The 144,179-nt window shown below is 39.2% G+C and overlaps 3 protein-coding genes across 5 annotated transcripts; all 3 read right to left on the bottom strand.

Moving 5' to 3' along the window:
* Positions 1-24,609: 24,609 nt before the first annotated feature.
* FBXO5 (F-box protein 5) lies at positions 24,610-28,625 on the bottom strand. Its single transcript, XM_054399159.1, has 4 exons — positions 27,907-28,625; positions 27,523-27,613; positions 26,343-26,504; positions 24,610-24,861 (listed from the first exon to the last, which is right to left on the bottom strand). The coding sequence occupies exons 1-4, from the start codon at positions 28,623-28,625 to the stop codon at positions 24,610-24,612; spliced, it is 1,224 nt and encodes a 407-aa protein (XP_054255134.1).
* Positions 28,626-36,000: 7,375 nt separating this feature from the next.
* Positions 36,001-46,871, bottom strand: MTRF1L (mitochondrial translation release factor 1 like). Its single transcript, XM_054398508.1, has 7 exons — positions 46,574-46,871; positions 44,260-44,339; positions 42,882-43,065; positions 39,664-39,827; positions 38,636-38,753; positions 36,988-37,124; positions 36,001-36,243 (listed from the first exon to the last, which is right to left on the bottom strand). Exons 1-7 carry the CDS (start codon positions 46,869-46,871, stop codon positions 36,028-36,030), a joined length of 1,197 nt encoding a protein of 398 aa, XP_054254483.1. The 3' UTR covers positions 36,001-36,027.
* A 6,643-nt stretch (positions 46,872-53,514) lies between these two features.
* RGS17 (regulator of G protein signaling 17) lies at positions 53,515-129,298 on the bottom strand. Of its 3 annotated transcripts, none has more exons than XM_054396141.1 (5): positions 129,216-129,298; positions 129,018-129,176; positions 59,733-59,822; positions 57,090-57,324; positions 53,515-53,703 (listed from the first exon to the last, which is right to left on the bottom strand). In XM_054396141.1, exons 1-5 carry the CDS (start codon positions 129,296-129,298, stop codon positions 53,515-53,517), a joined length of 756 nt encoding a protein of 251 aa, XP_054252116.1. The 3 variants fall into 3 exon arrangements, with proteins under 3 accessions (XP_054252116.1, XP_054252137.1, XP_054252127.1); XM_054396162.1 differs by lacking the exons at positions 129,018-129,176; positions 129,216-129,298 and adding exons at positions 82,901-83,044; positions 85,674-85,744; XM_054396152.1 differs by lacking the exons at positions 129,018-129,176; positions 129,216-129,298 and adding an exon at positions 82,901-83,019 and having other exon boundaries at positions 59,733-59,810.
* Between the last annotated feature and the right edge of the window lie 14,881 nt (positions 129,299-144,179).

Genomic DNA, 144,179 nt, shown 5'->3' with positions numbered 1-144,179 from the left:
AACATTAAATGCTAATGTTTTTTCTTTCTCTTGCATTTTATATCAAAATTATAAATTCTATTTGTTCCCAGACGGAGCCACAAAGGCCACAAACCTTCATTTTGGTTTTTGTTTTTGTTCCTTTTCTTTTTAAATAAAGGCATTGTTATTAATTAACAGGAAGTCTTGTAACTTCCAGAATAAGAGCAGAGGTAATTCTCACTTAGCTACTGAGTAACAACAGGACAAACAAAACTGTGTCAATGGGGTTTTGGGGTGGTTTTTTTTGTAATTACCTGACCCATGCTGACAAAAAATAACATGAAACAATTAGTCTATAAAAGAACAAACCTAAAAGTCTTTATCCATATATATTTTTACTTTTGTATCATGCAGAAGAAAAATCTTCTAAATCTTAAGTTTGAAAATATTAAGTTGAAACAGAAATTGCAGCTCCTAGATTTAATTTGTCTTATCTCCTTTTTCAATTGTTTTCTATTATTTTCTGAAACTCTCCTGAAGACTTCAGGATTTCTAGATTTAACATGGAATTTTATTTCTCTACCATTCCAGAAACAAGGACATGTGGGTTAACCACAGAATCATTTAGGTTAGAATGACACTCCAGATTTCTTAGTCAAAGCAGGTCCAGTGCAAGCAAATTTAATCCAACGTGCCTGTATAAAGGGCAGCTAGTTGAAAACATTCAAGCCTTGTGGTTGTTCTAAAAAAAAATGCCTCTTCAACATAAAGTGTTTATGAATTGCAAAACAAAAACATAATTTAACTAGAAAGTAAAAAGTTATTTACCTTCTTCAAGAGATTATTTTGGTGCTGGAATGATCCAATGCATTCTGCAGAAGGAACATGAAGGCAAAAAAACACAGGAAGTAATAATTGATTAAAGATTAAAGCTTTTGCTACCTTGGGTGGGTTAGAATGCACTTGTGCTGGTTCCAGCAATATAATTATAATTACAATGTACAAAGGTGTGAGAGCTCAAGTACTGTTTTATAGTTCTTATTTGAGATGATAGGTAATAGGTAGTTAGTATCCTGGTTTAGCATCCTGTTTGAAGATTAAAGCTTGAATAATATGAAATAACTCTTGTTTTCTTCCTATCATATGCTGGTGAAACACAACAAAGCTTTCGAAATCAGAGAAATGTTCAGAAACCATAGTGATGAATGCAGTACAAAGAGATTAATACATTAGACAATTTGGTAAATTTAAGCTTCTGAATCTCAGCAAAACTGAGGCATGAGGGAGCAAAGAGGAAGAGAAGTTCACATTAGCACAACACACTTTAGCACAACATACCTGCTAGTTCGTGGATGACTTTAATGCTAAAGAAGACATGCATCCATTAGAAAACCAAATCTACAGCTGTAAAGCATTACAGACTTGCATCACAATTTGGAGTCAGTGATGACATCTATAGTAGAAGGAGAGATGCTCATGTGGCTTTGTCCTGCCTTTCAGATTGGAGAAAAGGAGGCTGAGGGGAGACCTTATCACTCTTTACAACTACCTGAAAAAAGGTTGAAGAGAGGAGGGGGCAGCCTCTTTTCCCTGGTGGCAAGCAACAGGACTAGACGAAATGGATACAGGCTGCACCAGGGAAAGTTTAGGCTGGATATTAGGAAATATGTTTTCACTGAAAGGCTTATCAAACATTGTAATAGTCTGCCCAGAGCAGCGCTGGAGTCACCATTCCTGGAGGTATTTAGATGGTGTGTGGACCTGACAATTAGGGGGACATGGTTTAGTGTTGACCTCACAGTGCTGCGTCAAAAGTTGGACTAGATGATCTTGAAGATCACTTCCAACCAAATATATTCTGTGATGCTTGCAATATCCCATTCCTTGGCAGTGATTGTGGCAATACCTAAATATGGGTTATGTATATTCCAATGTAGTAACCTGTTACCAAAGAACTGTTAGCAAGTTTTTAAATCAATCACAGAAAGAAAAAAATATCTCAACTGAGAACTGTACTTCTAAGAGTAAGCACTTTTCCCATTGAATATTTTCATTTTGTTCTGAGGAAGATAACAGAAAAAGATAAAATTGCTATTAATTGAAGGATGCATGCCCAGATCCCTGAAACTGTATTCTCTTTCTCCAAACATCACAGTAAGCTTTTGCTCTTTAGAGAGAAAATAAAAAAAAAAGAAAAAGAAAAAAAAACTAAAAAAACAGACCTCAATTAGAAAGTTCTTTGAACCAAGAAGGTTGGCCTTCCTGAGTCATGCAGGTGTGTTTTGTAAACACCATGGAATTTAGCACAGACTGAAGCCCAATTGATGCAACAGGGAAAGTGCAAGGTCCTGTATCTGTGAAAGAAGAGCTCCACGCAGTGGTGCTGGTTTGGCTTGACTGGGAAGATTTTGATGAAAAGATACTAGGAATGCTGGCAGACAGGGATGAGCATGAGCCAGCCCTGGCAGCAAAGAGGGCCACCAAAATTCTGGGCTGTGTAGGAAAAGTAGACAGAGATGGAGCAAAGCCATCATCTCCCTTTACTCAGCACTCATATGACTGCTTCTGCAGTATTGCATTCCATTTTGAGCTTCCCAGCACAGAAAAGGCATGAATAAATGGGAATGGGTTTAATGGAGGGCCACCAAGATGGTCAGGGACTGGAATGCTGACACTGTGAGGAGAAACTGATAAAACAGGCTAGGATCAGCCAGCAGCAGAGATGACTTTTGAGGCACTTATCAGCAGATGCCCAGCACCTCCAGCAAGATCAGTAAGAAGACAAAGCAAGATTGTTCACAGCAGGGCACACCAGGGGGATGAGGTATATTGGGCAGAGATAAGCCTGACCAACCCTGTTGGAGCACACAACTTAAAGACACCCACCTCTCAATGTTCTTTCCAGTTCATCTTGTGATCCTTTATGTTCCCAGAAAATAAGCCAGAAAGTAGGAAGGATCACAGATAACACGAATTAACAATGTTTTGCTATTGCAAAGCAGCAAAATCGTCCTAAGAGGAATAAAGAGAAGCAGACATGAAAGGATCTTGCAGAAAATAAGGGAATAGTCTGCCCTTTGCTTCAGTCATGAGTAGGAAGAGCCATTAATAGTAGCAAGAGATTCAACTGCCATGTATTCCTCCTTTCAAATTATATTGCTTAACCATTCTTTATTCTGGAGTACACAAAAAGCCTCAGTTATAGCTTTCTGTCCCTTTATTTTGACTTATAACTTTCTCGTATTTTCTGTCCTGTTTGTTCCTCCAGACATTTAAACTAATAACAACAATATTAGAAGTGTTTATTTAACTCCAAAATATTGGAGGCATGATAAAGGGTGGGTGAAAAGAAAAGAGAGTCTGAAACAGAGAATTCAAGCTTTGATTTTCCTTGGCACTGAGACAAAAAGCTTTAAATAATTTGAAGAATGCCTACAAAGTTAGTTACATCAAGACAGACACTTCTGTTACATTTGACATGATATAAAAAACAAACAAACCCCCAAACCAACCAAAAAAACCCAACCAAAAATGCGGAAGAAGAGAGTTAGTTTTGGACCTAAGCAAGCTTGCAAACCATGGCAACTGCACAGCTCAGAATTACGGTCACTGTATAAAGAGATGCACCTCAACAGATTCAATATCACAAATGCTGATTTTATCACTCAAGTCTGATATGGAGCCAATCTTTACTGGATTCTACAAGAGAAGAAACATTTAATAGGTGCTTTTACTATTCTAATTAAATTTCAAGATCATTCTCATATATATTTCTAGATAACAGAAGAACTAGCCAGAATGACTGTAGAGAAAAAACAATTTGCTAAATGGGCAGTCTATGGAAATGGGGAAGTTTGCATTTATTATTTAATGTTACTTGTCCTTTACTTTACATAAAAACTGAATGGGCACAACATTTAAACATATTTCTGTGTTTTTGACAAAATTCTTAAAGAGTCGATCTACTGCTTTATAAATTTTAGTAAAAACTTGAAGGTGAGTGAAGTTCAAAAGCATAATTGGCCATTGTCTTTTTTTTATTTTCAGTTATCTGATAGAAGAAAGACAAAGGGCATGATTTTCTTGAAGACATACCAGGAGGCATCTCTACAGAGACCTCTGCAAAATCAAGGAGCAATACTGTGTATAACTTTGATCAGCAACAAAAGGGAGAAGTCTGGATAATCCCATGAATTTGTGATTTTTTTAGACTTAAACTCCAGAAAGTTTCAGGTATGAATTCATCAAAAATAAGTTCTGAACCTTGGACATCTAGCACAATGTGCAGAGATAATGCAATTTGTGTTGTGTAGCATTTCAGAAATAAAACAAAATAGAACAAAAGAGTTGAATTTGAAACTAGGACCAAAAAAGACAAATGATGTGAGCATTTCCTAAGAAGGAAAGGATAGAAAAACAAAAGATTAATTTTCTACAATTACTCCTTTTAACCTATCCTTGTAACATTTTTTAAAAACCAATTTATACATGGAATCTCTATTCTGCAAATGCAGAATGTGTATTTTTATACACTTATATAGTAACAGTATATAAGTCTGATAGCATTCTTCTGAAAAAGAGTATTTTTTTGTTGTTGAAGGACATACTGTATCATGAGTGAAAAACTGATGGGCTTTTTGAAGCTACTCATGTATCAGTCTTTATAGAGGCAATGGCATCAAGAGACAACTCCCTTGGGGAGGTGGAGGGAGAAGGAAGATAATTACAAATGGAATTCTCTGCCATATGTAGAAGAATGGAAATCTTTAAGGCAAGCCTTGAGTTAAACCCTCAGCTGCTAGTCAGTTTTCATTCAGTTTTCATTTTGAAAAGGTACTACACCTGAATGTTGAGCTTACCATGTCAGGAAAAATCCCCAGATTTTTGTGCAACTCAAGTGAGCCTATCCTCTTCTGTCTGAGACTGGAAATTGGGCTTGGGTGGAACTAGATCCGTTTCTTTCAGACAGCCCCTGCTGGAGTGTTTGCTAACGAGAAATTATACAGCTGTGCCCGTTGGGGCATGTCAGTTCCTCCATACAGATTTGCCAGTTCCCACCACACGGCCTGTATCATGAATGTGACTCTCCTCAGGACCAGGGAAAACCGCTTCCAGTTTGAGAGCCACAGTTTATTACACGCATTCCCTTGGAAGCCAGACTGCCTGCTCTCCTAAAGAAAATCCCAGGGCAGAGCTGGTGGGCAGCTAAAAGCATCTCTGAGGTCTCAGCTAAGTGTACTGGTGTCAAGTGAAGGCTGCAGAAAGTAACCTCTGTGCCATGACTGAGATCCCAGAGAAAAGGACCTTTCTTCATCAGGGAGGCACAGGATGTGCTGCAGAGGAAGCTCTCTTGCCTCTGTGAGAGTCTCTTCATTCTTTGTATTTTCTGCTACACAGTGAAGCAACAGTTAATCATCATCTGACAAATGCTCACATAGACATTTAAATAATTTCTGTGAATTTCTGACTTTAGAACTTGCTTTGCAATCACTTGTGCATTTAAAATGTCATTATTTACATACATGCTGCTGTCAACGTGAAGAAATCAAAGGTTCTTAGCAGGTTTGTGTACCTATGCTGCTATAGATAAATCTGAAACTCTAAAAATGTTGGGGTTTTTCTCCTTAACAGTGAGCTTCATTGATTTTCTGTCTAATCTTCTGCCAGGCAAATCAAGGTGTGAATTAAAAGGGCAAAGGAAGAATGCCACTGTATATGCCATGAACCATTACTTGAAAAATTCCAGTTCTGATGAAAACAAAAAGAGCATACTGATGCCTTATAAGCCCTTAATTCCCATTCACTCCAAGAATGAGAGACAAAGAGAATTTCTAATTTTTTTATTCTGATTGATCTAAGTTATGGTGAATGTAGTACAAATGCATCTTATGTTTTCTTCAGTTGTAATTTGTAATTAATCCCTTTATGCTTCCTACCTTGTCATCTGTCTCAACATTAAATTCTAATTTGTTGACATCTGGTCCATTTCAAATCAAATAAAAGACATCTGACACTGTAGAGCTGTATTCAACAAGTTTTCAGACAAAACAGCTGAGGCTGAATAGAATATTTTGAACACTACAACAGAATTCACTCATCTTCATGGACACTGAATAACAATGTCAGAATCAAGTATCACAAAAGAAATAATCAGGAATTAGAAGAAATGTATGGTTCTTTCCACCTTTAGGTAACTGTAAACTGGAATAATTCCTGAAGTCAGCAGAATTGTGCTGGGAAAAAAAAATAGAGAAATGATATTACTTGGAACAAAAGTTGGTTGGTTTTAAATATTTGGGAGAGTATTCTTTATCATTTACAAATGCATAATTCTATTTCCCTTGCAATATAGACATAAATAAGCTTTTCCTAAACTTCATCTCCCTCCACAAAAAAAACCAAAACAAAACAACAACAAACAAACAAACAACTATCTACCTGAAATTTCAGCTTATGTAATAAAACTTCCTCAGGAAATCTGAAGCAGGGTCAGTAAAGTTACTTGGAAACAGGAGGTTTTGAAAGTAGGAAATTATCTCATTTCTTACAAATTGTCATAGTTTCTACTTTCTTACTAAAAGTCTAAAATAGACCGACTGAGTAATTTTTAAGCTGCAAGTCATTAAAATGACCAAAATACTTGCTAGAGTTAGTGGGCATGGAGAAGAACTCTTTGACAATCAGAAATTATTTTGTTTATTGTGCCTCGATTCATGATTTGTACGTAAATCTTAGGAGGCTTTGTGAAGTAGTGTTTCTCTTGAAAGACAAGATGAAAATATAGGGAATGGACCTGTATAATGAGCAAGATGAGGGTGGAAGTCAAGCATTCTTGCATTACAATCCTGGCCCTGAAAATAGTTTAAAGTGAGATGTCCATTAATTTTAAGTTCTTGCTTCTGATTTTTCATTTGAGAAATGTAAATAGATTATAAGTTTACCAAAAAATACAATGATTGTATAGTGCTTTTAAACTCCAAAAGTTAATATAAATTCAGGATGTATCCATCAAAGAATACAATAAGAAAGGTCATTGCTCAGGCAAGGTATAGGAAGTGCAGGATTTAGGTGGCATCAATGATTTCATTCCTTCCATTGTGGAGCTCCTGAGGGAAAATGTCTGTTACGATTTCAATAGTTGTCTTCTCCTGACTTTGAAGTCCCTTTTAGTTATCTATATCCACAACAAGCAGAGCACCATCCAGAATCACTTTTGGTCCCATGCTATATCCCTTGGGTTAGATCTTGCAAGGGAATCAAGCACTGTAAGATTTCCCTGGAAAATGACAGAGGTTTGATAGGCTTCAATGAGAGAAGGTTTCTCAGATTGTCTTTATACAATATAATTTTACATGTACTTGCAGCTCGGTTGTCATCATCTCCAAAGTAGTGACTGCAGCACTTCATTCTGAAAGATCCTTTTCAGTATATGAGTTTATGTTAATCTGCAGTATACAAAACATTATCTGTGGCATGGTTTGATTTTTGGTTGGATTTTTGCTTGTTTGTTTGTTTGTTTTTTTTACTGAAGATTTCTATCAGTAAATATAAAGATCTCCCTGAGATGAAGCAGACTGGTGCTAAATGCCATCAACAGAAAGGCTTGTTTTCTCTCAAAGGCCAACATCATCTATCAACCTGTTGTAACAAGCATGAACAAATGTTGTCCTCAGTGGGACATGACAGGAACTGAACCATCACTCCTTTCAGCAGTACATCTATTTCATCATCAAAAACAACTCAGAAGAGGATATTAATGAGTTTCCTCCAGTACCTCTACATGTGCTGAGTACTTCATAAGTGAGTGCATAGCACCTGCACCATCAGCAAACTTGGGGTCAAGGTGAGGAGGAAGGATGAGGACAGAAACGAGAGGATGGATACCTACAACAGCAAGTTAGAAACTCTAGGTATAAACACTCAGTTGGCACATAATTATTTTTACAGAAAATAAATAAAAATGAGAGAAAATGTGACCAAATCAAAATTATTGGGAAGAGTGGAGAAGAGCACTGCTCCAGAACCACTGACCAAAGCCATGCAGCAGCCCTGTGTGCCCTGAGCCTGAGTGCAGCTGCTATTCACTGGCCTCAGTTTCTAAAAACAAAATAGACTAATAAAAAAACATAACACAGACATACCTAGCAAGAAGCACTTCACATGAGGCCCCTAGTGACAGCAACCTGTGTGAGATGGATTCATGGACTCTGAGCAGCTGCAGGCATCCGCTGGCAGAAGGCCTGTGTAGGACCAGAACCTCTCCTCAGTCTATTTTTCACTATAAAAAAGTGTAGGTATGATTCAATATCACACACCTCCCCACTCCCTCTCTCTACCTGTTGAAGAAAGAAGCTCATCCTGTACTCCCCCACCTTCCTCTCCACCTCCAAGTGTTTTGAAAGAGCTGCCTGTCATATTTTACAGCAAACCCCACCTTATGGTGTTAACAGCATCTAAAAAAATCTCAGAGCACCAAATCTTACTGCTGTCCATGAACACCTGAAGCTGCTGAGACCTCTACTGTTTGCCTTTTGTGGAAGGGTGAGTGACTCAGCCAACCCACCAGCTGTTTGGGTTTGAGGTAAAGGAAGATAGACCATTTCACAGGTGCTTCAGGCAAGAGCCTGATACCAAAGGTGGCAATCTATAGAAATGTCCCACTGCCTTTGTTCCTCCAGTCACTGAATCGAGTTACTGCCATGAGGCAAAAAGTAGAATAGAAGGCAGTCCTGACAGCCTGCTTTTCATCCCCAGCCTCCAGGCTTCTATTTTGGGCAGAATGGGCAAATCTGTCACTTCCTGAGCTGCACAACTCCCTGTAGCAGCAGGAACAAGTATGGCTGAAAGCAGAGCAGCCAGCTGCAGTCTTCTAAGAAGAGCCAGCTCTGAGTCACTACATCACCACATCACATCATTATTACCACTTATCACACATGATGATCAACGCCTTCCACAAATGGCTAATAAATGGACATTACTTATATTTTAGTCTTTCTTCTTTTTCTTGTCTTCAGTTTCTCATGCCAGAATTTCACAAGCATCTTGAAAAGCAACATTCAAAGTGTCTTCCCCCAGGCTGCCAGTTATACATATTAAAGGGATTAAATTTCAGACAGTAGCCTGAAAATCATCAGCACCAGGGCCATATTCCTGTTGAAGGACATCTCTCTGGACTGGCTTGCTCCAGAAGCAAGTCTTCAAAATGGATCACATGAAGGTGCAGGAAAACACCTGCCTCCCTTCCTACCTGCCCTTCCACAATGACACAGGGACAGATTTCCCTCTTGCCTTGCTGTTTTTGGGGACTACTGAGTTGATTACTTGAATAGCCACTCCTTTGAGGAGAGGCTGAAGAGCCACCAGGAGTATTCTGGAGTCTAAAACTATTTCACATGTCACCAGCGGATCGTATTGCTCTAGACATTTTTTACTTCCTTGTGTAGGCAGAAATATTAGCTGTTGTAGTACAATAGTTGCAAAAAATATTCTGCATGGGAATGCCAGTTCTAAACATGATGTTATTAAAGAATCATTTCATAAAAATCTTCCACAGATCTCATGACAGCTACTTGCTGAGCTGGTCAAAGTGATATCATCTCTGCATATTTTTAAGAATACTGAATGTATTTACTTTCTTTTCTGCTTGAAAGAGGCTTGTTGTTTTCAATAATATTCTTAATATTTCAGCATCATCTATTAAACTGAATAATCTGTGGTTTTGTCTGGAAGAGTACTAAAAAGGTAGAAATCAACATAATTTTTTTGTGATTTAAAAACAAATTTATTGTATGATTAACACTACGAAAGGCATCTGGCAGAAGTCTTGTGATCACTGGCCCTTGTTCTTGTGGAGGAGTAGAGCTTCCCTGATGTCTGCTGGAAATAATACAACACAGCAGAGAGGGAAGAGTCCCAGAGGTTCCCAGAGTGTGTAGAGGACAGCTTCCTGACACAGTTAGTAAAACAGCCAATTAGGAAAGGCACTTTACTAAACCTGCTATTTGTGAACACAAAAGGACTTGTGGGTAATGTAGTAGCTGAGGGCTGTCTTGGGCACAATGATCACAAAATGAGAGAGTTCTCAGTTGTTGAAATAAAGATGAGGGTCAGCAGAGCTGCCACCTGGGACTTCCAGTGGGCAGACTTTGGCCTGTTTCTGAGACTGGTGGACAGAGTCCCTTGGGAGGCAGTTCTGAGGGGCCAAGAAGTCCAGGAATTCTAGACAATGTTCAAGATGGAAATTTTAAAGGCACAGGAAAGAAGCTGTTCCCATATGCCAAAACATGAGTTGGAAGGGAAGAAGGAAGCAGGAATAAGATTAGACAGTTCACCACAGACTGCCAGATGTCTTGACTCCCAGTTCTGCTGTTCTCTCCATTGTCTTTCCTGGGTTACAGAGATTTGCCTAAATTTTATCCCTTTGATTAAAGATCCCAATGTGAACTGCTTTTTATTCTCTGCTGTAAGTGAAATTAAGAGTGTACGTTAAACTCCAGCCACTTTCAATTATTGTAATTTCTGTTTTCTCTACTCCAAAACCTCAACTGATGGTGTTATACCTGCTTAGCTGGTCCTGTCTGGCTGCCTTTATGCTAGAGAATTATAAGTTACGTAAGAAGTTACCTGGGTGCTGGAACATTGTGCCTTGCAATGTTTAACCAATGTCATTCACCCGCACCAACTAGCTTTTCCCCCAAGTAATTCCTGAGTACTGTTCAACAGTTAACACTGCGTGAAGATTACCAGAGAGGTCATGTGCACCAGCCAACCTCTTTTGGGGGCTTAGAGGATTTATCAACGTAAGCATGGCTGTTTTGTATTAGTCAGCCTCAGTTTCATAACATATCTGAACACGGCTCATAGCTGTATGCTCTTAGCCAATTCATACTGCAAAGCAGAAAAATTTCCTCTAAACAGCGCTGGATGACCTTTAAGCTAAGGTGCATCATGGAAACCAGGAGTAAGATTGAGTCCTGGGACTGTTACTATGTTCAGCACATACCAAATGCTTTCCTAAACCTCCATAACATACTCTTATCTTTGATGCTTATGTTATGCACATCTTGTATTGTAACATATATTGCTGTTAATGTTAAGATATATTAGTTGTTTAGCTTAAATAAGTTTTAAATAGAATGAATATCTTGGTATTATAATGTGTGATTTAGTATGCTGTTTGTTTAAATTTACTTAGTATGAGTACTAATATTTACTGAACCTTTAGGCTGCAATCTGTAATCTTTCACCTTTTACTGAACCGGAATCTATTCAAGCAAGGCAAGGCCTCGCAGATCAGAATATAAAGCAGGTACAGCTGCAAGATAATGGCCTGTCTGTAGAGAAAGAAGGAAGCCAGTAAGGAGTCAGAGGTTTTTGGAAGATCTCAGAATCACAGTTGAAACACAGAGTGAATGAAAGGCACATGATCATCAAATGAAGGTCAAACACATAATAACAAATAAAAGAGTATATGCCCAGGGATTCCTTTGTTTGGGGTCCCTCTCCAGAGGCACTCAGCTTGAGATGACCCAGCCATTGTATCAGTCTATTAAATTATGTATTTTTATATCATTTTATGCCTGAGATTCTGCACACAGGGTCTGGGCTGCACTTCTTTAATAGTTACAGTGAATATTATATCATGACAAATTAAGTGCATACTCTACATAGAAAGCCTAAGCTGGGACAGTTAGAAGCTAAGAGTATGACTTTGTTACATAAAGCTTGAGAAGCATAACATTTTTAAGTAAAATAATGAGTATGCACATGTAAGCCTGTATCTGCAATTAATAATACAGTGATGCCATCACAGACAACTGCATCAATTGATTAAACCACCCCCAGTCTCTTTGTAATTCAATACTGTAGGAGGAGAAGGTCATGGCTATATTCAGAGGTTAAAGTTAAGAGGAAGATTCATAAACTTCGAATGCAGCTCATCATGCGTGCAACACTCTATACTGGGCAATGGCTTTACATTCTTAATAAGACAGGAAACACTAGAACACTGAAACACTGTCAAAAATAACTTTAATGAAGTAATATATAGAACTAAATAGTATCAGATAGAAAACAAAGTGGTAATTCAGTAAATAGGTGTTTTTAAAAGCACTCATGAATAAAACAATAGATAATTTCAATTATATTTTCTCATGTTGAATTCTGATATCTTTCTCAAATGGCTTTTGGAAATTAATGAGAATCAACAATGTGGAACATAGTGCTGGAATTTAGTGCAAAATAGGAATGGAAATCTTTATCCATGACAAATATCTAATGAAAGGTAAAAAACTTTGGTGCTTACTTTATTTCAAGACCTTTTCTTTGCCTTCCTCTTTAACAGAGAACCCTTGCCTTAGATGTTTGTGTGGGTATTGGTGTTGTTGGCATCACAGAAACTGTCAGTTACTGAGATTAAATCTGATTCGATATGCTCTTATAGCGGCACAAAGAAAAGAGCATAGATATAAAGATAGCCAAAAGGTGGAAGCCTCCATTAGTATAATAACAAACTTGAAATAAGGGCCAAGTTCTGCACCAAATATGTGGGATAGCACTGATGACATGATCTCCAATACTTTTTGCAGCAAACTTTGTAGCAGGAAAGAAAAAGCTCCAGTATCACTAAGATAGTGTAACAGTTTCTATAAGGCTGTATCACTAGGAGTTTCCACAAGCAACGTCTACACAGACATCAGCTGGAGTCAACAATGCTGCCCTGGGCAAGGACCAAGAACTGTACATCCATGTGCTTGTTTTAAATCCCTTCTCACATCAGTAAGATGTCTCTGTCTTCTCTGTTCTGATGTTAAAGTGCTGACTGGGCTTTTTAAAAATTAATTAATTAATTAATTTTTAAAAAGGTGAGGAAGATTGCATCTGCACAAAGTATTCTAAAATAAAAAGTCTTTGAAAAGAATATTCTCCAGCTGCTTCAGAAGACAGAGTGGGCACCACAGTCCCACTGGTATTAGAGTGGGTGGTTGCACTTCCCTTGCTGTCAGGCCAGTACTGCTGCAGGTCTGCTCCTATTGTGCTGCAGGTGACAGCAGTGGAAACCAGCACTGCGCCCTGCCAGCCTGCTTCCCTCTTCCTCAAGGTGACTAAAAGTGGGGGAGTATGATTGTACCGAAAATTTTCTTTTAAAGCTCAACTCTTGTTTGCTTTGAACATAACCCAGTCTCACATTGAAGGAAAAGAGCTACCTGACAACTAGTTTTATAAGCAAAAAGAATCTCTTGGACAGTCGTTTACCAGTTCAGGAGTGACCAAATACTGACTCAGGCATCTTTCGAGTCACTTTGTTTAATATAACAAACATGGATACTATAGAAATTGCACTGACATATGCACAGTAGCAAATACCAAACTTTTCAGTTGCAACTTTTTCATTTCATCATCATTTTTTTCACTCTCTGAGGTGCAGAAAGGTTCATTAAGACTTCTGCGTTGCTGTAAATTAGTAGTTTTGCTTTGTAGTTTTTCTCCAATTGTGACTGAGTAAGGGGACCTTGTAAAAGGTCAAGTCTGCTGACTCAGAAACACTTAGATTGAAAGACAGTGAGATATTCTTGAAAGGATTTAAGCCTGCTATCATCATTGCAAGAATAAGGTGATAGAAATCAAGAATTATTAAGCAGAAAACTATATTAAAATTGCAGAATGCTTTAAATCAACAACTTTAAAATTACATGGATCACATAGGAAAAAGCAAGGAAGTCTCATTAAAAGTGTTATTCTCCACTCCCTGAACTAAATTCTGTGATCTCTTAGATCTACCAGATGATATATTCTGTGTTCCTTTCATGTTGTTTCAATTTTAGCATGCATAAAAAAGCTACATGCTACTACTACTATGAATTCAAAATTAATTCATACTGAAGTTTAATGTAAATATAATGATGATACATTTTCATCCTCCTCATACTTAACCTTTATTACCTGTGAAACATATCCAGACTAGAAGGACATTGAAAATATAACTCGATAAGTGTATTTCTTTATAATAATTTTGCAGCAGCTGTTATGGCAATATAGCAGCATCTCTAAAGGAAATTCATATAGAGGATATATAGTGCCACAGAGTGTTCTGAGTTCACCAGCAGATGAAATCCATTTTTCAGTAACACAGATGTTGCCTTGATTTACAAATATTTATGGATCAATTTCTCTCCCACAAGCTGCATATTAGTCCTGTATTGAGCCCCTTTCATACCCTTATAGACAAGCCTAAGGAGAAGATTTTTGGATCGTGTTTCCTTCCATTTTAATTTTTAAATGACAGGCTCTCCTGCTGGCTTTGAACAAGTCTTAAAAATGGTAACAAAAACAGATGTTGACTTATTTTAATTTCTAATCCTTCAAACTTTTGCTACCAGCAAACTGTTGTATTTGTGGTGGTCTGGAATGAACACCCTATCATTTATGTAACAGTTGAAAATATTAATTTCTTAAGCAGCTACGTTTTGTCATACCGGATTGAACATTTCCCCAACTTTTATGAGCTGCATAAATAGCAATCACTGCATAAGTGGCCTATAACACTAGATGCTCGTGCTTACAAGAGGAATTTGAACCTGTTGGAGTGGGTCCAGAGGAGGGCCACAAAAATTATCAGAGGGCTGACACATCTTCCCTATGAAAAAAAAGGCTGAGACTGTTGGGGTTATTCAGTCTGAAGAAAATAAGACTCCAAAGAAATCTTTTTGTGACCTTTCAAAACATAAATGGGGTCTATAGAAAATATGGGCACAATAGTTTTATCAAAGCCTTTTTCAATGGGGCAAGGGGTAATAATTTTAAACTAACAAAGGGTATATTTAGACTAGATAGGAGGACAAATATTTTTTACCATGAGGGTGGTGAAACATTGGAACAGGTTGCCCAGAGAGATGGTAGATGTGCCATCCCTGGAAACATTCAAGGTCAGTTTGGGCAGGGCTCTGAACCACCTGATCTAGTTAAAGGTTTCCATGCTCATACAGGTGTGTTGGACTAGCTGGACATTTAAAGGTCCCTTCCAACCCAAACCATTTTATGATTCTACAATCTGAAATCCAAATAATATTATTCCTAGTTTGTATGTTCTTCACTAGAAAAAAAAAAATAGCATACATATTTTATTTTTCATTCATTCACTGTTTTCTGGTCACAAGTTTATACACCAGATGTTCTTTCAGCATTGTTCCCACAGAAATTTCTGTTAAATTTTAGTAAAAATGGAAGACAGATTGAACACAGAACTGGCATAATGTTTCTCCTTTCTGTGAAGGGGTGTAGGGTAAGGGGGAAATCAAGAAAAGAAGATAAAATTGCTTTTAAAAATAAATATTATAAAAATATGTGTCTGTAGTTAGCAACCCAAACACTTGAAAATTATATTTTAACAGGATTATAGACTAAAAATATGTTTTAGCATAAATATCAGCTTAAAACTGCATGAATATCATCTCCCTACTTTCACCTAGCTCCTATCACAATAATTTACAGATAATAAAAATTCATATTTTATATCTGGCATATTTTGTTTAAAAATTGATTAAATTTTCTATTGATAAACACTGTAGCTACAAGCACAGATAACCCTGGAACAGGAGAATTTTTTTAACTTTATTCCTGAAATAAAATTTTAGGTTGTTAATTATAATGAATTTCTGTGCATACATCAATTCTCCTAACACTTGACAGCAGTGGAGACATTCAGAAATATTTTTGAACTTTACAATTTTATTTAATGCCTTATCTGGAAAAAAATTGCTAATTTAAAATCAAAGGGAAAAAAATAGCTGAAGGTTTTTCCTTTTCAACTTATTATCCTTCTAAACCCATATTATGTTATATAATTGATTTACTCAAGACAGATAGAAAAGGAAAAGCTATAGTTACCTTCTAACAGACTCTTCATAATTAAATTTTTTTATCCTTTGGAAGTCTAATCCGCAGGTCTAGTCACAAGTATTTCTTCCAATGACTTTTTTTTTTCACTTTGAGGGAGAATCATTTCAGCCTAGTTAACGTTGTTAAAAGTTTAACCTTCTGTTTTCATCAGCTGCATAAGCAACGAATATATGATGTAGACTTAAGAGGGCTGTATGAGTATACATCACTTACCTGTAGTAGAAGGTTGATTCAAATGCTGAATTCTGTCTCAGAAAGAAAAATAAGGATATTTGTTACCTCTGATCTCCACTTGGTCTTAAAAGTGTATGAGGCATAAGCTGAGCCTGGTTTTATCCTTTCAGACAACCTCTTTTGTTCTTTTTTTTCTTTTTTCTTCCCCCCCCCCCCACCAATATAAGTAACCCAGTTTGAAATATCACCAAATTAAACCAGTAATATTTCCTAAACAGACAAGCTGTAATGTTCTAAAAAGTTTCATTACTTGTTTGAGCACCAACTATCATAAAGTACAAAGATTTTCTTGATTTACCACTTTAATTACTATAAAAAGTGATATGGATAGGAGAAGACATGGTCCCAGAATTTGGAGTCAGAACATACTGGCCATACTTGTAACAAACCACTGCATAAGCATGGATCAAGTATTTTCTTTCTCCACTGTCTTACATTTTAAATAGTATAATAAAATTAATCTTGCTTGTGATGTTCTTTGCAACTTAGAGACAAGAAATTATATGATTTAGGTATTGTTATGTCCCATTGTATGCCTGGTTTATGTTCCAATAAACCAAGATCATTCTAAAAAAATATTTATAAAAAATGTGCTGGTCATGGATTTGTTTTGCTTAGTGTGAATGCTCAGGAGGAAAATGTTTCATAAAGATTTAGCTATCATCTTAAAGCAAAGATCGTGGATTCCCTGAATAGTGTTTTTCTCACATCATCCATTGGCAAAAAACTGAGGTCGAATAGCTACATCTCCCTAGAAATTAATCTGTTCTTAGTGCAAGAGTCACCACAAGTCAGTGCTTTCTAGTAATCTTATTGTTACTTCGTATATTGTAACCATTTCTTTTTCTCTGAGCATTTCCAGAGAAAGGAGCACATATGCTCTAACTTCTTAGAACATGCACCAACCACTTTTGATTTTGATCACCAGAATCTAAGAAACTGATATGGAAAAGAATAATTGCAGGCATTTCATTTGCTTCAGTGTCTCCATGCAAATCTTAATGCATTTAAAGTATAGTCAAGACTGGCATGCAAACATAAAGCAACATACTGATTTACTGTCTACTCCAGAAACTTTGTGAAAATCCTGCTATAAACAATGAAAAATTTGCTCTTGATTGAAACTCCAAGGGAAGGAAATCTTTCTTCTGCTGTGAAACGAGAAACACAGAAAAACAGCTGTCTTCATTCCACTAATAAAGTCACCCCTCAGGGTATAAGAGTGCTGAGAATGCCAAAGAGTAAGTCCTGCTAATATAAAAACACTGAGACTATAAATAGAAATATTAAAAAGTGTACTCCTTGTCTACTTCATGGTTAATTCTTAGCAGAATTGTGGAATTGTGGTAGTGGTATAGGACAGTTTATACATTTTACATTTATAGATCATGTATAAATACTGAGAATACAACTGCTATGTAACAGAGATGAGGAGAAGAAACACGAACTGCTCTCCTTTTGCAAACCTCTAACATGTATACAATGAGTCTGGAAGTCCTGTGATGTTCTTATTGATTTACTTACCTTTAGTATTTTGGTTTACCCTGCTTCAGTGGGCTTCACCTACTACAGTTTAACATCACAACTTATTATACAACCACGATGTTCCATAAAGAATATATCAACTAAAATCCTTCTGGATTTCATACTGACACCTGGATTTTTTAATCTAGGGTTACATAGGAAAATGTGTTGCAAAGAAAACAAATATTATTGTGTTGCCTGTTGCAAATATTTTTAAGGCAACGAAAAGCTTTTTAGTTTAGAACTATGATGTGTATTTTTACAACCAGCTGGTGCTTAAAGTGTGTTTGTAAGCAAATCGCAATTGATGTCTTCTTCACTAATTTGGTATCCAGGGACAGTCTTGAAAATTAGATCTACATATGACTAACGAAAATCTGTTGTACAATGTAATTAATTGATCTGAGGTATACCCTTGTAAAATGACACTAAACAAGTCTCAGAGGTCTTGTGTCATTTTGTTTGCATTATGATTCATGCATGAGCCAGCAACTAGTGAAGCCTCTGGAAGGAACCTTCATCATTGCTGAGAAGGGGCACTGTGCTCTCTGGTGGGTGTACAGGAGAAATGGGCAGAAACCAGGAATTTCAGGTGGTGGCAACCAGCAAAATGCCACCACAGCTATACTCATTCCAAGTCAATTGTGAAGCTGTGGCTGCCATGGATTAGACTGGGAGGGCTATACCTTCAATGAAACACATAGGGCCACCTGAACTTTATATGCCCACAGCAAATACTTTTGGTTAGAGCCAGTTCTGACCTTCACAATGCTCTCAATTTTGGTCCAATGTAAGCTGAGAAAGCCACACTAACTAGGCCATTTAATGCAACACCAGCATTTACCATTACTATCCTGGTTAGACTACAAGGTCACATAGAATGTTCAGAGGCCTTTGCTCTTCAGCAAACCCCCACACATTTGACATGCTATATTAGTTAATGAAAGGCCAAAGTCCCAAACAAAGACTGTCCCCACCTGGGACCTCACAGTCAGCCCAGTTAAGTGCCCCATCCCTTCCTCTGTTCCCCACCATGCCCCAGCATAGCCCCTGCTCCAGCATCAGCCTTCCTGTTCCCCCTTATCAGACACAGCTGCATCAGCTAAGGACAGAAACACTTCTGGGGCCTCCCAAAAACTAGTCCAATGCTTAGGGCTTAGGAGGTAGAAAATAGTGCAGAGGAAGGGGCAAGGTTTTCTCTCTCCCCAGCCAGGTTCCTGCTTGGTCAGTGGACATCCTCAGGGCCACACTTTGGTTCATGGGCTTCCTTTGCACTTCAGCTGGTTGAGGCTTGTGAAGGGCTTGTTGTGTTCCCCCAGCACCACAATGAAACCTACAGAGCAGCTAGCAAACATAGGCAATTGCATATTTTTATATCTTAATTTCTCAATATACCTTCCAAGCCCTTGTCTTATTTGAGTGCTGTACTGAGGTACTAGGAGGGCAATTCTAATTGCAAAGAGCAGAACAATACTAAAGCATCATGGTTTTGGGCCCAGCTGCAGCTGAGCCCCAACATGGCCGCTCACGAAACTGCCCCCATACTCCCTCCAGCACTCAGCTGCTGAAGCATCTCAGTGGCCATCACAAGAATGTCCATGTCTTCATTTGAACCTTGAAACTATTTCTGCATGTGCCAGCAGACTCAAATAGACTCTTGCTGCTTTTATTTTGTGTTAGGAATATCTCCCTCTGTGTTTACGTTCACCTGGACTGTTTCAGAGGAGAAACCACTCTGACAAGATAATATTAAAACTGAGTGAACATAGCATGACAATTTCTTCATATTCAGCTAAAGACTCTCATTTCAGGAGTTGTCCATCTCTGTAACTCCTCATTCTCTGGTCCAAAGTTTAAATGTATTAGAAGGGGAATGTTTTCTATAATGGCAAGTGTATTACAAAATCAAGTATCTATCACAATAATTACCCTGTCCATCCTTGCATTCAGATAACGGCATTTCAGTTGAAGACAGCAGTTCTTCCTAACTACAGTGGAGGCACTATATGAGAGGTTGTCTTACATATTCATACTATGCCTTTTAGATACTTTGCAAGTTGAAGCCATTAGCTTATGCCAGAAGACACATCCAGATCACACCACAGCAGCTGTGAAGCTGAGGTGTTCACCAAACCTCAGCTGATCAGGAACATGATCTCCAATCCCAGGCTGTATACTGCTTGCTCCAGACCCATGCTGAGGGCTTGATGGAATGGCTTGCACCCACTGCTTTGGAGTGGTGCCTTTGTTCTCCACTTCTCACCACAGGGGTAAAAGGCATATGAAATATATGTTATATTTTTAGGACAGTCAATCTCTCCTTGAAGAAGGAATGTGCGTTTAGAAGCAGGTTAAAACTCTATGGAAAGCACTGTAAATTTTTCATTTTAGTAAATATGTACATATCCTACACAAACATGTTTGAATTAAAGGTTTGAGTTTTGTTCTGTTAATCACAGGTTTAATGCAATTACCTCTGACTGTAGTAACTAGATAGGTAGCTACAGTCAGAGGAGGCAGAGGAAATAGAGTCCATAAACTCAGCAAGAAGGGATAAAAATGAATCTCGCTACATGCAATGTTTCAAGAGCACCATCTTGTGGTTTTTCCATTCTAGAACACATTTATTTAATTTTTTTTTCAATCTATACCACAGCATCATTTCCTCAAAAGTGTTGTTGTCAGCGCTTGCCTTCAGGAACAGATATTTTGGGAAGTGGGGAGGGAATTCTTATCACAACCTTAATCTATATTCCTTTTTCTAAACTCAGTGAATCATGGCAGACTTTATTTTTATCACTAAATATTCTGAGCTTTATTGAGTGATCACTGCCAAAACTTTGAGTTTTAAACTCTTTTGTTGAACAAAACACTCAGTACACTAAAATGTTGCTTCTTTGTGGCGGAGCCCTTGACTAGTGACAGCATATCCAACACATCCTGCAGTTTACCATGTCTTAGAAATCAGCCTCTGAGGCAAGCAGCTAGGCCAACAACTGCAGAGTTGAAGTAAGAGAAATTTTGTTTATTTTGACTCCCCCTTCTCCCACAGTCCTCAAAGCATGAAGGCTGCTGCTGGAGGATAAATTACATTAATAATTGTATACAAATTAATCCTTGTTTTAACAATTCATTATGTAATCAGATTAATCATAATTACATGACATTTCTTTCTTGCCTCTCTGATTGCTGTAGCTGGACAGCACAAAGTACTGATTTCAGAAACTCCTAAAGACCTGCCCCTGCCTGCCTCCCAGCTAGGGCCAGGATGTGAAGTTAAGGAATTGGCTCCATAGTCACCCAGGTCAGGGAAAACAGCTGCTAGCCACAGCAATTTACAGAGCAGAGAAATATCTCACCTTTCCTCACCATGCACAGCCACACCTAGAGATAAGCAAGTAATTAGGAGAAATTTGTATTCCTGCACCAACCAGCCAGGGGACCCTGTCAGCCTGCTGGTGTTTATTACCCCTCTATAGGTCTGAAACATGTACCATAGTGTGGACAAGAAGCTTATCACATTCCTGCAATGTCCCTGGGGCTGCCAAATAATGAGTCTGAAAGTGGTTTGACAACACAACTGTAGTAGTGGGGAACAACTCATCTCCATATGTCTTTCTCTAGGTACCACTCTCACAGTGATTGCATACCAAAGGTAAGTTCCAGATAAGCTCAACACCCTGCATCTACTGTGCAGTAGATGTTCCCACCTCTGGTATGTAAATCACTCTCCTCTGCACTGGCTGGGGCACTGCTAGTACAAACATCCCTTGCTCTCTATAAGGAGGTGCTTTCTCACTCAGCAGCAGAGGCCAGCACGCCTGGGTAGATGCTGATTGTCCACTCTGGTTTTTCCCTGGCTTACATCATTCACCATGGCTGTTTTCAAGGAGATCAACAATCATGTGGCTTTCAGTAAGATGTGTAGTTTTTATACAGGTTCAGTGCTCAGCACTGTTGGGCAAGATAACCATAAAGGAAGAAATAGTTGTGTGGCCAACACAGATCTTCAAGCTTGCCTTTAAAACTTGTGTAAGAACATTGCAAGTGCTGATAACAGGCCTTTAAGGAACTGTCATTCACCTGTTGACATCTCCAATGGAATCATAGAATCATTTAAGTTGGAAAAGACTTTTAAGATCCTTAATTCCAACTCTTAATTTAGCAGTGAGGTCCACTGCTAAACTATGTCCCTAAACACTATAGATATACATCTTTTAAACATCCCTACATATCTCAACAATTTCCCTGGGCAGACTTGTTCCAGTGTTTGGCAAACTATTTGGTGAATAAATTTTTCCTAATATCCAATGTAAAGATCTCCTGCCATAACCTGATGCTGTTTCTTCTTGTCATATCACTGCTTACTTGGGAGATCAAAAACCACCTTGCTACAACTTCCTTTCTGGTAGTTTTAGAGTGATAAGGTCTCCCCACAGCCTCCTTTTCTCCAGCCTAAACAATTCCAGCAACTCAATCTCTTTCTTATAGGGCCCAAAAACTAAACACAGGCAGCCTCATCAGTATCAATTCCCTAGTCCTGCTAGCCACAGTATTTCTGATACAAGTCAGAATGTTGTTGGCCTTCTTGGCCACCTTGGCATGCTGCTGGCTCATATTCATCTGGCTGTCAACCAAAATCTTCAGTTTCTTTTCCACTGGGCAGCTTTGCAGACATTCTTAAGCTTGCAACATTGCATAGGGTTGTAATGCAAGGGCAGGAACTGACACTTGGGTCGTGAATGTCTATTCTGATCATTAACACTAAAGCTGATAGTCAAGAACCTGAAGATCAGAAAAAGACAAAAAAGAGTAGGGTAAGAGGAAAGAAACACCTGTGATAGTTTGCAGCAGACCCATTAGAGCTTGAACAGTTTTGTTGGAAGTGATCTGACCTTTCCAGCAATGTTTCAGGTAGTTGCCTCTTATTCAGAATTCTGTTAGTGAAAAAATGTATGTCATGATGCTCCTCTCCAGTTGTGACCACTGAAGAAGCCATGTAGTCCAATTCCTCCTCCTTATCTGGAGGTAACTAGGAATTTTCCTCAAAATTATGCATGAAAAGTAACTTCTACAGGAAGCAAACAAAAAAAGCTGTTTTTTTCCCAGTTGTTCTGTGTACACATTGTTAGGCCTATTAGAGAATGGATAGCTCCCCTTAGTAAGCCCCAAATCTAAAAAGGTAAAAATTCTAATTCAAGATGTATCATACTCTGCAACACCAGTGGATATCTGTGCCACACTTCTCAAAAATCAGTGTACAAAGGAGCAGTCCTGTCCAGAGTCACATTAAAGTATCTGTACTCTTCTGGACAGAGGAATTTCAAGACACAGATGAAAACCTTATAACAAGCTATTGCTTGTAGTCTTTATCTGCGCTCAGCCCACAGCCTAACACTCGACATGATTGCACACTCAAATCCCTGATCAGTGCCTTTTCCACATCTCTGAAGTAAAGCTGGAGATACTACTGTCCCATACTTACAGGTTACTTCCCATACAAACACTATTCTTCTCCCACCTGCAGGACTGGTTGATAAAGATGGCCTAAACACCAGAATAACATATAAATAAGATGGAAAGCTACTACCTTTCATTCTCAGATCTTGAGCATATCCAGAAGTACATATCCATATAGAAAAGACTTAGAGAATTAAAAGTTCTTGATTTAACTCAGCCAGCCTCTTATTTCAAGTCTCAAGTTTAAATTAGATTAGGTTTGCCACATGAAAGTGACAAGATAGAGGCCCTGCTCAACTGTTTCTAACACTGCTATCACAAATGGAAAATGAACATGTGCAGGAAAAGCTGCCATGCATTATGTAACTGCAATCATCCCAATTCAAGGAACAGAACCTACAATGCTGACTTCCCAGTCTGTTATCTAGTTAACAGGAAGAAAAAAAAACACAAACAAAAAACCACCCCCGACATTTCCAGAAAATGATCAGTCTTCCTGTTGAAAGCTTGCCTTTCTTTGCTGTGGGATTACAAAACAGGGAGTTAGTCCTGCAATAAATTCAACCAACAGAAAATTCTCCATTGAATGAATTGGTTGTAGGAAATAATGGAAATTACTGCCAAGAGCCTTTAGGTAAGCTGCAGGAACATAGCATGCAAATGGATTCAGTATGCTTTACACAAAACCACATTTCCTTTTTGTTAAATCAACATTTTTAACAAGCACATACTAGACTTGAGAACTGAGCACAAAAAGGAATCTTTTAAGATGATGATAAGGAAGACTAGATTTGCCAAACAAGTTGTGAATAGCAATTTATTTTCACATTTACAAGACAAACAGGAATAACATTTAAAGTATTTACAAGTATATACATATATTAAAAATTTATCTTATGGTTTCGAAAAAAGTGGCAAAACAATTTTTTTAGCAGTATAGCCATGATACAGTACTTTTTTTTTTTTTTGAAGTTGGAAAGAATATCCCCTCAATTCAAGGAAAACATGAAGTTTCTGAATGGAGAGATCAAGGAGAAGCAACAGTTCAAGATTCACAAGATAAACCACAGTATTATGAACTTTCACATCATAAAATTATGGCAAAGCCTTGGGGGAAAAAAGTAATGAAACCTAGACTCATCATTTTACATTAAAAGGGACTTCATTCACCTCACTTGACATTCTTACTATAAATTCATTGAAAGGATTTTTGCACAATAGTAAAGATTTAAATAAAACAATTTAAGTTTCTCCCTTCAGGCATTTACGAATTGTTAGGACTGCGCATGAAAGGTTACTTGTCAAAAGTGTTTTGGTTTGTTCATTATTGTGGGGTGTTTTGAAGACTGAAACACAGTAGAGGAACTATCAAGACAATAATTAGAATGCTATTGAAATTCACTCTGAATTTTCTTTTAAAAATCTTCCTAATTTTATTCCTCTGGGCTATTTAACCTTTAAAAAAATAGACTAGCAGAAAGCACTTGTTTGATTTTCTTTGTGCACACAGCAGTATATATTGGGATGGGTGCATCATAATCGCCGTAGATTCTTTTTGCTTTTTTTAGTCCCAGGAAGTGGCCCCAGTTTAGAGTTAGGTTTCACTGGTTTGCTGCTCATACAGTCACTGGAGTTGTGGTAGTTGCACATGCACTTTGTGCAAAAGTCAAATCCACAACTCTCACGAATGCACATCGCCCTTTGTAGATAGGAGTCATACTTTGCAGGTGAGCCACAGCGGTGGCAGATTTTAAGGCTCTCAGTATTTTTCAAGGTCTTGGCAGCCTGTTGGAAAAAAGCATACAAAGAAAATAGTGAGGAGGCTAAGTATACATATCAAACATTCCCTGATATATCTAAGTGCCACGAAACATCTTATAATTTCTCCTACTCTAGACAGAGCATAAACAGAGAAATTACAAATTTAGCCTAATTCTGGGTGTATCAAATTCAGATGTAGACTTGAGAGGAATAATCAGTCTAACTGCAGGTCCTTTGGACTGGAATAAAAGTAGTCAATTTAAAATTCTTTAAATTTAAGAAGACAGGCTAAATACAAAGCAGTAAGAAAAGTAGCTCTCTTGAATCCAAGGACTGTTGTTTAGTTTACTTTAATAATAGCTCAAATTTATTTTCTTTTTCTTTAAATCATTAGCATTTTTGAAAAGTGAATCATGTGTCCAGAAATTTCAGCTGTGAGGCATGCTGCATGAGACACCAAATTGAAGCAATTCCTACTCATCTCTAATGAATTAATTTTTGACACAAAAAAATCCACTATTACAAAAAAAATTGTATTAGGAAGTTATAGTCCTGTAGAACACGTCATACCATATCACTGTTATAAAGCATAATGTTTTCATAATTTAAACATGTATGGATATATATGCTTATCAAGGAAAAAAAATTAGGCCGTTACTTCAGTACAGTTAATTTTGAGTCTCCTAATGCTACAAAGTACTATACAGAAGTATTAGAGCATCTTGATTGTACTTCCCAGGGAAATTCTCATTGCACCAATTTGCTTTTGAACTTGATTATAAAAACTTTTCCCAAAGAGAAAAATCTGTTGCTTATTAACCATGGCTCTCAAACATTTTGAAAAGTCTTATAAGACACTTGCAATGTGGACATATACCTACATGCGGAGTTAAAAAAATCAAAAGGCTTAAGAAAAATAACAAGGTGAAGGGAAACTTAGGCTGTTGGCAGTTGATAACAACTCCAAATACATGACATTACTAATATGTAGTTAAAAAGTCATTTCAATGTCAAATAATGAACTAGAAAAAAAGCATAGGATGAATAGGAGAAATATTGTTTCATGTTTCAAAAAAAAAAGAATTAAGTCTTCAGTCATTGTTTTACATAAAAAAGAGACCATTCCTGATGCAAAATTGAAAAGTTTTGTTGGACTGCTTACCTGGAAAACATGTGATTTAAGCCCATGGAAACTGAAAGAAAATTACTAAACTGTTTCATGTCTGATCCATGCCAAAAAAGTAAGCAAAAACAACAAAAAAAACCCCACTAAACTTTCTTATAAGGGCAACTAAATACCTAGGAACAAACCAAGTAGAACATCCTAGTATGTCAATATTCTCCCTTAGTTTCTGACAGTCTTAAAAGAGGCTCCATAAACAGAATCTGGCAGCCTTACCATAAAGAGTTACAAGCACTTCAAATCAGGGATACTATTTTCAGAAATATACTTTACAAGCTGATCGTGTGCTAGACAACTGAAGATGAGTGGAAACCACAGTTACCTCAGAGAACTCCATGAGCCTGCTGTGATTCTTGGATGCTTTGGATCTGGTACCTTTTTTGTTCAAGTTGACAGGTGGGATTGCTTTCTGAATGGAGGCCAAAGCAGCTCGGTAGAGGACATACCCCCTTGTTACAGCATTCTCTGATGTCTCAGTGGCATTCTTATGAAAATAAAACCAAGAATAAAATTTGAGAAGAGACTTATTGGAAGAGACCCCTATCTCAGACCATCAAAACCAACAATCTTCTATTACATAACACAACTTACTTGGCTGATGTTAACACATCATAATTATTTAGGCAAAGCATGGCACCAAGCCATCACAATGTTGTAAAGCACAAAGCAGCTTCCCAAATTCTTTATGGTGAACAGAGATGCTTGCAGTTTTCTTTGAGAAGCAAATTCTTCCCACCAGTTTTCTAAGTTTGCAGGTCAAATTTAAAAAAAAATGGAATACTAGGGAGGAAATCAAACTTTGAGATGAACATTCAGTGGTATCCAACTGTTTCACCTCAGCAGGCTAGCAATACAAAATACTACATAAAATCCAAACTAGTGGTCAACCTTATTCTGTAGCAGATCTTGAGCCTTATTTCACTGTCTTCCATTCTCTCAAGGAAGAAAAACGGTCATAAGTGTTTTACAAGAATCTTGCCTTAGCACAATGCTGTTGGGGTTGGATCTTCTATTTTTGATTTCACAATACAAATAGGCATTAGGAATAGCTTGCAGTGCAAAAAGCTTTTCAGTTTTTTATAACCAACACATCACACTTCAGACTGTTGCGAGAAAGTACAAACAAGCGTCACAGTCATCTGAGCCATTTCTCTGTCTCTCTCCCTCCTGGATCGGTGGGGACACTGAAGAAAGCAAGCATCTGCTTGACTAGCAGGCAGTGCTGTAACTGACCCTTTCCTTCCTGCTTTCCTCTGTAACACAGGACATGGAAATTCTTAAGATATCCATCTCTCCTTGGGTAATCTTCACAGGCAACCTTCCTTGGGCTCCAAAGAGTGACATGACTAGCAATATACTAACAGGACAAATTAAGATGCTACAGTGAGAACATTTTCAATCTAAAACTTTTCTGAAATCTCTTAAGATTGGGAAGAGTCCTAAAATGGCACAAAGACACTGCTGGTTTAGACTTGCAATGTTGAACTGGAGCAGAGACTTACAGAAAGGCTTTTCACAGCTTTACTATACTTTTGGAAAATCTGTTTATCTTCTTGTAGAATCTTCTGCCATGTTGTGCTGACTTTGGCAAAACTGCAATGACAAAAATATATCAGTTACCTCCTAGGAAAGGGAAAAACTGTTTATTTCATAGTGTGAATAACTAATGCAACCTTTTTCTTTCATGTGCAATATGAGATTACGTTCACAGTCCTGATACTTAATTTGCCTTCCAAGGAAACAGTAACACTTTGTGTTTTAGTATATTATTACATGATATTAACCAGTGATTAAATGTCACAGGCCCCATACCTAGAACATTCTTAAAACATCTGATTAGTGTTACTTTTTTAACTTTCCTAATAAAATGAGATCAAAATACTTACTTTATTAAATCCATCTCACCAAGATGCCTTAAAATGTTTGCTAGAACATGCTTCAGGTTCTTTTGGAAGAGCTCAGCAAGAATGTCTATTCTATCTAGTCCCATTTTCTTTCCAATTAGATTACAAAGTTCAACCTTTCCTCTGAAAACAATTTTTTCTACTGCAGCCCAAGACTTCAGATTGTTTTTACCACTTTTTTTCAACGTTGAGCAAATCATTTCTTCGTAATGGATTACTGGCAACAAAGTCTTCTTTGAAAACTGTGTTTGGTTTTGGTTCTTCATGAGACATTGCTTTGGTGTGCCACAGATATTCCCCGCCAAAGGTATACTATCCTCATGTTCTACTGGATCAGCATATCGATTACTTAACATAGAGGAATAACCACTGTCCTCATTAAATTTACTGTTTTCCAGTGCCTCCATTTCATTGATACCTTCATCCAGTCTCTGGTTTATCTGTTTGTTTTCTTTGTTATGTACAGGTTTTCTTTCATCTTCAAGATCTAGAACTCTGGTGGCTACATTGTTTGAATCACTAAGGAGTGCTTTCTGACGCTCTTCAGCACAGCTTTTACAAAAGCTTTTCTCATAATTGCGGCAGGGTTCTTCCAGTCTTGTGTTCTCCACAGCAGATTTCAGTGGTGCACACCCAGCATGAAGAGACGTACAACCAAAATCACGTTTCATTTTGAAAGAGTTGTTTAAATTTGATTTCATTATTTTGTTTCTATCCTGCAAGAAACAAGAACAGTATTACAACACAACATAAACTGTATCACAAATTTTTTCCTGTAACGAACTGATCATGCCTTCCTTCTGAATCATGAATTTTTAGCTTTTTAAGTCACTTTCACAGAATCACCATGCTTGAAAAGGACTTCCAAGACCATCATGTTTCTAGCATCTAAAATACAGACCATTAGTGGAAGGATTTGAATGGCCACACAGTAAATCTATGTAAGTTCTTCTTGAAATTAGAGCTTTATGCTGCACATAGCTGGAGCGAGAAAACTGACTGGGTCATTTACTTTGTCACCATTCCACCAGTACAGATTATGTTTAGCACACCAATGCCTCCAATTCCTACTCTAAATGCAACTACACACTCAGGACTCTTAGAGCCTCTGAAAAGGACACCAGTGGCAGAGTTCCATGAGTAACTGCAGGGACATGCAGGGGTTTAGCTAGTCTACAGCAGCCAGAAGCTTGCATCCAAGGCCAGAGGAAATGCTGCTGATGTAGCCAGGTATCTTGCATTTCTAAAAGAGGAGGAGACCAAGTGGCACAGAAAAAGCTTGAGTGCTCACATGTCTGTGTAAACTACAACGAAAACTAGCACTGCTTAAACAAAATTAAATAAGGCTTCTTACAAGCATAATTTTTAGAAGGTGGGAGGTCAACTGTTACTGTCGGGAAATTGAGCTTTTCTTGCCCTGTTTCTTTCCCCTCCCCGCCCCTCCCGAAGTGTGGTGCTATCTATATTAACAACGGCGGGGGGATGGGCAAGGACTGAAGGGGGAGAAGGAAGCCATCACTCTCGTGTTAAATCTAACGGGAAAATAATGTTCAACAGTTCGTAAGAAAACAAGGTCCCCCATTTGAGTAGGTATTTCAAGGGATTTAAGCACACCTAGCAGTTTTGGAAAAAAATAGAAAAATGTGTTTCTTGAACGTCTCAGAGCAGCAGAAGTCCCTTCTTACATACATTTGGTGGAAGAAATGAGCAAATACACTTATGGCTTTTTACAGTGTGAGCTGAGAGAGAGCTACAATTCCTTGGCTAAGCCTCCTTCTTTCCTTCTCCCGTCGCTTCGCGCGCCGAGGAGCTTTTGGGATTAAATACTGCAGAGCTAGAAAATGTCCCCATCCCGTATTTAGGGCTCCAGGGCCAGCTCCGACCTCCTGGAGAAGTGGGCTAAGCCGGGAGACCCCACAGCGCTGTCAAGCTGCTCCTGCCCAGCGCTCAAGATGGCCCAAGTCGGAGGCAGGCAGATCAGCTCTCGCCCCTGCCGTGCCCCATGGCCCCAGGAAAAGCCTCCTGTGCCTTCGGAGGTCTCCGTTTCCCCCCACATTGAGGGATTCTCCCAAAAATGGTGGCGGCGAGCCAGCAAGGAGGCCAGGAGTGCTCTGGGGGGATGCCCGGCGTGGCTCTACGGGCGGGAGATAACGCGGCGCCTCCCCGCCAGCCACTGCCCGCCGGCGGGAGCTTGTACTACCCACCTCGGCTTCAGACCCGACCCCCACTAATGCGCAGCAGGGCGCGCCGCACACGCCGTTCGGTGGCGGGACGCGGGCGTTCCGCGGCTGCCTATGTGCCGCCGCCCACTCCCATCTTATCCCGCCGGCGGGATAACCGCGGGGCGAGGCTGGAGAGAGCGGCGGAGCCCCCATCCCCAGTTCTCCTGCAGCCTCTCAGAGCTCCACAAACACCTAAAGTCCCTACACTACATATGCCGGTCCCCACCGTCCCGACCACGGAGCCCTCTCACTTACAGCATCCCGCTGCCCTGAAACAGCTCTACCACGGAGCCCTCAACACTGTATCCCACTGCCACAAATCGCTCCTATTAGGGAGTCTTCATCGTAGCGACCACGCTGCCCCCCATCGGCTTTGCCATAGAGGTCCCCGCGATCGGTCCGCACTCACCTAACAGTGCTGCGCCGCTGCGGCCGCCGGCAGGGAATGCGCGGTAGCCCTCGCCGGGTACTTTTAAAAACTTTGAATTTGGTATCCAAACCCTGTCGACCAATCCGAAGTCGCCGATGGGGGCGGTGCAGCTAATAGTAGGTGAGCAGAAGGCGGGGACCAATCCGCGGCGCCGTGGGCGGAGCCAAGCCATCTCATATTTTTCCCTCCTCGGCCGGCAAGGAGATAGACTAGTGGTGGAGAGGTGGCGCGCGCGCGCTTCGTGTAGGGTGGGGCTTGGGGGAACAAGAGCTTGGGGCAGCGCGCGGCACGGCTGGCGGCGTCTCCCGCCCGGCGGCTTGCCCGCCCCTTCCTCCCGTCCTCTGGCAGCCGGGTGGCCTCACGGCGTTCTCCTAAACTAACCACCGGCATCTGAGCCATGGGGGTGATGTGACAAGCACATGAGTATTGCCTGGCGTCCAGTTTACATATGCTTTTATCAATGGCTGTGCCTGGGATGTCTCACACCCCGATTGTGCGAGCTCCTCTGCAGGTGAAGGATTTAAGTCTGACGGTGGATCGTACGTCTGGGCTTCTCCTTGTGGAAGAACTGTACTTTAAAGTACAATTAGTAGTAGTTGGCAGAGTGAGGAGTGCTACTGGGAGGTGAGCAGCCATGGGATCTTAGATGGAGGGATCCCACAGCTGCTGCAAATATCTGCTCACAGCTCAGGGTGGGTTGCATTTGTAATCACAGAATACACCTGGTTGGAAGAGAGCTCAAAGATCATCCAGTCGAACCTCCAACACAGCACTGAAGGGTCAACACTAAACTGTCCCTAAGCCCCAGGTCCACACACTGCTTAAAAAGCTCCACGGATGGGCTCCAGGCAGGCCATTCCAATGTTTGATAACCCTTTCTGTGAAGAAGTATTTCCTAATATCCATCCTGAACTTCCCCTGGTGCAGCTTGAACCATTTCCTCTAGTCCTTCCACTTGCCACCAAGGAGAAGAGGCTGTCCCACTCCTTCACAGGAAGTTAGGGGTTGGAAGGGACCTTGGCAGATCAAGTCCACCCCGCCTGCCAGAGCAGGACCATAGAATACAGCACAGGTTGCACAGAAACACATCCAGACAGGTCTTGAAAGTGTCCAGAAAAGGAGACTCCTCTGTCCCTGTTCCAACAGATCCATGCCTGTGCAGAGGACTCCAGAGCTAGCCCAACACTTCAGGTGGGGTCTCAGCAGAGCAGAGGGGCAGAATCCCTTCCCTTCCCCCTGCTACCCACACTGCTGGGGATCAGCCCAGAACCACCTCCCATTTTCCACCGTATCTGCCCCTTTTCTGCTCCACTCGCCTCTTTTTCCTCTCAAATCCCATGGCACCTGGGCTTTATTGGAGTCTCCTCCCACCCCAGGTGTGGCCACTTTCCCTCCCCACCCACTCCCCTTTTTAATCTGCCTCAGGAAAGGCAGAAGCCTTAAACTGAGCCCACTTGGGCTGAAGGATCCTCCTTTCATCACCGGTGAGTACCTGTGGTGCACATTGGGTGGGGTGGGGTGGGGTGGGGGACAAAGGCCGGAGGGCCTGGTGGTCCCCCGGTTTAGGTAGGTAGAGGTTGATGGTTACTCCAATATTCTCTATGGCTGCTTTCTGAGCCTCCTTACTGGGGCTTTGCTCCTCTGTGTGGTATAATGGTTGGTTGAGGGTCTTGCTCCAGGCTCTGGGGTGGGTGCAGAAATGGTGATAGTAGAGCAGGAGTTGTTTGGGCAGGGTGGAGGCTGGTGTACAGGGAGCAGGGGCTGCTTTAGGAAGATGAAGGGGGGTGGTGGTGGGGAGCAGCAGCTACTGTAGGCATTTCCTCATGAGGAATAGATAAGTAATATGTTTATGGCTTAAGTCGATACCTATGTTGTTATAGGTTATATCAAAGCAGTGCCCACTGAAGGATGAAGGTGTCCTAATTAAAAGTTTCTGAGCTTTCTTTTTTAATTTACTTGCCCTGTGGAAGTTAAAAGGTATTGTATAAAATCAAATCCTTTTTACCCAATGCTTATTAGAAGAATGGAAAACATATTGATAGATCTGGTTTGAAGAGGAGTGACAAAATAGGTGCAGGGACTTATGGTCATGAAAGTTGCCAGGGGAAGGGTAAACCTTCTATGGACTAAGTGTTTTGTGAAAAGGATCCTCTAAGCTAAATCACTTGGGTTTAACACCATCAATGCATTTTGTAGATTAGCCTGTCCACGTTCAAAAGGTAAATCTCTGGGGAGACCTAATAGTGACCTTCCAGTACCTGAAGGGGCTACAGGAAGGCTGGAGAGAGAGACACTGTTTGCAAAGGCAGCAGTGACAAGACAAGGGGCAATGGCTTCAGACTAAAGCAGATTTAGATTGGATGTTAGGAACAAGTTCTGCACCATGTGGGTGGTGGAACACTGGAACAGGTTCCCCAGGGAGGTGGTTGAGGCCCCATCTTTGGAGATATTAAAGGTGAGGCTGGACAGGGCTCTGGGCAACCTGCTCTATTTGAGGATATCCCTGCTGATAGCAGCGGATGTTGGACTGGATGACCTTTGAAGGTCCCTTCTAACCCAGACCATTCTATGATTCTAACAGGGCTGCCTCTGGACTGTGAGTACTCAGTGCCAGCTCATGTCCACCGTTTGACCCCCAGCATCCCCAGGTCCTTCTCCACAGGGCTGCTCTCAATGAGCATCCTCCAGTGGTACTTTCTTCATCTCTTGACCACCGCACCCAGTCCTTGCTCGAACCTTCCTTCAGGTAGTCATAAAGAGCAGTAATATCTCCCCTCAGCCTCCTCTAGAATGAACAACCCTAGCTCCCTTAGATGCTCCTCATAGGTCATGTGTTCCAGGCCCTTCGGGAGCATTGTTGCTCTTCTCTGTACACACTCCAGCACCTCAATGTTCTTTCTGTAGTAAGGGGCCTGGAACCGAACACAACACACACCTCACCAGTGCTATGTACTGATCATTTTCTTGTTCCTGCTGGCCCCGGTTTTTCTAATACAAGCTAGGATGCTATTGGCCTTCTTGGCCACCTGGGCACACTGCTGATTCATGTTCAGTTAACCAATACCCTCAGGACCCTCTTGAAGCTGCAGCTTTCCAACCACACATCCCCAAGTCTGTAGCTTACCATGGGGTTGTTGTGACTGAAGTGGAGGACCTGGCACTTGGCCTTGTTGAACTTCATAGAGTTAGCCTTGGCCTGTCAGTCTCACCTGTCCAGATCCTGTTGTAAAGCTTTCCAGCTTTACACAGCCATCCAGCTTGGTGGCATCTGCAAATGTACTGATAAGGTATTAAAGAAGACAAGCCCCAATACCCTGGGGAACACCACTAGTGACTGGGTGCCAGCCAGATTTAACTCCATGAGATAACAGGTCTCATATTAAAATCAATACCAAGCAAGAAATGAACCTCAAATCTTTATGCAGTGCTGCTTGCCGTGACAGACCAAGGAGGTAATCCTCAAGATGGTTAAGTACACCTTGCATGATGCAGTCAGATGCCAGTTTTGGCATATCTCTGCCAGCCTCCTGTCAGAACCCCAGGATATCTGTCTTTTCTCACAGTGACCAGAGGCTGGCCACTTGCAATACAACAACACATCCAGTGTTTGTGTGGGAGCTAGACAAGAACAGGAAGGCTGTGAGCCAGCCAGGATCTGGCCAGGCTCACCATCTGAACTGTCATAGAAAGTCTAGGGTGACAGAGATTTGAACACTTACATCAGTTTCATGTGGTAGTCCAGTGTTTGGACCTGGCTGATGGCCCTTATTTAGAGGAATATGAAACTGAAATTAGAAAGAATCATAAACTCCATCCATCACTTGGTAAGAGATAGCCTGACTTCAAGTGAAGTCAAGACGACTGTGACACGTGCCCTGTAGCACTGATCTGCTAGGAATAAAGACTTCAGTCTTAGTTTCTGTTCCAATTAATATCTAATTATTTTATACACAAAATGCACCAATTTTTTTTTCTCACTTCCTTATATGCCAGTTGGGAGTTGTAAATCTAGACTTGGGTCTCACACTTACAACAGGAAATATGTATGCTTCACCTTATGCATACAGGCACAGCTGAAGTTAATGTATGCATCTGTAATTAAAAATCTGGAACTCAATCATAGTTACCGTAGAGTATTTCCTGGAAAACAAAGCTTGATAAAGGTATAGGATGATTCTATGTGTTTTGTTTTTTGGTTTTTTTTTTTTTTTTTTTGTCATGCAGTGGTTCAAACTGCAGTCTCAAATGCAGTCAAATCAAAAAAAAAAATAAACTGATAGTTAGAAGCTGATTTTTTTTTTTAATATAGGATGTTTAAATAACACATCTCTTATAAGCTAACTGTAGAAAACTTTGTTCCAATTCTAATTAGAAGTCTGAAAGTAAACATTCCTATATTCATGGCAGCATTTTTCCTTAGCTTCCAATTTCTTATTTATATTTCAAATACATTCTGTTTGTGTATACACACATGCATAGATACAATATGTAGTGGGATAGTGTGGCATGGAAGCTGCAGGTTTTATATTCCTATATATATTTAGGACTGTAAAATAAGGGTTAAAACCAATAAATTAAAAACAAGGCTTGAAAGTCTTTTACATACAAATATGCACATCTATCAGTAGGTTAGAAAGGTTAAAGTTTTACTTTGTTTTCACAGATCAAATGTTTGAAGATGCCGTTAAACAGACAAAACCACTGAGATGCTGTTCATGTTGTGCAGCTTTTAGAAGGATCAATAAACTGGTGACTCCATTAAAAACATAAAGGAAACAATGAACTGAAGCAAAATGGAGACTGAAATATCAGCCAAACAATATTGCAATAATTATTTTAATTTTTGACTCAAGAACAGAAACAGCCTTTTCAAAAACAATTCATCTAACTCGATGCTTGGATTCCACAACTTTTTTGTTTGGTTTTTTTTTTTTTTTTCAAACAAGGGATATTCCTAAAAAAAATTTATCTGTAAGAGCCAGAAGGCCATGAAAACATGACAAAGATACACTTCGATGCCCTCTCCCATGCCACATATAAGCAATTAACAAACCTGAAGAAAAGTAGTGATTAATTTATAGCTTTCTTACAGTCACTCGAATTAGGATTTTTTGTTGTTCTCTCAAGTAAACTGACTCTATATTGATGTTTAAACAAAAACTAGAACCAGAAATAGCTCATTTGTAATGCGTACCTTTCAGGAGTGGTGTATCAGTGTCTTCTCAATGCAGAAACTTAAAAACTGCAGTTTCTTGTTCCGGTAATCATGTCTCATATGAAGGTACTAAGGTATTTAACTCAGCAAGCAAGAAAACTGTTTATCAGTCATGAGGAAACAAGTTGTGGTGTCTTTCATAATCCAAAAGGCAGCTGCATTTTCTAGGTGGTGCTCCAACAAGCTACTTTGCAGACAAATGTCTATACTTGTAACGGGACGACAAAAAGCAACGCTCAGGATACATTCTTTTTTTCATTTTCTGAAATAACTTCCATTAAAGATTCATAATCAGCATATGTGCTCAGAGTTTGTATCATTTCATCTAGCATTTCTTCCCCTAGCATGAAAGACTCAATATGATGCACTGATCTGCTTATCCTGTGGTCAGTAATCCGGTCCTGTGGAAAGTTGTATGTTCTGATCTTCTCTGATCTTCCTTTTGTGCCAATCTATCAAACAAGAAGAATCAGGATGAAATGCTGATTAAGCATCTAAAGTGAAAGCTTTCTCCTTCTGCCATGATTATCAAAAATTTGTTGTAGTTACATAGTACTTAGATCAGCTCAGTAGTTCATAGAGTGGTAGGGGTTGGAAGAGACTCTGGAGATCATCAAGTCCAATCCCCTTGCCAAGACAGGTTCACCCAGAGAAGGTCACAGGAACATGTCCAAGCAGGTTCTGAACATCTCCAGAAACAGAGACCCCATCACCCCTGCAGGCAGCCCACTCCAGAGCTCCATCATCATCATCAAATTAAAGAAGTTCTTCCTCATGTTTAGATGGAACTTCTTATGTTTAAGATTGTGCCAGTTACCCCTTGACCTGTCACTGGGCACCACAGAAAGAAAACTGGCCCCACCTCCCTGAAGCCAGGGATGCAGTATTTTTTCTCAATCATATAAAAGAATAATTTAACTGTATCTTTTTCTAATATTATTCTGGTTCTTCATGCTGTAATCCAGTTTGTTTCACTAGATTTCTAGAATTCATATACTACTGAAATTTTAAGTTGAATACACAACTTCTATTGCTGAAGCAGAATGTTTTGGGCTTTTTTTTCCCATCACACCCCCTTAAGTCCTTCCTGGGCTCCTGTTACTGTGTATTTCCATTTACTATTTGTGGTTCAACACAGGAGCTAACCCAAGAATATACGCCTGTACAGAACGGTATCTTTACTAAGTGAAACTTACTTGAATTTTTCGAGCACTATTTCTCTTCTTGGTTTCTTCTTCCAGTTTGGCATTATATAGTTTGGCACATAGCATCTGCATTGCCTTCTCTTTGTTTCTAATTTGTGATCTTTCTTGCTGACATTCAGACACAATCCCTGCCAAAAATATCATGACATTTATCACTTAACAGTTACATACTATATTTATGTTACAAAAAGGTGTTTCCGTCTTCAAAAGCCCAGCCTTATTAACGTTTAGTGGTACATTTTGTGAGAGAATTGTAGGCTGAGTTGTATGTGTGCTTTACGCTGTAAGATAAAAAATTTAATTTGAGATGTTGGACAACAGGTGAAAATGAAATAAAAGATATGTGATGTGATCTGACTTACGTAAAACATTCTTAATACTTGAAAATTTTGGCCACAGTACCACAAAGTTTAGGACTGAAGGAGTGCTAAAATACATAGTCAGTATATAGAATATTATCAAAATCTATAAAAGTAAGCACAATTTTCTTTAAAATCAGTCTGTTTTTTTCCCCCTAAAAGCAAACACCACAAGATGAAAAGTGAATGGCCTAAGAAAGGAGCAGGAAGAAGAAATACAGGAAGAAGAGAACACAAGCTAAGTTGTTATTTGGATTTATTTTAAATAACTGTGGTAAGATTACATAGTATTACTTTATAAAAGAATTATTAATTTTTTATATCACAAGAAAGGTTTATAGAAAGAGTTAGCATGAGAAAAATAATTAACACAACAATTACAAGAGAGATCAGGAGGAATGTGAATAACCACAAAAAAAATTGCAGCATGTTTTAAGATTTCTATAGCAAACGCTAATAACTGCCTTCATCAAAAACTCGGATCATTTGCTGGCTTTTTCTACCAAACATAGGCAATCCAAAACTTTTTGAATCTTGAGTACCTTTTTGTCACCGTATCTTGAAAAGAATTCTACCCTCTCCACTGCATGAAGATAAAGAGCACTTGGGATTGCCCTGAGGCTGTAAAGCCTGACTAATACAGAAAGAGGAAAAGTTAAAAAGCAATGAAAGTCAAGGCAGCTGTTGTGGATTGCTCAAAGGGAAGTAAAAAGATTAAGAATGGCTATAAAAAAAAAAAAAGATATGATAGCTAAAACAAGGTAGTATTTGAAGGTGAATCTTATACCTCTTACATTTCCTAACATGAGCTCTGGAGACGAGCCTCCTAATTATATGTGCAGTCTATGGGAAAAGAGCTAGCAGACAAATGGCATCCTGTGCAGGCTGTGCATTTAAAAGAAACATTTTGATACGGAAGCAGAAAAACCTCTCTTCTAGATACTAGTCAAGAAGAGGCAAATCATCAGATTTTAACCTGTTTGGTTTTCAGTTTCTTTTCCATTATTAGAAATCTTAAACATAACTTTTTTATAAAAACTGATCTGGATGCTTTTAGAGTGTCACACTTAACAGCAAAATGGTTACCTTACCTACTGAAGCCAATGGTTTCACTATTACAAATTGGAGTGAGCACACGGTAGTGCATTTAGAGTAGTATAAACACATGTGAAAACTATATGAAGACTCTACTGTTGTCCAGGTTTGAAAATAAAACCAATGTTTCAAAAGAAATTCTGATAGCGGTTTTGCAATCTTGTACTAAGGGAAAACTGAAGCACCTGTTGGGATATGGACTATCCTTACAGCACTGTCTGTGGTATTGACATGCTGGCCTCCAGCTCCACTAGCTCGCTTTGTTTCTATCCGTAGATCTTTTGGATTGATTTGCAGCCTCATCTGTCATGGGAGACAAAGAAAAATAATAAAATATATAAAAAGAACACATTTATGTTGTTTCTTTCTAGATGGATGTCAAATACGGTTTATTTTACAAAGTACATTCAGAGATCAAACCTTTTAAAGTTTGAGTGGTTGCTTGCATCCACTTACAAACAATGTACCAGTTCTTTGTAGCCAGATTGCAATGTGACATGATCAAAGTCAGGAAATCAGACAAATAGTAGCTTAAGACATAACCATTCCTTAGCACTAATCTTCCCCTTCTTCAGAAAGCTTTATACCCTTTTCCTGCAAGAGTTAACCAATATTTGAATTTGACCAGATGTTTTCCATATAAAATGGAACATATTCCCTTTGTTAACTCTGGAATGGGGCTATGGTATCTGTGAGGAAGGAATGAGATCATTTCAAGAGAAAATGGGAAGGAGTAACATCACTGACAATTTGTTAGATGAAACAAAGATCTAGAGCTAGTTGATTTTAGCCAAACATAGTGAGAATGAATTATCACACACACACTTTAGAAGCTGAAAGCGAGGACACTACAGAAATGGGGAAGAGGAGGTGCTAAAAGAAAGCTCTGTGAGCTCTCTAACTCAGTCTTTTGTTACTTTTAAAAGAAATGTAAAGCTTTCCACAAAGCAGGTAAGGTATTCACAGTGAATTTTCAAGTTACAATGAAGTGAACTGATAGTGACTTTCTTGTGATTACGGCTATGAGGAAATCCAGAAATTCTTTATTTCACCGCTCTAGACAAAAATAAACAAATATGACTTAGTTTAAAGCTAAGATTTAAAAAAAAAAATTAGTAAGAATACCAAGAGAGACTAAAAACACTTGGGTATCAGCAATATAGCACACAAACCTTTCTTACGGTAAAGTCTGTTACATTAAGATGAATACTACCTCAGTGGGTTGGGGTAATATTGCAACAGTCATTGTGCTGGTGTGAATGCGTCCTTGTTTTTCTGTCTTTGGCACCCGCTGAACACGATGCACTCCCCCTTCAAATTTCATGTACTTGTAAGCCTCAAGACCAGCTATACTGGCAACTCCATGTCTCAGGCCACCTTAAATACAGAAATAAAAACAGTTGTAAGGCTGTAAGAAAACCTGTTGGTACTATGTTCTTACTTAAATTTATGAATTCACCACTTAAATACCTAGGCAGAATTACACTGAAAATGCAAGAAAACTCTTAAAAACAAAGCCAAACGTACTCATGTACTATCTCAAGTAAAGCACTGTCAAATTAATTCTTAAAGTCCAATTTAATTTTTTATACACATTAAAAGATTGCCTACAAGCCATGTACACGCATGTAAACATAAATGTATACCATAGTAGAACTCTAACATCAGTATGAAGTTTACAAAAATATCAAATTTTGAACACCAACTTCAGAAACTACATCATCATTTTTTATTGTTAGTTCCAAACCTTACCTTTCAATGAGGAAAAAAAAAAATCTAACTAAAGGATGAGTATTTTTCATGTGCTTCCTCTTAAACAGTCTCCTCTCTGCATCCTACCAGTGGGGTAAAAAATGGGGCCCAGTGCTAAATAATGTGGGTGCTGTGTTGATAGCAGACACAGAGGAGGCAGAATTACTGAATGCCTTCTTTGCTTAAGTCTTTACTGCTAAGACTGACCCTAAGGATTCCCAGTTCCTGGAGGCAGGAAAGCCTGGAAGAAGGAAGGCTCTCCCTTAGTTTAGAAAAATTAGGTTAGAGATCACCTAGGCAAGTTGGACACCCTTAAATCCATAGGCTCTTATGCAATGTACTCCTGAGTAGAGGGAGCTGGCAGATTTTACTACTAAGCAATTCTACTGTTTTTGAAAGGCCATGAAGAACAGGAAAGGACTGAGGACCTGAGGACTGAAGAAATGCCAATGTGACTTCAGTCTGCAAAAGAGAAATAGGAAGGACCCAGAAAATTACAGGCCAGTTAACCTCACCTCCACCCCTAGAAAGGTGACAGAACTGTTCATTCTGGAGGTCATCTCTAAGCACGAGGAGGAAAAGAATGTTATCAGGAGTAGTCAGAATGGATTCACGAAGGGGAAATCATGCCTGAACAATCTGATAGCCTTTGATGATGGTGTGACTGGCTGGGTAGATGAGGGGACAGCAAGTCTTTTGACACTGTCTCCCATAAGGTCCTCATAGATAAGCTTAGGAAGTGTGGGTTAGATGAGGGGGCAGTGAGGTGAACGGAGAACTGACAGATCGACAGACCCCACAGGATTGTAATCAGTGGTGCAGGTTCTAGTTGGAGGCCTACAGCTAGTGGTGTTCCCCAGGGGTCAGTGCTGGGTCCAGTCTCTTGTTCAACATATTCATCAATGACCTGGATGAAGGAACAGAGTGTACTCAGCAGGTTTGATGATGATACAAAACTGGGAAGAATGGCTGCCTGCACAGGCTGGAGAGCTGTGTGTAGAGGAACATAATGAAGTTAAATAAGGGCAAGTGTGGAGTCCTGTACCTGGGAAGGAATAACCCCATTCATCAGTACAGGTTTGGGATAGACCTGCTGGAAAGCAGCTCCGCAGAGAAAGACTGGGGATTCCTGCCGGGTAAGAAGTTAACCATGAGCCAGCGATGTGCCCTTCTGGCCAAGAAGGCCAATGGTATCTTAGGGTGCATTAAGAAAAGTGTTACCAGCAGGTTGGGGGAGGTTCTTTTTCCTCCCCCTCTACTCTGCCCTGGTGAGGTCACATCTAGAGTATTGCGTCCAGTTCAGGACTCCCCTGTTCAAGAGGGACAAGAAACTATGGGAGAAAGTCCAGTGGAGGGCTACAAACATGATTAGGGGATTGGAGCATCTCTTTTATGAGGAAAAACTGAGACCCCCAGGGCTCTTCAGCCTGGAAAAGGGAAGACTGAGAGGGGAATCTTACAAACATCTAAAGGGTGGAGGGTCATGAGGATTGGGCTGGGCTGTTTTCAGTGATTCCCAGTGAAAGGACAGGGGTCGATGGTTCAAACTAGAACACTGGAGGTTTCATTTGAATTAAGGAGAAACTTCTTTACTTTGAGGATGATGGAGCACTGGAACAGGCTGCCCAGGTATGTTGTAGAGTCTCCTTCTCTGAAGACTTTCAAAACTCACCCTGACACATTCCAGTGCAACCTGATCTAGGCATAACTCCATTAGCAGGGGAGTTTGACTAGATGATCTCCAGAGATCCCCTCCATCCTCTATCATTCTATGAACTTCAGAGCTCATCATCACCAGAAGATCCAGATTTTTCATCTTCTTGCATTCAGCCCCATGTTGCGCTTATCTTATGTAAGCTCTAAGGCTCATGAGAAATAATCTAAGAAATTAAATAGGCAAAATCTTGTAAAAAGCTTTTGACAGTTTAAGTGAAAGGACATCAAAATAAACAGAAAAAAATAAATAACAAACCACCAAAAGTAGTACTTCTCATACAGACAGGGAGGCAGTAACGAAATGAAAGGTAAAAAAACCTCCTGTTACTAGCATCAAGCTGTTAAATTGATTACATGTGAAATTTTAGAAGACTTCCAGATATAATTAGACCTTTTATCAAAGATTCCTCCGCTTCGCTCATCCATTAGCTGTTGCAGATGAGCTACATCAGAACACCCCATTTCCTTATAGAAATCCTCAAATGACACTATTTCTGCTAAATTCAAGATGTTTTAGATTAAACCTCAAGTTTTAATTATATGGATCCCTTTCTGCCAAGGGATCATAATAAAGCTTTCAAGATGCCAAACTGATCCATTAATCCTAGAAATGTTAAGTAACTAAGTAGAACATTCTATGTTTGTAAACAAATAAAGCTCAAACAACATATCTGCACCACTTTCTGAATTTTCTTCTGTTAAGTACTTGGTTTTATTTCTACTTCTTGAAACTACTGAAAGACATACTATTTTTTATCACTTTAGTATTTTAGCAGTACTTCTGAAATGGAATTTAATTCTCAAATACAGAGGGCTGAGGAAAACTGTACTCAGATATTCAAACAATAGTCTACTTCTAAAATTTAGTGCGAAGTTGCTTCCTCTAGTCAGGAAGTTCAAGCATCAACAAATGTTTCAACTTAAATTAAAAAGTTATAGAGATTAAGTACTTTTATTACTGACCTATTTCACTAGGAAAGTATTCTAATATTTCAAATTTCCAGTTCTTATAGGCAGCATATCGTTGATACATATCAAATATCTCTGAGGTGAACAGCATGGCTTCCTGCCCTCCAACTCCAGCAGTTACTTCCATGACAAGATCACTGTTGTCTGTTTCTTCTGAAGGAATCAAAAGCAATGCTATCTGTGAATACAAACATACACAGAGAAGACTTCCCTCTGACACTGCTACCCACAACCAAGATAGTATAGAACTCCAGAGAAGTCTGTAACTCATCTAGACTACCTTCTCCTGCATTAAGTCATTGGTTGCCCAGAAGACAAGCTTCTCATGCCTCCTGCAGTGAAAGAGGAGCAGTCAGTAAGCGACGAAGTGCGGCAACACCGTATTGCAGGAAGAGTCCCCGTGTCTGTTCACCATCACAGGAGCTACATACATCTCACTCAAGGCCTACAAAACTTCACAAAAGTTTTCACCCATCAGGAGCACTGCAACACTTTGACACCACAGTCAAGCTGGTTCTTGCAAAACAGCTAAGCATTTGCCTTCCCACAAGCCTCCCTTTCACACGGTCTCAGCTGCAGAGCTCAGGAGGTATGGGTGTTCAGGACAGCCCTTCAACAACTGAGCTGTACTGTTCATTTAATTACTTAAAAAGGGTGAACCAGCCTTATATCTATAGAAGAAAGATGCACTAGAAACAAACAAACAAAAAAACCCAGCAAATTTTTGGAGGCTGGATCAAAAGCATTTGCAAATGCTTTTCAATCACCTTCCTTTACTATCAAGTATGTGATGTTTCTTTCCACAGATTACTACTTATTTTGGCAAAATTATTAGTATTTACAAAAATACTGTGACTTGTATTGTTAACAAAGGAAAAAATAATGTGACAATACCATCTACATTATTATAAGTAAGACTAGGAATATGTAACTATTTATGCAAAGATCACTATTTTTAGGTTAAGTAACATAGATACTATGTAGAACCTATATAACATAGTTGTCTAAAGTAGTTACATAGTATTAAACTTTTTTTTTTTCCCAACACCGCTAGTGTGTGATACCACAAAAGTGTAATGTTACTAATTGACAAAAAAAAACCAGAAATCCATAAAGGTACCCCCAGGCAAGATCAAATATAGCACCTACTTATAAAGATGTATTGATTCAAACAGGTACAAGTAAACACTTACAGCCTCTCTCTACACCTTCCATGTTTTTCATTTTCTTTAGATAACAGACACTAGTTGAGGAGTATAACTTGCAGGGAGGGAAGGAGTAGAGTTTATCATATACGTCTCATTTTGATGAGAAGACAATTTGGCTTTGTTACTTTAAAAAAGGAAATAGAGAATTTTAAAGGATACCTAACCTGGTGTTTCAGTGCAGCTACCTCTTCTTCACAGGAAGCAATTTCCCTTTCTGCAAGCTTCTGGAAATCTTCACTCTCATCTGGAATATTTGAGTACAGTTAAGCCTCAGACTTGTATCAGTGCCACTCTCAGAATATGTTCTGAAAAATAAACATGTCAAGAACTTACTCTGAAAAAAAAAAACCAAAACCAAACCAAACCCCCCCCCCCCAAACTCTCAACACACTAAACCTGCCAGAAAATTAGATTAATAATACAATCTGTAACAAAGATATACAGTACATATTAAGAGTGGTAGCACAGGTTGCTCAAAGAATTAGTGGTGTCCACTGACTGGATGCAACCCTGAATAACTTGCTGTGGGTGACCCTGCTGGAGCAGGTGATTGGATTACATGATCTCCAGAGGTCCTTTCCCACCTCAGCCATTCTGTGATTCTAAGAAATTACATTCTGTATTTCAGTGTGACAAAAACATCAAGGATTTAAAAAGCACAGCAGCCCCACAACTGACACTCATCATTAAAAGGGCTATTACCCTTATCATTGTATGCAAATATTTGAATATAGTAGAAGTAATTTTGAGTATTTTATCTCTGTCAATTTATTCCAGAACAACTTCTAAAAAACTTCTGAAACATAACTAAAAATAAAAGTATGGAAGAACTCTTGCATGTAAGAGAAACTTTTACTTCTAAATATTACCTGACTGATCAGCATTAATGTTTTCCTATTAAGACTTGTTTTTATGTACTACAGTTTCAGTATGTTAAAACGTTCCTCAACCATATCCCTCTGCAACCTGTTCCAGGTGCAGGACCATGAGGCTCAACAAGTCAAAGTGCAAGGTCCTGCATCTGGGTCTGGCCAGTCCCAGCAACAAATACCAGCTGGGTACATGGTGGGTTGAGAGTACCTCTGAAGAAAGAGACTTGGGTATATTAATTGATGAGAAGCTAAACATGAGCTGGCAGTGCGCTCATGCAGCCCAGAAAACGAATCATACCCTAGGCTGCATGAAGAGGAGTGTGGCCAGCAGGTCAAGAGAGGTACTCTTGTGAAACCCCACCTCAAATACTGCATGCATTTCTGGTGTTCCCATAATAAGGGCACAAAACTGTTGGAGCAAGTCCAGAGGAGGGCCACAAAGATGATCCAAGGGATGGAACACCACTGCTATGGGGATAGACTGAGGGAGGTGGGGTTGTTCAGCTTAGAGAAGACTCCAGGAGGACCTTATAGCTGCCTTCCATACCTGGAGGGATTGTACAAGAAGGCTGGAGAGTAACTTTTCATAAGGATGTCTAGCAATAGAACAAGGGGGAATGGTTTTAAGCTGAGGGAAAGCAGGTTTAGACTGGATCTTAGGAAGACATTCTTCAGTACAACAGTGGTGAGGCTCTAGAATGGGTTACCCATGGAGATTGTGGATGCCTCTCCCCTGGAGGTGTTCAAGGCCAGGGTGGATGAAGCCTTGGGCAGCCAAGTGTAGTTGAGAGGCATCCCTGCCCATGGTGGGGAGGCTGGAGTACTTTTAGACAGTGTTTGCCATCTCCTTCAGTCAGAGTAACTGACTACAGTTAACACTTTTGATTAATCAATACTTAGCAAAATAGTATTAAATGACCTGGCAAACATTTTGTGATCTAGTCAAAGTTTACTGCTCTTAATAGTTTTCTGCATTTCGATTGCTATCTACTATCAAAATGAAGTCTGATTCAGTGTAAAATACTACTCAGCACCACTAAAAGCATGCAGCTACTAACAGAATCCAAGGCTGTATCACAGTGTCAAGGCAGCATAAACAGATGCTGATGTATATGGCTGCTGAAACAGATGCATGCAGGCAGATTGGGCTGCCTTGACAGTAAGAAAGAGAGCCACGAAAATTTAGAAGTTTTCTGTCCCTGATTCATTATTTTTATGATGAAACTGATGCTGTAACACAGCTCTTCCTTAAAGCATCAGCAGCTCCCACACCGGTAAATGAGATTTTCCCAGCTGACACTCGCTTGCATCCCAGCCTCTCTGTTCGGGTGGTTTGCTTGCTTTTTAGTAACGTAAGGCGACAGGAAACCGCCCGGGACTTCCCTGGCTGACCGAATTTTAATTCTCCCGCGTCCCACCGCGCCTCCAGCAGACGCTTGCTGCCGCCGCCGTCCCAAGCGCGCAGCATCACGTGGCTACCTTCGCCCGCCCACTTGAAGCGCTTCCCCAATCGTGTTGGCGTCTGCAAATCGCTCCCCCCACCACTCCCGCCAGGTGGCGCCGCAACGGCCTCCGCCGCGCCCCTCTCGGCGCCGCCGGTCTGCACCTTGCCTCGCCAGCTCCCGTGTGTCACGCAGCTCCTGCTCCTTGTCATGCAGCCGCTGGATTCGCGCCGCCAGCTCCGGCCCCGCCCCGCCCCGCGCCCGCGCTTCCAGCAGGCGCCGTAAGGAGGGGGCGGCGAACAGGTCGTCCAAGCTGGGCCAGGCGCTCAGCCTGCGCCGGGGCTGTAGCAGGCATGTACCCGCCGCGCTACAGCCAACGAACGCTCTTCGGGGGCTCCTCGGGGACATTGCGGCGGGCCGGCGGACTTGCACCATGCGAAGAGCTCGCGAGAGCAGCCGCATGCCTGGCAAGAGCGGGAGTTCGGGCGCCCTTGTCCCGCCAGCCCTGCCCGTGCCGGAGACTTCCGAACGCACTCAGCCACCTTCCTTCCGGGTTTCCGGAAACTGACGAAGAGGCTCGCTGCCGATCTTAGGGGCAGTCGGAAATTATCGGGGCTCCGCTGGCGGAAATGAACGAAAGGCTTCGTCTCCTTTCGGGATGCGGGGCTGTGTCCTGTCTCAGAAGCGCTTTGATTGGCGAGCGCTGGCAGGTCGGGCCACGGGGTGGGGCCTAGCGCCCGCGGAGCTCTAGCGCAGTGCCCACGGCCGCCACCTGGCGGCCCGCGGCCGTGAGATCCTGGCGGCGCCGGGGGCTCTTTCCCGGAGAGGGAGTGGCGTCTGCGTGGTTGTGGTTTCATTCTGAACTCTCTCAAAAAGCCCCAAAAGCCCAACCCTCCTCCCCCCGAGTCATCATACCAGAAGTTTAAAGTGGGACTCTCGTGGTATGAGCCCGCAGGGATGCTAAGGTCTCCACTGGGGTGGTTTAGCATTCTATGCTGCAGCCAACCTCCAAGTCTGCTCGTGTGGAAGTGGTTATGGAAAATTTCATCTGGGGAGTTAGTATCCAGGTTACTGTTACAGGTCTTTTCCCCTCACTTTAGAATAAAATTTCAGAATTAAAATACCCTGAGTAGGAATCTGCAAATACATGTGGAAGGATACCTTCACAGTAAAAGCAGGTGCAAAACAAAGCTTTTAGAAGAAAAGAAATGTACTGTCAGAAGAAGACAAAAGGGCACTTGGAAGAGCCTTTACATCACAGATTAGTGGTGAGACCAAAAGACTAGGCATTTACAAAATGCAGAGTTCACTACAATGTTGTACATCAAAGTTTTAAACTGGATAACTGTGATGATGCAGTCATTTAGTAAATATGATATGATGATATTTGACAAACCTACTCTAGTATACAGACAGATGGTATAATAACCTTGTTTTGGATAACATCACTAATGAAATTCTTGGCTAAATTCAAACCAGTTTGCGGAATACACTTTATTATAAAAATGTGCAACTATCCATAAAATTTTGTTAGGCAGTATTTTATATTACAATCGTTGGAGGAGTCAAAGTCGAGTCTTTGCTTCTGTCTGTTAATTTCTTAACAGAACTAGGTGATCATACTTTACAATTAAATTACACTGATGGAATAACAGTAAATTCCACATGATACATTAATAAATTATCTTCATGAAAGTAATATCAAAAGAAAGAATAATGCTTGCACACCTAAGTAGTTTGTATAACTAGGAATAAAAACTTGGATGTTTTCTTCCATTGTGTAAATCAGTCTACAATCATTGTGGCAAGACAGTCAATGTGAGAATTTGTTATTTGGAATAATACACATTAAAAGTAATGGTTGGATAAAAACATCTTACTATGATTGTAAATGCAACACTTTGAATAAAATTTATTGGCAAAATACACTGTACCAATTATTCAAAAGTCATCACACTCGAAGAGCTTTGCAGAGAATGTACAGTCTGTGTGGTTAGTCTGATGCTGACAAACAGCCTAGGCCAGCACTTAAGAAATCTCACTCACAGAAAGCTTCCATTTCACTCACTGCTGCCTGACCATGAAGTTCCCTGAAGCCTTCTTTCAGAAGGGTAAAGTAAAAATGATCAAATATTTGCATTTCATAGATCAGATATTTTGGTATTCTGTGTCAGTGAAAAAAGCATGAGAGTCTTAACGGGTGTGTGAGCCCTGCTTGTGAGAGGAGTACACAGAATTCTGGAAATTTAGAGTAAGGCGTGATTTCAGGTAAAGCTTTTGAGAAGGAAGTAGTATGTCAAAGGCTGATGGTCAGCCTTCGAATCATCTGAATGGCACCTCTGCTTTAAATTGGAGGGATGAATTTTCATAGAGTGAGTTTATGGATAAAGGAAGAGGCAAAATCTATCTCTTGGTATAACATTAAAGTAATACAGACTGTTTATGTCAGGTCTCATGCAGCTGATTTTGGCACCATTATTGCTTTGTTCTTTTATCCCACAAATATCACTTCTATTGCTGACAGAACTATTCAGAAGCTGTGTGAATGGGGCTGATGTTTTGTCACTGCAAATGTGCTCAGAGTATTGGTGAATGCGACTGGAGCTTTGTCACTGCGGCCATATCCCAGGATGTGCTACAGTGTGACTCTTGGGTCTCTCCATTACGGGCTGAGAAAATCCCTATTTTGAAATTATTCTGAACGTAGTTCAAAACACCTTGGAGCAGATATTGCAGCTGTCTGTCTATGTGCAAACTTATTTTTTTGCTTTGCTGGATTTGGTAAGGACTCAGGCTGTTGTTGGCTTGGTTGATGCTGCTGAGAGCAGGCTCACAGACATTGAGCTTTACTCCTTGTGGGATACAGTCGCTGAAGTTAAGACACTTTCTCATATCATCTTTGATTGCTCTTGAGTTGGCCTAGTGGAATACTTAATGCTTAATGTCTTTCACAAGCATTTAATGCTGACAGAAGCTGACGGTTCCTGAGCAGCCTCATGGTGTGGTCAGTCCATCAAGCTGCTCACACTGAAAGAGCCCCTCACCATTTTTAGATACTGATTCCAGAGGCAGATGCTCCTTGTGATCAAATTGCCTCCTTGGGGAGGAAGTGTGGCACCAGATGGGAGTTTAAACCCTGGCTGTTTAAGTTATAATGTAGGACTCCTGTATTAACAGACACTTTAGCATGCTTTTAAATTAAAGCAGAGCTATTACTAGCTAAAATCTGATTTGTGTTCACTCTGTTGTCCTTCAAATGGATAATGTGGACTACATAGTTGCTCAAGCAAGTTGTAGATGGGCTGCAGACCTGAAAGTGCCAGATACCACAGTTCCATGCTGCCAGGACTCAGCTGGTTAACTTGCAACCCAGCCACCTGTCATTGACCTGTGTTTTCTCCATCATACTTTTGGTCTCCTTCATACCATATGTGCCTTCAGTCTAATGTAAATACTCTTAATACTACCTGCATGATTTGTTTTACCTTGGGTATCCCAAACTATTTTCAGCTCAAATGTATGAAGGTTGACTGTAAACAGCTAAGATGAACACAAGCATAATACAATATATATTCAGTTTCTTTGAAACCAAAAGATCAGGAGTGTACACAAGTGTTCTGATTATTGGTGGCTATTTGGCATTTGGCTCTATTTGACAGAAAAGATTAAACACTGAGCAAAAATTACAAAACATAACTCACTTTTTGTAGAGCACTTGCTACATACATTCTCATGAAAAACTGAAATACAAGTTAAATACATACTTGTTTTATTCCAGACTATAGAATAAGTGTATTTAGGCAGTTTTTCAAAGTGTATTGCACACTGCATGCACAATAAATCAGTTTAATAACTTGAATGTTTTACAGTCTCTGTTCAAAGAACTGTATGATAGGCAATGAGATCATGTTACAGCTTGCCCATTTGGACCATATTCATGTTTTCTTGAAAAAAATTTGAGAAACCCAAACTGATAGATGAAATGTATATTAAGCATCTTAATTTCTTGGAGCATTTCCTCCAAGAAAGAAACTTCACATGTTATGTTCAATTTTTTAATCCCTCCAAATAGAGATTTTTAAGACAAGAAATGTTTGAACGTGATTTCATTGCAGTAGTACACTGAAGACTGGCGTAATATTTTTCAAAATGGTGCAACAGTTTCCAAATACAGTTTTTGGAATCTTATGCTAGAAATCAAGATAATATTTTAGGGCCTACACATTTAGCTTTCAAACTGTCCTTGAAAGGATGACTTGTCTATGTTGACAAGAACTTCTACCTGCATGAAATATCTTATAAAGATAGCTTAAGACTAGCAGGTCACCATCAAATAATAACATTAAGAATATTCAAGTCTACATTTGTAAAGACTTATGCATGCAGTTTTGCCTCTTGCACATTATTTAGCTGTGTGAACTAAATGTATTTTACCTCAAACACCAACAAACTTGCAATTACACTATGTAAATATATACATATATGATGCTGTATATGTTTAGTACCACAGTAAATATAACTGTAAACAAATGATACTAGACATATGTAGGACCATAGTTAAATTCCAACTAAGAAAAAAAGCCAGAAAAAAATAATTTTTTTCTAACAGTATTTCACAGTAGAAGGTGGCAGTCCTTTCTCAGTGAATTTCTCCCCCTCAGGATTTGTAAACACTGTAGCTATTATTCTACCAGTAAAATAATTTAATATTTTATTCGTAATAGTAAGTAGCTAACCAACATGAATAAAGTTGTCATAACACAGCAACACGTTCAGACAAAACAAGTATTTATTAAAAGAAACATTTATAAATACTTCTTGCATTTTATACTACATTTTCATAAATAACAATATTTAAAAGTGCTGAATATGGTAGGATAGTCAGCAACGCCACTGTAAACAGATTTGTTTTTCACTTTGCAGATATTTTTTAGATCCCATTTTGTCAGACACTACAACAGTTAAAATATTTGCATAGGGAATAGAGAATAGCCCTTTTAATCTTCTCCTGAATTCTATATAAATTACAAAACCAAATGAGTTTAAGAAACAGTTTGTTAAATTGTTTGTATATATATATCCAAAAAAAGCACACAGGTTTCAAGTAAAAAGAATGATTAAAAAAATTCCCCAAACTTGCTATTTGAAACATGTTCAATAAATTAAAAAAATGAGAGGTAGTAAAACAAAGGAAAAAAATAAGCCCCAGAAGATAAACTAAGATCTGCATCTTGCCAGTTACTGTATAGCAGCAGACCTAACTTCACAGCAGCAGCTGCAGCAAGAGCCGGCATCCAAGGCTGCCTGCAAGGTGCAACTGTGTGGATGCAGCCAAGTGTGTTGGGGCTAGATTCCACTCAAGGATACAACTGCCAGACCTTCCAGTTCCATTGGAAGCAACCAGCTTATGCACATTTAGTCCTATGTAAATGAGAAGAACCTTGCCTCTTAAGTCTTAGTATAAGACCAGAGTTGTCAATATTAAATATATATATACACATACATATATATATATATTTAACAAGTATTCAAAGCTATTTATTGGTATGTCCTTAGTATCTTGTGAGGGATGCTAACACTCCTTTTGGTTGTATATTGTAGGTAGAAGATTTATTGTTTTTTAGTTCTGAGTCACTTTCTCTTTAAACATCAAAATGCATCCTAAAATTGGACAGTTTTTGATAAAAAGGCCGAGCAAACACCTGTTAAAAACACCATGGCAGCCAAGTGATAGAATTACTGTGCTGCCTTAGCTCTGATTAAGGGCTCAGTACAGGATTCTTACCCAGGAAAGACACCCATTGAATTTTCATAGGGATTTTGCTTGGGTAAGGACTGTAGGTTTCGAAGCCCTTGAAGTTTCATTTAATATTACTCTCAAACCCCCTTATTTTCAAGGAGTTACTCAAAATCAATGAGTCTAGAAGCTAAGATAAGTCTTCTATAACCCACCACCTTGTAAAACATTACATTGTTTAAAAACATGTCTTTACTGGATTTAGCTTTCAAAAAAACCCCCAAAAACACCTTACAGGACAGATGCAATTCATCAAAATGTTCTAAAATGCTCTAAAATGCTACATGTAGGCAATCTTTTATTAAATTTCTTTATTCAAAAAACTAAATTGTCAAGCTTTTTGTTGTTTTTGTTGTTTTCTCTTTTTTGTTTGTTTGTTTGTTTGTTTTTTCGAAGTACATAACATTATACAACAGTGTTAGAACTGGGTAGCCAGTCTTTAATAAATCAATTACAGTAACTGACATCTGAAATGTACATTGAAAATCTTTGTTCTTTTAACAATTAAACAATATCAGCGCATAGATTGTGTCACTCAGATATGGATCCCTTTAAATAGTTTGTGCTTTTTTTTTGCTTTTTTTTTTCTTTTTTTGACATTACAAACGCTGTAATGAAAATGCCACAGCTTTGGCAGTGGACAACCAGAGGAATCCTCTGCTTGATTTAGTTTAAATAAACAGTGATAAATAGCTCTTCTTTTTTTTTTTTTTTTTTTTTTTTTACCTGTACAGAAATATTGGCTTCAAAAAGTCAGTGTATTGTACTCAGTAGAGCATATTGAGTAATGCTACACCTTAAAAATTGGCTTTTTTTCAGTTAGTGGTGTTAAAAAGTGCAAGCCTCTTTCTGGTTTGCTGCAATTGTTTATATGTACCATAAGACTGTATTGCACAAAAAAAAAAGTTCTTAAATACAGCTATAATTTATGTTATTGGATTAAATATTGCAACAACTAAGTGATAAGTGAAGCGGTTTTACCTTGCACATGCAGTGTGAGGATACACAAGGAGAATGTTCATAAAACTACAAATACGTCACTGCAATCTTGACTGCAGCAGGGTGAAAGGAGTGTGAAACAAAGGTATTTTGGCAAATCCATTGTTCCCCTCCCACGCCTTCTTGAGCAAGGAGGACCTTGGTAAAAATGTAGACAGAGACCATAATACATATTTGTTTTCTTCACAGTAGCCTGAGTAGAGCTAAACTGTAGTTCTCCAGGAACCCAGCAACAGATGTTGTTAAACTACTTTTCTTCTGTCCCACCCACCCCCAAAAAAATCAAGTTATTTTGTTTGAAAATAAAAACTAAGTTTCAGAAGTAGAGCCTGTAATACTTTCAACAAGAGACTTATAAATCTGAGAGTTCAAAAACCTTGGAAAAGAGTCTCTGTGCATTAGGGTGTATATCTGGAGCTGGGCATCTTCATACATGTGAGGGCTGGGATCCAACAAGTTTCTGTTGATCACTTCTCTCACCCGGGAGTCAAGACTAACCTGAAGACAAGAACAGAGTCATATGAAACAGTGATACCAGGACTGTTAGACATATCTTTATTTCTCAGGGCTCCATTGACCACGCCAAGTTTATAATTTCTTCAAGTAATGCTCTGTGCTTCTTTTAGAGCCACCATACAATTACAGTCTGAGACTTGGTCTTTGCATCCATCTTAAGATCAGCAATATGAAATGCAGTCATAGAACAAATACATGCAACTAAATAAAGCTCTGCTGCAAACTGTATTTCCCAAAATATTTTATTAAAAACCAAACCAAACTTTTTTTACATATTTAAAATTATTTCTCTGAAATGAATGTATATATTCAGAGAACCAAAATGGTTTTTTTCCTGACCACTTGTTGCAAAATCTTTGGAAGCTTTCCATTCAGCATTGTCATCTGTTTCCATACGTTTTATTTCCTTTTTTTTTTTTTTTCCCAGCACTACACTTGCTACTCACAAATTACCCAGAGTTTCTTATCATTTTTATAATTTTAATCTCCCCCTTATTATTAATTATTTCAGATTTTTTTCTTCAAGTGTTTTTAACAACTGACAATTTATACTTGCAGGATATTGTATGCCCATATCGAAGCTGTTGGCAAGTTTCAGTTCTAGTTTCTCATTTACTTTCCATTTGTAATGAAGTCCTGTGCCTAGGCAGAAAAGGGCATGTTATGCTTGAGGCAAATGCACAGGTGATTTTAGAATATCATTTAAAAGTCTGAGTAATGTACAGCTAATCTACAGAATGCTCTAAAAAAAGTAAAATCAATGCTTTCTGGATTAAATGAAATGGCAGTAGCAGGAAAGCCCACTGGGGCTACCAGGAGTTTATTCAGTTAAGAAGAAAAATTCTAAAACACTGAGCGGAGAAATACCAAGCATAGATCAGGTAAGCTACTGCTATTTACACTGTGTTGCAATCTGACCCTACTAATCTGCAGCCATATAAATAGATATTCATATTGTGTGAAGAACTGAATTCAGCCCTGGAAAGCTCCACGTACTAAGACACCATGATACATGAAGGATGCTAACTGCAACGAAAACTCAGAACATGTGTGGATGTATGACCTTGTGTATTTTCACATGTGGTAAACCAAAGTCTTTGGAAATATGGTGATATGGTATGGTGCTGCAGAGTAAATATAGATTTGAATTATATATTCAGGACCAACTGTAGAATCTGGCATTGCTTGTTTGTTAGCATGTTGGAGTATGTTACTGCCACATCCTGCAAGGCCTTTCTCCTCCAACATTTGCTGTTACTTGATTATTGGTTGCAAGACACAACTATGATGCCGCCTGTGAGTAAGCTGTTGCCTATCCATGCAGCAAGCTGTACCTATTACTCAGGCATCCTGTCTCTGCAGAACATCTATTATGCCTGCTTGATGCACACCTTCCACCTAAGTGCTCATCACTGCACCTGCATGCCACACCCCAGGGGTGCAGCAGGCCTCCCTGCTGTACATTTCCCTTTCAGAATGGCAGCGGTGGGTGCTGCATCAGCTGTTGTCAACAGCTTCCTCCTTTCCCACCCTGGTGCTTCCCCTCCCTTGTGTTGCCATGGCTGGCTGGGCAGCCCCACAGCTAGCCAAGTTAAGCACTATTCCTTTTTTGGGTGGTTTTTTTCAACCAGGAATTTTTCTGATTGAATTCATTGTCTAACTAATGTAGCTGTGCAAGCGGACTGAACTGCACCGCAGGAATGAATGGACTGGTGAGGCTGCCTGACCAGTGACTACATGTTTTGAGATACAACAGCATGCAGAGGTGTAGCATTATGTTAGTTTTGAGAAGCAGTGTTGCAGCCATACATCTTCAGAATTTATTTAAATAGATCTAAAATGTAGACCACTGCATTTCTGTAGCATGGAAATGACTAAGATTTAAGCAATTCTCCCCCAACACATGCACATGCACATATCTTAGCAAAAACATTTTGTGCAGCTAGCTAATTCATTCTTCATTATCAGAAATAAAAAAAAATAGTTGTGGAACTATTCGTTTGCATTGTAGTTTTTCAGTGACTCAATAAAGCCAGATGGCAAAGCTACTTGGAATTACTAAAGGTGTTTCCTTGCTAAACAGATGAATATAAGGTATCCGGTTAGAGCACTAAGACCTGCTTCAATAATTTCACCACTGAACAAGTGATGCTAAATATTTCAGCTCTTATGCCAAAAGATGAATATAAGGTATCTGGTTAGAGCACTAGGGCCTCATAAGATTTCCATCAGGGATAGGAGCAACTGGATTGATGACATGCACACATGCCCAGTGCATCGGGTTAGTGAGCAGTTTTGTTAAAGCCTAAATCAAAAAACAGTTGGTGTTTGATTTTTAACTGCTGACTGATCTAGGCTTACAATGACAACTGAGCATTCAGCTTGTACATATATGTACTAGAGATTTTTATATCACATTATATTGTTTAATGTTACATTATATTATATTACATTCTATTCTATTATACTCTATTACATTATGTTATATTAAGAAAAAAATCATTATTAGCTTGCTGTACTGACAGTTATCTCACTCAAAATCAAAAATAAACACTATGGCACAAAAGAAGATAATGGAGCTAGAAATTACTGTTGGCTTAATTTATATGAATGAAATTGAAAATTATTACTGAATGCAGTACAGAAATAAAATATAAGAAGCAAGTCCACAGTAAGCATAAATTAGCATAACACCATTGAGTAGAAAGTCAGATGCAATTCACAGAGCAAGGCATAGGAGCTAAAGGTACATGATGTGACCTAAAAAACACTCTTCCAAAGTGCTTATATATTTATATAACTTTCTATTCCAAAACATATTTTGATAGGGGATACTTTTTCTTTACTCCAGGTAATATAATTTCATAATTTGTCTATTTCAGTTTAAGAGTTGAAGAAAATCTTGTATCATTTCCTAAATATTATCATACTTTATACATGGTCTCCATTTCTGTACTCTCACATAGGAATAACCAAGTGCTAACTTGGATTTTCTCCCAGACAGCTGTTGCAGCAGATAAATCTATGACTGATTTAAATTCCATAATTCTGGCCCCTTTTCTCCAGAAATCTATCTTCATTACTTACTTACTTACTCTGGCAGGCATATACCACTACTAAAGAAACATGCCTATCTCTCAGCCCTCTCTTACAGAGTTGCTTAAGGCTGACAGTGAGTTTTGAGGTGCTGTGGCCTATAATGCTAAATGACCTGGTATTTGTCTCTCTACTTTTTCTATCTCTTTCCTAACTTAATGTGCATACTAAGACTTTGAACTGGCAGAGCAGGCAGACTTTCTGACAATCCAGACCATAACATTTTTCCTCTAGAATAACAGAAGGTGCAACTGTAACATTTACAGCTTTACCTCTTTTGGTGATAGTATAGAAATGTAATCTTCATATATAAGTCTTGCTTTTTCTTCAATAACTTTCTTGTTCTGTTCCTTCTTTAGATCTTCACATGCAAGCCAGAAAAGCAGGTTCTCCTCACTATACTCTGTTCGAAGAAACTCTCTGAAAAGGTTCCTCCCAGCTGGTGTTTTCATCATCTTGTCAAAATTTTGAGCCCAAGACAAAATTTCATCTGCAGTAGGGTTTTGGCTGCAAAAGCAAAGTATCATTACAGACATGCTTCTATTTTTGTAACAGTGTTTACATACAGTCATCCAAAAATTCTCCTTTCAACGGCACTGTAGTCCAAAACGAAAACCGGAAGCACCAAGGCTTCAGCAGTGACAGGGAAATTTGTGTTCACTCTTCACTTACACATTCATTACTTCAATAGCCTGCTAAAGGTACTTAATGTTACAAGACATGAACTTGACTTTCTACATATTTTCTACTAGTATTTGTAGCCATCAGAGTCATAGACAAAATTCCACAACAGCATAAAATTCCTGCCTCTACAGTTAAAGGAGATGTGATTTCAGGGACCTGACAATAGGCTTTCTTTCATAGAGGATTTAGATGACACTTTATGACCCTGCCTGCTTCTGATGGTGTTTGGCCAGTCACTGCCTGCCACAGGATTTGATTCAGGAAAGGCAAGAAAAAAAAAAGGCTCTTGGCAGCCAGGAGCATACTAATGAAGCCAAACAAAATAGTAATTCAGTGAGCATGTAAATTAGCATATTTCTCTGTGCTTGCACCTAAGTGTTGCTAAGCTTCCCTCTGTTTAGTGCTATTGACCTGAATGATGATCTCTTGTCAAGAGGTGTGATGGATATTGCTGGCGAAACTGGAGAGAGAAGACATAGGAAAAAGTCCTTATTCCCGTTTTCTGAAGGAAACTGTTCATGGCTTGTAACAGTGGATGCACTGGATAAGTGATCAAAAGAATAACATGTAAGAATGTAATACCTCTTTGAGAAGGTAATATTACAAGTTACTTAACAGCAAGTAAATGCAGTTTCAGACTTAATTCTGAGCACTCACTCTTTCCTTCCTGCTAGGATCCAACACAAGAACTTCAGCTGTTGTTTATAGCTTCTGTGCAATCATGTTGCACACTAAGTGACATTTGTCTATATGATTTCTCTATCAACTCCTATTCTGCATGCAAGGTAGACTAGATGATGGAATGTTATTTGTGATAGTTTTTTGGCAGTCCAAATGTCTAATAATTGAGAAAGTATGTAACATTTAAACTATCCATCAAAATAACTGTAATATGAACCAAAAAGTATAAGCATACAGATTTGAAGATGAAATGTCTTCTCTTTGAAGATGAAATGTCTTCTCTTTGAGGAGAATGAAAAGTACCTGCTGAGGCGGATGGAGCTGATAAGCAACCTGTACTCCCTCACTGTCTATTGATAGGTTCTCTTCACTACAGTATTTGGTGGAAATTTCTGGCGTTGCCCTTTCATAAATGACCATGAGCAGCAATGAAGACAATTAATTATTTGGGTTATTTTTACCATCAATCATATCCTCCAGAGTTAAAATGTAATTTATTTTTATGATATAAAACTCAATGCCACTGATAGGTCAGCATTTTCCCCAACAATAAACATGGGGCCAAGCTTCATACAAAAATAGGGTGTCAGACTTTCAGTGCCTGTTAGCCCATTTTTCAAGATATGTGTTTCCTTAGTTAAATCCAGTGAAACCCAAATCCAAGCTATTTTATCAAAGGCAGCCATGTTAAAAATCCAACTGCAAAGTACACTTTGTGCCCATTATTCTTTCTTCGCATCTGGATAAACAGAAGAAAATAATCCCACATGTGGCAGAGGCTTCTTACAGAGACCTGTGTCCATGGAACCGTTAATGTACCTCCTATTCCTCCCCACAGTTCATCCCCACTGTTATGGCTTGAATTGAGCCTGCTCCTGTTATCCATACCATGCCTCAGTCGTGCCAGCTTCAAAAATGAAAATGCTAGCTTGAGCAAAGTATTATGGGGCTTGAAGTTCATATTGCAACATGGGAGGCTTCCTGTTCCAGTTGCTGCTTCTGGGTTCTAGGTTCTGGGTTCTTGGGTCTTTTCTGCAAGGGTGGCAGCAAGATGTGTGGGTGTGGGGTAGCTCTCTGGTTTTGGTTTTCTGTTTTATGCTGGTTTGTTTGTTTGTTTGTTTTTCTGTATTTCACTATGCTTTTTCTGCAAATAGGCTAAAAAAGGTAATCCCGCATTGTATTTTTAGATTAATTAGATTATTAGATAAGGTAATTATGCATTATGTTTACAATATCTCATGTTCTATTTAACTCTTATCTCTTTATCTCAACCCTGAGTTTTGTGTGTTACTTTTCCCCTCACTTTCATGTTGGGCAAGCAGGCAGGTTAGCCCTTGTGCTAAACCATTACACCCACAAATAAGACACTGTAAATAAGATTCATTTATGAATGCCTCTGCTGACATTTCATTGTCAGAACAGATTTTGCTTCCTTTTGTATAGATTTTTTGGAGGAAAAGTACTTAAAAGGATATTCCTGGAGTATAACTAAAAAGACAATTCTTGATACTAGTTTTAGACAAATTAAAATCACGCTTTGACCAACTTACCATTCTTCTATGACTTGGATACTCTCCATTTTGGTTGTATGTGTTGGCCTTCCTGCATTGTCTCCTCTGTCTTCATTCCTAACAGTGAGGCTGCAATGTAGTACAACACTTTATTTTGTCTAGAGAAAGTCAATTTAAAACAATGCCTACAGTAATGCAAACTCTAAAAGACATAAACCTATGTAAAATGTCATTTTTCACTCTTGCCCCTGAAATTTTGGAGAGAAAATTTTGGTAACAATTTTCTCCCTTAATTATGATGAATATTAATTAACAGCTGCTAATGTAAATTATTACAAGCTCACAGTTTATCCACTGAAAGATGGACACAAACTTAGAGGTCACTTTTGGAGTCATTTCACAGAGCTAATTGGGAGTATTAGTTGCAATAAGGGTAAGGAGGATAAGAATATCTGAACTGGACATTGATGAGGCCTTGGTGCCCACCAGTTCAGGATGGCTGTTCATTCTTTATGAATGCTCCTTTTTGTTCTCTCCAGGATAGGGTGGCAGAAGATGGCTTAGATACAGAACTTAGCATGTGTCAGGTCCTTATGATTTCCACCTCCTCTGGCATAAATATGAATTTCATTTCAAAAACCAAAACTTACTGGCCTCTCAAGAGAAAGGTGTCCATTACCTTCATACTAACCCAAGCAAGGAAAAGAAAGACTTCCTTTATGTAAGGATTTTTTTAAGCTGGTAACTATCATAATTTATTTTTCTGTAAATATCTTTTCAATTGAGTTTGCTTTAGTGATAGCAACTTCCTGTGTGTGTGTGTTCTGGAACACAGTATTGCCAGCAAAAACACAATTCCTAATAATTACTGAAATAAAACACATTTTGTATGACATAAGTATTCATATAGGAAACCTGACTCTAACACTTGAGAAGTAGCATGTAGTAAGGAGATGGAGATTTCCCTTTATTAGGTGTTCCTACATGTTCAATCAAGAGAAAACAAGCAACTAAACAAAAAAATAGCCTCTCCCAATCCCAAGAGAGCTCTTATTTTTAATATTGATTATTCACCATACAATGATGCTCTCAGTCATCCTAAGTGGTGATATACAAAAATGTTGGTAGCATAAAGCTTCTCCCTCCCCCACTAATATGAACAACATCTGCTCAGATCTAAGAAGAAAGTCCAACTTTGAGACACTTTTAGCATAAATAACCTTTCTTTCTATCCCTTATGCATTTATGAGTTTCTTCAGCATTTTTTCAAGCATTTGGCAGACTTAATAGGTGATCTCAAATACTCTTTTAATAACTGGAAGTTTAAGCTTCCACGAAAAGCAGAGCACATATTAAGACTTAAACATTACAAAGACGTACACTTTCAAACAAAGTTGTTTGATACTGGTTGCTCCTTCACTTACCTGCCAAGACCTTAGTTCAGGCCCTTGGTCCTGCTTCCCCTGTTACAGCGTAGGAATGCAGCTCCAGTGCTGCTAAGGTGTTAGGGTGTCATCAACTGCTGCAGGAGAAACAACACATCCTGAACTCTGGGGTTGGCAGGTAAAAAACCTTTCCGTCTCCTCTGACCTGTTGCTTGTCAATCTACAGAGGGAGCACCCAGGAAAGCCAATGGGAATTCCATATACAGGAGGTTAGAAAAAAAGGGACCATCCACTTTCTGTCTTGTAATCTTTAAGTCCATACATGTATCTGCTTAGCATCACCTTGCATCTGGATGGAGCACAAAGCTGGGATGAGGGAGAAACAGGGAAGGCACAAAACTTCTCTCTCTCCCTCCATCCTTCCCTCCTGTGCAGTCCATAGGTACAGCAGCATTTGTCTTCTCTGCTGGGTGCAGAGAACTGAGTGTCTTTTGGTTCCATGGAAGAGTAACACCATGGACAGAGGAAACAGCTTGTGTATGTTGGCTGTGTAACAGGGTGTTCACCTGAGACTATCCAAAAGAGAAAGAAGCTGACCATTTATCCTCCATCATAGCTAAGCTGTACTGAGATAACTTACTTGGGCCATAAACATTCAAGGTTTGGATGCAGAGTCTTACTGCAAGTAGAAGGTGACTCATCTGAGAGCAGTTAAGCTACTCTGCTAATCTAAGTTGATGTCTGGTATCAAATGCTGTTTATTTTGCTCATGCAAATCTCTGCTACAGTTAGGAAAACCAACATGGGCTGATTAGGTGGAATGCTAATGAGTAAGAAAAAGAAATAGGAAAAGAGACAAGAAAGTCATGTTGACTTCATTGCTGTTTTTTATAAAAGAAGTAATGGATAGGCCCTATGCATTTTGATTTTCTGCAAGACTACATCTCAACAAAAAGTGCAGATGATGGGCCCAGAATGTAGTGTGCACGTTTCTGGTATCTGTACCAGCATGGCAATGTGAAGTACACATTTGGCCCTAATTCCTTCATCTCACCACTCACAGCTAGAGTTCAATGACTGAAGTTAGTCAGACTTGCAAAATCAGGAAAACTCTTAAGAAAGAATTGTTCTGCTTCTCAGGGTTGTGTATTGTATTTAAAACAGTGCTAAATTTACAATACATCTTGGCCTAAATTCTGCATTGTGTTCCAGTGGCAAACACTAGCACTACATTTCAACTTTTATTTATCTAAACCTGTCAAGTCTGGAGTTTCATTAGATGCATTACTTTTGATATGTTTTCCCTGTGACAGAAACCACCATTCTAAGATAGAAATACATTAAATTCAGACATGTTCTGTTTTTACTCAGGACACTGGTCCACGTTTGCTTAGATAAAAAATTAAATATTTACACATTTGTGACTGCAAAGCGAATATGAAAGCAGGCTTTAAATAACTCTGACAATAATAACAGATTGCTACCTTTTACCTCAAAATGACAACACTGCTTTGCAATTTTCTGTATTGCTACCTTCAGCTGAAAATACCCTGTTCACATTTCTCTGTGGAATTCAAGTACTCCTCAGCAGCAAAGCACCCTGTGTGTCTTTCATATATTATTCTATCACAGAAGCTAGTTGATTATGTCAGAAGAATTATGCTATATAGTATAAAACTGAACAGAGCAAAAGTAACAGGATAAAGATTAACAAAATGATCTTACTTTGTTAAGGCTTTAAGAAAAGGAAGTTGCTGATATCCCTTATGAAAAAGTAGTTAAATGCAAGGGAAGTATTCTAGAGAGACATTTGTAGTAAATATGCGCTATTATTATTTATTAGTTGGAGTAGATCTAGTAGATAGCTTTAAAATTTAGTCATGAAAGTTATCCATATAAACCCACAACAAAACTACTAGTGCAAAACTACTAGTTTGGAGTGTCTAAAGGCATCATTTAAGTGGAAAGCAGAAGCACTAGTTTGTTTTCTATTCCTACGGAAGGTTTGTTCTGCACACTTTTATGCTTTTATTGCCCTGGAGAGCACTGTAAAAAGTACCTCTTGTGAACAGAGAAGAACTTGTGGTGGAAGTAAAGATTGGAGGCCACCTAGGGCATGGAGATCATGAAATGACTGAGTTTTCAAATCATTGGGGAAGTAAGGGGAGGGGTCAGTAAAACTTCCACCTTGCACTTCTGGAGGGCAGACTTTGCCCTGTTCAGGAGACTGACAGAGTTTCTTGGGAGGCAGCCATGAAGGATATAGGAGTCCAGGAAAGGTGGACATGCTTTAAGAAGGACATCTTAAATGCAAAAGAGTGGGCTGTCCCCATGTGCCAAAAAACGAGTTGGTGGGGAAGGACACCAGACTGGCTGAATAGGGAACTTTGGCTGGCCTTAGCATCAAAAGGAGAGTTTATGGCCCTTGGAAGAGTGGGCAGACCTCTCATGAGGACTACAAAGATGAAATGAGGCTACAAAGGGAGAAAATTAGGAGACCCAAAGCCCAGCTAGAACCCAACCTAGCTACAGCTGTTAAGGGCAATAAAAAATGTTTCTATAAATACATTAACAACAAAAGGAGGACTAGGAGAATCTCCATCCATCATTGGATGAAGGAGAAAACATTGTGACAAAGGATAAGGAAAAGGCTGAGGTGCTCAATGCCTACTTTGTGTCAGTCCTTAGCAGTAGAATTAGTTGTTCCCCTGGACACCCAGTCCCATGAGCTGGGAGACAGGGAGCAGGAGCAGAAGCAGAACAAGGTTGTCATAATTAAAGATGAGGTGGTCAGTGACCTGCTAGGCCACTTAGATGCACAGAAGTCTATAGGGCTGGATGGGTTACACCCAAGAACAGTAAGAGTTGGCAGACAGGCTCACCAAGCCACTTTTCATTATTTACTCAAAGTCCTGGCTTCTGGGGAGGTCCCAGTGGACTGGAAGTTAGAAAAACACAACTTTCTGCGTTCAGTTAAATTACAATTAAAATAAAGGTTTAATTGTGATTTTAAAATTCCCCAGATGGATGATGTAAAATGGCCAGTTTGATGTAAAATATGACTGACACAGTTTGAATTTACCAGATATAATCAGAAAGGAATTACTTTTTCAGAGTTCTTTGGAGGGGAATAAGCCCTCCTTTAGAGAAGCACATTAATGCACTCATTCAGGATTTGAAATGTCCTTCCTGTGGGAGTGCAATGGAGTAGATGTCTTTTGGGCTGTTCTGCTGAAGCTATTTCATTTTGTTGAAAACAATAGAATAATTATTACACACCAGAAACAGGAGACTTTTAATGCAAATCATTGTGTAATTAATACTTTTAAGCATTTAACATAAAGTAAAATATTGTAAACATAATTGAGAAGAGAGCCTGGAAACAAGAACATATTTGTGCATTTTCCTGAAGGGAGGGGAAGGTGTTTTGGAAACCTCTGACTCAAAGATGGGCACCAATCCGAGATCCTTCACCAGCTGGGCAAATACCTTCACTTTTCAATACAAAGTTTCCAAGCTCTTTGATTCCTTTACTTTTACGATAAGTATCTGTCTTAAAACCTATTTAATGAACAGAGAAGTATTTTTCCTATTTTTAGTTTGGATGTACAGAAAAGTGCATGCCAGTGTGTTTTTAATTTCTGATTGTGGTTGAAACTGACCAGACTGTCTTCATTGCTGTGATCCAACAATCAGCCTTTGGAAAATCAATTATTTGCACAGGTCTAGTCACAAGTTCACTCCTACATGATGAGGCAGAACTCAGAAATGGATGTGGTCCCAATATGCTGCATGATAATGCAACAGACCACTGTATCAGCACTCTTTAATTTCTTTCATGAAACCAAAGATAAAATTCTTTTCTGACACCTTGTTTTTCTGACAGCTGGAATATTTAAACCTGACAGCAGTGAAAACTAGTCAGGTCTGTGTTTTCTTATGAACAGAGGATCATGATGATTTTGCTCTACTGTGCAAAGTAATAATAACGAAAAATTACTGCAGTACTACTGTGATCCATTTATAAAGAACAATATAGACATATTAATCTCAAAATCATTAGAGTTTAGTCAATAATACTGCCTTCTATCTCCTTATTAGTGGGCTAAAAATTAGCATCCATGAGAATGAAATGTTACATGCACAATATTATCAAAGGATAAGTTCTTTTTTTTTTCTTTAACAGCTGAGTAAAGCGTTAAAAACTTGCTTCTATCACAGGTAGGAAAAGAATTCACTTTCTTAAGTGAATAACACCCAGAATAGTTATTCTGAGGAAAACAGGAGCTACAGTCATGTTTTGCTATGAAGTGATGCCTTGCACTACATATTTTCATAGGCTCAGATAAACTTTAGTTATATCCTCCCATCCCCTGGCTGTATTAGAGAGAAAGTGGATGCATCAGCCATCAAAACCATACGTCGTGGCCTCTTATCTATTACCTCCTTGTAAGAAGAGTGAGACAGATTAAAGCACTCTGTAGTAATAATATCAGCATATGCAAAGCATAGAAATGCAGAGGAAACTTCAGCCAAATTAGTGGCACCAAATAAATTCTAGAGCAGAAGCTTGTGTGGAGGTCTCCAAGGCCAGCATAAGTGATATGCAGTTCATCCACAGAAAGATATGAAACAGTAAAAACTACAGACTTGCAGAATCTGCTCTTAACTCAGCCAATAGAACATGACTTTTTTTTTTTTTTCCAAAGAAGAAATACATTTTAAAAAATATGATTTTTTTTTTTTTTTACTTCATGTCCATCTTAGTCCTTTAATGGGCTAAGATTTACAGATCTTCACTGAATTAATTAGAGAAATATAGAATGTACCAGAAAATAAGTTAGGATTTCAGTGAAAAATAGCTACATCCCTCTCTGAGTGAAAAATGAATTGTTTTGTTCTTACAGCTAAATGATGGTGATTGTGTTTAGCAGACTGGCACGGAAAAGCAGCCTGGTGGGAAAAAGCCAGCAATTACCATATGGCTATAATCATCCTATTTGGCAGTGCCCACTGAAACTATGAACTCCTATCAAAAAGTCCAGGTACCTGTAGTTCTGAGTATTCTTAGTGCCAGATTTACATTTGCCCTAGGTGAAAAGATAGAGTGAGAGACATTTTTAATCCTGTATTGGATTTGGCTGAGCTGGAGTTAATTCTCCTCAAAGCATCCTTCCAGTGCTGCGTTTTGCAGCAGTAGTTGATAACACAGCAGTGTTTTGGCTACTGCTGAACAAGGATCCAGGAAGTGTTTTTCCAACATTTCCCCGACCTGAGAATCTGAAGGGTGGGCAAGACCTTGGGAGGGGACACAGCTGACCCAAACTGGCCAAAGGGATATTCCATGCCATATGGCATCAGCTCAGATATAAGCACTAAGTGAAAGAAGGAATTATGGGATATTCGTCCATGGCGCCTGTCCTCCAGAGGAACCATTACGCATAGAGCCCTGCTTCCCGAGATCGACCACCATCTGCTGATGGGAAGAAGAGAACAACATCTCTCTTTGTTTTCACTTCACACAGTCTATTGCTTTGCTTATCGGTATTATTAAATTGCTTCTATCTTATAAATGGCTTTTGTTATTTTCCCCTTTTCCTTGTCCATCTAAGAAGGGGAGTGATAGAGCAACTTCGGTGGGCATTTGGCTCCCAGCCAGGATCAAACCACCACAAATCCAAATTGTTTTTAAAAGAAAAACCCCACCAAACAAGCAGAGGCTCCAGCTTGGATTCAGCTGTTTTAGAGTGAAAAAAACCATATGTGCTTGCATGAAGAATTCATAAACTTGAAATCTAATTCTGCAAGCCTCACCCCATGCAAAAAAAAAGAATTTTTTTTTAAATACATAATCCAAATATTTGCAAGAGATATATCCAATATTTCAAAGCTTCAGATGAAGAAGGGAATGTGGAGTCACAAACCTCCTAGCTCTTTGTTCAGCTTCCACTGTGATCTCATCATTTTGACCTGCAGTGATAACTGGATGGTCACAAGAAGTTAAATAAATATTAATTAAAAAAAAAAAAAAGATAAAAACAGATGCTTTGTCTCTTCCGATTACTAGAAAACATTCAGTTTCTTCCTCTATAGTTTTTCTTGGTAGTATTGCCCCCTTGATTCAGTTTCCTACATTGTAGTGTGGTGTACTTCATATTTTTTTTCTTTTTTCCATCTCTATGTTTGAAGAGCATACAGCTGAGAAACAGTCTGTAACAGACGGCTGGGCACTTATGTGTGCTGTGAATGTACTTTCAACTGAAAAGCTTATTGTCTGCTCAGGATCCAGTAACAGTAAAGCATGCAGACTTCTGGCTCCCATATGCACCTTTCCACACACCATAAATCCCGTGATCCAAAGGAGAGCTCCAGGTGGAATTTTTCTGGTCTGTCTTTTGGTACTCAGGATGGGTGCAGAAGCTGTTAATTGGGGCCCTTCCACTGGGGTTTTATAGAGAATGGAGCTGACCAGAACTGAGTTTGTTCTGCATGGATTTGACAGTTAATGATAATTTATTTCTGAACTGGATTTCCCACAAAACAATGTTTTTGGAAAAGGTTGAGTTTAGTGAAATTTCATAACATTTTTGATGGTTTAAAAAATTATTATCATTACATTTTAAAATTAAATAATCAGTTGCCACTCATTGTTAGTAACCATTATTCTAACTACTCTTTCATAAGTAATTATAGTTAATGTAATCAAATAATAGGTTTAAAAGAAATATTGTGCTTAAATTTCAAGAGCTCTTTAGAAAAACTACATTCTGTCATGGTAGCTGTTTTTTCCAGTAAGTTTTCTGATTACAAGAAAAGTGATTTTCTAATTAAAAAAAAAAAAACAGTTTATCAGAAAATCCAGCAGCTATGACTCTTCATCATACCTGAAATTTATTCAAACTACTTGCAAACAAGTTAGCAGCCCCACCTTTCACCTGGAATCATATTTATACTGTGGTGAGAAGCTTAAAGAGCAATGCTTCACTGCATCAAAATTCTAAAGCACAGCAAAACCTGCATTTGTTTTTGGGTTATTTTGAAGTTGTCTGCTTTCCTAAACCAGTCTTGAGATAACTTGAACAGTGGCACTGGTGGTATGGCTGTGAAGTGTGTGGTCATAGGAATAGAGATACAGATACCCTGGCCTGTCTACTACTGTATTTCTGACACCTATACTGTAACAACAATCCATGGATGACTGAAGGAATTACTGACAATCCTCCTGTCTTTCTTCCATAGTGCTGCTGTTGCAATCCTATTTAGACTTTTCTGTGTGAGGAAATCCCTTTTAGCCTTGTGAGGTGTTTGAGAGAGTTTAGAAGAAAATACACTTAAAAACACTAAGGTCCTACCTTCAGAAAATTTGGACTAAGATCTATGAATTCTTTTGATCAAAGGCTTATGATAAGGCTAGCTCATCGTGGTTCAGAGTTGTGAACTTTCCCATGAGAAATAAGAAACTTCTCAGTTCAGCTGAATGTTTATGTTTCTGCCATACTTTGGAGGTAGGATGGAGCAGGCTGAATTTCCTGATGCTTTTCAGTTGCAGTGCTTTCTTAATACTGTGCTGGATGCAACATTATTGGCCAAAGTCTTTACAGATTCCACAATAAAAATATAAATAAGCAATAAAATATAAAAATAAACAATAAAAAAGGAAGATTGGTTAAAATTAAGGTTTAAGATATCTAAAGCATTTCATCTCAGGCCATTAAGGTATAGCCAAATAGGACATTAGCTCAGTCCTGATAGTCTTTCATCTCCCCAACTTGAGTAAAAGCAGAACTAAACTCAAGTGATCTAGTGCTTAAGAATATAATAATTTCTTTGTTAATGGGAAGTCTTGGCCAAGATTTTGGAGTTTATGTAAGATCATTTATATAAGGTTACTAAATTTCATCCCACATGCCACTGTAAAGGTGGATCATCCTTACTGAAATACGAGTGCTAAGGTAAAGTAAGTCACAGAGGGATGTGCTCAGCGAAGCAAGTACCTAAACAGGTTTTTGTGAATCTGCAGTGTTCCTATCTATTCCCTTTGCTGTGTATTTAACAATTTAAATTGAATAATCTAAAATCTGGTGACCTTTTCTGTTTTTATAGTGGACAGTCAGATTAACAGTTTCTTTTTAAAGCTATGAGTTTTATTCTGCTACTGTATTTTCCATAAAAGTTGAATTCAGTGTGCGTTTGGCAGACAGGCTTTCACATTTGTCCAAATTGCATTTTCCTTTTGGACCCCAAGAAGAATTTGAAAGCAAAGCCTTGTAGAACCAAAAATCCACTTCAGTTCATCTTCCATCATAGACTGCTTTTTACCATGTGATCTTCATGGCAATTTTTATACTGATTCTTTCTTCTTTTAGAAAATGTTCAGAAGCAGATTGGTAGCAAAAAACCTAACTTGCTGGAAACCCCCTGAAAAATGTTTTGCAAACATTTAAGATCTGAGTTTAGCCTGACAAGTTGAACACAGAATCACAGAACACTTGAGGTAGGAAGAGACAGAGCTCTGCAGGTCATCCTGTCCGCTGTCCCTGCTTGAGCAGAGCCAACTTGAGCAGGGTGCTTAGGATCATGTCCAGATGGGTTTTGCATATCTCCAAGAATGGAGACTGTACAGCCTCTCTGGGCAACCTGAGATCGTGTGTCAGTGTTCACTCACTCTCACAGTAAAGTGTTTCTTGATGTTCATAGTGCTTCAGCTTGTTCCCATTGCCTCTGGTCCTGTGACTGGGCACAACTAAAAAGAGCCTGGCTCTATCTGTTCATCCTCCTTTCAGGTATTTGTAAATGTTGATAAGATCCCCTTGAGTCTTTTCTTCTCCAGGCTGAACAATCCCAGCTCTCTCAACCTTTCCTTGTTGGAGATACGCTCTCTCGCCTTGTCATTGTGATCTTTTCTTCAGAGTCCTTCAGTTATATTCAGGTCTCTTGTACTGAGGAACCCAGAACCAGACACAGTGCTTCAGATGCGGCCATCGGTGCCACAACCAACACATTTACTGCAATCATATTTAAAGAAAGACTGTGATTGAAGAAAATTTGGGGAACAAGGGTGTACTTAAAAAATGTAATGATATTTACACTTCAAGATGACTTCAGGGTGAAGGACTGAAAGCCTTTCAAGGCCAATGAGGGCTAAAAAGTACATGAAAGAAGACAAGTACTGTAAATGGACAGTCTTGCTGAATTTGCTTTCCTCGTCTCTTCATATGAGACTGATTTAAACTACCTAGCTACAGCTACTGCATCTCAGCAGACACACAAAGGCAGATGGAAACTACCCATGTGAACTGTACTTGAACTTCTGAAATAAAGGACAATATCTTCCTTAAATTTAGACTAGCAGTGAGCAAAAGTTGTAAAGGTGCAAGAGAAGAAAAAAAACCTAGTGATTTAAAGCAATGTGATTTTCCCGAACTCTCCTTTTTCTCTCAGATGCGTTTTGTTCTTCTGAAAATCCATAAGAAAATATGTTTTCCACTGGATTTTATTTTAAAGTGATATTACTTTCACATAATGATAGCCATACCAGAATCTATTCCAACTTTTAGAATTTTTTTGTCTTTTGTAGGATAAATGTTAGAGATGTTTGTTCTCAGATGTAGAATGTAATTTCTGCATTGGAAAGAAATCCTTGGCTTGCCCAAGCTTGCATGCCAGTGATTCCTAATGGAGTTACTCCAGCTTTGTTTCATTACCGTAAAGCTTGTTTCTGCTTTAGGCAAGATTCAACTCAAGGATGTATTTCTCTTGTCAGGTCACCCTACAGATCACTAGTCTGGCTGTCAGCTTCATTCTCCCATTCAGAATAACATTACCATTCATATTCCATCTTGTACAATGGGTACATCTAATTACTAGACAATCCTCAGTGTCCTTACTCCTGGCTACAGCTATTTTGTAAGCAATTCCTTCATATATTTGAGACAATTAAAAGTGTCTGTTATCTAATGTTCAAAGGAATAGAAATTGTATTTTTTGAAAGGGTAACTGGATGAATAAGTTTTTCAGTCCACTAGCAAGTCTAATGGTCTCAATTAGTTTCTGTAGTGGCTTTCTTTTTTTTTTGTTTGTTTGTTTTTGTTGTTGTTGTTGTACTATAGTTAGTTTGCAGACATGAAAACAGCAGCATCAGTAAAGAACTGAGCCTATTTAGGGCCACTCCTTAGATTCTATAGATTTATTTGCAGTTTCCAAATGGGAGGAGATGCCTGGGAACAGTCACAGGTTTGTTTTTTTTTTTTTTCCACAAGGTGTTGTAAAGTTCCTCAGTTAAAGAGGGCTTTACGTATTTGTAAAGTACAATTCCTTCCCTGATGTTTATGAACACCATATTTTATGAAATTAGCCTGGACCAAACTAGCTTATGCTTATTCACATTACAGACAAATAAGATGGAAGATCTTTCACTTTAATACCTGTCAAATTAACAAACAGGACTGAGAATCACCATGTAAGTTTGTGTATATAGTACAGGCATCTGTGTAAATGGATGTTGATTGCTGATTTCCAGATTTTCTGTTAGATAAGGCCCTGAGCTGGGAAGCACTTTCAACGTGGATATCAGCAGGAACTGAAGATATCCGTTGTCCCATAATGGGTGCTCAGCATCTGCAGGTATCAGGCCCTCAATCAGCTACTTCAGAAGAGCCAGAGTCACCATCTGTACCACACTGCCTCACATAAAGAATGTGTGACCCACTTTTCTACGGAGAGGATCTCCATCAACTGTTATCTACTAGGGTTACAGTCTCATTTCCATAATACATTATTTCATTTTTCCCCTCAGAAGTACTAGACATTTATTCCTGTTTTAACTGACATTTTAATCCGATTTGGAATGATACATAGTTAAAAAAAGTAAACTTTTGTAAGATGGAAATTTTGCAGCTGACAGATTTAAGTAGCCTAATTTATTTCCCCTTTTGGCTAAGAACTGCATCTTGCACTTATTCTTATACAGATAGAGTGGGCTAGGAAAGTTCTCTAGCCCTGAGGTTGATTTGCACCATATAGTCCCAGTCCATAATGATCATATCCAAAACAAAGCTTCTGCGCCTTTGGCAGATCATTGCCTGAGACTCTGCAGTTTGGCACTGGCCAAACTCTGCCAGGGAGTTAACACTTGCTAACAGTTTAACTATATGGCTGATTGCTTGAGCCCTGTGTAGTTTACTAGTATACACACAGACAGTGTGTTTAATTTGGATAAGAATTTTTATTACTAGTTTTGCATATTAGATATATAAGTTTTTAATAAACTCCACAATAAATAAGGTTAGGAGGATTCACAAGGCCACTTTATTGACTTTAAAATGACATCATCTATCAACACATTTTGCCTCAGCCTGTATTTTCATCTCAGACCCATTTTGACCTCTCACACACATTTCCATTTCTGTAATTTTCCACAGACTCCTGAGTTAAAGCATCTTTGTGTAAATACATAATTGTTAAGTTCACAATAAAGAAACAAACAAAAAAAATCCCAAAACCTACTGGAGAGATTTCAAGGGCTCCAAATTCCTAACAGTTGAAAATCACAGTGTAAACTGAACTCAGGCGTACTCAGCACTCTTGGGTTTGTTTTTGTTTTGTTTCTTTTTTTTTGTTTGCTGTTTCAGAGCAACAGTCAACTGTGTTCTAGTGACAGAAAATCTGTCATGATATTACCAATCTTTCTACAGACACTAAGCTGAATACCATTTTGGCACCGACAGGTGGGAAATGGACAGGAGTGGCAAAGAAGAGACAAGACATTAATTCTCTGACGCAATCCATCTCTTAAGCAACGTCTGAGGCAACATCAAACTGCTTTACCCCAGTGGCTATGGTTCTGCCATTTCTTTCTCTCCTTCTAGTCTTCTCAAGAGCAGCTGTCCCTGAATACACTCTGTGTGCTGTGCCATGGCAGAATCAAGATAATTTTCTAAAGTTAACTAGATTTAGTCTGCTATCTTCTTCTAAGGAGCTGCTGTGAGCATTATGCATAGCTGGATTAGAATGAGCCTTTTGTAATCCCAAATCTCCTCTGAGCATGTATTTGTTCTTCATTCCAGAAGGACTGCACTTCTGATTTTTATTTTGTTTTCATTCAAATTTTCTTTACAGAATTGTTTGCTTGAAATTGGTCCACTATCTGCAGTTAGATTGGTGAGTTTCTTATCTTAGTAGTACTATACACCTAGGATTGTGCATTTAGTTTGTGAGGCATCAGAAACATTTATTAAAAAGTTGCTAATATGTTTATGTTCAACCTGTTCTCTAACCTGCCTCTGTTATCACAGATGGGTGAAAATGTCAGTAAATACAAGATCCTCCATCTGTTCCTCAAAATGAAATTAACTAAGGATAAAGTACTGATACTAGGAAAGGCTGACCCATAAAGCCCAAGGCTGCTGCCAGTGTTAGTGAGGATTCTGCTACTTGTAATCGAAGCTAACAGACCAGCTGCTTAAGAAGCTATCCCTCCACTCTTCACGTTAGACTTCTATTTTATTATGGGAGGAACAAGTTTTCCTCACACCTTTGAAAATACAAACATTTGCCAGTTTACATGGGGTTAGACTCAGTTTAGGGTGTTAAAAGACTTTTTCAAATTAGAGTTGTTGGTTGAAAATTAATTTTAAATCATTTATTTATGCTGAATGTCTGTGTAATGTCTTGTGCTTTCACCATGATTTCATGGTAGGCTAGCAGTCTATTAGTGACCACCCCTTTGCAGACACTTGATGAAATGCATTGTGTAGCTTACAGCTTTCTCCTAGAGAACTGCAAGATTTTAATTTACTTCCCATGACACACAAAGCAATGAGCTGCACCAAAGCTGCTTCTGCTCAGCAAAAAAACCTATGGAAAAACCCCTGCTGCTGCTGTGGCAGCTGGTGGCTCACCTGCCCCTACTCAAAGGTTGTTCAAGACCCTTTGCTTCCACAGGGCTTTACCGGTAGATGGCACAGGACTGACAAAAAGAAAGAAAGGAGGAAGATAAAAGGTGGTTCATGAGCTTGGAAATAGGGATTTGGGGGCTGTTTTTAATGAGAATTGAGATGTATTTGAATAATCTGATAATTAATTAGATTAATTAAACGTATTTGATTAGAACAGGGTTTCACAGTGACCAAGACAGATTCTCATGAGATTTAACTGATTAACTGTAAGCTTCCTTTAGTTGTTTTCACATAAAGTTTTACATTTTGTAGATCTTATTTCTGTAGTCCTTTCAGGTTGCCAGAAGCATTTAGATTTCCTGTATTCACATCTTACTCTTTAGAAGCACATACTGGAAAAACTACAGAGAAGTAGTTTGTTGCACTTAGTATACTTGAGACCTCATCTAGCATACTTTTGCATCTTGTCTCATCATTTATGTAGAAGAAACGTGCTCCCCACTTTCAAAAGGTAGCATTTCACACCTTCACAATGTGAGGAAGTGGTGAAAGCTGCCTTTACTTACCACCTCTGGAGCTCTGGGACAAGCTGTGTATTGAATCATGTCTAAGGTAGATTTGTCTTTTGGCTCAAGGAGATCAGACTTCCAGGAATTAATAGGCTATCATGGACAGTGTGGCCCAGTGTCAGAGAAAGGTGCAAAGCCTAGAGGTTGGTAAGTCAGGCTCTGATGCCCTAGGAAAGTTATGTAAATAAGCAAGTGTGATGGTTTAAAACTGTCTTTTTAATTTTTCTTTGCAAAGTTTAAGCAGATAAAGCTAAAGAATGTAAATAAGTCACTATTGGGTGTAAGAAAGCAAAATAATGATTGTTCTAAACACTTTCATTGGATAGATAGAAATGTTTAAGAATCTCTACTCAAAACAAAGCTGGGACAGTCGGAGGTTGGGTTTGCAACTTGCTGGGCTTCTGCCTGGCTGCTTCCTCTTCTTTTCTGGCTGAAGATAGCACACTGACCTGGGCAAGCTAAGTCTAACAGCCTCTCTGCTTCTTAACTCTCTGCCTTCTGCCAGGTGAGTCTGGAGGGATTCTTTCTGGGGGGGAGGCCCCTTGGGAAGAGGCCCCTCGGGGGAAGCAAAGGGAACTTGGTTGTGTTTTTGTGTTGATTGTATATATTTGTAAATGTTGTGAATTGTGTATATTTGTACATATTCATTGCATTTCATCATAGATTGTAGTTTTGCTTGTAAATACAGCTTTTCATTTGCTTTCAGACTGAGCTAGCCTGGTTATTGTCGGTGGGGGGGATTTCAGCTCTCACACTGTTACAGCAAGCCACCTGTCCCCAGCCTGCCTTGAGAACTTAAACATTCAGCAAAATAACTTGGCCTGCCTGAATTCTAAAGCAGTGAGCCAACTAGGAAGACCTACCTCTCCCCTCTGATTTTTTTTAAACTATAGAGATCATCTTTTGCTTTTACTTTAAAGGGAAAAGAACGTTTTACTTGGGCATTATTTAATAAGTACTGTTAACATAACTTACAAAAGAATGAAAAAAATACTTGACAAGCAACTTATTTTTAGAGTGTCTTCTGCTTGTTTTTCCAATGCTGAGAATTTTAATTTCTTATTTTAAGCAGTTCAGGGAACCTTGAGAGGCCCGTTTCTGAGGACTAAGTATTTAAATCCTTACCCCACAATCACCCCATGGTGCATTCCAGTGATAAAAGGAATGTCTGCTGGGCAGCTTTCTCTTGTGGCCTCCCAGAAGGTGATTTAAGACGGATTTTCTAGAATATCACAGTAAGTAGCTTGTGTGATAGGTCATAAAATGGATTTTATCCAGCTTTAAATTCTACCTGTCAGTAGAACTGGTGCTCTTCTTGTAAGTACCAGTGCTGCCCATTGCCCCGTGATGATACAGATGATGCCTAGATTCACAAAGCATCCTGTGCTAGCTAAGCCTACGATCCCTCAGAATAAATCATTCTTCAGGAAAGAGAGGGACCATTTGCAAGTGCAAATGTTAAAAATATAAGGAAGTCCTGTGATGATTTAAAGTATGAAAAGCCTCAGAATGGAACATCTTTTCCCATTAAATATTTTTTTAATATATCACCTTCTATTTCAGTAAAATAGAGTACGGTTGTCTGCACTTTTCTGTTCTCCACTAGAGTACAGTAATTCCCAATTCACTTTTCCATATTTGCCTTTCTCAGGTGTGATATTTTGAAAAGGTAAATTGCAGAGAGTTAAGTACATCTGTTTCAAACTTGTCCTCCTTTCTTTTCAGGGAGAAAAAGAAGAATTAAAGAATTAGGTTTATAAAAAAATTAAAAATTTGTAAAAAATAGAAAGCAAAAAAATTCCCTTGAAAAGGATTGCTTTTGTTTCAAGGAGAAAGATTTTCTTTTCTTGCTTTCACAAAATCATGGAGCCTGGGTAACTCTTTTTGTTCCAGCCCACTTATAGCCAACTCCTAGTATAAAAATTCTGCTAAAGACTGGCATGGAAATCAGGATATGGACTTTATTTTCCACATATTTTAGAACATGTGGCCATAATTTATTGCATTTGTTTCTTTTTGTTTCCATCCTCTCTTTGTTTCCCTCTCCTCTAAACTTTCTACCATAGTTAAATAAGATAAAAAAGTCCATGCCTATGACCTCTGGGGATTATTTTATGTAGAGTTATGCATACATCAGACAAAATTTTTATATGGCAAAATAACACTGAATATCCCAGAAAAAAAAATATTAATCTCTAAGTACTAGAGAGGTGGCAAATGTAAAAAAAAAAAAAAAAATCTTGGTTTGTTTGGTTTGGGATGGTTTATTTTGTTGGGGGTTCCTTTTATTTTTCTTTTTTTGGTGTTAGGGTTGTTTTTCATTTAGTGTTACTATGCACAGTATGTTTTTGTTTGCAGGAGGTAAACATTGAAACCTAGAGGGAAAAATGTTCCTATAATTTAAAATTGTCTTTAGACAATCTGTCACCCCATATTCACGGCATGAGTGACAGGAATATCTTCTTGTAGGCCCAAGTCAACTGTTATACCAATGCAAGGAAAATGTTCCCTTTAATAAAGAAAAATATTTGTGTAACAAGGTCAACAGGAAGAAGTTTCAGATGTAACTCAGAGCAGTCACAGGCAAGAGATTTCTTGCCAAGAGCAACTCTTGCTTACTGCCAAGCTGGCAAATAGCCTATCTTCCCTGGCATCTCTTGGGTATGGGAAACTAGTCATGGAAGGGTCACAAAAAAATCAAATTACAGACATGGCTTTTGTACAGGGCACAGCTTGGAGCTGCTGGATATATGAGTCCCTTTCCCTCTTCTACAGGAGACTTGAGCAGTTGTTCCCTTTAAGGTGAAGGCCTTGCAGTTCACACATTTGAACTGGGTGACAGAACCAAGCAAAGTTGTGTAATCATCTTCACTTATCCCCTGGAAGCTTTTTTATGTCCACCAGACTCCTGTACTGTTAAAGTCTCTTGCTGAGCAGATACCAGATGCCTTCTGAACCTTCTGTGTGTGGTAAAAGGAGAGGGATTATCAGGCATTGGAATACCCCACAGCTTCAAAATTCACTGAGCAACTTATGAAAGGAAGAGAGGAAAAAAAAAAAAAAAAGATATGGCTCCTGTTGTGGCTGGGAGACAAAAGGGGAAGAAAAACAAAATTGGCAGAATAAGCCAATTTCCCTGTGCTAGTGTCTTGAGATTTTTCTTCAAAGAATGCGATTTACAAGTGCTTGCAAGAGAATGACTGGTTTCATGTCTGCTCAGGAAGCTGGAGTAGTGGATTGTAAATAAGGCTGGGGAGGTGAAATGGCAGGCTTCTCCACTTATCTTGCCAAGATGAGCTCAAAACTGCAAAGCCATAGCACTAAATATTAAATGTGCAGCTCTCTGGAGAAAGTGTTGTTATAGACTATCATGTCAGGAGTCTTACTGCAAATTTTGCAACTCTCAGGCTACCTGAGTCATTCAAATTACACCTAGTAAAGAAGCCTTTTCTCCTGTCCTCTGTGGGAATGGTGTTCTGTGGAAGACAGGGTGAGAGTCAGTCCAGCACCGTAGGTACCTGACTGGTACTTATCTGTTACATGGCAGAGGCAGTCTTCCTGAAGTAGACATCTAATGTCAATATCTGGTCCATGACAGAGAAAGGTCCTGTAGTAAGATCTCCAGAAGGATATATCATCTGTGTTTTCAGTAAACGGACAAGCTTGTCATGTTGGGAAATTCAGAAGCACTTTGTGCTCTCCACTGAGGAGGACTGTTTCCTTCACTACTGATGCTCAGCACTAGTTCAGGGCTTAAGCTAGTTGGGCAACATCCTGACCATACCTACTGCAATAAAATGGCCAACTCAAGAACTCTGTTTATCTCCAGCTTTTCCAGTCGATCTAAAACTTGGTAATCAGTCCTGCTTTGTTCTTGTAAACTCAGCAGTTTGCTACCACAACAATTATAAATGCCAGTAGATGTAACATGCCTGTCTGGGATGGACTTAATTTTCTTCACAGCAGGCCATATGGTGCTTTACAAATGTGATCACAACAGTGTTGATAACACACTAGTGTTTTAGCTGTTGCTCAACAGTGCTTGCACAGCATCAAGGATTTCTCTTTCTCACACTGTCCTGTCAGTGAGCAGGATGGGTGTGCATAAGAGGTTGGGTGGGCACACCATGGGGACAGCTGACCCCAGCTGACCAGAGGGATAGTCTGCACTATATGACATCATACTCAGCAATAAAAGATGGGGAAGAATGAGAAAGGAGAGAGGTTCAGAGTTGTAGTGTCTGTCTTCCCAAGTAACTGTTATACATGATGGACCCTGGCTTTCCTGGAGATGGTCGAACACCTGCCTGACAATGACAAGCAGTGAATGGATTCCTTATTTTGCTTTATCTGGGCACACATTTGTCTTATCTATTAAATTGTCTTTACTTCAACCCGTGCATTTTGTCACTTTCCCTCTTCCAATTCTCTTTGTCCCAAAGGGCAAGAGTGAATGAATGGCTGTATGGGACTGAGCTGCCTACCAGGGGCATCCCACAACAGTGGAGAAGTACTCCAAATATTTCTTTAAGAAGGAATTATTAAAATAAAAAAAAAGTTTGTAATAAGATGTACTGAATAAATTTTTGATCTAACTTTTTTGTTAACAAGTGTCTGTTAGGCAAGGTACTATTTCCACAAACAAGGGTATGAATATTTGCCTATGTTGTTATGCACACTGAAGACTTCATGCCTATTCTGATTTTAGCACAAGGTGGAATGGAAGAAAACAAACATGACATGATTCACCAAAGATATTTTTAGAATTATAATGATTTATTTGGATATATGATCTACTGAATTAACTCTTCAGACTGATAAAAGTGAAAGCATCTTAATAGAAGCTGCACCAATCCCTATCCTCTCATCCCCCCACTCCAATTTTCTATGAAAGGTGAGGTAATTAGGGCACTGATAAATTAGTATCCTCAGTCACACAGACTGGTGTTAAAAAAACAGAAGTCTCCTAATCTTGATATTGACAGAAAAAAAATTGTCATCTTCATTAATGAATCCAGCAATATTTCCAGACACTATATCTTGAGAAGCTCACATTACTCAGATATAAAGAAATGTGGAACTAAGGAAAGTATGTAATTACACTAAATGCAGAGAATCTGTTAAATATGTTACAATTATCTGTTTTTATCTTTTTAAATCCTTTCTATTACAGAAAACTGCCCTGGAGGATTACCTACCTAGAATCCACTATATAATGAATAGTTATTAAAGTTTGTTATATATAATTTTTTTCCTTTAGAAAAGTATTTTTGTAGCTTTTTTAGGGTACATGACTGCAACAAGAACAGTAATCTGTAGTGTTCCTGGACAGTTCAAGTTTATCAAATGAATTTTGGCAACAGGCCTAGTTCTAACTGAGATTCTGAAGCATATTTACTTTTTCAAAGTTTTGTCCTATTTTTCCTCTCATGGAGTTTCTGCAGTGGAAACACAGAAGATAGAGCTGGAAAAAGCTTATTGCCTCATCTGTTCTACATTTTTTTGTTTTAGAAAATGCAAGTGACCTAATTCTGAAAACTATCTTAAATTTACAAAAAACAAAACAAAACAAAACAAACCCCCCAAAACCCCACAAACCCAAACAAACAAAAAAACCAAATCCAAACCTCTGAGAGACAAGATATTTACAGCAAAAACAACTACTAAGGCAAATGAAGGGATATCCTACATTTTAAATTATATTTACTCTAATTTACATTTAATATTCATAAGCTTTCGTGCCTTGCATTCCAAGGAGTGAAGGCACTCCAAGGGTCACAGACATCATGAAAGCTTCAAATAAGAGTATAGCTGTCAAATCAGACTTCTTTTGCTGTAGCATGCTTAAAAGTAATATCAATTGTCTTAAGTTTCAGAAATTAGACTGATACTTTTATAGCCATTTATGTTCCAGTATGCAAGGCTGTGGCAGTTTTAGGCGGATGCCCAGGAAATTTTTCCACAGATTGAGTAGAAAGTGGTAGAATGTAAATAAATTACTCTTGGATGCAAAAGAAAAATAATGATAAGGTCTAAATAATCCTATTGGTCTGATAACTAACATAAAGTTAGTTGTATAAACTAACTTTCTTTTTCAGCTCTTTGCTCTAGCAGATACTAGCTGGTTGCTTCTGCTGGCTTGCCGGCCTTGGCTGCATTTCTTTGTTGTGGCTAAGTACTAACAACCTACTCTCTGTTTTTCTTCTCTCTTTTGCCTTGTACAGGGTGGGGGGGAAGGGAGCAGAGAGGGGGAAGCTATTAGTAGTCCCCTGGTTTTGTCCAGGGGAGTTCTTGTGTGGTTTATAAATTGCAAATACATGTAAATATTGCATATTTTGTACATATTCATTGCATTTCATATTTCTAGATTTTAGTTTGATTGCAAATATAGTCTCATTTGCTTCCAATTGAGCTGGTCTGGCAATTTTATTTTGGGGGTAATTTCAACCCACCACAAAGGCATAAACCAACCCTGGCTCTATGTGCCCAATGAAAGACTTTATTCCCATTCAGTAAAAAGATGTTGTAGTCATGGTACATAACTACAAAAACATCATCTCAGGACTTGTTTAAAAGCAAATGGAGTGCTAGGAATAATAAAAAAACCAAGAGCAAACACAAATCATGATGCATCCATGTCTTGACTACTGCAACTGATCTAGTCACACATCTCAGAGAGGAGATGGCAGAATAGGAAAGCTACATAGAGAAACACAAGGTAGGTGATACAAGAATAAATCATGGTTTGGGTCACTTGCTATATCACAGAGATTTAAACAGAGAGAATTATGGAAGACAGAAGGGGGATATGAGAGAGATCTCTATAAAATCTCAGTCATCCTAAGAACAATTATTTGCTGTTCTTCAAAATCATAAGAACGAAGAAGAATTAAATGAAATTAACATCTAGTAAGTTGAAACAAATAAAAGGGAGTAACAGTTCACAGAGTGCACAGGTCCATTGTAGAATTTATTGCTAAAGGAAACCCTGGGTGACAAAAGTTTGGATGAGTTTCAGAAAACGGTTTGACAAATTAATGAAAGAAAATTCCATTAAGGGCTATAAAACACACAGAATAACCTCTGGGCCAGGAAGCCCCTAAATTGCAGATTGCCAGAAGTTGTGAGGAGTTTTGCTGTGGGTAGGATAAGAAGGTGTGCGTCCATTTGTTTATCCTTTCTTTGTGGCATCTGCCACAGGACACTTGCTGAAATAGGATACTGAGCTAAATGAACCTCTGGTCTGTAACAGTATAGCAATCTTACATCGTGCCCTTGTCACAGGGCAGAGATAACACTGGCAAAACATCCCCAATTTTCTTCCCTTTTAATACACTTAACACCTCTGTTGTATGGATTGGACACACTGCAAATTAACTTTTGTAAAAGTATGAGCTCATCTTGTCCTTACTCCAAATGTTCTCTGCCTCCTGGAGGAATTTGAGTTAAATCCAAGGCAGGTCGTCTGTGGTACTGCTTCCAGGATGTGGCATCTTGGAAAAAAAATGTCCCATTTGACACTTGGTGGGCATGTGATGGCATGTATCTTTAACTATAATGGGGGCAAATAGCCATAGATTTTAGACTGGGGCCAGGTGGTTGATTCAAATGAAAATAACACAGATACATAAAGCAATGGTCACTCCAAAAAGACTGAATTGTATATGTAACAGGATGCACAGGCTCTGACAGGACTGCATGTCAATTAATATTTCAATACTGTGATCATGAAGATGAGAAATGAAGACCAGATGCATCTCTGATAATTTAAAACTGTTTCTTAAACTGGCTTTAGTTTTCCAAGTGAACTTTTTCTTTAAGAAGAGACAAGCACACACAAATTTTGGCCTTTTTTTTCCCCCCACTAAAATTATGCCACACTGGTTAAAAGATAAATTTAAGACTTGTGTTTTCAGATTTACAGAATATACATTATTCAACAGCTAAGCAGTAAACCAGGTCACCATATATTCACATTTATGGACACCACCGTTTATGTCCTTCTGAATGCAGAGAACTAAAATGTCAAAAGTACAAGCAGAAAAAAAAATGATTTGAATGCAAATTATAAAATGTTCAGCATCAAGACTCTCATTCATGCAGAGTAATCTTACAACTGAAATGTTCTCATTTAATTATAAGTAGGGTAAATATAGCTTGAGTTTACTATTCTCTCTTCTTCCCCCTCACAAGATGTCCAACCAAATCAGGGAATTGTTTAATCAAATTTTTAAGTGAAATGTTAAATTACGCCTCTTGGCAGCAATCCTCTCCCAGAAGTTTACATGTTCCTAGTGCTTGGCATTCTCAGTGTTTACCTTTGGTGGATATGGAACCAAATATACTACAGGACATACCATGAGCAGCTGCAGCAGCAGCACCAACAAAAGCAACACGTGTTGTTGGGCCTTTGGTTTCCAGGTGCTTGAGACACAGCTGATGTTCCTTCATTTTGTGACTGCTGCCTCTTTCTCATTTCTTCTACTTCAGTGCCCAAGTGGCTATAAGAACACAGACATAAGAGATGTACAGAATTACTACAGACTATCATAAAGTACATTCACATTTCTACAGCAGTCTCTGATTCTACTGATTTTCACAGCTCATAGCAATAAAAGCACGTGGCCATCACCTCTGCTGGCCAAGTAATAGTTCTATTGTGTTAAAAGCAGTTTCCAGAAGATCACATTTTAGGGACACACTTATGCCACTGTGCTGTTGAATCACAGCTATTCTTATCACTTTGGCTGGACTAAAAGGACTGTTTATTATCCTTTTGAACAGCAAGCTCCACAGCTTGTGTAGCACTTGGTAGAGACTGAGTTGTTCCTTACCATATGACTCTCAGAGCTCTTTCCATTGTACTAAAAATAGAGCAGGATGGATATTCACTTTAAATATTAGCTAGAAACTGATCTTTTTTACGTTTTTGAATTCTCTGGTCAATGCTAGACCAATGAAATTTGTATAAGTGATATCATATCGTGGGCATTAATAGCTGTCTGTTAAGAGACAAGATTATTGTAAATGCCATAACTGGGAGATTTACTACTTAAGAGTTATTCTCTGTAAATAAAATGAATAATAAATATGCATTTCTAAAATACTTTTCCAACTTTGGGGCTATTTTCTGGTCACAGAATATTTTCTTCTTGCTCATTTCCAGTCTTTCCTAGGTTTAATTAGGCCAAGGTATTTTTCTTTCCAGTGACTTACAATATGCAGCTGGAAGTAATATTCCATGTGTTACTTAGTATTCAAAAGAAGTTAGAACATTTATTGCCAAGTTATGTTATTCAGAAACATTTAGATGTCAGTTTCCTTCTAGTGGTTCATATCTTCTTTGTAGGACTTTTTCAGTTTCTGTGGTGTAAGTTTCCCAGAGCAATGGCTATTACATGCATATAAAAATTAGAATAAATTTAGTATTTTTGTCTTTGAAAATATACAAACAGATTACAGTGGGGAGGTGCCTAATTTAAACCAAAAGTGAGCATGTGCTGTGCTCCACACCCCCAGGGTATCCTGCTACTGCAGCCAGAAGAGATGGGGAAAGGCAGGGCATGGCTGATTTGCCACCTTGGTGTATCATGCACAGAGAACCAAGAGGTGTGCTACTGTCTACATGCAATTCACCTAATGTCTGTGAGAGTTTGCATTTACAAAGCTGCTAAAACTTTGCAAGTTTTTCTTCTGTAATAGTGTTCTTGTAAGACAGTTTACACACAACAACATGTAGCAAGGATAGTAAGCTTCAGAACTCATGCTGCAAAACTCAAGGTTGGTGGTTATTTCAGCTTCTTGCATAGCTGAAATTTCCATGAACACTGTGATTCAGTAGAATCAAGTAATTTCTAAAGTGTTCAGTCAAATGAAATACTGAAGGACCATTTAACTATCCCTGGTGAGTGCACCTGCTTATGCTATTGATATTAATTCTTAGGGTTTATAGTTGGTGAACTTTTGAGAATTAAAATGCCATATTAAAAAGAACCACAGTATGTTTTTAATCACATGTAAACATGCTGTTAACAAGGGATACTTTGACATAATTATAAAACTGCCCAAACTTTTGTGACAGATAGGAAGGAAAGGAAAAGTGTCATGTATTTCAGACAGTAAGTGAAAGTATGGAGTCACTTCCTTCAAATTACAGTGCTGAACTTTTGCTGACTGTGCATGATGCAGCTAAATTATTTCACAGATAGCTGTGTCATGCTGTGAATGGTACTTGCTTCAGCAAGTGCAATGACTATGGTTAAAGGAATTAAAGCCAGCTATTTTCACAGAGAATGTTTGTTTCTTGCAAGATACAGATTCTAGAACATTTGTATAAAATCACAACATTTATTAATTTCTGAAACTAGTGAAATCATTCATATTTAGGTATTTGCAGGGCTGTAAGATGGAATGAAAACATCTTATGCATTCCACCTGGGAACCTAGAGTCATATATTTCTTACATGAATTTAGCTATATATATAAAATGTACCACAGCTAGAATCTATTGCACTTTAAATACAAGATGAAGGTTATCCTTTCAGACATGATGACAATAGCTAGTGACTCTGCTACAGTTTCACAATAACTTGAACACAGCACAAGCTGCTGCTGCCACTGAAACAAATATCTCTCTTCCTGCACAGCTCACAGTCACTCATTCTTTCAGCTGAGTTGCCTCCTTCTCTGTGCTAAGCAGCAGCACTTGTGCAGCTACTTGGTGAAATTGGTAAAAAAATAATTAATTTAAAATTAATCCAGAAAGAAAAAAACAAACAACAAAACAAAACAAAAAAAACCAACTCCACAAAACTGCCTCATTTCAAGTCACAGTCATGTTCACTTTGGGAAAATGCAAGCACTTGGGCCAGAGCACAGCAGGAAACTCAACATCAGGCAGGTGATGAGAGCATGGGAGTCACTTCCTTCCATCCTTGCTCATGCTGGCAGGAAGCAGTAGTGAAATAGGTGGGAGTTCTGGAGCTGCAGAAAAGTAAAATCTGCAACTAATTCCCAACACTCAGCACACAGCATGTCTAGGAGGGCAGTCAGAACTGTGGCTTTATGGAAATGGTTCACATCTCACACTTGCTCAGCAACCTCTACCACTGAAAATTCTCCAGCATTTACATTTCAGTATGGACTGCCATGACCAGCTGTTTGGGAGGTCTGCAAGTCTGGCAGTACATGGTAGCAACAGGACTTGTAGAGAAACATGAATCTTCATTGTAGAGCATTTCATGAGGCATGGTTTTCTCCAGGGCTGTTCAGAGCCCACAAGCTAGCCAGACTTTAGACTTGTTTTGCTTTGCTATACCCTTCTCTCATCATGCTCTGGAATACAGGGAGGGACATGACTCATCCCCTTCCTGACTGCATTACTTGGAGAGGGAAGAGGGCAGTCCTCTTTGTGTTTATCTATTTAGGCTGTATTTGAAAGAAGAAAAAAAAAAGAAAGAAGCTAACAAACCCCCTCAAAATCCTGTGTACTTACATTCAGCAATAGTTTGCATTCTATCCCTAATAGAGCATTTTTGGATCCTTGAGGATAAACATTAATTATAAATCTAGGAAAGTGCTTCAAGGGAATACATTCTGAAATAGCTGGATAACATGGCTACTGTGCAAACAGACTACCCTTAGCTTCCCAATAAACAGGCAATGACCTTACATGCACAGTGGAGCAAGGTTGTATTTAACCTATTTGAGATTCTGTCCTTTCCCCAGAAAGGGGGCACACCAGGGTAACATTCACTCATAACCTTGTTGTATCTGACAATGCAAGGAATAGTGTGGCCAGCAGGATTCGGGAAATCATTCTGCCCCTGTACTGGGCCACTGGTTAGGCCACACCATGAGTACTGTGTCCAGTTCTGGTCTCCTCAATTCAAGAAAGATGTTGAGTTGCTTGAATGTGTCCAGGGAAAAGCAACAAAGCTGGTGAGGGATCTGGAGCACAAGCCCTATGAGGAGAGGCTGAGGGAGCTGGGGGTGTTTAGCCTGGAGAAGAGGAGGCTCAGGGGAGACCTTATTGCTGTCTACAACTACCTGAAGGGTGGTCATAGCTAAGTGGGGGTTGGTCTCTTCTCCCAGGCAACCAGCAATAGAACAAGAGGACACAGTCTCAAGCTGTGCAGAGGGAAGTTTAGGCTTGATCTTAGAAAGAAGTTCTTCAAAGAGAGAGTGATTGCCCATTGGAATGGGCTGCCCAGGGAGGTGGTGGGGTTGATGTCCCTGGAGGTGTTTAGGAAAAAACTGGATGAGGCACTTAGTGCCATGGTTTAGTTGATTAGATAGGGTTGGGTGATCGGTTGGACTTGATGATCTTGGAGATCTCTTTCAACCTGATTGATTCTGTGATTCTGTGATTCTGTGATTTAGCTTAGTGTGACTGGTAAGCCAATAAAATAAATCAATAAAAATGCAAGTGATGGGACAGTCTTCTCAGTTAATACATGAACAATGTTCCTTCATCTGGTTTAACCAGTAGTTGAAGTCATTTAGCAGCTTTTTTCTTCTGCTTATATTACATTCTCTTGGAGAACTTCTACGCTGAAGTCTATAAGAAATAATGAAAATCCACCCTGTGATGCAAGACAACGTTTACTAAGAATGAAGTAGGATGGGTGGAAACTTCAGTTCCATGCTTATTTTGGTTGGATTTCATGTTTCCTGTTGTATTTGCAAATCCCAGATGTCATCTACGCAAACACATAATTGATTCCATTAGATTATTTAGGATGCAGAAGCAGGAATATCTTAATTCTTGACTATATTTAGAGACTGAACTGTAGACAGAGGGTTTATTTTTGGTGCCTTGGTCTAAGGCACAAAGAAGAATTTTAGAATCTTTAATTTAGCAAGTCAGTCTGATCAGATAAATTATTTTTCTGTAATTAAGGGCGAAAGCACAAAACTATAAAGGAGAAGAATATTGTGAACTGATATTGAGCAGACCATCTAGGATAGTGGTACAAATTGCACATAGTGTCTCCAAAACCTTAGTTTGCCTTTTAGCTTTTTCAACGTTTTCATTCTTCCTGAAACCCTCTAGCCTGGCAAAAATAACCAGGTAGTGAAGATGGACCTTTGTCCAGTGAAAGAATTTTTCTCCATGGTACTCTACATGATCTTTCAGATTATCACAAAACAGGTGTAAGTTTCTTCTGCCAGTTTTGCTTCTGATTCTTTGCCTCCATTTGGTGATGTGGCTTACTAACAGTCTTTTGGTTTCCAATTGTGCTGATAGGAAATATGAATGGTATTCTATTTTGCCTGCCTGCCTCATTCTCTTGAAGATGGGTAGGTCTTATGGCCCTCAGAGCAATCCCATAATCATGAAGGATTTAATTTTGCAGAACACCTATTGTCCTTACTGTGCAGCTGAAGAAAGGAACTAAAAGGTACAGAAACTGTTATATAATTTATAAGACAGGTAGTTCATAGAAACTGTAGAGTAAGAAATTAGTGCAGCCCTTTGTGTATCTTCAATCTCGCAGTGTTAGACGAATATGAAAACTATAAAATCCGTAGAAATCAGGAGTAAGGCTTCCTGTCAGTTTTGGAACCCATGGCACAAGGATCTATTTCTATGTTTAGACAGTGTAATTACTGCTTATTCCACTGAGTACTCAGGGGTAATTATTACAGAAATCCTCTTGGCACAAAGCAGTATCTTGGGAAGAGAGCTCAAAAAGAAATAACTGATGGAAGAATCATTTGGTTTATTACATTTATATCTGGGCAGCCTTATTGAATACTGACTAGAGTAATTTTAAATTCCACAGAGTGCCTCTGGAAGATGAAAAGAAGAAAATTTCTGAAGTTGCACTTTCTTGGCTCTCCACCTCCCATGGGACTCGTGCTAAGGTTTTAGACTGTTTTCCCAGAGATTCCCAAGGTGTTGGATGTGCCTCAAAACACAGACTACATCATTTCAGTGTCTCTATTGATGGTTATCCTCTGATGAAGCAAGAACAAGCTTTTTCTCTCTCCTTTTTTCTTTTTCCCCTCCCCCTGGCCTCAAAAGCCTGCCATTACAGCCCTGCAAATTATCTGAACTTTTGGCATTGTCCCACCCAGCCCCTTCTGTTCATTTTGGAGGTTTCTCTTGCACATGAATTCCCCAAAAAAGTTCATGTGATAGGAAGTCATAGAAACATCTTGAAACTCCATTAGGGATTGAGAATTTTTTTTATTGTATCTTCTGGAGTGATTCTCTAATGGCTGTTTTGAAAGACATATATAAGAGTGTGGATAAACACGTATCATCATTTTATACAGCAGGGAAGTGGAATTTTGTCTTTTTATTGCAGATAGGACACATAATGACTTATCTTTCAGGATGGAATTGGAGCAGAATCATCTAGAGCAATCTGTCTTTTTTTCAAACTTCTGCAACAGGCAAGAAAGATGACCTTGGATCAGAAAGGAGCAGTCAATGACTTAAGCATATTGAGGGTGATTTACTCTGCAGGAAAGAAATTTAGCCCTTAAAATATATTTTTGGGGGAGGTGATATATCACATCAGCTCTTCTGCATTGCTTTGCTTCCTTTAACTTTGCCTATAAAGGACAAAAACCTCAACTGTATAGCTTACATAAATTCAGACATTTTATTAGCTTATACAAGCCCCAGATGTGACTCCATTGATAATCTCTTAGTCAGGTTTTCACTGTCTTAAGTGATATTCAATCTGTACATGGATACCTAACAAGACACTTTTTTTTTTTTTAAGTTTAGGGATATTGAAAGCATTCAAGCACTAAACATTAAGGAAAACATCCTTTTAAGACTCCACTCAAGCTTCATTGTAAGAAATAAATGTACACTGAGGAACGCATTGTATATTGTGCATTTGCCACCTATTTGGAAAATTTCAGCATTTATAAATTCACAGAGATACATTAACACTTCCTTGATTTTTTTTTATGAGTTGTTTGGACATAATTTGAGTGATTTTTATAGGTTTGGATTGGTTGCTTGCAGTTTAGTTTCCTAAAACAGTCAATTGGAAAGTGACAGCTATACCCCTAAAATACTATTTTTTTTCAGAGCAGTAGGGTGCCTTGTTGAATATTTAAGACATATTTTCTCTCCAAACACTAAACAAAATCCCTCAGTGAATGCTTTTAATGATCTGTGATATGTTATCTGTCTTAAAGCCATAGTTTTTTTAAGGACAGACTAACTAGTGTACCAGAACAGTGCAACACAGCTTCTTGGAGGTTTCTCTTGCACATGAGAGAGCACTGCCACCTAAATGCATCTGCCGCCTAAATATATGTGCTGCTGTTGCAAAGCAAAAATAGCCCTAATACAACACTGATCTTTTATTTGTGTTGTCTTCAGTCATTAGCTACAAGCTAAACGAAGACAGACCAAGAGATTTTTAATCAGATGTCTCTGAGCTAGAAAGATTTCCATACACCCCTCACAATGCTGAGTGAGTAGTGAAATCAAGACAGTAAAGCAATGGGGACCCTTTTAAGGGCTGCTGACAGTGTTCATAGAGCAATAGCATCCAATACTCCTCACTCTGTCCAAAAGAAACACTAAGAAGGGTACAGTCTCTCTTTTGCCACTGAGTCCCAAGGAACTATTCAGCATTTTGCAAATAAATTAATGTAAAGTAATAGGGAAAAATGTCTACCAGGAGAAGTGTAATTGAGTTGCCTTGGGCTCTATTTACTTATTTCAATGTATCTGTAGTCTGTTACAGAACAATTCAAAGCTATTTGCAACAATGCAACCTTAGTTGCACTTCAGTTGATTTAAATACAGCCTATATGGAAATGTCAATTAATTACAGCAGAAAGTTTGAAATATTTGCATTTATAAGAATTTGTGTTTTGGAAGAAAAGATCAATGAAAAAGGCAATTTCAGAAAACTATTCTGGTTAACAGTAGTTGTGTCAGAATGTAAATGACAAATCCAGATATTAGCAGGTTTGCTTTTCTCCATTCTTCAAAAGTTGTATTTTGTACCAAGTCTAAGTTCTAAAACCAGAAAGAAACTCTGAATTGAAACAGAAGTTGGCCTTTTTTTTTTGTAATTCAACATTTATATTGCACACACAGCCCATACTGATGTGTCATACAGGCCAGTGCACAGATTCTGAGTTCTGCCAATAAAGGACATGCATATATCATAGCTTTTAATTTTAAAAGCCTGGCAGCCTACATCAAGCTATACAAACCATTGCTTTTAACTTTGATGGTCCTATACTAATTTCCAATGTGGCAGGGATTTACATCTCTTAACTAGCTTGAAGTGCCCAAGACAGCCTTCATTCTGCCATTCTTCTTCTGTAAATGGTAGATCACCTTTTGGTAGCAACTTGAAATTCTAGGTTTTGAATACTTATTTCACCCACTGTTTTTTTTCTTTTGGAGAAACGAAGACTTCATTGTCTACAGCAAAACATCTTGTTTATCAATCAACATAGAGTTTCAAGACATGCACACCTCTTCCACACAGGCATCTTTCTCCTGTCAGATCTTCAGTTCTGGAGATGTTTGACTCTTTCCTAAGTCTTTCGGAGCAAGCCCTGAGAAGGCCATAAAGTGGACATTCAGTTCATTGATGGAATAGAAAGAAAAAGAAATTGTGTGGACACTTAGAAGAAACTGTTCAGACATTTAGTGTTTTATTAGTATAGAAAACTGCTACATGAATATTCATTTAAATTGAAACTGTGCAATTCGGCCAAATGATATAAAATCCTTTCTTTGTGTACAGTGATAGTCTTTTGATGACTTTGCCAGATAGCTTTTGTGCTCATAAAGGATTTCTGAGATTTATTCTTATTATTTTATGGTGAATTTAGCATCCTGAGGAAGCTCTGCTTAACTCTACATCATCAAGTAGATATGCATTTGTACTTCTGAAGCAGACACTGTTGCTCGGTAACAAAATATGAAGCCTGACGGTAATGCATTATTGAAAACTTTGAGGTGCCTGCATGTGGTTTATAAGGAGTTATAGTAAAATTATTATTATGAGCACTCTACAGTCTTCAGGAGCATTTCATAAAAAGCAAAATCTAAAGCTCATCAGGAAACCTTTTATCTTTTTTTAAAGGATATTGTTTTTATTTGTATGTGCTTGAAAAACATTAGAGAATCTCATTTTACACTATCATCCATTTACCTATTTGGCTAGCATGGCTGCAGCTGACTTAGACATATGAAACTGAAAACACTTCCCTCACAGAGGGGAAAATACAGATCTTGGTGTATTGCTGGAAAGAAGCGTTAAAGCCCATGACGTTCCCCATAAAGAGGACACTAAGAAGACTCTTGAGAACACAGAGAGCTTTGCTGCATGCATTAGTACTATAATTTCTGCATAATTTTCCCTGTGCTCAAAGCCATTTCTCTGTGTAAAAAGCCAGATGCCATTTTGGGGGTTATGTGAACTGCACAGATCCTGTACAAATTGCTGCAGGAATTTAAGAAAAAATCATAGGCCGGCACAAGAATTTAAGGCTAATGTAGGGTAAAAAGATTTGCTACTTCAATTCAAGTATCAAATAAACTTTAATTGTAAACTACATTTTCTGCACAGAAGACTATTCTGGCAAATACTCATCTGCAGAAATGGCAGCATTAAATCAAATGAAGGCACACAACTTTCATTTGTGGTGCATGTGCTATTACAGGCTGAAAAACAAAGGAAGGCATCAGGAAAATTGTTTTAGTGTGAGAACAGCTTTCTGAAAACACTTTGGACATGGTTCTAGTCTTTGAAGTGACAGAACCTATACTCTTCACACTAAAGTGAAGTCTTGCATCCTCTACTGGAGGCATGTTATTTTTTCAAATTCCTTCTTAAAATAGCAGTTGCAGATTTGGACAGAAAATAGCCTCAAAACCCCTTCCTTAATATGGACTTTTGGAAATAACTGGACATTTGGTCATCACGTTGATTTCAGTTTAACAGACTGACTTCTTAAGTATCCCCTCAAAAAAAAAAAAAAGAAAAAAGTAGATGTAATAAACTAATCAACAACTTCAAGAGACTGGTGTGGCACAGAGGGCATTTGGCTGACATGGTAAAACTGAGAGGGAAAGGGGTGTAAGGTGTCATGAGGTAGAAACAAAGCTTGGGGTCTTTCTGGATGGCTTGGAATAGCAGGAGAAGGTTAATCCAAGCATTACACAAAAACAGCCTTGATCTAAACCCATGATGCTTCCAATAAGAAAGGCAGGGGCAGGGAATATCCACACTCTGCTCGCAAGCTCACATTACAGTATTGATGAACTTCATGACTTTAGAACTAAAGGAATTTTTGCTCTTGACAGATAGTGGTCAGACTGGTTGCACAGGTATCAGTAATGAATCTCCACTTCCTTCCCACAAACTATGTTACTTCTGTTAAACCCATAGCAAGCTCCTGATAATTGTACTAGGTAGTGCTAATGCTGGCTGGTGTGAGGAAGGGAGAGGAGACCAATGCAAAGGACATGCCCTTTCCCAGTGTGCTGGTATTTGGATCAATAGCAGTTAGTTTAAAGACTTGGCTCTCTCTAGTGCACTGTGGTGTTGGCAAGGTTCTTGCTTCCACTTTGCTACTTCTCTCCTCATTTGACTTGCTGCTGTCTCCAGACAACACATTTATTTTACCACTTCTGACTTCGTCCTTAGGTATTAACTGAAAGTTTGCTCAGGATTTGTATGTCAGTATATGTCACTTTCTACTACTCTTTGGTTTCTTCTCCACTCACTCCAAGTTTGTAGCTGCTTTAAGTGATATGCAGTCCGTGGCAGTGTGGAGAGTTGATGTCTTGCTTGTGCTGTGGGTGGCCATCTGCCTATCTGGATAACAGATTGAGAATTGTGGCACTTTAATTTCTTAGCATTTCCTGTCATGATAGAGAATCACAGAATGGTCACGGTTGGAAGGACCTTCCAAAGGTCATCTAGTCCAACCCCTTTGCAGTAAGCAGGGGCATCCTCAGCTAGATCAATGTCCTCAACTATGTCTGTGTCACATCAAGCATTTCTCTCTGTGTTTGCCTCTAATAGGCAGGTCTTTACCTCTCAATTTGTGTAGGGTTATAATTAGCACCTGATACGGTGCAAGGGACGATACAGCATTACTTGTGAGGGATTTCTTTAAATCTCTTGGTTATCATTACTGCTAACAAGGTCTTTTCATTGTTTTCTGACTAATGGTCAAGATAACTTGAGCTCACTGGCACCAGGACTGGTGCTATGCCTTGGGTGCAGTAATATCATTACATACAGTAAGAGCGTAAGAGCATAGAAGCGTATTGAGTACTTCAAAAAGAACAAACTTCTAATCATACTTTTGCTTAAGTATCTTCCAAATTGCCATCTCAGTTTTGGGACCTCGTCAATGTTTATAAATATGTAAAGGGTGAGTCCCAAGAAGATGGAGCCAGGCTCTTCTTGGTGGTACCCGATGAGAGGACAAGGGGCAATGGGTGGAAGTTGAAGCATAGGAAGTTTCATGTAAATATGAGGAATTTTTTTTTCACTCTGAGGGTGAAGGAGCTCTGGAATAGGCTGCCCAGGAGGTTGTGGAGTCTCCCTCTCTGGAGATATCAAAAATCGCCTGGATGCGTTCCTGTGTAATTTGGTGTAGGTGATCCTGCTCTGGCCTAGATGATCTTTTGAGGTCCCTTCCAGCCCCTGAAATTCTATGATTCTTTGATATTCATTTGATTAAAATCAAACAGGCTTGTTCTTGACTTCTTCCAGGTTTTTCTGCAAATTTCTTACTATGTCTTTTTAATTTAATTGCTGTGTTTTTATCAGGCTATACAGATCACTGATTTTTACTTTAGGCAGATACATTAATTATTCCCTGGATGTTTCTGCTGCCATGAGCATTTTAGACTGTAGCTTTAAGACGGAATCTACCATCCCCACCTAAATCTTTGCTACAAATTGTAATTGAATGTTTCCCAAGTCCCGTGTTGTTCTTGTATTTTTTTTCAGGTACTATTTTTGACATTAATGTCTTAGTCTCTCCATTTCTCCTGCCTCCTCCCCTCACCGTAACAAAGCTTCACTTTCATTTTCTCATCTCTCTTTTACAGAAGCAGGTATTGTTCCCAAGCTTGCAGACGGTTTGTTGTCTGAAATCCTGCATTTGCTCCAATTTTCCACCATACTTCCTTCTTCTGCATTAGATGCTGTTTGATCAACTTTTTTGTCTATAGAAGCTTCCCCACTTATAAAATGAACATGATCCTTTTCTTTAGTAGAGGTTTGTGAAGCTGCTGTAGTGAGCATACTGGCCATATGCTTCCTCAAGGCTTTGTCATACATCTGCATATGGTGCCGTTCCCTCCTCAGGCTCTATGTCCCTCACTGCTGGTTTTGAAACCTGCCTGGGGCTTCAACACTATGGAGAGAGGTGGGAGCCACTGATTACAGCCACAAGCACAGCACAGCACAGTTATTTGGGAGGACTTATCAAGGGCTCTTTTAAGCTTTTCTGTTATCCAGCACATTATCAGAAAAAAAACATGCTTGGAATAAAAAGGGCAGCTGACAACAGTAGGAGACTGGGAAGACAATAAACAAATACGAAAGTCAGAAAATGGGGATTTACGTGACTAAATCTTGGGTTTGAATCATTTTGGAGCATGAAATCTGAGTGTGTGTCAGGGAGGTGACAAGCTATGCAGCTTGAAAAGCTTTAAACTTTTAATGGGAGGGTTTTTTGGATACAGAACAGACACACAGCCTTCAATTTCTGGGTGTCTTGAACTAGTTGGGTAATTATTTGACTCAATGATCTTCAAAGGTCTTTTCCAACCTTAATGTTTCTGTGATTCTATTTTATGCTTTTATATATATAAACATATATATACACATATATATAAACATATATATTATATATAGATATGTTTATATATAAACAAACATATATATAAATATATATATATATATATATATATATACACAAAGAAAGTAAACATTTCAGCAACAACATTTATTTTGGTCAAACCCATAAACATTCTACTTAGATCTCATGCAAAAGCCATGCTTAACACACCTCTGGGCAGTGGAACCCAGAGGTCTAGAATTTGAAGCACCACAGAACTTAAAATTTGATGACTGTGCTCTTTGAGCTTTGATTTGAATTCACCTGCAACAACCCAGTATAGTGGTATAGGACACACTTAACCAATACCAGGGTGACAGATGTTTAGACAGATGATTAGACAGTGAGACTATTTGCATCCTTCTGATATGCACCAGTATCTTAGCTCAGCTACTTTCCCATGGCCGACTTTCCTGCATACTCCGGAGGACATTGTCTTTCCCTGGATGACATGTCTTCCAGCTCTGCTGTGAAAACAATAATACATCAGGCAGATGTGCATCTAATGCTGCTGCAGCAAGACTCACTACAACTCTTCTGTCAAAATCATTAGGCAGTACACAAGATAAAAAAAGACTCATGTGAGAAAAAGAAAGATCAGACTCCTGGTTAAATCCCCTTGCCATTTAAAGAGCTTTCTAGAATTTACTCACTGTCTTTTCAGTGAGAGAAAGGGGGGGTCCTTTCCTTTCTCATGGCCTTATTTAGCCCTTCCCTTGCTGGAAGGATGCCCATCTAGAAAGCTGCAGTCTCCTTTGTGTACCTCATCTCTTGAATATCTACTTCAGCTGCCTGAATCCTCAGTAGCATGTTTGTTAGTTTGTGTGGAAGAATGGGTTTCTCCAAAGCTACTCAAAAGTCACTTTCCAAATGCCACAAATTTATATAGCTGTTGGTACTTTATTTGTTGTTAGTGGTCATTTGTATCACAATCCCTCTCCCCTAAAAAAAAAGGTATGAAGCATGTGTGCAAAGGAAAGCCATAAATGTCAAAATTATACATAGAGTGCTTAAGAGTCAAAGTAGTATTGCTAAGTTATCTAAGATTTCCAAAATACCACACTGAGGCAGAGTGCTTGCCATGTTCAGATGTTTTCAAACTAGTGTGAGGAGCCCCTAAAGCTAGTTAACATGTTGGGTGTTGGAAGGGATGCATGGAGGTTCAGGTAAAGAAAACAAAACCAGTTCTGATTTCTTCTTTCCTTTCTCCTTGCATAGCAATTTTGTAATGCATCAGTTTTAAAAATACAAATTTCCAGCTATTGCAGTGAACAAATTTTTATAGCAAGCTGTGAATGTATTCCTCCCTATTCACCAACAGAAAAGAATAACTTATGTATTCCTACAGGATTTGACAGCTGTTGCACTTTGGAAAACTTACATACTAAAAAACAACAAAGCAGGTTTTCTTCTTTTTCTTTGAACCATAACAAGTATATGAGTTAACTCTTAGCTTTCCTACAAACGCTAAATACAAATTTGTAGAGAAAGAATTCATCATTTTTCCTCTTGGGAAAACATATTTTACTTTAGAGAACAAGGACCAATAGTAACTAACATTCCAGAAGTTAATTTGTTCCCCGTTTTCTTTGTATGATTGTATGCTTGAAGGAGTAACTGCTTAGGGAAGGCTGTGGTACTACTGATTTTTTTTTTTTTTTAAGTTTAAGAAGAGAATCACAGAATGTATCTGGTTGGAAGAGACCTCAAAGATCATCCAGTCCAACCCTTGACACAGCACTGAAAGGTCAACACTAAACCATGCCCCTAAGCCCCAGGTCCACAGGCCGCTTGAACACCTCCCCGCAAAAACAAACAGAACCCCAAAGCCCCCCAAAAAACCAAAAAACCCACCATGCTGTGAATAACTGAAACCTTTGAAATCTCATAAAACAAGCAAGTTGTGGTATGAAAGGTTTCATCTAGTCAAATCTATACATTTACAAGCTCTCTTATGCTGAACTGATCTGCAATCACAGCGATGTTACTGCACCACAAACCATCAAAGCAGCTCTTCCACTTGAGTGTACAACGGGATAGAGTGAGACAATTTAATTTAGATAGCTCCTTGAAGATCAGCAGACAAGGCCTCTTGGAACACTGTTTTCACAGGTTACTGAGAGAAGCCTGGTCTATCATCCCTCTTTCTATAAAGGCTCTGCCCACTGGCAATGCAGCTGTCTGATGTCTTTGTTTACTGTCACACAGACTATAATCTCTATGAGGGAAGCTCATTTGCATCCTTTGTCGAGTACTTCATAATGTTAAAAAGACAGAGCTTTGCATGAAGAATTGTATTTTCTCTAGGCAGTGAAATATACTTAGAGAGTTTGCTTTCTGAATTTAAAGGAAAAAAACAAAAGCCCATAATGACAAGAGGACAAAGTAAAGTTTTAACAATTTAAAAGATCTTTACAAAAGCCATGGGCAGCCTGTTGACTGTATGCTACAGGACAACATTAAGTGGATTGAAAAGAAGTATGGAAATGGCACGGCTGGCACAGACAGCAATCGGCAGCTCCACTTTCCCTACAACTTTCCCTCTCCCAGCCATTCAGCTGCACAGTGACTTGAGTACTGACATCTGTCCCAAACTCTCTTTGAACTCTCGCTGTAAGATCTGTAAGAGGTCAGGGAGAGAGGGAAGCTTGGGAATGAACTTGAACACAAGGCCAAATTGTACTGAGATCTTATACACCAATTCTCTCTGAAAACCTTCTCAGTGAGCTGTCACAGCAACTCTTCTAGCAGCAGGGGTTTATACAAAGTCTGTGTTGGCCTGTAAAGTTTCCACAGACAAAATCTCCTCACAAGAGCTTTAGTAGGTCCTCTCCCCTTCACTCAACTGCTGGGATTCTTTTCCATGCACTTGAGTTAGTTTTCTGGTTTTGAGACTATCTCTGGAAGTTTTACCTGTAGTTTGGTTGAAATTGGATTAAATACAAAAGGTTAGTGGAGAGGGACAGGCAGGAAGATACATCAAGGTCTAATAAGCATCATCAGCTTAGAACACTGAAACAAAAAAGTCAGAAATGAGATGAATGTGAAGGGCTTTGAGCAGTACATCCTGGAATAGCCTACCACTGCATAATAAATTCCCATTTATCTAGGCATGGCTGTGAACCAGGAACTATCCAGCAGTCATTGAGGCAAAGGGTGAAGGATGACTTTGGGGAAGGGTATGAAGGGAAAAGAACAGTGCCGCTGTCTCGTCCAGTCATACTGAGTAAAGCAGAGCCACACTCTGCTGTGGTTTTATTTTGTGTATTCTGAGTATTTAGGCTAGATCCAGTCCCACCAATTGTGCAGCTTCTTCACATGCATTAGGGAGGGGGAAAAAAGTTATGGAATAAAACAAGGAAATACAATTAAAGCTTCCAAGCTTTGCAGCAGGTTAAGGAGGAGGTTTAATATCAGAAACATCTTCAGCCTCTTTTTTTTTTTTTTTTTTTTTTAAAGGGGACAAATAGAAAGACATTTTCCTTAGACTTTTTTTTCTTTTAGTTCCAGAAGATACAAAAATCCAAAATATTCTAGCTGTAGGGCCTTATCTAGATCCCATTTCAGGTCAAAATTTATATGACCTTTTCTTATTTGCCACAGTTGAGGCAAAGAGTATGTCATAATATAATACTTATATGTTATTAGAAATAAATATTGAATCAGTTACATTAAAATCTGTACACTGGTTACCTGCAGTATCTTTTCTTCCAAAATGCTTTACAACACGCTTTACAATAACGATGCCCTTCTCAGTGAATAAACAGGAAATCAGGGCACAATATGCTAGCAGCAAACAGACTTTGTTATAGACCAAGACCTATCTTTTCTCTGATGTTTTGTAGAACAGGTCTTTCAAAAGCGTCCACTGAACCCACTCTTAAAAACTTCTCTAATTTGAAGCAAAGTGAAAATTAAGCTCTTATGCTGAAGAAAGTGAACATCTCTGAAACATACTCTTGAAACCTAATATAGAAAAGATTTTGGGAGCAGAATCTTTTAAAAATACACATAAGTCACAGAAAACTGCGTGGAACTAATTTTATTTACTGCAAACAAAAATGGTTGCTTCAGTGATGAAGCATAGGTGCTGCTTCCATGATGAGGTTCAGAGATTCCTCTTTCACAAAGCAAAACACATTACACTTGACACAACTAAATAAATTGTTATCTTTAGAGGGAAAAGTTTGTATTTAACACAATTGTGCAGGCTCAGAAATCTACCATATGTTTTTTCTTGTCGATACTTGAAATATGTGTAGCTAAGTGCAATGATAAACAAGAACATATTTCACAATAAAAGAGACCACTGCTTTCTTTCAAGAGCTCTCAAACAAAATGCTGCTTTCATGTTATGTTTTATAGTTTACTCATGCTTCGTGCAAAGTTCTTGCACATTCAGTGAGAGCACAACTGAAAAACCAAACCTCAGCATTTCTTCCAGCTTGCTTGACATAAGTCAGCATGGCTAATGACAGTCTGCCACTCCTTGCTAGATCTAGCAAACACTGGACCAGATGAACTTTGGGGTCCCTTCCAACCTGGCACTCTGTGATGTCTTGGAAGTGGCTTCATTCCATGTTATGGACAGGAAGAATGAAAACATCCCAGTAGAGTTAGTCACTAATGCTTGGAGACAACTGATGGAGAATTACCCAGTACTGCAGAGAGAAGCTCATAAATTTGGAAAAAAAAGAAGCTGATGTGGCAGGCACCATGGCTCCAGGAGAGCATGTGGAGGCGGAAGTCTCCAGACTGTGATGCCACTGGAGGCTGCCTGAAGCCTCTTGGGAAGGGAAAACAATTTACAAAGAAGAAAACATGTAACAAATATTAGCCCCAACTTCTCCCTAGAAGCACTGTAGGTATTATCTTTTACATTTGTTATTTAGCTGCCCTCCTGTAGGGGAAAAACTCACCTTGAAACCTGTTGTTATTTTTCTTCCTGAGACATTGTCAGTATATCCAGCACTCTACTGATTTGTGTATCAGCATTCAACATTGGATAACTGTGCATTCCACATATTTCCACTTAATAATTGATTCATCTTTTATTCCAGGACTGTTAGGATGCATTCTTCTGTTCATTGACTTCCCTGAAATTTGCAGTCTTCCTAAAGGCATATTCCAACACAGCTCCTTAAGTTTTTCCACACTGGGCACCCATACTTGTATTGTTTACATGGTGCTGCCTATGGTGGACTTCAAGTTCTCAATGCTGTTCTACCTCAGGATTAATTTTAAATGTGTTTTATGTTTGTCCTCATTTTCCATAGTATCAAAGTCCTGTTTATCATTCAAAATTTCAGGCAGGGGCATCACAAAAAATATTTCTAAGAGTTACTTTTTAATATTTCAGTAGGCCAAAGGCTTTGGCTCAATTTGCCACCTAGTCTGGTTTTGAATATGAAGTCATGTTCTCAAAATTAGCTCAGAAAGCCAGACCAGTCATTACCTCCATTTTCACTTGCATGTAATATCTTGTTAAAACCCATGATGTTCCTGGGACTCATTTTTGTGCATTGTTCATATTGTGAACATAGCATAGTAGTTAACCATCTCTCTGTGAGCTAGTAGAAATAACAAAATTCAACAAATTCTTCAGTACCATCTACTTTCATAAAGATGAATGTTTCTGTCCATCTTCTTTTTTTGAATAGCATCAGTTCCTGCCACAATGAAGGAATATCTGAAACTTCTCCATTAGCGTTCCCCAGTTCCAGAGTTCCAGCTCTCAGAGGAGGATGATCTGTTCCATCTTCTACTAAAGCTGGAGTAATAATTTCCATTACCACTTTGGCTGCACTGAACTGGTGTTTGGCTCTGATCAGTGTCCTTTTTGAGACTGTTGGGTGACATCACTCCTCCAAGCTGAACACATGGCTCCATCCCTAGCCTCTACCCTCCTAAGGATGGCATTCTGCAGAAGGAACCACAGGAATAAGGTCCCCCAGGATGGGCAGAGATAACTCCATAATCAGGAGGAACATGGCCAGAGAAGGGAGAATTGTTTTTTCTGTTTGTGTGTTAATATATCTGCCGTCCTTCTCTCCCATGTGAAGGCAGTGCTTTTAACACATAAGCAGGAAGCAGTTAAAGGTATGTTGCTCACAATTTTTTTTCAAGTTAATCATTACAAGTAATCTGAACATAATTAGCAAAAGTGATGAGAACACAGAAGTTGTGTACTCCATTGAATCCATGTGCTCCAACAGGAAAGCTAAGTGGACTCAATGACGTCCACAGGTCTTTTCCAATCCCTACCATTCTATGACTCTGTGACTAAGCTGAAGAAAAAAATGGCTTATGAAAAATTATGCAGGTGATTTAACTGGCTTGTTAAAAATTATTAAGGTCATGTTCAGGATCTCCTGAGGTTGCCAGGCAATAGTGATTTATTTACCTAGAAACAAAACTTCCAAATAACTAGTTCTATCCTGCAACACCTGTGAATTACTCAATAATATTCACAATTATGATTGCACTTTTCCCCAGGAAATCGGACTTAAGTTAATGCTGCTGATAATAGCAGGTAACAGACAAACTTTTTCAGAGGTATTTTCAAGTTACATAGTTTAAAAAATACAAAATATTCTGAAAAAAACCCCAACAAAACACCAACAAAACAACCCTTGCTGTGAATTACTGACCACTATTTGATATGGTTCTGCCAAATACCAGTTTCCCCGTAACTGCTATAAAATGGCATTTTTGCAACATTAGAGCTTTCTGAGGGTATAGTAGTGATGGAAAGATTTTACTCGTTCAACATTAGACTCTTTCTGCCACTGATGCCATGATCCATCAGTTTTCCAAATGCTGGGAATTTTCTCTAGATTTATCTCCTATGATGCACTGTTTTTTTCCCTTGCTGCCTAATTCCTACAGGTACCACTGAAGTCCCATTACTGAAAGTGCATCATGTGAAATGGTGGGTAGAAAAGATGCAATGAGGTGTTGTTCTGCAACTAACACTTGAAATAACTTGGTCAGAGTTGTTAATTTCTAAATCAAAGTCAGAAGTTTTGTGGAGTTAATTCAGTCATTTGAGATGAACACAAATATTTAGATTTAAATAAGATACATTTCCATTGGAATGATATTCTCATTTTTGCCCAAGTCAATTTCTCTTTTAAAGCAAGAAAAGGGGCTGAATAAATCCATTGGCATTTCTATCAGCTTTGTGGTCTCTTCAAATTCAAATTAGTCCAGAAGAACAATTTTGCTGAAGTGGGTCCTTTCCTACTCAAATCACTCACCATTTTAATTCCATATACTGAAACTATTATTTTTATTCATGAATTGCCACTTCAGTGACAAAAGCCCAAATTCTGATCTCCCTGTTTAGTGGTAAATGTGACTACTCCTTTGACTCTATTGCAGGTGTTCTTCCTTTGCAGAGGTGTTGATAAGCCTAGGTTTTGTTGCACAAATTAGGAATGCCAGCCACTATGGCATTTCTAAAGGCCCCTTCTCTGTGCCTAGCTACTTCTCATTCAGCAGTTCAAGGCTGGAAATTGATTTCAGTCAGCCTCTAGGTAGGCTGAAGTAAATCAAGCTGGACCTGAGTCAAGTGATTTATAGACACTACACTCCCTGTGCTTTTCCTCCTTCTTCCCCTCCTCATTCCTACCACCACATGTACACACAAGATGAGGTAAATAAGAATTGTAATCAATTAATGGGTGTTACAAGAGATTCCTATAACCATGATATTCGTGTCCTCTCTCTGTGCTCAAGTCCTCAGAAAGAAGAGCAGCAGCACTCAGTGTGCTCATTTACCCATTGAGTCTGAGACAGTCATCTGTTGTCCTCTTGGAAAACCTAGGGGTTTAATGTCATTGAGACCTCTGCACAGAAGACTGTTTTTATTGTTATGACTGAAAGAAGAACTGCCACCACACTAAAAACCTGAGTTTCTATCTTTTTGTTTTATCATTCCCTAAAATTTCCACTGAAGACTGACTGCTTCAGGTATCTAGGGGTTCTCTGATAATTTTGGCAGCTCTGCTTCAGATTATGCATTCTCTCGAGGAGAGTTTTTCTTCTAAATGAAGAACTAGTCACCATGGCTTCCAAATATAATTTTTTTCAAACTCTCTTGAAATGTATTGATTAGGATGTTCAAAGTGAGTGATTTGTAGCAGTGAATAAATCCCCCCTGTAGAACAAAGGTGTCTGCTGAAGATGAGACTTGGAGTGTATCCCAGTGCATTCTCAAGTGCATAAGGAAAAGATTAATTATATCTGCCCCCAAAATGCCTGTGGCTAGAAAGCTGTAATTGCACATGGAGACTGTAATCACTATTGTCCTGTTGTGCTATAGCAGGAAAAAGAAGGAAAAAAAAAAAAAAAGGAGAGAGAGAATTTGGAAGAATAAAAAGGTTTTGAAATCTCTCTAGTATCTCATTTCCTCTCCCTAGGAGTACAGAAATTCCCTCTCATCCTACATGAATCCAACTCTTTTGATACTTCTCTAATCATTGCACTTTTTTCCTGCTTCCAAGGGTACAGCTTCTGCTGCAAGCACTACTGCTGTCTCAGTGCACCTTACTGTCTCCTCTGCTAGTGGGAAGGCTATGGTAGTAGCAGCAGTAGCAAAGGTATTAGGAGGTGAAAAAGAACGCCTTCTTTTTTTTTTTTTTCTTGAAAATTTAGCATAAAAATACAGAGAGGCTTTATAAACAGGGCTAATTTGTAATCAGTGATGCAAGTATCCTGTTAGGGAATTTGAACAGGAACATGAAGCTCTGCAGCTGTGCGCATGTAGATAGTTTTCCACAGCTCTGCAAGTAGCAGAACATAAACTGTTTAGTGGGCATTGTTGTCACAAAGGCTATCCCATGAAGTAAAGGGAAATTTAGATTTTTCTTTTTTTTTTTTTCATCAAAATGAGATACTGATGACTCCCATTTCCAATGATATTTCAGCTCCTTAACCACAGGCACTGTGCACATTGATACACTACTGTTCTGTCCTGCAGAGGACATATAAATAAGTGCAGATGCTTTCCATAGCCAGGGCATGAAGCAATCCCAATTTGGCCACACTAGTTCCCCTTGCTGTCACAGCAAACAAAATCAGCAATGCTTTCTGTTTGCTATGAGATTTTCCTGGGAAAAAAACTGTCTTATATAACATCACCTTAATTTTATGCCCTCACTCCCCTTTTTTCCCTTTCTTTTTTCCCTTAGACTGTGCAAATATCCTGCTTTTGCATAGTGTCCAACTGCTACCTGATTCCAATGTAAATGCAGAACGAACCTCATCAGGAATTTTCCCATTAAATATTAATTAGAAAAGTCTATGTTTGTCAAAACTGAAACCAACTTCTGAAGAAATTATTTTTGGCAGGTGTCCCCTTAATTTTTTTTTTTTTCAAAGAAAGTATGGAAGTTTTCAAAGTATCTCACTGGTTTAGTTTGTTAGGGTTTTGTTTGTTTGTTTGATTGTTTTTGTTGTTGTTGCATTAGTAGACACCAGTTTTTCACTTAAAGAAATCCTTGGTTTGAAACTAATGGGAATAACATATTGGGAATTGAAATAAAGGAATTTCAAACCTCCAATGTTATAATTAATACAACCAAACTTCCACATTTTCTATTTAGTAAGGGTTATTATGTTTGAGAGACTCTTTTCACTGTTCAGGGCAGGAACATTGTTGAAAATGATCATGGGACAGAACAAATCTCTCTATATCTGTTTCTAGAATGGAACTGTTAACACTGGGTCAACTCATTTCTACAAAACCCAGGAAGTCAAATGTAAAATATAATCCTTTTATGATAGTATCAATTCCCCACTTGCCTATAAACTACTGATTTGCTACTTTAAAAGTTATAGTCTCCTCTGGAATCCAATTTATCTTGTTTTCAAGCAGTTGTGATGAAAAAACCCTGAGTACTTCTACATGAATAGAGAAAACTGCTGTGGTATGAGTGAAAATGGGAAAATAATTCAGAGGAGAAATCAGTGCTTAAGTACTAAATAGCTGGTTGGGGAAAAAAAATCCAAACCAATATTTAGAAAATACACCGAGAATTATTCTTGTACCCAACCCATGTTTACTTGCATTTTGTGATGTGAATACTTTAAATCTGGCTCTAATGAACTGATTCCTAGTGATTCTGTGGGGTATACCTGGGTATTTTACAACAGAAAACATGGTACCTTCATAGTAAGTTATGTATTTAGATAAATACTAACAAAAGGGTTTTGGGTTGCCAAAGCTCTTCCACTTAATTAAAAAATTATACTTGAATAGCAATAGTACATACAAAGGCACAGGGTTGTATTCTTCTCGCTAAAGCAAATACATGGTAGCTAGAAGCACAGTGGTTGTTCTAAGCATCTCACTGTGAGAAGAAGAACAGAGTATTTAGAATTTTTGACAGTTTAATCTCTTCTGTTACAGACATCTACACTACCTGTCCTAATTAGCTCATCTCCTTTTGAGTACACCAGTAGACAAGTAGATGATTGAACTGAAGGAATGGAATCCTCTGGGGGATCCTCAGGAAGAAAAGCTAGAGCTTTGCTCAATCAAATAGTGTTAAATACTCAAGGAATATGCAGAGAAACATAATACTATAACATATTCTATTCTAAAACAATAATCAGAATATATGAGGCTTAAGGTAAATCTGTGCAAAAAAAGACGACTTATATGCAAAAAAATACAAGTTTTCACATACTTATTCCTGCCCATGACTATAGTGATTGAGTGAGCACAATTAGGTTTACTCAATATTATTATTAATGAATTATTTTGTCCTGATTGCACCTCAGCACACAAACCATGTGGACAACTGAACGGGTCAAGGATAGAAAACTGAGTGATACAAAGTGACTGCTGCCTCAGAAATTCTGCTTCAAATGTTCAGAAATTTACTTGTTACTTCTTTTACAAGACAACTATCTATTATTTGCATAGCTGCTTTCCAGGAACTTTGAGTCATAAACCCATCTAGGAATTATTAGTCACCATTTACCACCCCTTACTCTCATACTGAAAAACCTATATAAACTGATATTTTAAAATGAAAATGTGAACAGTGAGCAGTAAACTTTATGTGAGCTGTTGGAGAAGAGGCATAATTTAAAGAGCATCTGCAGCGTACATCAAAGGGTAGTCATTTTAACCAATGACCCAATAAAACTGCCTAGATGGATTTCTGGTTTAACTCCATCTTAGCTATTGTAAAGCCACTCTTTGGTAAGAAAGCACTTCTGTGCACTTGCATAGAATTTCCATCAGGCTCCAAGTGCCTCCAATACGAATCAGGTTCCCAAACAACCGTGACAGGAAGACAGTTTTGGCTTCTTATAACTTGCCATATAAACAGAAAATCAAGTACATAAGAGTTTGGTGGGATTTTCTGAACAGTTACCCAGGAAACCCCTGAGTTACAATTTAGAGCACAAAAAGCTATTGAATGTTGGAACTGTTAGAATTGTATGCATTTCATATTAGACACAGTTAAAGGGCTACTTTGGGAGCTGGAGGGTTTTGCTTGGTTCATTTTTGGGGGACGTTTTTTGTTTTGCTTTGTTTTGTTGGTTTGTTTGTTTTATTGGTGGTTGTTGTTGACTTTTTTTCCCTCTTTTCCTTTCATTTTATGGTGGAGGGAATGAGAGACGAAGTTCTTACACAGAATAGATAGTCCTTGTGTTTTTTATTTCAATGAAGAATGAGGCAATGGTGTAAGACTCAGATTTTTGCCTTATTTGCTTGATAGTCCGGAAGCTTGATACTGAGAACTGGGATGTCAAATTGCTATAGAACAAGCAGAAACAAAGTGACTCTTTCTACCACAAGCCAAGCAATAGCTTGGATGCACTGTTTGCTAAATGACTCAGGACTACTCCCGGACAAAGGCAGAGGACAATTTACTCTTTACTCCTTGCTTGAGGTGCTGACATAGGCATGGTGCAGGAGTTTGCAGGTGCTCACCTTTTCCTTCTTTTACAAAAAGCACTTCTGTCAGCTGTCTCAGCATTTTCTTTTTCCTTTCTCTGATGCATCCTTCCTTACAGCACTTTGGTTTTGTTCAGTGATCGCTTACCTTCCAGCAGCAAAGGTATCCAATTCACAAACAATGTAGTTTTAACAGACTGACCTCAGGAATAATCTCAGTCTTGTTTCCTGCTGTAGGTATGCCTTTCTAGTACCTTACCTCTGAAAGTTCATTTGTTCAAGTGTGTTTATGGAGGCTAAGCTGCAGTCAAGAGAATAATACTTTGGGTTTCAGCACCCAGAGATTCTGTCAGTAAATCAATCTGAAACATATTCAAAGTTTTTGATCCCATGCTAAATGGTGTACACTCTTGCTCACTCAATCATTTTCTTCAGTGAACATCTGCTGTTAATCACCCTGCGAGCACACTGGCATTTCACGTGGGTTACTTTGGTATGCCTGCCTTGGGAAAGGTAGAAGGACAATGTTTGTTTGGGTTTTGTTTTTGTTTTTTAATTAAAAAAAATAAATAAAAGAAAACTCCAAATCCAGCAACAAACCTCACATACCATAGCTCCTTGAAAAGCTGAATTTCTCTAAATATGGAGTAACTAACTAATCCATAGTCTCCCAACTACCATTATACTCACCTAGGTACAAACTAAACATTAGCCTCCTTCAAATACAGAGGCTATTTTTATCAAATGTGGGAAATAAATAACTTTTCTAATGTGAGATTGTATTGGGTTTGGCTGAGTTGGAGTTAATTCTCATTGGAGCATCTTTCTAGATCTGTGTTTTGCAGTACTGTAGCTGGATTTGGGTAACACAAGTGTTTTGGCCACTGCTGAAGGAGCACCCAGGCTGTGCTTTTCCAACATTTCCCCACCCCAAGAGTGGTAAGCAAGACTTTGGGAGGGGACACAGCTGGCCCAAATTGGCCAAAGGGGTATTCCATGCCATATGACATCAGCTCAGATATATATAGCAAGTGAAAGGGGAAAGTGAGGGGAGTATTTGTCCATGGCATCTGTCTTCCAGAGCAACCACTACATGCAGAGCCCTGCTTCCTGGAAGTGACCAAAGATTGTCTGCTGATGGGAAGTAGAGAAAACATCTCTCTTTGCTTTTGCTTCCACGCACAGCCTTTGCTCTTTGCTTGTGCTTAGCATTATTAAATTGCTTCTACCTTATTACCAGTCATTTGTTATATTTTCCCTTCTCCCTGTGGTGGGTTGGAAATTCCTCCCCAACATTAAATTTTGCCAGACCAGCTCAGTTGGAAGCAAATGAAGCTATATTTACAAGCAAAACTACAATCTAAAATGGAATGCAATGAATATGTGCAAACATACAGTATTTAAAATATTTACAGGTATTTACAATAAATGAACAGCACAAGAACCCCCCTGGCCAAAGACCAGGGGAGCTGCAATGGCTTCTCCACTGCCTGCTCCCCTTCCTTACCCCCCTGTGCACAAAAAGGGACAAGAGAAAAGAGCAAGAGAAATTGTTGTTCATACCAGTCACAAAAACTGGGTGCAGGCAAACCTTATAAAGTTTAGTAATGACAAGTGCAGGGTCCTACATCTGGGGAGGAATAACAACAGGCACCAGGACAGGTTAGGGGCTGCCCTGGTGGAAAGCAGCTCCACAGAGAAAGACCTTGGAGTGCTGGTGGACAGCAAGTTCTCCATGGAACAACAATGTGCCCTTGTGTCCAAGAGAGACAATGGGATCCTGGGATGCATCAAGAAAGGTGTGTCCAGCAGGTCTAGGGAAGTTCTTCTACCTCTCTACTCTGCCCTGCTGAGACCACACCTGGAATACTGTGCCCAGTTTTGGGCTCCCCAGTTCAAGAGAGACAGAGACCTGCTGGACAGAATCCAATGGAGAGCCACGAGGATGATTAGGGGACTTGAGCATCTCCCCTATGAAGAGAGACTGAGATCCCTGGGGCTGTTTAGTTTTGAGAAGACTGAGAGGGGATCTGATCAATTTCTATCAATATCTGAGGGGTGGGTGTCTAGTGGAGGGGGTCAGGCTCTTTTTGGTGGTTCACAATGATAAGAAAAGGAACAATGGGATCAAACTAGAACATAGAAGATTTCAGCTCAACATGAGGAGAAACTTCTTTCCAGTGAGGGTGACAGAGCACTGGAACAGGCTGCCCAGGGGGGTTGTGGAGTTTCCTTCTCTGGAGACTTTCAAAACCCACCTGGATGCGTTCCTATGTGGACTACCCTAAGTGATCCTGCTTTGGCAGGGGGGTTGGACCTGATGATTTCTTGAGGTCCCTAAAACTACCACACTCCCCATCCATCTAAGAATGGGAGTGATAGAGTGGCTTTATGGGCATTCGGCCCCCAGCCAGGGCCAAACCAACACAGATATTCAAAACATAAATCAAAGAAAATCAGAAAGTGAAACAGATTGATAAACTGAAGTAATATATAAACAATTAATCATTGTTTGGACATGCCTGGCAAACTTTCCTGGTAAGAATGCTCTTCCTTTGAAAGATAACTTAATAGACAGGACAGGAAAACCAGTTTGCTTCTAATGGCATTGGTATGGTGTAATGGGGCTGAGATGGCTGTATTCAAGACAGATGCTATAATTTGTTACAGTTTTACCGTAAGTGACTCTATGATATTTCCAAAATCAAGCCTAAAAGCCTGCTAAAAACATCTTGCAGGCTTGACTCGTAACAGAAAGTATGAATTGCTTTTTTGAGTCCTACTGAATGGAGGAGCTTTCAGAACACTCAGCCTGATAACCCCTAGCTTTTATGGCGAGGTACAAGGCAAACTTAGTGGTCTATTGATATGCTTTTATCACCTTCTCTCTGTTAGTGGTGTGTCCCTTTCCATCTAATTTACTGCTTCAATGGATAGAAATATTACTTCCCCATTTATTCATTTATTCCTGTTTCTGTGCATTTGTGTCACTTTCACAGGAGGCACAAAAAAGTTGGTCAGTCTGTTAGTCTCACAGAAAGATACTTGCATGATTTTTAATTGAAGAAATGAGCTCTGTGCTCCAGGTGCAATCCAGATAATTGAAGTTTAATTTAACACTAAAACCTCTCTCTTGCTGCACTTGGGTTTTAACAGTGCTCCCTTAGAGTAAGCTGTTGCATTCCCCTAACAGACCACATTGATTCTTTACTTGATTTGTCTCTCAATGTTCATCTTCACAGCTCTCTCATATCCTACAATCTGACAATGTATAAGAAAGACATTCAGGAAAAAACAGCAGTGCAGAGTTAATGTTTACCTTCACTAATTAGAAAATCTGGTGATGGAGATAAGGATACTATCTCAGTGTGCTCAACTCTGCAACAAAGTTAACAGGCAGTTGTGCCTGTTAACACATCTAACAGTGTGTCAGTAGATGAGCCAGAGGCATTTTAATGTTCCTAAACTATTAATAAATAATTAATAAAGAAAGTTCTGCTTGTGCCCAACTTAGGCACCATACTCAATACAGAGACAGTCAACAAACTGGAGAGATGATCCAGTAGCTGAGGGCTATCTTAAAATTTAAGAAGGCTGGCCAAATTGTGGCTTACTGTCTTTCAGTAAGTTAATTCTTTCAGTAGGAGTTGGGGACTACATATTGTGGAATTATGTATTTCAGTTATGTTTGTAGAAAGTAATTTTTCCACTTCACAAAACGTATCTATGACTTAAAAATCTTTCCACTTTTGAATTGAGTGACTCCAGATTTCTCAAAAGGCATATAATTTTTAGCAGAGTGTGGTGGTAAGGCCATGACACATGGCCCAGTACAAATCCAGACAGGCCTTAAGATGTCTAGAAAGGTCACTTTCTCTCCCCTCCTTCCTGCCACAAAAACAGGGCAACGCAGGAAAAGGAACAAAGGGGACAGGACCCTTGCCTGTCTGGTAAACAAGATGCCTATCTGGGGTCAGAGCACATAAGCTCCCCCAGATACAAGATCCTGGCTTCTGCCTTTTATGGTCATAGTCTGGCAGAAGGATTTCCATTGGGCAGCTACACATTAGCTTTAGTGCCCCATTGGACCAAGTGAGCTCTGGCATTTTGCATATATACAAGTGGCTAGGTAGCCTAGCCTTGCCTTGCTCATGCTTGCTGAAGCCATGATCCAAGCCTTGCTCATGCTTGTTGAAGCCTTGCTCCAAGCCCTGCCCTGCCTCGAGCACCTGGTCCAGAGCCTGGGATAAAGCCATGAGCCATACACGTGCAAGCTGGAGAAGTCAGCACCTAGACAGCCAGAGGGGCTGAGCCTGCCTCCCCCTTGCCACCAGAATCGTGCCGTGCCTCAGTTTATCCAGGGAGCATGCAAGTGCCCATCACCAAGGGCATCGTTAACTGCCTGCTGTCAACTGAAGCCAGACCAGCCTGGGACCACTCGGTAAACCTTTCTTGCCGGCGATCTGCCATGCCGCACCTATGAGAGCGCCCTAAAGCCAATGCAGCAGCAGCATCCCTTACATGGGTGAAAATAGCTGTAACTAATTCGCTGCCTTTCGGGTTTACCAGTTCTTATTGAGTCTCCTCCGCATTATAACTGAGTGCTAGTTGCTCTTGGGGACCTTCTCTTTCCAAGTTGTTGCCTCCTAATTTGCATAGATTAGTTTTGTATTTGCCCTGACTGAGATTGCATAATTCCCTTTGTAAATATATCTTCCAACTGTACAAACGATCCTTTTAACGAGTTTTGGCATATTTCATAATAAAGGGTTACTGTTTCTATTAATACCCATTGCAATATCATTTTATTAATTATTGCTGTGAGGGTAATTAATAGATAAGCCTCCCCTCGACTGCAACACAGAGACAAAGCTAGGGGATGGTAGAGATGCAGGTTGAAGTCCCTTTTCTGCTTATTGTGAACTTAAACCTTGCTTTCTAAATCCAGGTGAAAGACCAAATGATTGACTATTGTATGAGCAGAGAGGAGGTTTTCCTTTGTGACTAAACAGTCAAAAAGCAAAGCTTGGAATTTTTAAGATTCTGAGTCTCTTGGACAAGACAATAATGAAAGATATGTAAGAAACATAGACAACCAGAGAAAAACATTAACTTGTAAAAATCTGCCATTTGCATTTCTCTAAGCTACTGTGCAGAGCTATAATAGTGGACCTGTCTGCATCACAGAAGCTCTTTCTGGAATTACAAAATGTGTTCATTATTTGTTTCAATCCTATGATCTCTTTCATCTCCCATATATGACTCCTGTCATATTGATGATTTCATGGACTACCGAGTGTAGAGCCTCTTGTCTCTTTCGCAAGTCAGGTGGATTAACTCTCTGAACTAATTCACCGTGGTCAGTTATATGTGGTAGGGAGAAAGGAGCAGCAGTGCAGTCTTAGACAGATTTAAGGTGCTGCACAACCAAAGGTGGAGGACTGGTAAACAAGGTAGTACTTTAATCCTGTCCCTTTTTTGGGACTGAGAAACCCAGCCCAAACTGCAGAATGAGAGATTTTCAGCCATGACCCACTCCTAGTTTTAGGATGCTGAGTCACCCCTTTTAAAAACACATTAAAGACTAGAATATGCCTTGAAAAAGTAAATGGTGGATGTGCTGTCTTGCTTTTATTCAATATTGCAAAGATTAAATAATGTGGCTTCCATGCTCTTTAGTGCCTATAACAGCAGGGCAGAAATGAAGGCATTCCTGCTCCCAGGTGAATATCATAATGGTGGATATTTTGCTGCCTTTCTGGCTAATTATTCTTTAATTGTTTGATGGGGTTTGGGTTGGGGTTTTTTTTGCATAACATCATTGACAGTGGGAATAGTAGAGACTGTTTCTCCCTTTGAGTACCTTTGGAACACAAAACTCATAATAAGGGCAGGCTTCTGGTGGTGGGAAAGGGAAGATCTGAATTCCCTTATATTCACATGGGATGAACCCAGGTATGACATCCTGGCCAGAGTTGTTCCTCCTGCTTTATTTATGAAAGACAATTTGAGAAAATGGTAAAAGTTTTGGCAAGGGCATGAGGGATGAAACAACCACAAAACTTACTTCTGACCAGCTTCCTTCTCTGGAGGAGAACTACCTGGAATGACAGTTTGCTTGTGTTTTGTGATGAGCTTGGCTGTTTCAGGAAATAAGAAGCACACTCTCAGCATGTCTCTGGACTGAGCTCCTCTGGGATCTTAGGCTGAAAACATGTCCTGGTGAGAGCTGGTTGTGATTTAGTTAGCTGAAAGTAGTTTCAAGCATGAGCAATAGGCACTCAAAGGAACTTGACTGGGGAAATTTAGGTACCTAAGGGTATGAGGGGAATGGAATATTGTGGCTTCTTTGATACAGAGCACTGAAAGCAAACCAAATTCTAGTTTGGATGCCTGATCTCTGTAGCAGACTGGGGCCAAGGTGCATATGATAGCTACTATCATCCCAGCTTGAGTAAAGAAAAACTCTTCTTTGCCTATCTCTGTGCTAGGCCAGTTCAACCTGTGCACAAATACCTCATCCTGGAAGGCAGCATGTAAAATGGAGCTGTAGGAAATGTTTAATTCAAGTGAAATGTTTGCATTACATGGTTTGGATTTTATTTTTGTTTGGGCTTTTGTGTGTGTGTGTGTGTTTTTGGTGGGGGGTTTTTTTGTTTGGTTTTTTTTTTTTGTCTAAAACTATGTTTTTCTCAAGAACGACAACTAGGAATGCCTCTATCTATAAAATACAGAGACCTTAGATTTGATTCCAGAATATACATTCAGGCATTATTGAAACAACCACTTTCTGTTTACCAGAGAGTTGGTACTCAGGACACTAGTTTTGCCAGTAACTGTTCTACTGTAGTGTTTAAGCATCTTCCATAAATGAAACTGATGAAAAATGATATGAGGGAAATCTTCACTGATGGAAAATGGCTTTTTTAAAAAAATGATGAAACAAAACCATTTTTTGAATGTTAAAGTTATTAATCAGGATACAATGAAATTTTGAGTTATCTCTAATATAAATAAAATCTTGGTTTGGGATACTTGCAGTTGGTTCTATAGTATCTGTTTCCTTAGCACCTTAGCCCTGTAATAGAAAGCATGCTGTGGATAATAAAGACTTCCAGTAGATTTGCCACATAAAGCAAATCCAGGAATGGTATGAGCTTTTATTAACTACCAAAAGTTGTCTGCCTTCTTTCTCTTCATGTGCAGATCCTCAGATCCAAATAACACATAGCTTTGGAAAAGCTGATACCCTTTCTACTCAAGAAAGTCATCTGCTCTTACTTAGCCAGAGGTGTCTTAGTTTTAGTTTTGAGTGTATGAAAGGATCATAAATGAGGAGAGGGAATAGAAGTATTATCTAATTGTTAGCTCTGGTCTCTTGTTATCTCCAGATCAAGGAAATTTAGCTGAATCGTGCAAAGTTTTGAATACCTCAAGAGGAAATTCCAACTGCAGACAGCAAAAGAAAAATGAAAGTAGATTTTGTGGTTTTGTTTGTTTATTTGTTTTTCTTCTGCTGTTGTCCATATGTCATTATTTATTGCATATAAATTTCTATAAAATTCCTCAGCACATCTTATCTTTCTAGCTTTCTTTTCCCAAGAGCATGTTCGCACATTGCCTTAAGTCAACACCGGCACCCATGTAGTCAGTTTACTGTTAGTGAGATCTTGGTCTTTTCAGCCTCTTACCCAATGGTAAAAGCTTTCTTCTTGATGTTGCACTAGCAATTTAAATTCATTAGATAGAGGGAAAATTTCTTTTATCTATTCTCCAACTTTTCCTCTCTGTTCTGTACCATAATCTTTTAAATCACTTTGTTCTCAACCTTTTAAATTTCAGTCACAATTGACTCCTTTCTCCTTCATTTATCATCTTATTTGTCACAAAACATTGTTCATTTTTCTGAGCTCTAAAATTCTTCTCTCCTTCCCATTTCCATAGCAAAAAGCCTCCTTCTTCCCCCAGCCTTTACTTTCCAGTGTCCTACTCTCCTATTCCATACTTGCAAGATTGTATCATTGTAGTCATTTAATTCACATTTTCTTCACTAATTTCCTTTTTTCTTCATTAACTAACATCCCCAGTCCTGCTCTCACTTTGGTACCTTTCATTGCAATCTACCACTGCATTCTTGATGTCTATTATGTCTGTTTCTTGCCTTTCCATGCTTTAAAGGTCTCTTTAACATCTCTATTCTCTCAGGCTGCGCTGAGGTTTGTTCCTTTTCCTGGAAGATCTGGGTAGCAAATTCTGAATAGTAACATAGTATCGAAAATTTTCTGTACAGTATCCCTGTCAATAATTCAGTCCTGCTCCCCAAGTTCAGCTGCTCTTGTCTCAGAACGTAAGCAGTGAAACAGCTGGAGAGCCAAGGGCAAGAGTTTCACAATGAATAGAAATGTGGTATAAAATGTTCTTTAGATCTTATGGAAGGGTTGTATGGAAGGCAATGAAACAATATTTAGCATCTCAATAGAAGATTCATCCCACTTAGTGAATAGGATAAACTTCTGTTCTCTATGGAGCTGACTCAAGCACTTCCTCCTGCAGAGAAATTTTTGAGACTTTTGTGGAAAGAACTAGTCAGAATTAAATTGAAGTGCCTGCATATTTGGTCACAAAGTAAGATTTTGCAGATTTTTCTGTTAGGGTGGAGGCCTGTGCTCATGTTCCTCATTCTGTTGTGTGGAAACAAAGGAAGGAGTTTTGCCTTGCAGTTACTAATTTGGACTAACATGTTTCCTCACTGGGATAGACGTTTGAGCAAGTACTACATGTGGAGAATATTTTTTATTCCATCTTTCAGGATGCAGTAGCACCAGGCATCTTAAGGAAGTATACCTCTACTCCTACTGCCACAAACTATCCCTGGCCACTGGCCCTCTATATCACTGCAAATCTACTTTTAACTTTCCCAGTCTCATTAATATTCTGGAAAAATTTATAGATGCTTCTCAAAAACAATTCTTCAATGTTGTTTCTCTGGCTTCACCCTAAATTACAGCCTTATTGCTCTAATTGTGCTATGACTGATGATGTCTAAAGAAAGAGTAACAAAGGTTAGATATTGCCAATAATATTCCATCTAAATCCAAAAATAAAATTTTGATTCTGGGGAGCTGCAGATTATTTCAGTCCTAGCAAGAATAAAAATGTGCTGTGGAAACTTTCTGTCTGCCTTTGAGAAGTTTTAATTACATGGAGACAAAAACCACAGGCCCCCACTGGCTGTAAGTATGGCAAATTCCTATGGTCCCTTGACATCACTGTCTTGTGAACAAGACACCAAGACTTCTTGTGCCTGTGTGTGGCATCACAATACCAGCAGGACCAGAGAGGCTCTGATACTCAGGCCTGCACAAGATGTGGATGTCTAATGGAATCACAATCAACTGGATGCTCAAAAGATAAATGTTTAATCACTTTGGCACTCAAACCAACTCACTGTTGTCCCCACATGTTTGTTGAGAGTATCTGAGCTCCAGACTGGCCTTTTACAAATGGAGTAAGCAACAACCTCAAGGTAGCTGCTTTTGCTGATCAGGGAACTGCTTTCTGACACAAATAGAAAATACTTGTGGCACATGTTTCCTGCTGGTATGTTACCCATGCAACATCTTAGGAAGGAGATGTAGATAGAAGTGTTTTCAATGTGCTAATAGTGCTGACCTTTACATTTCCATTATACATCACTCAGAAGTAATGACAAGGCATTCAAAATCTGAAACTACCAGGAAGCCAAACAGTTTCTGAATGGCTTTACATTTGTTTGAACAATACTTATATATTTTTTCCCCTTTTAATATAAAAATACACTGAAGTCATGTTATAATTGTATTTTCTTTTGGGAGCACAACTGCCTGCTGATCAAATCAGACCCTTGGATATTGTTCAGCCATCATCAAGTTTGGGTGCAGCCAAATTTTGTTTCCTAGTGAGGTCCCTGTTCTGGGATAGGGATCCATATTTTTCTCAGTGCATAGTAACAGGTAGGATGATAGCAAGTGGGATAAAAGAAATGAAATGCTTATTTTAATTTACACCTCTTCTTCAGTGTAAAGACAACTTTTGAGATGTATGAAAACCTCATAAAGCAGCACGATCTGTCTCTGTTCAAGTCTACAAGTGGGCCAACAATACCTCTTTCATAACAGAACTGAACTCTTAAGAATAATCATCAACCAATTCATGCTAGTAGCCCAGATTCTTCATTTTCTTGACAAATATTTACATTCTCTTGTGATTTGAGTTATACTTTGAAGGCAACTCACACAGCAACAAATCAAAACAATTATATTTTAGTTTGTCCAGTGCAATCTCATGTAGGTGAAACAAAGGATTTGCATCACAGTTTTTACTGCTGGAACCTTGCTCTTCTAGACAAATATCTAAGTGTCTATATGAATATTTTGTTTATTTATCTAGTCCTACAAGATGTCCAGATTGAGAAGCACTTATGAGCAGCTTACAGAAGAATTTCCTGAAGAAGCCGTTTTATCTGATAAGAGAAATTGTAGTGATACTGAAGCTTTCTTGTATCCAGATCAACATAGAAATCTATCTTGGTGATTAAACACAAAAAAACCCCAAACCCACAAACAAACAAACAAACAAAAACAAACCAAAAAAGACACTTTTATCTTCCCCTCAAGTTTATGTAGGTGAGTTTTTTCTTACACACGTGACCTCGTGTGTCTTGCTTCCACTATTCACAGCAAAGATTGCACTGCATCACAACACTGAAATTCACTGCTTCCAAGTTCTTTAGCTGTTGGCTGCACCTTGAATACTCTTTAGAAAGGGAGCTCCTTTACATAAATGAGAGTGAGAGAATACTCATAGAGTAAGTCATGCAGCCTACTGCCCTCTTACGCCAGGAAGCTCCACAGATGAAGCTATGAAGGGAAACAGCTGGAAGAGGGGTTCTGTGATTGGAAGGAGTGATGCTGCCATGGCATTTGAGACCCTTTTTTACGCAAGATACAAAGATTTTGCATTCAGAGGGTTCCCTCCATCTTCTGATGTCTGTTTGATCTAAAGAGTATTACTGGACAAAGCAATACTGGGGAGGAAGATGAGTTTGTCAGGTAGATAAATGGCAGGAGGAATAAGCTGCCTTTGAATAAATGTCGCTGGAAATGGGAAAAACATTTTTACCAGGAGCTCTGGAACATCATTTGAGTAAAAACAAATACTAAAAAAAAATTTAAAAATCTTCCTGCTTTTAATATTAACATGACCCAGAAAAGGAAGGAAAGGTACTAACTGGCTGCTGGAAAAAAGTGGAGATTGGGATGCAATTAGTCAGGGTGTTCCCTCCAGCCTATGTTCTTATTTTCCAATGTTCTTAAAACTACTACTAAGCCACCTGCTGGACTTGGCCATACTAATAAAAAGCAGTCTGATCCAGAATGCTGCTAAGCATACGCTGCCAGCCTGGTTCAATAGCAGCTGATTTGCTTGGCACTTTGCTGGATACATTCTGTACCTTAGAGGATAGGACTGTAGTACAATTTGAAAGTCTCTCACCTCCATAGCTTGCAGTTTAACACAGATAAAACCTAAGCTGGTTTTAAAACATAAAATGCTGGTTTAGGTGATTCCAGCTAGTACCTCACAGCATAGGCTGAAAAGTCAAGGTGTCTCTGGCATTCGATTCCCATGTCCCATATGATCTCACTGCCCAGCAGACAAGTTTCTGCTTAACAGAGCCATCCAATCACTTTTGAAATATGACTGACAGCTAGCATTTTGTGTAAGAATAGCTTCCGCCACACAAGCCCATTCAAGTTAATGGAAAAATGCTTTACACATTAATAGCAAATCAATTATTTGGAATCTTAAAACCTCTACAAACCTTAAACCAACTGAATTCCATCTATAGCTGGGTCTGCAATAAATTACACTTTGAGACAAGTTTAGCTTTCTTACTTATTTACTTGAATTCAAAGAGACCTTTCCTCCCATCTTTAAAATGAATATGCAGTAACTTCTTTTCATTAATAAATAAACTACATTGCATTTACTTGGGCCATCAACATAATTTAGGGCAAATTTACTGAGAGAGTTGATTGGTGGTAACTTATGTCACAGCACATAGAAGCATTCTCTCACTGTGTTAAGCAGAAGACAATTAATTCAAAGCTAAAGCTGGAAGTGGGGAGATTCAGGCTGGGCGTGAGGAAGACGTTCTTCACCATGAGAGCGGTAAGAGCCTGGAATGGGTTGTCCAGGGAGGTGGTTGAGGCCCCATTCCTGGAGGTGTTTAAGGCCAGGCTGGATGAGGCTCTGACCAGTATGATCTAGTGTGAGGTGTCCCTGCCCATGGCAGGGGAGTTGGAACTAGATGATCCTTGTGGTCCCTTCCAACCCTGACTTATTCTACGATTCTATGATCTTAGGCTAAATTACACAGAAATATATATAAGCATATATAAAGCATATGCTGATATAGACTGATTACAGCCTCTCTGATCAAGTCCAAGAATGCAGTGTGGTTAAAATTCAGAGTAATCTGGTGTTATAAAAGGTGTGTTACATTCATTACTAGAACTAGGCATGAGTTGACTATTATTACCTGTAAAAACATTTTCTTGTGTGTATTGTAAATGTCACCTTACAGGATCTTTTATAATTAAAAATATCAAGCCAAAACAAATGTGCTTGCTTCTTCTTTTTTTTTTTTTTTTTTTTTTTTTTTTTTATTACTTAACTTGGAAATGATAGGACAGCTGTTATTTGACTGACTTTACTGTACTGGAGTTATTTTATGAGGATGATGTATCTACAAGTAATGTTTTCATGGATCCCAGAAATGCCATGTTGTTTTAAGAATGGTGAGCTGAGTGTCAGATAATATATGTAGAAGGTATGTTACCTGCTTATATGCTTCCATTTTTTCTTTCTGATTTTTCAAATGTAAGGCTGCATTACTCAAATATCGAGTCTTCATGGTTTTGAAGTCTTTTTTTTGTTAAATTGTGAGCCTTGAAATCAACATGAATTTTGCCTTCTACCTCTTATATTTAATTTCTGCATCTGCCACTATTTTACTGTGTGATCCTATCATCACTAAATTGATAGGTATCTGTATTTCTTTCCTGTGAAACAGCACCGCTGTTGTTTGGAAAGCAAGCTTTTAGAAAAGATTGCATGACAAGACAATTATCTCAAAACACTTACTAGGTCTAAATCTCAGAAATCAGGGAAGACAGTTAACAGCCTTTTCATAGTGTTCTGTGTTTGTCCTCAGTGCTTACTAAACAGTCTAGATTCTCAAGATAATAACAACATGAAGATAGTCCCCTCCCTTTTCCTGCTTTGAACTTTCTGGATTCTCTATTTTCTTAAAAGTTCCTGAAATGTCACCTGCTTTTACACCCTGTATGAAACCGGGTCGCAGTATTTGTCACAGCATTATATGCCTGATCCAGAAAAATATTCAGTAGAAGTGAAGTCACACAAGGTATACAATTTTCCCATTATACCATGCACATTATGATATGAGCCACTCCTCTTTCTTAAACTTTACACTTCCTTGCTGAATGTGCAACAAACACATGAAGGACGTGCATGAACTTAGTGTAGCAAAAGCCATTCCATATGAGTTATGCTAAACACAAATTTTAAAACTACATGTAACTGGCATTTTTAATACTTTTTACAACTCACTCGTTTGATGATTAAAATTGATATATTGCCAGTAGAAATACATTGATTTCTGTTGGTACACACAACATTGTGATTGTAGAATAAACATGATAAAAATCAACATGATAAACATTAAATGTATTAAAATCAGATAAATCATAGAATCAGTCAGGGTTGGAACGGACCACAAGGATCATCTAGTTCCAACTCCCCTGCCATGGGCAGGGACACCTCACACTAGATCAGGCTGGTCAGAGCCTCATCCAGCCTGGCCTTAAACACCTCCAGGAATGGGGCCCCAACCACCTCCCTGGACAACCCATTCCAGGCTCTCACCACTCTCATGGGGAAGAACTTCTTCCTCACGTCCAGCCTGAATCTCCCCACTTCCAGCTTTATTCCATTCCCCCTCGTCCTATCACTACCTAATACCCTAATAAGTCCCTCCCCAGCTGTCTTGTAGGCCCCCTTCCGATACTGGAAAGCCACAATAAGGTCACCTCAGAGCCTTCTCTTCTCCAGACTGGCCTGAAACTAAACATGAGGTATAATTATTAAGCAGGTATGTTTCAAATGGGATCCTTCAGGAATACACTCTTTTATACAACCTTAGAACCTTCCCCTCTGTCATGAGTGAAACAGCAGGAACCATAAACATCACTGATGTTATTGTTTGTAGTAGGTGAATATCAATATATAAGCTAACAAGGACAGACCACTGACTTAAGGTCATCTGGACCTATTGTTAAGTAAATTACAGCAAATATGGATTTATTTGGTTGCATCTAAGCTGAAATCTTAGTGATGTGAAAGCCATGTTACTTCTGTATTTTTCACTGACACTGGTGAAACAACAGATGTGATGTCTTTAGAAGGGGGTTATTGATGAACTGAAGCAAGTTTAAGAGTTAAAGCAACAGCTGAAGGAGTATAGAACATACTTCATGGTAAATGCCCTCAGAAGCCATTTAGCTTAAAAACAGAAAAAAATCAGAAGTGGATTTCTCAGTTTCTGAATACAGATCACAGAGGTAAAATAAGGTAATTTGCTTGCACAGGGCTTGCTGTTGCTTTAACTAGATTTTTCAAATGTCCAACCTTTAATGGATTTCTCTGCCCTGGAAGTGCAGATGTAGGCTCTGAAACAGATACTTGATACTGGATGGTTCTTCTGCAGAAAGAGCTCAGGACAAATCCAATAAACAGTCAGATTTTTGTATAGTGAATCATTCTATACTGAATCACTGATCAATGCCCAGTCCTACATACACTATCAGCTCAGAGATGCCACTTTCATAACTCCATAATTTATGAAATTGCTGCATTCACTGGGTAAAGATATTCCTTCTATCCTTTTCACGATCTCTGCTACATGAGCATTTAATTGATGTTTTTGTGGTAGCTCTATGCCTTGTTTTCATGCATCAAATAATCAGACATAGAAATTGAAAACATCATTGTCTATTCTGGTCAGCATGATGCTTATCATACAGCTGCTATTATCAGTGTTTTGATTTTTTACATTGTGAGGGTCCGTAAATGTTTATGAAAATCTCTGAACATGTGTAATATGTATAACAGTTTAAAATGCTTCAAATTAAACTCTGGTAACCAAATTATCAAATATATCAGCCTGTATCAGTTAAATTATCAGACCATTACATCACAGTCTCACAGTATCACAGCATCACAGTACATTAGAGGTTGGAAGGGACCTCAAGAGATCATTGGGTCCAACCACCCTGCCAAAGCAGGATCACTTAGGGTAGTCTGCACAGGAATGCATCCAGGTGGGTTTTGAAAGTCTCCAGAGAAGGAGACTCCACAACCTCTCTGGGCAGCCTGTTCCAGTGCTCTATCACCCTCACTGTAAAGAAGTTTCTCCTGAGGTTGAGGTGAAATCTTCTATGTTCAAGCTTGAACATTATATGACAACTGCATTCCAACAAACTAGTTTAGACTTAAGCATCAAAATAATTTGTGGATATATTTTTAAAAAGCTCTATCTGATATAAAACAACTTATGCATCTCACTCCTCTACTCCCAAACTCATCTTGAAAGCTATGAAGTATCAAGAGTAATATTTTAGGACTTTGTTATTTCTCAAGGTAATAAGACTTGGAAACAAAAGTACCTTTTGGACACTGAGTAATTAGGACCACACTTCCCACCTACATTCATTAATATAGGGCTATTTGTGAAGTCATTGTACATAATGTTAATTACCCATTGTTCTTGATTTTCCTATGATGCAAATCGTTGAGAAAAGAGCATTTATACCACCCAAAGGTCTGGTGCAATGTAAATATCAGTGTTGCTGCCTGAAGTGCTCTCATAATAAGGTGAATTGGATAAGAAATTCCTTACTTCAGAAGGTTGTTCTCATTAAATAAATGATAAACAGTAAGTATAGTGTTAAAAATTTTCTTCTAGTTTAGGCCTTTAGGAAATCAGTGTATTATGATACTAGCCAGCCAGTGGTACTGTGAGAAATGCAAGGACTTCCTGAAGCTCCCTGCCATGGCTGCCACGTGCCTAGGATACAGTCCTCTTGGAGTTCCCAGAGTTCTGAGCTCTCCTATTTGAAAGCTGTTTGAACTACAGTAGGCACAAAAATGCTGTGCTAAGGATACTGTGACAGGCATCATCCATGATTTCTGTGGTTTAATTGCATTATCTTATAGGATATTATTTAATTTTACTGTAACTGACATGAGTTGCTGATAAATGAAGACCTTGTTACAGAGTATCACAGCAGAGCAAAACACAACACGGCAAAACATAAGACAGCGAAACAGACCAAACCATATTCAGTCTCCTAAAACAGAGTAAGACCAAGTCATGCTTAAACTTGTACTTGACTAAAATTATAGAGCAAGGTGGCATAATCAATTGACTTTTACAGCAGGAAGCCATGGCATTCTCCCTTTAAAGGCAGCATTACTCTGGCATACTCTTCACTAGTCTGTACATAGAGAGTTAAGGCTATATACATTGGCCCAGATTGTGATCTCTCTTTCATATGTTAGCAGTCACAGAGCTAGCATCACTGGAGAGCTTTAAATGAAGCTGCTTTGGGTAGCAGAAGCTGCATAGCTGTGCTAATGCATCACTCACTCTAATTTACTCTCTTTCTCACTGAAGAAATGAGGCTAGATATGTAGCATTTTTGCATGGACAAAGAAAGACTATGTAGCACAGATGTAGTGTTTAAGATATCCAAGTGTCTTTAAGAAATGCGTAACAAGGATTTAAGATGTTATTAACCATTTATTTCTATTCCATCTCCCTGCCTGTAATTCCTCACATACATTCTGTCTAGAAATTTACTGATTTCTAAGAACTTTGCGCTACTTGCTTACAAAGTGAATAATACATGAACATTTTGATTGTATGGAAGGTAAGAAGCATTTCATCCCTATTTTATAAACAAGGAACTCGAAGATAAATCTATTACTCAAAGCTTATATGAAGATATGATAGAATCAGTCTTAAATTGATTGCATTACCTTTTTCTGGGTTCTTTTGTTTGTTTGTTTGTTTTGGTTTTGTTACATTTAAGCCCAGATTCATTAATATATGAGAACAGCACAAATTATCCAAAGCACACACATTATTTAAATTGCTTTTACATCTATTTTGCATCACTGAAGCAGTACAGAGCAAATGAAGCACGCCAGGAAATCAAGCCCCTACACTGGTCTGGAGAACCCACATTTAGCAAGGGCCCAGGTTACATGGGGGCTGGACAGGAGAAGCAATACAGACCCTGCGTTCATTTGTGTGCTTTAAGCATTCCCCTAGGTTCCTGCCACAGTCACACTGCATGGCTGCTTCCTTTGTGCACGTCAGAGACAGTAGCAGTACCAAGGGAAACCTTTTGAGAGCAGATAGCCGACTTCGAGTCGAGACACAAAATCTTTGCAGAAAATACCTCTCTGAATTGATTAACCTGCCAGTGGATTGGTGTGAAACAGGCATTCAGCGTCCTCAGACCCACTGTAGCCATGACCTGCAAATGTGCTGAGCTGAATGGCTGAGCTCTTTTGGAAGGTGCAGTAGGCCCTCAGGAGTCAGCACCAAAGCTATTTACACAAGCCTTCTTACAGTCTCTACAGTTACAGCCATTAGCTATAACCATGAATAGAAAAACTTAATTACAACCTAATCTATTAATTTGTTTTTATAACCTATGCACAAGCTTCTAATTAATTAACAGTATGGACATTTTTATTGTGTTATTTTGTTATTAAGACTACTTAGGACAAAGAATAGGTCAACAAAAATGTTAAATTTCTTGACAATTTAGTTTTTAACTAAATTTTTAACTCAAGCCAATTAGCTCATGATTTTTTTTTCTTAGAAAACTCATTCTGTATTCACAGAACATGCATTACAAGTATGGTGAGGATACATTTTTCATTATAAAGGTGAGGCTGAGACCTTGCTACAAGTGCAATATAAATCCCTACCTGACATAACAGAGACATGATCAGGAGAAAGCTAATGGAACTGTTATGAACTGTAGGAGTTACTACTGCTTCACTTAGTACACTTTCTAGCACATTCATAAGAATCTCCCTAAGTTTCATACTTAAAGGCATGTGTGTGAAATAGACAAGTAAGAAAGCTTTATTTAAAAGATACTAAAATTGTAAAATTTATTCAAGCTAATTTATCTTCTGCAAAGGAAATTTTATATACCGCTTAAATGTATGGTTTGCCACATATATACATACACACTTTTATACCACTTCTATGTGGAAAATCATTTTCACATTTAGTTGAGACTGGCTTTAAGTCTGGAACTGGCTGACATCCCTTCTATTCTGTCTATAAAATGATGCCACTCAGACTCTTCTTCTAGTCTTTCGGGAGATGAGGTTTACTGCACCTGAGAGTCCCAGTATTTTATTTTTTCAAAGGATTTCACAGCTCACTTGGTTTTCACAGCTCAATGGTTTTCTACCATTCTTCACTTGTTCACATGCTGCTGTGAATTGTGTTGCTGCAAGTTGTGTCTGCTGCTGATTTAAATCTGTGAGAACTTCTGGGTCTTTGGGTCTGGATTCTGCTTTTGTAGTTCTCTGGTCTCTTATTTCCCAGATATTCTTGTGAGGAAATCAAAGCAGGACTACCAGTGAGATCATGGAAGCTCTCTGTAGTAGTGGTCTGAACAATACTGGCGCTCCTCAAGCATCGTTCGAACTCAGCAGTATTCTTGGGGAGAAGAACTTGTGTCACAGATCCTTCCAAATCAGCCAGATTTTACTTTTGAAGCTAGGTAAGTTGTTCAATATGCACATCCTTATAATAAACGTTTCAAAGAACAATTGGTAATTATGCTAATTCAAATGCACAGAGTTTATAGATATATGTTCCTTGACATATAGCTTGCATTTTGTATTTAGTACTACTTCTTAAAAATGAAGAATTGCAGCACAGGAATAAAACAGTCCATCCTCTCTTCAGGTAGGCAAAAAAATGGATTAGGATAGGGAATTTTTCACCAAGCTGTCAGATTTCGATTCAAATCAATAGTGTATAGAATTAATTTTCAACAGACAGCTTTTCAGTAGCCTTCTTAAAATTAGTTCATGAGTTCAGGGCAATTCTTCATGCACAAATGTCCATGTTGTGTAAGAAGAATGACTATTCTTATCTGTAGATTTCAACATAAAGACTGAGGACTGAATAGGGCTTTATACCTCTAAGGCAGAACTCTCAACTCAGTGACAGATAAAATGAAAGGACTTGATCTGCCAGCACTGTACCTGCTCTGATGTCAGAGGACACTTCTAGTACCTTGTACAGATACAGCATGCACTCCTTGTCACATATGACAGTACTGGATGAAATTAGCAGGCAGAAGGTTAATAGCAAACAAAAGGAAGTACTTTTTCACACAAATCATAATTAAATTATGACGCTCATTGCCACAGAATGTGGTTGAGACCAAAGTATAAACAGATTTTTTAAAACGGGTAGAAAATTCAAGGGCTTATTAAATATGATGGCGATGGCCTGAGAGCAAACCCCTCTTTAAAAAATCCTTGTATTGCAGTTTTACTGCAACTTGAAAGGCTGTATCAGGAAAAGAACACTGTATACCAGCCTAGTTTCTTACATTTTTCTCCCTTCAGCATCTACTAATGACTATGGTCAGAGCCAGGATATTGGACTAGATGTCCAACTCACTACAGCATTTTTTTTTTATTGAATGTTTTAAAACAATTTATGTTCTTATTTTGGCTACTTAAAAGGATCTAGGACCCTGATGGAGAAAGGTATTTAAATACCTAATGCTCACATATTTTAGGGAAGCAGGTACTTGTGTGTATTGTAGCCTTTGCGTCAGGTCATAAATTTATTGGGGTGAGGCACATGTATCTTTTATTAGGACTCTGATTATCCTGAGTATGAACTTAGATAAATACATATATTTGATAACAGTGATAACAGTGTGTAACAGTTTCTTTATAAAGGTTAATAATTTGTTTGCCTAAATGGCTTGTGCCACAGGGAAATTCCCCAATGATTTAGGTAAGGAAGACACTAACGTCCACTGATGAGAAAAATAATTAACTTCTTTTATAGAACTCCCCACATTCATGATCCATGAATGTTACATTTGTAGAAAGTAATTTCTCATCTGTTACCCACAATTAATAGTATTGTCAGGCAATATGTAACTTACTTACGTTTCCCAGCAGGCTATTTGAGATTTCATCCATTTTGCAAAAGCATTTGGCTGCAAACCTATGACACATGTTGGTGAAAATCCAGATACAGAAATGAGAAAGCAAATACCGAAATTCCTAATTTTTACCCCTGCCAGATCTAAGCCTGACAGTGAGGGTAGGGTTTCCTCCTAAATCAGCAAGAGGTAGCTATGAATTGTATAATATAGTGTTGACAGCTGAGTAAGCTAGGCAGCCTCAGATTTCTTAATCGCGGGCGGTTTCAGGAGAGGTACATTACAGCATCCCCGCAGCACTGGGAAGCGGCGGCAGCTGGTGTTTCCCTGGACGCGGGGAAACCCTGCGCTGCTTGGGGCTGTGCCGGCGCTGTTCTACCCCGTGCTATTCGCACCGAGGCTGGGGACAGACTGCGAGCAGCCTATGTCCCACCGGCCGCGCCCGGCCACCTGCTCCTCCCGCCGCCCCACCGCTCCCGCCCGCATCCCACAGATATTTCTCGGGGAGGGGCGGGAAGGAGGCCGGAGCAGGGGGATGGCGCTGCCGCAGGGTATAGCGGGCGAGGGAGCCTGGGTGCCGCCCGGCTTGGGGGCGGCCAAAAAAGGGAGCCGAGGGGCGGCGGGGATGGGAAAACAATTCCTGGTCTTAGAGCACGGACTCGTTTGTTCACCCACACATTCCGCTGGCTCCTAGGATTAAAATAACAGCAATAATAATAATTACAACACCTGCTCCGCCGCCAAAGCAGACCGGCATTACAGAGAGCGGAAGGTCAAGAGGAAAGGCAGGAGGAGCGCTGCCTCATGTACGAGCTGGTGCTTGTCACACTGCCAAGCCTATGCCCCCGGCTTCCCCGGGGGCGGCCCGGTCCCTCCCCCTTCCCGGGCTGGGCAGCATCGCCGGTCGTGGCGGATAGTCCGCGGCATCGCACGACGGAGCTCCGGCACCCTATCCACGAACCAGCGGGGGAGGGTGCGGGCAGAGCCCGGCGGCACCTCTCCCAACCCCTTTGTACACCGCAGGCAGGGATACACACACGCACACCCTCCACTTTGCATCTTCGGCGCTGCAGCCGCCCGTTGTTACACACACACCGACACGGACACTGACACACAGCCGGTCCTTCCAGTGAATGCATCTTCTGTGGCACTCCACCGCCTTCCATCCACCCTCCCTCTCGCTTGCCTGCCTCCCTCCTCTTCCTTTTCCTCCCCCTATTTGGTTGGTCTTTTGGGATTTGGCCCCCACCACCACCATCACCAGTCTGTGCATCAGTATAAAGCAGACATTTTGATACCATGTAACCGTGTTCAGGTTTAAATAAAAACAGAGCGCCTTACCCACTCCCGCCTGGCTGCGTGCAGTTGGCGCTGAGCGATCCCGAGAAGGGCTGGTGCGGCTCGTCCCTAACGGAGCGGGTCTGCTGCCATCCGCCCAACTTCAGCACCCAGCCGGCACGGAGAGGGAGACGGCGGCAGGAAGGCGGGCAGGCAGGCGGGCTGACAGGCAGGCAGGGAGAGAGGGAGGCAGGGAGGGACAGAGGGAAGGAGGAGGGCGGACGGCGAAGAGGGAGGGAGGAAGGGTGCGAGGAGAGGTGGGGAGGCAGGGAGCCTCCGCACATGCGCTTTGCCACGGGCGGTAGAGCCCGGCGGCAGCGGGAGTTTCCCCGCTTGTCGCCGGCGGGTGAGTCACGGCCCGCTTCGGCGCTCCCCCGCCCGCCCGCAGCGGGGGTGCTCGTCTGGGCTCCGCCGCGGGTTGCGGTGAGGCTCCCACGGCAGCCATGGCTTCCCGCGCGGTGGGGCGGACGGGGAATCTCGGAAGGCTGTTGGAGTGTCGGAGAACCCGGGCCAGGGTCGGGGCAGGGGTCCACCGGGCGGCAGAGCTTGCGGCCTGGCAGCGTGCTACGGCAGCCGCAGTGTGCTGCGGTGGTAAAAAGTGAAAGTGAAGTGCAGGCTCCGGCTTGGTTTTAGTCTTGTCCCTGTATCGGTATATCTAAAGAATATTTAAAAAATTAGGTGTATAACCCACTCTCCGAGTCTTCATTCTCCTCACACAGCTGAGAGAGGCAGGGAGTTGGTGGCTGAGTAACTTTGTGGTGCTGGGCACCGAAAGCACGATGGCTAAATAAAGAACCTGTGTGGATCTTGTGGTTGCAGCTGTGACAATCAAGATCGAGATGTTCTGATAATCAGAGTCTTGAATGATGATGGGTCTTGCCAGTTTGTGTCAGCTTTACAAACTAATTTCCAAATTTTGACTCAACGGGTAACATTGTTTACTTTCCCTACCATACCTTAAAAATCCGAAGCTTGGTATGTCTCAAGGCAACAGCACTGAAAAAAATACATATTTGGTGTTTGGATCATGTCAAATCACGCCACAAATCCAGAAAAGTTCATATCTAAAAAGAGAACACATCACTGCACTTAGCACTCTACTGAAACCACCCAGCAAGACAATACAAAAAGGCACAAAGCTGGACTAGGGTGGTACTGGTGCCTTGCCAACAACCTGTATTCTCTTTGCAAAACTGTGCTAGACAACTGCATATGCCATCCAAATCCCAAAGGGGAATGCTGCAAAAACTGAAGCCAAAACTGCACGTATGTTAGTAGTGCTGAAATTTTAAGAGTTGGAAGCAGTCCTGAAGGGCTGACTTGCACGAGAGCTGCACAGGCACATCAACATCATCTTTGATTCCACGAATCTATATTCAAAACATAACTAATTTAACAACATGGCAGTAGCCGCAATTACTGGCTGTGTGGTTTACTTTTTGACTTCTGGGATAAAAGCTTCAAATTCTGAATCCTAAGGACCAAAGTTAGTGCTAACCTCCTTGAAAGTGACTCCTCACGAAAACATCATTTCTGTTTTCTTCTGATCTTGATCCTCATGGAGAAGTCTGAGAACTTGTTGCTGAGAAGTTGTAACTCTTCTTGATACCAAAGGTTGCTGGCTGACTGAAGACACTTAGATCACTGATTTCATGTCATTTTCTGTCCAAGCAAAATTCCTGCCATCTGTCTCCTCTGTGTTTTATAGTTGCACATATACCTTTTCACCTTTTCTCCAGAAGCACTCCTCCTGCTCCTTGTATATCAACAGACTTCTCTTGGGTTGTGCAGCTATTTTAAAATAATTAAACTAAGAGCAGCTGATATTTAGCCTGATCTTTAAGCTTTTTAGTCATGAAGAAGAGCCTGAAGGCTCAAAAAAAAAATATTTTTTTTTGTTAACAATCCCAAGTATCCTAACAAAAATGCTGCTTACGTGTAGAGTCTTGCCCTCAGACAACCAGGCCATTTTTAGCTACATACCTAAATAAAGATGTAGGTATAGTTCCAAGTTAAACATCTGAGTGCATAGCAATTTGAAAGTCTTTACAGTAATTCAGCTTACATTTCCTTTCTTTAGAAATAGTGCTCAAAAGAGCAGTAAAAAGGATAAAATATATTTATGAAGTGTTAACAGTGGTTTTGTTCGTAATTACAATACAGCTTTAAAGAGCACCAGTTTTATTCTAAGGTCTCAATTCAGAAAAGCCTCCATGTTTAGGAAATAGTCTCAAGACATGTTTAACTTTAAGCTCATATGTGTGACCTACACACTGACTACATACCAAAAGCAGTAGGCCTTAAGTACCTGCTTAATATTAGGTAGGAAGTTTTACTCTCAAGAGCTGTGACACTAATCCAAGCAAGCATCTTCTTCTAAAGATTAAGTAGGTATTTAGAATGTATATGCAGGTGTTCAACCTAAAAGGTAGACTGAGTAATGGGTAGGAATAGAAGGAAATACTTTTATTCAGGGCGAAAAATAATGAAGATCACATTTTGGAAGCTTTGCTTAAAATGTTTAAAGGTATAAAAACTTCATCTTTTTATGACTCTGTTAATGTTTCCTGCAGCTCTGAACAAGTGCAGCCATTCCTATGTACTGTAGTTTCTTGCACTGAAGCCATTCCTTGGTTTTGAACTGTTTATAAATCCACTTCCTTTCAACAGCTGTTCGGCAGCTTTCTTCTGACCACTGCTAATCCTTGTGCCTATTTTAGAGCCCTACGACTGCATTCAGTGACTTTTTTTCAGACTTTTTTATCTTCTCTCCCTGGTTCATGTGTCTTGTTCCATGCTTCTTTACATTTATTAACCCGGGTTCCTTACTACCATGCATTCACTGTCTTTTTATTAAGATCTTTTGTCATTGTTTTTTCAAATGAATTGTCACTGACTTTTGAGAAAAGAGAAATGAATGGAGCAATGCTTTATAAAAGGGCTTGTGAAAATCTAGAACGCCATGTATGTGAGAAGGCTTTCTGGTATAAAGAGTCCATATAAATCTGATAAAATAATTTTATTTCTACTTTGTGATCTTTAATGTCTGGATTCCTATTGACTCGAATGTATATCAAGTTAGGCTTTTAATTTTCCAGTACTAAATCTACATAATTATTAGCCAACTGTATAATCTGAGTCAACTTCATTTTTTACCTGTAGAATACATGATGTTTAAAATTTGGCATGGTGAGGAACTCTTCAAAATTGTATTCAATTAATAGCAGTCCCTGCTCATCTTCAAAACAAGACAAAACAAAACAAATTACAAGGCTGTCATTAAAATAAATCAATGGCCTAAGAATTGCAATTGATCAGAAAGTTGTGGACTCAGTATTGCTTCAAAGTGATAAAAACTGAAACATATAAAATATGTCTAAGCCTCTGATCATACATACATATTTCTCTGTAAGAAGCATTATTGCAACAGTTTGAAGATGCTTACAATTTTAGCATCGGCTAAGCAATGGATTAGAAAAATATGCTGCAGTTATAGAGATTACTGTGTATTTATAGTCTTCTTCATGAAAAAAAATCTGCTTTGAATCTTAGCTGTGTCCATGCAATGGTCTTTTACAGACATAGCTGTTTATAAGTATTGAAAAGTCTATACCATTTGACAATATTAGGAAGTTTTTAATTAATTGAATAGACTTTTCTACATGACTATGCAGAAAACAGTGAAAATGTAAAATAAATCACTATACCCCCAGCATAACTCTTCCTCTGGCAAGAAGCAAGTAAGTTGAAGAAGTGATCATCTTCAGTTGGCTGTTGGGATGGAAAGCTGGCTTGCAAAAGTGATTAGAACTACAACATCTCAGTGTTACAGAGACTTATTTATGCAGCAGCAAAAAGAATCGAACAACACAGAGTCTGTCTCTGAGAGTCCAGTTTCAGATTTCCCCAAGAACATTTATAATGTCTTGTTTATATGCAGAAACAAAGACTTCAGAAGTCACCTTATTAAATACTGCTCTTTGCAGATGGCAGTGCGCTTGTAGCTCGCTCAGAGCAAGACCCAGAGATAATGACATCTTGTTTTGCAGCTGTTTCTGTTAACTTTGGCCAAGTAATCAGTATTTCAAAGGCTGGTATTATGTACCAACTGCCACCAAACCCCAAAAGCCTGTTGATTCAAATGAGAAGAAAAATGTCACTGGCACTAAATTGACAAATCCAGACTGAGCTACAGCTTTGGTGCTTTAGATAGCTCCCTTTAGGACTGAGCTAACATGGTAGTTTCCTGATCCTAGCTCAGTAATCAACTGGTATTGTCATTTTACCATTTCACCAAATATATTCTTCTGTCATGAGCTAGACAAAGATTCTTAGCATTATTCCTAGAGTTAAATATATTTTATCCCCTGCCTCTAGCAGCTACAGTGAATACATTTTAAATGGTTTCATTGCACAGAATTGGAAGATGGAGACTTCCGTAATCAGGTGATCTGAGCACTCTGCAGTGAAACACTTAAGTGAACAGAAGGGAACAGTAGATGTTAAGTATTTTTTTAAGACCAGCAGTAATGAAGTCCACTTATATATCCCAAGAAATGACATTTAGATGGCAAGAAGTATACAGCTGTAGATAAAAATCCCCAACAACACAACAGTGGCTGTAAGAGTTTACATTGTAGAAGTTCAAAGAGTTATGGTTAGACTTAAAATCTCCAAGCATTTGAAACCAGAGAATATGAGTGAATGCAAGCCCACTACTTAAAACAGGCAAACATTTCAAACGGAGAATTTTACCTAAACATGGAAAAAGGCAGATGTACTGGAATAAAACTGGGTATTCTATTTCATGGAACAGTTTGAGTACTATCTATTCTGTATCATAAGTACAGGTAATGTGTTCAAGATAATGTGAACAAATTTTGTGTCTAGTAATTAAATTAGCCCATTTCTTTTCCCTGTTATTTTTGAAATATATGTAATTTTTCTGCCAGAGTTGGTAGCAGCAACCAGACTTGGGATTGGAAGCATACATAAATGGAGTTTCTGAGAGAATCAACAATAACTTTTTACAAGGGAAAAAACTGTGAAATACCACAACAGAGATTTCTGTTATGGAAACAAAGTGTAAAGATATTTCTTTAAAAGTTGCTTAACTTTTAGCTTTTTTAATTCATGTGGTTCTGGTTTTGTATAATTCTGTCTATTCTACGCAACTGGTGATGAACTGATCTGTGGGTGAGATCCTCCCTTTCCTCAGCCCCATGTGAGAGGTTTTACAGGTCTTAGTCTCAGAGATTTTATTATACAGTCAAAGGAGCAGGGTGAGCACCTTCACAGAATTGTCAGGGTTGGAAAGGACCTCAAAGATCATCTAGTTCCAAACACCTGCCATGGGCAGGGACACTTCTTACTAGATCAGGTTGCCCAGGCCATCCAGCCTGGCCTTAAAAACTTCCAGGGATGGGGCTTCCACCACCTCTTTGGGCAACCTGTTCCAGTATCTCACCACCCTTATGGTGAAGAACTTCCTAATCTAAATCTAAATCTACCCTCCTCTAGCTTGGATCCATTCTGCCTAGTCATATCACTACCTGACACTGTAAAATGTCCCTCACCAGCTTTCTTGAAGGCCCCCTTCAGATACTGAAAGGCCACAATAAGGTCTCCTCAGACCCTAATCCAAACTGAACAACCCCAACTCTCTCAGCCTGTCCTCACACAGAGGAGCTCCAGCACTCTGATCATCCTCATGGCCCTTCTCTGGACATGGTCCAGCATGCCCATATGTTTCGTGTAATAAGAGTTCCAGAGCTGGACACACTACTCCAGGTGGGGTCTCAGGAAAGCGGTGTAGAGTGGGGAGAATCACCTCTCTTGAGCTGCTGGCCACATCATCCTTCTTTCCCTTTTTGAAAATGGGGATTATGTTTCCCCTTTTCCAGTCATGACTGCCTTGACTTTTGGACTGCCATGACTTTTGGACTGCCATGACCTCTTCCACCAGTTCCCTCAGCACCCATAGGTGTATCCAGTCAGGTCCCACAGGCTTGCACGCTCTTGAGTTTTTCAGATGGTCACAAACCTGATCTTCACTTACAATGGGAAGTTCCTTCTTCCAGCCTCTGCCATTATCTTCTGTGATTTCAGGAGTGTGGCTGGAGCCCTTGCCAGTGAAGGCTGAGGTCAAGAAGTCATTGAGAACCTCTGCCTTCTCCACATCACTTGTCACTAGTTCTCCCATTTCCTTTCTGAAGGGGCCCATACCTTCCTTAGTCTGCCTTTTGCCATTAATGTACCTATAGAAACTTTTGCTATTCCACTTGATCTCCCTGGCTAGATTTAATTCTAACTGAGCTTTAGCTTTTCTAACCAGGTCTCTTGCTGTTTGGACAGCTTCCTTATATGCCCCACATTCTAGCTGTCCTTTCTACCACTCTTTGAACAGTTTCTTTCTGTGTGACAGTATGTCTAGGAGTTCCTTGCTCATTCAGGCAGGTCTCTTAACATTCTTTCCTGCCTTCCTCTTTGTCAGAATGTGCTATGGATGGTGTGTTGCCTTCTCATCCATCCTCACCACATTTGTCAATACCTTAATATCTTAGCCCAGAGTCTGCCACTATCAGAGCAGCAACTTTCCTGCCTGGCTCTGCTGTCAGATATTTGTATGTTCCCAGAGTCCCCAGACATACGAAGCACCCTCAATTCCAGGCTGCTGGGAAGTGTTCTACGTTTGTTGCCTGTGGCCCACCAACAGGGCTTCAGCTTTGGTCTTTCTTCTGCTGCCAGCCTTGTTGGCTTCAGCAGTCAATGCTGTAACCCCCAAAGGCACTTTTCTGTCATTATTCCTCTCTTTGTTATTGCATACTGAAGAATCCTTCCAAAGTCATATGGGCTTTAATGGGTAGGAATCAGCATTAGAAATTAATCGGAAAAGATTCCTTAGCACAAACTAGATGACTTTTTCATCTCTTCTTGGATCAGCACCACAAACTGTACACTTCATGTGTAGCTGCAGTTATCAAGAGTCCCAGAGCAATGGTGGGAGCACCCTGGGAGAAAAGTGTATATGAATGAATCGGTGTTTATGTTCCCCTGTCTGTCGTAGCACAGAGTCTTCTGCCTTGAAGAATCTGTCTCATCTGGCTTTTGGATCTATGAGGAATTCAGGTGGAAGTTTCATCTGGCTGCACTTTCTCTTCTTCACCGAGAGATGGAAGCAGAGCACTCCCTCTCTGGTGCCAGGCCATGGCACTCTACCTGTGCACTTCGAACATTTCAAATGAGAAACAATGATTTAATGGCATGATTTGACACAGTACATTACTCAGTATTCACAAACACGCTCCTCTTTAGAGTCTGTCTGGTCTTTCTACTGATACTTGTATTTGAACGTAGGCAACACTGTTATCTGGTTGGTACTATTTTCTCTTTGTGATGTATAAACTGAAACTTTTTGAAGTAGGAGTGGCACACAGACACAAGGAGTCCACAAAAGGTGACTGTGGTAAGTAATTACTAGCAGCTAAGTAGAACAGGAAAATATCACTAATGTGTCCTTGCAAATGGGGTTTCACGTATTTTTTAACACATCCTTTTGTGCTATCCCTCTTCAAACCAACAATAAATGAAAATGTGAACTTCATTCTTTGTCTGGTAAGCTCTTCTACAAATACTTTCAGATAATTTAATGCATTTAAATACTTCCAAATAACGTCTGACAAAAGAGGTTGGAGCTTTTTGCAAAAGCAGAACAAATTGCCTCTTTTGTAGCACTAGATCTCCAAAACCTCTTGGGCTTCTATTTTTGTTGTTGTTGTTCCTCTTCAATCACTGTTTTTCTTTCTTTTTGCCTTGACTGAGAATTACTGTCAGTAAAGACAGTACAAAGCTAGTTCGTGTCAAAGTTCCACTAAAATTACCATTTTGCTTCAATTTAAGTCTTCTGCAGAAAAGTGGAAACTTAGTGGCAATTTCCTCACTTCTGAAATATTCTTCTGAAAATCAGGAAACTGTTGTACATCAGATTTTCTTCCATGCTGAATTTATCCCTTAGTCTGCAAACAAATGGATTGATTCATATGCTGAGAGATCAGGAAGTTTATAACCTCTCTGTCTTTCTCACAGATTAATAGAATGTTGACCTGCAAGTGATACATGCAGCTAATCAGAGGAGAGTGCTTTTCAATCTTTCATGTTAAAGACCATCTAAAATGTTTTGAAAATATTCCAGTGCCTGTGCAGTGTTGCTACACTCAGCTCAAAATTAACATAAATTCTGAATGCTTTTATATGGTTTCCCCTCCAATTTAGGTTCTTTTCTCAATTGTCAGTGCTAGGGTATGTAGGATGTGTTCTGTTTCCTTTTTTTCCCACATTCATTTTGCAAGGCCACCTCATGTTCAGAAGCAGCGACATATGCAACACTCTCCCCTCCCAGCATTCCTCTTGTAAGCTTCAGTCCAACAGCATCACTCATGCTTTGATAGATTTGCAGCAGGTGAAAAATAGACATAGCTCCAGCAATCTGCAAAAGACTAATTTGAAAATATGCTGGTTTGAGCAAAACCATTTTTATGACTCCCTTTGGACTTGTTTAGCTTTTTGTTTCCGTTACTGCTCTTGCAATCTTACTGACCTCTGATTTTATTACTCCTTTTGGAAGACTGGAAACTGCATTCTAACAAGAGAACGTAGTGGTTCATTATTTCAGCTGTGTATCGTTTTAAATGTAACCAAAGTCCTGAAGCTAAGGTGTAACAGCAGCTGTATTCATGGACTTCTGCAAAGGGGTAACAACTATTAACAGGGCTGAGCAGAGCAGTGGGACAGTTGGCTCCTATGCTTTCAGTCTTTTTTTTTTTTTTTAGGACTATTTAATGTTCTGAACTTACAGTTCACTTAGAATATAAAAAGGAAAGCTACTTGCATAACTGAAAGCATGTACATTTGAGTATGGTGTAATTATTGCATCAGTCCAAATTTTAAGAAGGCCTGTGAACTTGCTGCTCAACCAGGCACCGTGATTTAATGAGCTGAGCACATGACTGGAAGCTAACAGGCTTCATGCAGATATTATTCATGTATGGTTATTATGTACCTGTCAAAACTTACTTCCCTAAGTAGACTCCTGGAAAAGTCTTTATTTATTTAAAGACTTTTAGACTAGTCTATATTTATTTAAACATGATAATGCACTGTAATAAAATGTATATATTTATATATTTTTATTATTTAATATCTTGGGCGGTGGTATCTTCTTATTTACAGGTTCAATTATTTGGTTGTGAGTGTTACATTCCACATATAAAGACAATTAAATGATTCAAGCAGAAATCTAACATTTCCAATACAGCAATTCAAATTGGAAATACAGGTGCTGTGAGCTGTGGGTTTCCCACAAATGGGATTCCGAGGCAGATTACCCAGGTACTCATGATTTGCTCCTCTGCCTGGTATCTTCCCAGATGCTGTGGCTATGATTCGAGCAGTCCTTGGCTCAGAGAGGGCTAAGGGCCTCTCTCTTGGGTGCTCTGTTGCCAGGCTGTAGCCTCTTCTGGGATTCAATTCTCTTGGAGCTTTTTCCCTTTTGTCTTGGTCCTTCCCTTTTTCCCTTGGTCCAGGTGCAAGGCCTAGGTGTAGTTGTTGCCTGTTAGGACAAGTTCTTCAGCTGCTACTTGGGCATCATTTGGCTTTTGTCTCTTTGTGGTTAAGAACAAGGCCTGGCTGGAGAGCAGCCAGGCAGAAAGGGACCTCGGGGTACTGGTTGACAGCAGCTGAACATGAGCCAGCAGTGTGCCCAGGTGGCCAAGAGATCCAATGGCATCCTGGCCTGCATCAGGAATAGTGTGGCCAGCAGGAGCAGGGAAGTCATTCTGCCCCTGTACTCAGCACTGGTTAGGCCACACCTTGAGCACTGTGTCCAGTTCTGGGCCCCTCAGTTCAAGAAGGATGATGTTACTCAAAGGTGTCCAGAGAAGGGCAACAAAGCTGGTGAGGGGTCTGGAGCACAAACTTTGAGGAGAGGCTGAGGGAGCTGGGATTGTTTAGCCTGGAGAAGAGGAGGCTCAGGGGAGACCTTATTGCTGTCTACAACTACCTGAAGGGTGGTCATAGCCAGGTGGGGGTTGGTCTCTTCTCCCAGGCAACCAGCACCAGAACAAGAGGACACAGTCTCAAGCTGTGTAAGGGTTCATCTTACAAAAAAGTTCTTTCCAGGAAGAGTGATTGCCCATTGGAATGGGCTGCCCAGGGAGGTGGTGGGGTCAAACACCCTGGAGGTGTTTAAGAAAAAACTGGATGAGGCACTTAGTGCCATGGTTTAGTTGATTAGATAGGGTTGGGTGATCGGTTGGACTTGATGATCTTGGAGGTCTCTTCCAACCTGATTGATTCTGTGATTGTGTGATTCTGTCTGCTAATGCAGGCCGTCAGCTGCCACTCAAGCAGCATTTGGCTCTTGTTGCTTTCCGGGTGGGAACAAGGCAAGTTGCCTGACTTCTTGGCTGGTTTAAATCCTGTCCCAAGACAATTAATGCCCTTTGGTAACACAGAGACCTGATAACTGGACCTATAGGATGGGGTATATCCAAACATGGCCAGGGGCACACACAGTTCACAGCTGTGTCACAAAGTTAATTATGTGTGGTACATGTTTATCTGGACCCCAGGAAGTGTCCAGGTTTGCACATTCACAGGTGCTTACAAGGTTAGTTACATATGCTATACATGTTGCCTGGACCATCTGGACCCCAGGAACTGACCAGGTTAGCACACTCAGAGGTGCTTAGCCTATTGTCTGGGTTAGGGCATGTTTTGGGGTTTGGCCCTTCAGGACATGCACTTCCAAAGTTATATCCAGACAGCCACATAAGCTCATTATTTCATTTTTAGCCTCCTTCCCTCAAAAATAACCTCAAAAAACAAAACCCCAAACCTATGTTTATTGTCTTCTTCTGCTGCCTATAGCACTATAAAGAAAAAGAATAAAAAAAAAAAAAAGGAAAGAGATTGCCACTTTGTCAGTGGTTTAATATTATACAGTCTGATGGATACAATACATAAACATGACTATGATAATATTGCACAGAGAAATATGTACTCACAGTCTTTGTTCAGGAAGAATCACTCTGAATTCCTAAAATAAAATCAACAAAAACTCTCTGCCTTTTGAAATTGTTGGCTAGCATCTAACCTAGGGCATATTACTATAAATCCTGAGAAAATCTATCCAAAGTGATAGTGGTAAACGAGGTGTGAATGTATCTTCTAAAATAAAAGATAATCAGTAATCACTAGGAAATTTGTATCCATATGAAATCATAATCTGTTGACCAAGTTTCTTTTTCTTCCCTTCCATGAAACCCAGCATCTTGTCAATTCTAGTTTGTCTCAAAAATAAGAAAGGTAGCACTGTAAATATGCTGTGGACAATACCACTGTTTGCATATGTAAAAATCTATCTTTTTAAGCTCAGTCACTTGTTTGCTAAACCTGCCTGAAGCCTAATAATTCAATATATGGTGAGTAGCTGATATTGCTTGGTAAAACACTTCAGACACAAAACATTAGAGAAAACAGAGTCTTTTTGAGAAGAATGCTATCATTGTTTTTAAAAGCATTTCACTGCCTGTCACAATCCAGAAGGCAACAGATAAGAACTGGAAGAGCAAGCTTAGCCTGAGAAATGAATGTTTAAAAATGGTACCCTCTAACCAAAAATCAGAGCTGTAGTGGAGGGAATGCATCTGGAAATGTAATTGTGTTGAGAAACACTGCAAAGAATTCCTAAGCACCACTTTATGAATCAAATCAAAGGGTGTAAAATGAAATAACATCAAAGCACCTTAAACTTGTAGGCCCTCTTTTACACTGACCAACTGTTATTTACAAGATCCAGGCAGTTCTCATGGCTGGTGTGTTGTCATAGGCGGGTAAATAAGGCTGCCAAGGTTAAAAAGAAGCACTTTCCAGAAGTGACTCATTAGTTTGGCTCAATAATCTCAGACAACCCAAAACCTCTCTTTTTTAGAGAGCAGGCAGGGAAGAGGAGTGATCTGCCCATGAAAGGCCAGCCTTCTAAGAAAACATCTTTAGTTTTATAAAAATCATGATTGCAATTTGATCTCAGTTATAATGCTACAAATTTAAAGGAACTTCCACCATATTTAATAGAATTGATTGGCTAATAGTTCTATTTTAATTTAGATCAGGATAGGACTCACAAGACATTTCATATCCCATAGGCAGAACTACGAAAATATTTATTTTTCATATAAATCCCTTAGTGAATGATGACATAATCCAAGAAAGGGACCTTTGGTGTACTGCTACTACTACCAACAATAGTAATAAAGGAATCTTTTTTTTTTTTCCAGTGGATTTGTGATAATGCCAATAGTAAGAAAAAACTGCAATAATTGCCTGTGTATTCTGCTCTGTTTTCACAGTGCTACATGCAAAGCGGCCTCTGAGAAGCATACATAATGAGTGGTCTCGGGGGAAATCATACAAACAGTATTGAACATGTATGCACGAATACACAACACCTTTGGCACTCAGGACTTTCTGAGAAAAGACTTTGATGGAAAAAATGACTCAAGCAACCATCGAGGCCATTCTTTTAAAAACCCTTTATAAATTCAGATATTGGATAAATTTATGTTTTCAGTTATACAAGTTCAGTTTGGAAGTCAATTGCCAAATTCATTTCTGCTTCACAACCAAGTAGATAAAGATGCAGTTCGGTTCCTTGGGACTGGGAAAGCCATTTTATCAGTCTGATTTGGTGCCTGAGATCTGCTCACATTAGAAGCTGAGATGCCTTCCAGACCCCTCCTGTTTATCAATAACTCCCATCTCCCCAGCTATGACCAGATTTGATCTTGTTAGTTATTGTCTTCTTTAATAGCAGCTTTTACAGGCTGTTACACCATATGCTATTTTGGAACTTAATACAAGGAAAAGTTTATGAATTTTCTAGTGACACTGACAGCTAGAGTATCCTTTGTAGGAATCTTTGCAGCACCACATAATCTACTCGTGCATACAGAAAACGCCAGGGAAATCATGACTGTAGATAATTTTACCATTACATGAATCCAGTTCCTTACATGCTCAATGCTCTCTGGGCTTTGCTGTAGAATTATTGTATTGGAATTGGAAATGAAGTTTGTGTTTCAAAGTAAATAAAAAGAGAAGGATGGAGAACATCCAATTTAATATGATAACAAGATGACCAGCACACAGCAAATTAAATTGTAGGAGTGAGAGAATTTTGCTGATGAGAAAGAAAGAAAAAAAAAAAAAGAGGAAAAAGTCAAAGGAAAATGTGTAAAGGGACTTAAACTTTATCACCTTGAGGTATTTTTTAAACACATTTCCAAATAAATACATTCTCTTTCTCAAACACTTAGACACTGTACTTTTTCCCCCTCCCTCCAGAAGTTGAGGACGCAGCTCTGCTGCTGGCAGAGACATTAACATTTCTAGGCAAAGGAGCTACCAGTGCACACCATTGAGACACACAGCTGTGCATAGCCACATTTGTCTTCTGGAAAAAAGAGCTGCAACTACTGAAGTTGGGATACACAGTACTTAATAAGGTCAGTGGTTAGTGTAGCTACTGAAACCAGCCAGAGCACAGTGTATGATTGAGGAGGGTGCTGTCTTATTTCACTTTAGGAAACTGTGGAGCATACCTGCTTCTTGACTAGCAAAGATAATGCCATTTCAGTATAGTTAGGTGTTAGCTTAGATCTTATTTCAGTGTCGGTAGAAATTTGTTAGTTAATACAAAAGTGACATTACATGTGCCTGATTGATGGCTAGAAGTGCAACTGACAGGATTTGTATCCATGTTGTTGTTGACGGCACTCAAAATAAATCAGTGTTTCAGAGATGCTGATGACTGTTTATCCTTTACTGCACACACCAAAACAAACAACCCCCCCCCCCCGCCCCCGACAAAACAAACTACAATAAAACCAAAACACAACCCCAAACCAAAAACAAAACCCAAAGCAAAACCAAAAGCAATATCACTGCAGGTATTAGTAATGAATTCAGGTTTTTAGAAGATATCCATCACATTTATTTTGTTTTTTATTTTCAGCATACAATAGTGATGTTTTCCAATGCTAAATCCACAGGTCCAAATTCCTACATCTTGACCTCAATATTCATTACTGAAAGTTTACAGTGAATGAAAACTAGGTCTGGGTTTGAAAAGTTTTTTCAAAGAACAGCATATGAACAAATTAGAAACCTCTCTAGTTCAAGTATAAAGCTCATTTATTCAAACTTTTCCTTCCCAACAAGTAGTAAATAAGCATTTCTGCTTTTTAATTTCTATTTTTAATATACATTTACTTTTTTTTTGTTCATGTGAATATCAAAACATCCTTCCACACAGTATCCACATAACTTTTCTCTGTGGGAAAGGAACAAAGAGGAAATTTCATATAACAGACATTAGTCTTCTTTGTTTAATTTTAATTTGTGAAAGTACTCACGTGCTGTGATGATTAGCACAGGATAAATCGGGAAGGACAACAGAGTAATTCTGCTTCTCCTGCCACCCTCTCACTCCCACTGAAGTCCATAAGGTCTCTAACTAAGGGCAAAATTTGTCTGGTATTTCCTAAAAAGATCTTGGCTCTTCCTTCTACTAGACTTCATTGGAATAGAGTTGTAACATCAATTCTCTTTCCATTTTGTGAACATTAAATTAAGTTGCTTACCTGAGAATGCTGAGGTAACACTGATAACATCAAGATCAACGTGTGCTCAGTATTAATTTACATAAATTTCAGTTTGTTTGTGACTTCCTAAACTCTTTTATGTTGCATTTCTGGGGTAAAAAAAATGGTTTTAAAAGAATTGTGTAAGGCACAATGAATCCCTCCAAGTATACCTGGAGTACTTTTGCTGCTTTTTAGACACACAGACTTCAGGAAAAAAACTAGTAGATTCAGTGCCTTGTTTCAGTTTGTGTTTCCTACCTTCATCTGCCTTCAACATACATATAGAGAAACATCAATTGCTTTCTGACATGGTAATGCCCTTAAAAGTCTTGTGCAGAGCCATAAAATCTCCACCAACATTATAAAAAAAATCATAAAAAGCAAGTCTTTGTGACTACATAAAACACCTTGGACAATCTAACTCAAGATGTTTTATAATCTGTTTAGGCTCGGTGTTGGTATC

Source organism: Indicator indicator, chromosome 2 (genome assembly GCF_027791375.1).
Source record: "Indicator indicator isolate 239-I01 chromosome 2, UM_Iind_1.1, whole genome shotgun sequence".
Lineage (NCBI taxonomy): Eukaryota > Metazoa > Chordata > Aves > Piciformes > Indicatoridae > Indicator > Indicator indicator.
Note: the sequence above shows the minus strand (reverse complement) of the source record. Positions and strands in the feature narration are given on the sequence as shown.

Coding starts and splice junctions, on each gene's coding strand:
- FBXO5 (XM_054399159.1), bottom strand. CDS start 28,625: ATGAAATCAAATTTAAACAACTCTTTCAAAATGAAACGTGATTTTGGT. Junction 27,614..27,906: donor GGTGAGATGGATTTAATAAA/GTAAGTATTTTG, acceptor TTGTCATTGCAG/TTTTGCCAAAGTCAGCACAA. Junction 24,862..26,342: donor GGCTCATGGAGTTCTCTGAG/GTAACTGTGGTT, acceptor TTTTTCCAACAG/GCTGCCAAGACCTTGAAAAA.
- MTRF1L (XM_054398508.1), bottom strand. CDS start 46,871: ATGCGGCTGCTCTCGCGAGCTCTTCGCATGGTGCAAGTCCGCCGGCCC. Junction 38,754..39,663: donor TATTACCCCAACCCACTGAG/GTAGTATTCATC, acceptor CTCCCATGACAG/ATGAGGCTGCAAATCAATCC. Junction 36,244..36,987: donor ATAGTGCTCGAAAAATTCAA/GTAAGTTTCACT, acceptor CTTGTTTGATAG/ATTGGCACAAAAGGAAGATC.
- RGS17 (XM_054396141.1), bottom strand. CDS start 129,298: ATGTGCGGAGGCTCCCTGCCTCCCCACCTCTCCTCGCACCCTTCCTCC. Junction 59,823..129,017: donor ACGCAGCCAGGCGGGAGTGG/GTAAGGCGCTCT, acceptor ACTACATTGCAG/CCTCACTGTTAGGAATGAAG. Junction 57,325..59,732: donor ATCCAAGTCATAGAAGAATG/GTAAGTTGGTCA, acceptor TTGCTTTTGCAG/CCAAAACCCTACTGCAGATG.